General features: G+C 44.1%; 1 protein-coding gene, 1 long non-coding RNA gene and 3 pseudogenes across 2 annotated transcripts; all 5 read left to right on the top strand.

Moving 5' to 3' along the window:
- The first annotated feature begins 4490 nt into the window (after window positions 1-4490).
- caprin2 (caprin family member 2) lies at window positions 4491-66070 on the top strand. Its single transcript, XM_030113449.1, has 20 exons — window positions 4491-4709; window positions 4792-4854; window positions 4943-5029; window positions 23954-24192; window positions 25040-25119; window positions 37367-37480; window positions 37830-37867; window positions 37969-38193; window positions 39608-39649; window positions 39730-39858; window positions 39961-40045; window positions 54345-54394; window positions 54492-54599; window positions 54679-54777; window positions 54926-55102; window positions 55453-55549; window positions 55638-55811; window positions 55970-56028; window positions 61097-61148; window positions 65346-66070. Exons 1-20 carry the CDS (start codon window positions 4491-4493, stop codon window positions 65921-65923), a joined length of 2715 nt encoding a protein of 904 aa, XP_029969309.1. The 3' UTR covers window positions 65924-66070.
- Window positions 66071-68725: 2655 nt separating this feature from the next.
- On the top strand, window positions 68726-68844 carry LOC115404740 (uncharacterized; annotated as a pseudogene).
- Window positions 68845-69026: 182 nt separating this feature from the next.
- On the top strand, window positions 69027-69145 carry LOC115404750 (uncharacterized; annotated as a pseudogene).
- A 14098-nt stretch (window positions 69146-83243) lies between these two features.
- On the top strand, window positions 83244-83362 carry LOC115404739 (uncharacterized; annotated as a pseudogene).
- A 7965-nt stretch (window positions 83363-91327) lies between these two features.
- LOC115404356 (uncharacterized) lies at window positions 91328-92107 on the top strand. The gene is made up of 3 exons (XR_003933339.1): window positions 91328-91778; window positions 91904-91951; window positions 92038-92107. It is a non-coding gene; the product is annotated as an uncharacterized LOC115404356 (long non-coding RNA).
- Window positions 92108-115096: the final 22989 nt, after the last annotated feature.

The following is a 115096-nucleotide window of genomic DNA, read 5'->3' as shown; positions in this document are numbered from 1 at the left end:
TGAAAGAGTGATATATTTGCATTACAAACTGTTGGTGAAAAAGTCAGACCTCGTAAACACTTGGCACTGTTTTCTCTCCCTTCATATCACTGTGCGCCGCCTCCAGCTGCAGGCAGCCGTGCTGGTTTCACTTTGTTTACTGCTAGTAAAGAGCTAGCTAGCTCTAACTGTTAGGATCTCCGTGCCGGGGGCAGGTCACTGCAGCAGCTGCTGGATGGCCTTAGTGTGTATTAGGTTGACGCAGATGTTTTCATCAAATCAAACCACACAGAAGTACATCTGCAAGCATACTAAAGCGTTTAATTCCATGTGCACCTGCTTGGTGTGCACATCTCCCTCACACATGGCTTCAATGACTTGGATATGAGGTTCCATTTGTGTCAAAAAAAGTACATGTGATATGTGTCGATGTTGGTCTATGTTGTTGCTATGTGTACTTGGCTGATGTCTTGTGTTGTTGCTTTATGTATATGTGTATGTATATGTTGCGTATGCATTTGCTGCACATGTGTTTGCTGCATATGTGAATATTGTAAATGTGTTTGTTGCATATGTTGCACTCATATGTGTTGTGGTCTTTACTCACTGATTTGCCCTCTGCTGGTGGCTTATGAAGTTGTCTGCACATGTGTTTGTCTTCTGTGATTGGCTCATGTCGTTGCTCTCTGCTGTTGGTCTATGTTGTTGGTCAGCCTGATCGCTGCTCTCGTCATTAATCGCTGTTAAAATTAGCCATACGTGATCCAATTTTTAATTTGACATTACGAAAAATATTGGTCTTTAATAAAAGGTTTAAAATGTTTCAATTTTAAAATTTTTGCCTCAGGCATTAATCAGGGCACCTAAGAGGTCCTAACAAAAATGGTATCGGCTGATGATGAGCATAGTTATTTTTCTAAATCAGTATAAATCAAGGAGTTCGAGTCACTTCAATGCAGACACGCGCAGTTAATGTTTTTCTAATGCTTTAGAACAATAAATACGCTCATCAGCCCGATACCGTTTTTGTTAGGACCTCTGAGGTGCCCTGATTAATGCCTGAAGCAAAAACAATTTTAAAATAGAAAACTTTAAAACCTTTTTTTATTTAAAGGCCATTATTTTTCTTAATGTCGAATTAAAAATTGGACCACGCATGGTTCATTTTAACAGTGATTGATGACGAGAGCAGAGATCAGGCAGACCAACGACATGGACCAACGACATGGACCAACAGCAGAGAGCGACGACATGAGCCAATCACAGAAGACAAACACATGTGCAGACAACTTCATAAGCCACCAGCAGAGGGCGAAATCAGTGAGTAAAGACCACAACACATATGAGCGCAACATATGCAACAAACACATTTACAACATTCACATATGCATCAAACACATGTGCAACGTCCACATATACAGCTAACACATATGCACCATAAACATATACATAAAGCAACAACACTTGGCAAAAACATTAATCCCATAGACATCAGCCAAATACACATAGCAACAGCATAGACCAACAACATCGACACATATCACATGTGCTTTTTTTTGACACAAATGGAACCTCATACTTGGAAATTCATCTGTGGATGATCTTGAGTGGGTTTAGTGCAATGCCGTTTGAAAGTGTAAACGTCACGTCAGTGCAGTAAAACTTTTCTGCCTTGCTTAGAACGCTGCAGTTCTTTGTAATTCTGGATCAAGCATGAATATTGTTGCTGGTGGCGTACCTGCAGTTTCCTCATCAGCATTCCAGTTCAGAGATTTGAATGTGTTTCTGAAAGCCCTTGACTCATGAGTCCTCTTATGCCTATCCATGATACAGCCCGTTTGGTCAGCGGCATTAGATGTGAGGGTATCACTGTCTCGTTTAAACATTACTCCATGTTACTCGAATACTTTGTTGCCCCTGCTTCACTGTTTTAAAGATGATCTCGGTACACTTGAAAAACTGTGGATATCTTGTAGGGCTGCCATGATTGGTCGATTAATCACGATTGTCGACTATTAAAATCATCTGACTAATTTAATAGTCGACAAGTCTTTTTTTTAATTGTTTTTGTCTCGAAACTGCCGCGCACCTTCCACTGCCGCGTCTGCCTTTCTGTATTTAAAGCTAGGGTAGACGATGTTGTCCAACAGCACTTTTAGTCATACTGAGTGAAACGCTCCCTGCCCCCTGGGAGAAGTCAATACATTATGTGGACGGAAAAGGGTGCGAAAAAAATCTGACCACTGTAGCGGCCACAGGACAGTAAAAACTCTGACCAAGCATAAGGCGTGGACCGCTGTTAAGGAACCAGTCAAACCCCTTCGCCGTTCTACCAGCCCCCTGCGCGTACATTTCAATGGCGTGCACTGGCCCTGGTTCAGAGCGAGCGTGCGCGCGCGTTGCCAAGGCGCTCTCGCCGCTCATGTGAAAAATAGAAGGAAGCCGAGCGGCGCGCTGCGCTCCTATGCGCGTTGTGTGCGGCAGTCAGAAAGGTTCATAACATTGGAAGCGATCACAAACTCTGTGTGAGCGGCGCTTCCGCGTCCAGTGTGTTCGCTGCCAACAGGAGCTCCTCCAATGGGGTGGGAGCTGGGCGGAGCCTTGGGAGATGCTACATTCGTGCTACTTGCTAGTTTTCCAAGATCGTCGACCCTAGCCCACACATGCGCAGCCGTGTCAGCCGCGACGACACCAGACTGGTGTCATGGCCGCCCGGCAGCAGCGGAGCTCCACAGTGTGGGAGCATGACAAGAAAACCTCAGAGAAAAGTGCACTGCAGCATCTGCAGGACAGAACCGGCCTTCCACGGCAGCGCAACTGCGATGGATGAGCAGCCGAAACAGAAGCACGTCGTGGCTCGTGACAACGATGATTGACCGTCGTCTCGGTAAGCTAATAATATTAGCATAGAGGGCTAACTTGCTATTTACTCATAGCTGTCAATGTTAACATTAGCGGTGATGATTTGATTCATTAGCTGCCTTTAGCACACATTTCATGCTTTCTGTAACGTTCTAACAGTGATGTGTTTTAATAAGAAGTGATGTCGCTGATGTTTTCTACCGTTATGTTTCAGAGCTTCACCCCGTCGGAGCGGATTCTCTCTGCAGCAGAACATCTGCTCCCAAAAGAGAGCAGCCTGTCTCCAACATGTAGAAATGCTGACTGTCCTGGCTGTGAACCAGAGCCCTGTGGAGTTTGGGATTATAGAGTCAGAGTGGAATAAAGTTGTATACAGTTGAGCACTGGACACAAAATGCACTTTTGTTTTGAGTCAGTGAGACGAAAACTTCAATAATTCCTTGGTTACTTGATGCCAAACACAAATTAAGAAAAAAAAAAAAATTAACATTAAAGCTAGGGTTGGCGATCTTGGAAAACTAGCATGTAGCACGAATGTAGCATCTCCCCAAGGCTCCGCCCAGCTCCCACCCCATTGGAGGAGCTCCGTTGGGAGCGGAGACGCAGAGACGTTCCGCGCGCAGTGCGTGCGGTGCGCGCAGCACTTCCGCGTCCAGTGCGTTCCTGGCGTAGCCTGTCCTCAGCGCTTCGTTTCTTCGTTTTTCTTTATTTGCTCTATGCCAAGTATGGCGCACTCACCGGTAAGTAAAGCTCTAAACATTCTTCTCCGCCATTCTGCAACGACGCTCCGTCCTTCTACGCGCACTGAATCAGGGTCGGTGCACGCCATTGACATGTACGCGCAGGGGGCAGGTCGAACGGCGAAGGGATTTGATTGGTTTAAAAAAAGGTGTCCCGTCAAAACGATTGGTTGCTGTTTTTCCCATTTTACTCCTGCTGTAGATAGCGGATATTTTCCAAAACTACTTTAAGAACACGCTATGAATCGTTTCCCATCAGGTCATAAAGATCATTTTAACCAGTATTTAAAAAAATGTATCTCATTCAAATCGCCAACCCTCGCTTTAAGGATTAATTTTTGTGTTGTTTAGGCAAGTGCCTTTTCCTTATTTTACTCAAGTATTTGCACTTTATGGTACACAGTTAAACAAGTGTTTGTTGCATATTTCAGTAAAGGTTTAATGAACTCTGATCTGAATTGTCTTTATTTTTAGTTAGAATATACCTTAAACACTTAAAAGCTGAAATTTAATTGTGACTATATAAGAGCAGCTTCATGGTGGTGCGATAAACTATGTTTTACTTTAATTTATATATGATGCGATTAGTCGACTAATCGAAAAAATAATCGGTGGTTAGTCGACTACCAAAATAATCGTTTGTGGCAGCCCTAATATCTTGGCACTTTCCCATTTCAGCTTGTGATGTTGCCTTTGAGCTATTGGTCAAAGCTCAGACGTTTGATGTTAATGATGGGATGCAAACAAAGCTGCTCGCCTGTTCTGTCAGCCATTACCATTTTGGCATGGTCCCCTTTTCTCTGTGCACGTATACATGGACATGTTTGTTTCTTAAACATCTTGAAATTTGTATTTACTTTGTCAGTTTAGTGATTTAATATCGCCCTTCCTCAAAGGTAAGAGCTCAACATGGTGCAGTTGTCTACTTCACCTACCCTGGATTCCACTCCTCCTAAGCACTCGGTAAAAGGAGTGGGAAGACTGGAAGGCCGAGAAGAGCCTGGCGACGGGCCCAACACCCAGCAGCTCTGCCTGGAGGTCTCCACCGTCTACGATGGCTATGAGTCCTACATTGAGGATGGCCTCATCTGCCTGAAGCACAAAGTGCGCAACTTGGAGAAAAAGAAGGTAGGATGGGGTGGGTGAACAGAGTGGTCCCATAGGTGAATGAGGCTTGGAATCTTACTTTTTGGTTTTTGTGCCCGAACAGCTAAAACTGGAAGACTATAAGAAGAGGATGAGCCGTGGTGAAACCCTTAACAGAGATCAGCTGGTGAGGGAGAAAAAGGCGCAAAATCCCAAGTCTCAAAAGACCATTATGTTCTAGTTCTTATGCATTTTGGTTTCTTTGTTTGATTTAGGTGGCTGTGGAGAAGTATGACGAGGTGCTGCACAATATTACCTTTGCTCGAGAGTTGCACAAAACCCTGGATGGCTTGACTCAAACCGTAAGCCTCTTCAGTGAACACAAGCTCATTTCGACTTCTTTGAGTTCTTTTTCTGTTGGTACAATTCAAGATTGAATTGCACATATCTGAGCCTCTCTATTTTTTATCTTTATGTATTTTTTTCACGCTATTTATTCTTTGTAAGCAATATCACAGAACCCATCACGGCAAACCAAAACCACCGGGGGGGGGGGGGGCATGCAGAGGACAGGATGTCAAAAAGGAAAGAAAATAAACTAAAAAAATTAGTGTGCCATTATGAGTGTTATGACAGACTATACTTTTGTATCAACAACTCAGCAGACGTAGCTGTGTCTTAGTAGGTTTATTTACGCTCAAAACGTTGAAACTGAAAAAAAAAAGCAGGAAAGCAATACAATTGAAATATGCACTGCAGCATATTGGGCTGTACTAGTCTAATAAAACACACCAACCTGAAACTACTGTGTGGAGAACAGCCGAGACGTTATCCTGCCAGCCTTGCATCTCAATTAACTTATTACAAAGTCAAAGTCGCTGAGCTTAACCTCAGCTGCTAGAGACACATTAGACATGTTTTAATTAGGAGTGAAATACGCACAGGCGGTATGTCAACATGTGACCTCCCACCTCATGAAGACCATGGAGCGGCTCCTCCTGGTCCGCCTCCTGGTCCGCCTCCGCTCCGTGGTGGTCCTCACTGGACCTGCTGCAGTTCGCCTACAGGTCCAACATCGGGGCGGAAGATGCCGTCCTCCCCCTGCTGCAGGGTGCGCTCAGCCACCTGGACACCGCCGGCAGCGCTGTGAGGGTCCTGTTCTTGAACACCATCAGGCCGGCGCTGCTTCGGGGACGCTGGAGGGTGCGGGAGTGGACGGACACCTGGCTGCCTGCACCGTGGACGACCTCACTGACCATCCACAGTCTGGTGCTGTGAGTCAGAGGTGGTGGTCTACAGCACGGGGGACGCCCCAGGACACCGTCCTCTCACCTGTCCTCTTCATCATCTACACCTCGGACTCCACTTACAACGCGGACAGCTGTCCCTCCAGAAGTTCTCCGACCAGGAACCAGCTGGAGAACCGGTCGGTCATCAGCGACTTTGTGGACTGGTGTGAGGACAACCACCTACGCTTGAACACCAGAAAGACGAAGGAGATGGTGATGGACTTCCGGAGGAGGACACTTCAACACCCACCGCTGAGCATCCAGGGGGAGGACATGGAGACTGTGGACAGTTTCCGGTACCTGGGTTCACCTCAACATTAAACTGGACTGGTCCCACAACACCAGCACTCTGGACAGGAACCGCCAGTGTCTCCACCTTCTGAGGAGACGGAGGTCCTTGGGAGTGAGCAGACCTCTGCTCAGGACCTCTTTTGACTCTGTGGTTCCTCTGCTGTCCACTACGCCGCCATCTGCTGTCCCTGAGCAGCACAGAGCGGGACAGGAAGAGACTTAACTAGCTGGTCAGGAGAGCCAGCTCTGTCCCCTGGTCAGGAGGGCCGGCTCTGTCCCCTGGTCAGGAGGGCCGGCTCTGTCCCCTGGTCAGGAGGGCCGGCTCTGTCCCCTGGTCAGGAGGGCCGGCTCTGTCCTGTTGCTGTCCGGCCTCTGGACTCTGTGGAGGACCGGCTCTGTCCTGGGCTGTCCGGCCTCTGGACTCTGTGGAGGACCGGCTCTGTCCTGGGCTGTCCGGCCTCTGGACTCTGTGGAGGACGTATCTGAGAGGAGGATGTTGGCCAAACTGACATCCATCATGGACAATGGACAACAGCTCTGCGCTGCTGCAGTGGACGGTTGAGGAGCTCAGCTGACTGAGACGTATGTCCACCGCCGTCCGACTGGACAACTCCACTGTATACAATATGAGCAGTAACCCTGGACATAATATCCTACAATCACGGTCATACACTCATTCATTCAATTCACTCATTCACCAATGCACTCATTCCGTTGCACTGAAACATCCTGTACGTATTTATATGTTAAAGCTCCTGTTTTATTTTAGATTTGTTGTTTAAAGCTAGGTCTTTTCTTCTTTTAGATCTGTTATTCTTAAGATTTGCACAGTTTTTCTTTATTTGCACATTTCCTCTCTGTTCTGCACCCCCCTCTGTGTTCTTTGAGCCTCTGTGATGGTAAATTTCTCCATGGTAAAATAAAGGCTGTTCTATTATAAAGACATTGAGATCTCAGACGGCACAAGCCGAGTGCTGCCATCGTCTGCTTCCTGTACTGCTGAACAGTGACCTTTGCAAGCTAAATGAAAATAAAATGCACACCAACTATTAGGGCTGCAGCTATCGATTATTTTAGTAATCGATTAATCTATCGATTCATTTGGTCGATTAATCGATTAATCAGATAAAATGTATATTTTATATATATATATATATATATGTATATATATATATATATATATATATATATATATATATATATATATATATATATTTAAACATCTCTTTTTATTTTATTTTGGCAAGCATAAAACTCACCACGGACAAAAATATGAACTACTATTAATGCTTGCAGTAACATTTATTAAACTGCACAAGAACACTCATTGCTAGGATGAACATTGCACTTTAAATTCTCAAATTACTTGAATAAAAAAATAAATACCTGAGAGAGGGCTAAGGCCTTACTTTCATTATAAAAAAAAATGCACATGAAAGCTGATTATTAAAGAATACTTCAAATACGGCAGGCAATATTCAGCATTATCAAACAATTCCTATTGATATTAATTTGCCATCTGTCTTGTGCAAAAAATAAAAATAAGAATACTCAGGCTGAGTCCAAAAAAGCACATTCACCTTTTTAAACTGACAGCTGCCCTAAAATTCTAAAGTGCATTCAAAGGAGTGCAAAACGACAATTTCAGTCACTTTGTTTTTTATTTTTTCCAGCATGGACGTGGTGCTGTTATAATCCGCCAGCTCCGCTTGGCACTGCAAACTTTGCACCGAGCTCTTCCTTTTTTTTTCGTTTAAAGTTGTCCCAAACTCTTGACATTTTCTGGCGTTTTCTTTGTCGTCCGTCCTCCTTTTCGCCAGCATTTTTTTTTCATTCTGCTCTTCAACGCCCCGACATGCCGCGAGAACGCGTCGGATGCGTCGCGACATCGCGCCGCGTCCGACGCGTCCGCGTCTCGTCCCTGGTGGAACGCGCGTCCCCATTTGTTTTCAATTGTATTTTGACACGGCTCCATTTCTCGCGTCGTTTCACCGCGCTGTGCTTCATCTGCTTGTTCCGACATGTCCGTGCGGCTTACACTCTCGTGCGGAAACATCATGCTGCGGCTTAGTTCCGGGCGCTACACGCTAGCGGTTTCAGGTAGTTTCACTGTACACAATTTATAAACGAATCCTCGAAGCAACAGAATTTAATTCGAAGCTTTTTTGTAATCGAATTATTCGATTTATTCGATGAATCGTTTCAGCCCTACCAACTATATAGACCATGTTTGTGCACTAGAGGACACCAAAAACGTAAAATGTTGCTTAAACAAAAATGGGAAATATTTTACATTTAACCTTTCATGCATGACAGAATGAGCATAAACATTAGTTATTCAAGCAGGGATGTCAACATTTTCATTCAGTTGAGTGAGCGTTGTTTTTGTCTTTGAATAGTGTCTATTTTGTCTAGTTTTGTGCAAAGTCACCTGCCTTGATTCGCAGATGCAGTCCTTCTCTGCGTTGTGTAGATCTCCTCCATAATGTCCATCCTGTTTTTGGAGCATCACTTATCATCCAGTTCCTTGTAATGGCCTTCTTAAAAGCACCAGTCATTTTGAAGAGGTATCTCTTCTTCTTGATTGCTCCTTCTGGGATCATTCTCGGATAGAGAATCTGTGGGTCCCTGAGAATCTTATAGTTTAAGATGTCCTCCAGAAGTGCAGTACTGTCATCTGAGAAAGGTTGCAGAAGGGTGGGGGAGGCAGTTGCGAGGCGATCGGTTCGTCAGTCCATGTATGTGTGTGTAGTTTGGCCCCTCCCCCTCCGCATTCAGCTGGTAGTGACCCCACTCGCAGATGGTTGTCGCTGTGGAGACGACCTCGACGGAAGCAGTCCGGCGTGAGGCGGGGTGGAATTTGGAGAGAGAGGTTGAAGGTCATAGATGGTAAGCAATCCCTGGCCTTGAATTTTCCAGGAGGTTGTTTTGAATTCCAAGGGGCACCGATTGCAGTCCGTTTGTATCTTGTTTTGGTGGAAGGAGCAGTTTGACCTTCCTCTGCTGGTTCTCGGCTTCTTTCAGACAAAGCTGAGTTTAACCCTCTCTGTGATGCAGACATCCAACTCGCGTCTCAATCGTCCATAACCCCAAATTGTCCAGCTTTCAAAAGAGTTCGCACAAACGGTCAGCCTCAGCTTTTGCCCGTTGATTTGAAAAGACCGTCCACCCTTGGACGTCTTTTGTGGTGGCGGTCTTCTTAATCCTCCAGAGGATCAGGCTGAAGCACAAGCCGATCAGCCGCAGCCGATCATCATAAATCTGAAAATGCAAACATTTCCTATGTCCCCCACGGACAGGGGTGCCAGGCATGTGACCCCCCTCCACTTGCCCCTTGACTGGAAAATGAGTGCCATTGACTGTAGTTTCCACATTGTCTCCAACATTTCTGTTGTAATTCGGTCCGTTTGCTTTTCATTTGATTTGTGACAAAGAAATGCCTCAGATTTTTCCTTCCAGACTCTACCCCGCGTTTAGAGCTGTGTTGGTATTTACATAATAAATGCCAATCACACTCAGAAATTTTGGTCAGTAATTAATCTTGGCATTTTTTTTTTTTATATATGGTGAATTATTACCAATGCGATTTTGTAAATGCGCGTACAGTTTAGAGACAGCTTTGACAAGGCATTGCCTCACAGGCATCTGTCATCATTTTAACCAGCACACTGCTTTCTGATGATTTACCTGTTTTTAGGGGTGTCAATGTCTACATGTGTAAACGTGTACGCGGATAACAAATCATAACCATTTAGAAAACTCAATAACCGTGTTTCACATCATTTTCCTCCTCGCTCTTTTTTCACCAGTATGTGTTTCCTGAAAGCTTCAGATAATAACATGAACTAACTGAATGTTCCCTCTAAGTGTAGTGTTCCACATACATGATAGATATATGCAGTGCAATGCTACGTTGATTAAAAAAAGAAATCGGCAGCTCCAGCCAGAGTTTCGTTCAAGTTGACTCGGAGATGCGACGGCAGCTAACAATAAGTGTAGCGCTGTGTGGCCGCTTTTCTAACAAACTGGAAACACCGCTGGGTGGAGGCTGTGTCAAGATGGTTTATAACAGCAGAGACCAGCCATGGAAACACCTGCTTACACTTGAGTTAAAAGTCCCGGTTACACATGTAGAACAAATTAACGTTGACACCCGTCTTCACCTGTGTATCAAACAAGTGTCTTAGTTGTAATTAATGAAACATGTCTATTTTCTAGTCCAAATTCGTTTTTAAACCTTAGACTTAAAGCTCTTCCCTTCTGTCACCGTGTTTGTAGCTGGAACATTTGTCTATCTATGTTATGAGAGTTTGGTTGGTTTCTGATGTTCTGAAAAGAGTTGACTGTGAAGGCCATAGCAATAACTTAGTCTCCTTCAAGTTTGCATTTTCTCACTGTAGCCATTGGTGTTTGAAGTCTTTCAGAAACGGTGAACCTGTGGTCTTCCTGGTGTCTGTAGAGCTGGTCTCCACCCTGGTCTGAGGTAGACCTCTGTTCTGAGTGAGCTCTATCGTCCTCCATTTGACATAATATTCTGGAGAACACCGACACGCCATAACTCAACTGAGCAGCGTAAAAATATTCTCGTAATGGGCAGCGCAAGGCCTCTTGTTTGTTTCTGGGGGGTATTGCACAAAACCAGGATAAGGGATGAAGCCGGCAAACTGTTGTTATCCTGTGGTGATCTTGTTATCCTGGATGAAGTTAGCCTCTAGTCGGTTGCACAAAAGCTGGCCAAGTTTATCCCGGACAGTCACCATGGTGATTTATTCTCTGCAGCTCGCTGCTCCACAGCAGGCTAACTACCAGGATCAGATTAAACTGCTGTCAACAATGTGAGAAATGGGCGTGGTTTACAGCATTTCCTGGATTTTTACACACATTACATCATTTAATGATCCTGCAGCCAAATCTTCCAACTGTAATCGTTGCATCTGCAGGGTCTGGTTGACTTCAGCATTATTTTGTTGCACAGATTATATGAAGACCAAAATAACTTTCAACACAGACATTTCAGAATCCTTTCTTTATTCCTACAATAAAAGGTTCACAATTATTGTAAAGACAATGGAAAAAAACCTTAATGAAACCACCCTGATGTAAAAAATAAAGAATAAGAAATAAAATAAAACAACCCTGAAGCTATACAATGAGTAAAATGAGAAACAAAGGAAAAATAAATGTCTCACACCACTGAAATGGACACAGTATAACAGACAGCATCATTTTGTCTTAACTGACAACAGGAAAATCGTCCTATTTCAGGACTCCAGCTTTAGGAGTGAAAGGGTCCCACATCATTCTGACTCCACTCTTTTAACGGCTAAAATCAGACAAATTCTTTCTCAGAAGAAACAAATTTATCACTTCATTTGATAATTGCTCTTTGGGTTACACTTACGTAACTCACCAGACTGCAGAATATTTTCTGTCTGGTTTTCAGCTGCTGGAGGTTCTTTTCTGGCCGACAGGTTTGTTCTTCATGACAGATGAGGGATGAAACAGAACACAGCATGAGGACAATTGATTCAATAGATAACACGGACACAGAGTTGAAATTTTCTTAAATAAATATCCTAAATATTGGCAAAATGCTGTTTCCCCCATGTATTTCCTGTATTATATTATCATTTTTGTATGATAAGCATGGATCATATGCAGAATGAGACCATTTTTAGTGTCTGATTTGCACATCACTATTTCACTTTAAAGGGGCACAGCGCAGTTTTAAATATTACATTTTCAATTATTCACACCCACACAAGTTTTCGCTTTTGCCTGATGGGCAGCAAGAGCTATTTTTGCAAGATCGCAGTGGCTCCTATTTTCCTGTGCAGGGCGCTGAAGGCACAGCAATATGAGTGATTCGGGTACGAATCGCTCTGAGCCTGACGTAATGCGCCTCCCGCTGGCCTGGTAATCCTTAGGTTTCGTTTTGTCCGCCATTACTCCGCCAGACGTTTAGCAGCAACAACTGAGCAGGACTGAGGATGGAGCTTCCAGAAAGTAAGAAAAGACCGGCTTCTATCACTGCCACAGCTCCAGCACAGACCCACCAGGCAGAAGACACTTACATTTTACTGGAGCGCTGCTAAAAGAGCGAGGAAGGAGTTCCCGTCTTCTGTGCACGTACATGGGCACAAGCCACAGGGACGAGCTTTTCACTAAGCTACAGTTACGCCTAAGGCCTGCAGGGGTCGGTGTTTTGCATAAAACGAGCAAACTGCGCTGTGCTCCTTTAATAAAGCTGCGGCCTGCATGCAGTACTTGTCCTCACCATTGAAGCGCGGGGGCGCTATGCCTTAAACGTCACTTAAAGCAGACGTACAGGCTGGAATATATGGAGTGAAATTAATGGACGTGTTTTGTGTAAAGTCCTCGCTCTGGGGCACCCCCCCATATAAGTGAGCCCCCCCTACAGCCGCGGTATAGTCCACACTGCTGCTCATGCTGGTGAAGTAAGATGCTCGTCCTTGTTCCATTTTAAATCTGTGATTCTGTGATCGATCTCGTGGTCTTCTGAAGAACGCCGTGAACGCCACTTATCCTGATGCTCCTCACCTGGCTTGAGTCTTTTCATTCTGGCTCGGCAAACGTGCAACTGATTAATCTGAGAAAACACCGACTAGGCTGACTCAAGCCGTGCATTTTCATTTATCCTGGATGTATTTATCCTACTTTTGTGCAATACCCCCTGGAGTTGAAGTGTTTTGTATTTGACTCTGGGCCTAGTGCCTTGCCTTGAATGGTGGTATCCCTTTATCCAGTGCTGTGAATCGGGGGTCTTGGGATTTGAACTGGTAGGAAGAGAAATGGGTACAGCAGTCTGAGTAGTATGTTCCGTTTCATTGCCTGGATTTTTCAAATCTTAAAAGAATACTCTTTTTGGACCCACGTCCTATCCCTATCATTTACAAAGTGAGATAAGCTCATAAATACATTTTTGTGTCCGTTCGTCCAGTGCCTGGCTAACAGCTGTTAGCATCGTAGTTAGCTTAGCTCAACTACAGCAGGTGAAGTGGAGACAGAGCCAGACTGAGAAAGTGGACAAAATCCTCCTTCCAGTGGTCCAGGGGACGGCGTATTAGCACGTGAAGTAAATCCGAAAGGTTATAAAACTTTTTAAAAGACGTGTTTTCTTTCAATCCCTTAAAATAGCGTTTTGACACACACAGACCTGCACAAGCATAGTGCGCTGCGGAAGGATATACCAGGCGCACAGCGGCTGAGTCTATGCTTCTACTGCTGTGCTCCGGTATATCCTTCCGCGGAGCACTGCCATGCGCAGGTCTGTGTGGATCAAAACATTATTTTAAGGGATTGAAAAGAAAACACGTCTTTTAAAATGTTTTATAACCATTCGGATTTACTTCACGTGCTAATACGCCGTCCCCTGGACCACTGGAAGGAGGATTTTGTCCACTTTCTCAGTCTGGCTCTGTCTCCACTTCACCTGCTGTAGTTGAGCTAAGCTAACTACGATGCTAACAGCTGTTAGCCAGGCACTGGACGAACGGACACAAAAAAGGTATTTATGAGCTTATCTCACTTGTAAATGATCGGGATAGGGCGTGGGTCCAAAATCTTCGGAGTATTCCTTTAAGTTGTTGATAGCCATTTTGACAGGTCTTTCTGTGTGTTGTTGATTTTACTGTAGCTTATTTCATAGAGCTCGCTCAGGTCTTGTGTAATGAAGACTACAAGATATTTGATACTTCCCAGGCCCCATTGTAATTCATGTTTTTGTCTGATAGAGCTGCTTGGTCTTTAGTTTAGACAGAACCTGTTTTATTTATATCAAGTTTGTAACCAGACTTCAGACCAAGACCAATATGATCCAGAACTGACAGAAGTTCAGGGAATGTTGAGTCTGGTTCCTTGAAGCATGTGACAATGTCGTCGGCTAATAATCCTCTTTATGTTCTCTAAGTGCTATAATACTTTCATTGAGGTCGTCATTCTGTCTAGTTTCCTGGGCCAACAATATTCTTCAAATTATTTTAAGCTTATCTGGTTCATAAATTTTATTGAAGAAACCAAAAATACCTGGAACTCCAAAGGAGGAGCAGTTTCCTCTCCTCCTTCATGACCCTGTTGGCTGGTTTAGGGTAAAGCCTATGGCAAAGAAAGGGCACTATGAGGGGGTTCAGTAGTGGAACTATCATTCTTTGTGTCCAACAGTCTCAGTCCTGTCCCTAGAGCCACCCCAACTCAGAGGTGTTAATCCAGAAAGTATGTTCATCCTATTACTTCTCACAAAGCCAACTTTCCTGTCATTCTGATGGGCTCCACTGGAACTCCTGGGGTCTCTCCTTAGTCCTGTCACTCGCAGTAGGTCTCACTCCTCACGGGCTCTGGCCCGGTCCCTGCCAGCCCAGCAGCTCTTTCAGCGGGGTGATACCAGGGTCTTCCTCCTTCACTGTAGCCCAGTCCTGCGGCTCCCACCTGCCTCAGGCGTGCTGGTGTAGGTCCGGACTCGCTGTCCTATTGGACTCTCATACTGGTGTAGGGGGTTTGGTAATGTATGCCCTCCGCCTTCAGGCCTTTCTTTATCTTGCTGTATTCTCTGTACGATCTCTGCAGTGGAGTCATGATCAGCGAACAGAGGACGGTTCCTGAGTTGGATCTTACCCCTTTTCCAGGCTTCCCTAGCACGGTTTCTGTAGTTGTGAATAGATACTGTTCTCCATCACTCCCCTTCTGCCAACACTGCTTCATCTTTCACATCTGATCAATGCCAGACTTTTTTTTAATCCAAAATGGGCTCCATCTAAAAAAAGCCTGCTCATAACTCCCTCCGCTCGCTCACCCCCAACTCCATCCTTTTTCACCTGCAGTCTGGAGCCACCAGCTACACCAGCCACACACCAACAGAGCTCCACATCAAACGGGTCACAAAAACAGCCTTCTTCCACCTAAAACATTACCCTACTCTGACCATCTCACCTCCATCTCCTGCAGCTGAAACTCCATCCAAGCTTTCATCACTTCCAGACCAAACTGCTTTTGTTTCTCACTCAGTGGCAACAGTAAAAATTAGAGCTGGGCAACGATTAAGTTTCTTAATCGCACCCCAATCCTGGAGTTAATCGCGATTAAAATGGCTCATTTGAAGTCTGCTGAGGCCATTCTAAATGTGTGTGTTACATAATTTTACAATTCATTAAATATGATTTATAATGGCTTATAATACCAAGTCTTTACCAAGATTGTCCCCACCAGTACACACACACACACACACACACACACACACACACACACCACCAAGAGCAGAGCAGATGAAAAATGTAAGTTTCTTATGAGGCCACTTCTTCAAACTTTATTCTATCTCCGAGCCTCAGACACAGAAGGCAGCCTAAATTCAGTCACGCTGAATTGTGCCTCATGCTTACCTTTATGAAGGCCGATTGTGAGTTTAAGGGGAATATACTTTATATTGCTTGTTTTCAGTGCCTGAAAAAGACCCAGCCGGCCGAAACGTTGCACCAGCAAAACACGTGATTTAAGTTTAATTTTCATTTTTGTCATATTTGCGCTCCTTATTTCAGGTTGTGCCTCATACCAGCCTTTTACTCGTGATTTTTCTGATGATTCGGCTGAGTTCAATATTGCAAATAATGAGGAATGGACCGTGTTTCACCAAAAAAAGCCTATGTTTTTTTTACGCTTGGCTGGAGCGCGGTGTGGGACTGTCGGGGTCAGGACAGGTTGGGCTTGTTCACGCCCCCCACAGCGTCACTCAGCCAGGCTGGGCCAGGCATACATCCACACTAAAATACATCAAAGTGAATTTCATAGCTTGCACGTGTAGACCCAGCTCCCAGACCCAACTTTGAAATGCATAGATTAACAGCGACATTTTTTTTCTCACGCGATAAGAGTCTAGTGATAACGCAGCACGTTACCGCCGTTAACAGCCCAGCTATAGTAAAAAACAGAAAAAATGATGTCGTTGATAAAATTCAAACAGAAACTAATAAATAGCAATAAAGTCAGCTCACAGTCCAATCTGTCCAGTGTGCATGAAGGCCCAATTCCAATTCTATTTTTCATCCCTACCCCTGAAATCCCCCCTAAGAAATGGGACAACCCTTCGAGATCATTTCTACAATTCCACCCACATCATTCTCATTTAAACTGCATTTAACAAGGCTCAAAATTGACTTAAAGGGGAACGGTCGTTTTTACAATCTGGACTTTATTTCACATTCGTCACAACAACATTTACTCACCCGTTTGACTTTCGTGTGATTTGCAGTTGGTTCGGAGATAATTAGATGCTCCCATATCCATATAACGGCAGCGGGCGGGGCACCGACATGCAGCCGTTACAGACGCTCTTTTCTCTTATGTTTGTTGTGGGGTGGTAGATACATGTAAATTTATTAAGTCTGCATCACTTAGCGCTGTTGGGAAGTCTGTAAACCGGCTAGATTGAGCAACTCTCCGGGAGCGCTGAAGTGATGATGTCATCACACTGCGCCGTGGCGCACATTCATTCTGTTTGTTTACATGGAAGTAGCATCTCTGCTCTGCAGTCAGACCACGGCATCTCCATCGGCTTTTTTAGTCAGTCAGAGTTTATTTTCAGCTGGTTGTAACTTTGGTACAATGGTTCCAGTGTGCATATATCCTGGCTGTGAAAGTGAAATGACCAGCTGGACGTCACTGAGCTCACAGGCTCCCACTGCGTGACGGGATTTATTGAAGCTATGGCTAATAGCGCTCAACACGGACCCCAGCATCAAAGTTCAAACTTTACCACATTTGGATTATCGGGTGTGTAGTGCCCACTTCACATCGGAGGACTTCTTCCCAGTTCAGGAATGAAACGAAGGCCAGAAGATCCAGAGAATGAACCTCAAAAAGAATGCCATCCAGCGGCTGCAGGAGGAGAGCAGGTCGAGGTAACGTGATGCTAATAGTATTCATTTTTTTCTTTACTAATGTCTAGAGTTGGCTAGAATGTTATAAACTTGTTCCTACTCCTTTTGAGCAACAGTGTACAGAATATTTTACTGTTTATCTACAACTCTTGTCATTGACAGATATACTTGTATCATCCTTTGTTGTTGCTCAAATGAACTAAACAGTAAACATCCAGCCTCTAGACATTAGTAACATTAGTAACATTAGTGAACTTTGATGCTGGGGTCCGTGTTGAGCGCTATTAGCCATAGCTTCAATAAATCCCGGTCACGAAGTGGGAGCCTGTGAGCTCAGTGATGTCCAGCTGGTCATTTCACTTTCACAGCCAGGATATCAATCAATCAATCAATTTATTTTTGTATAGCCCAGTATCACAACAACAGTTGCCTCAGAGGGCTTCAAGATGTTACATTTGTCGGTAAAAGTAAAAACAGTGAATAAGCATAATGGTAATATGTCAATATTTACAGTAACGAGACAGAACGAAGCAACCACCGCCTTCGACCCTCACATCCGGCAAGAAAAAACTCCAAAAACCCAGTGGGAAAAGAAGAAATCTTGGGGAGAACCACAGTATGGAGGGATCCCTCTCCCAGGGACGGACAGCTTTGGCAACAGCTAGCATGAGACAATAAGAAGTAAAGCCTAGGACAATGTTGAGGACAGTCCGTTGGACGGTCCAGCACAAGAACCACGGATCCCAGCAGTAGAACCGAAGCCAGTCCACGGGCAGGACCGACAGGGGTGTCCTCCCGGTCCGGACGGAGCTTGTTCATAGGCCTTCGTAATAGTGGAGTCAGCAACTGAAACTGGAGAAGACTCCCCCTCGAAGGGGGGGACAACAGGTGAAAAGCAATGGACGGACTAAAGGGAATAACATTCAGACATTAGAGGAGGACAGGGCTCAGTGCACCGTACTTCCCACAGCATTCTAGCTCCTGGGGCAGCTTTGTGGATACTTAACTGTTTAAACTAGTATTTAGTTAGTATAGTTTAGTTTAGTTTAATTTAGTTTGGTTTAGTTTAATTTTGTTTAGTGTAATTTGGTTTGGTTTAGTTTAGTTTAGTTTAATTTAATTTAATTTAGTTTAGTTTAGTTTAGTTTTGTTTAGTTTAGTTTGGTTTACTGTAGTTTGGTTTGGTTTACTTTAGTTTGGTTTGGTTTGTTTAGTTTAGTTTAGTTTAGTTTAGTTTAGTTTGGTTTACTGTAGTTTGGTTTGGTTTGTTTTAGTTTAGTTTAGTTTGGTTTACTTTAGTTTGGTTTGTTTTAGTTTAGTTTAGTTTAGTTTAGTTTAGTTTAGAATCCCTAGCTGACCTGATCATAGGCTGCATCGAAGAGAAACGTCTTGAGCCTAACCTTAAATGTGGAGACTGTGTCTGCCTCTTTGACACCACTTGGAAGCTGGTTCCATAAAAATGGTGCCTGATAGCTAAAGGCTCTTCCACCGAGTGTCCATTTAGAGACTCTAGGAGTCACCAGTAACCCTGCATTTTGAGAGCGAAGTGCTCTGATTGGTTGATAAGGCGTTAAAGCATCTTGGAGATAGGTTGGAGCCATCCCATTTAGGATTTTGTAAGTGAGGAGAAGGATTTTAAATCTAACTCTAAACTCGACTGGAAGCCAGTGAAGAGATTTTAGAACGGGAGTAATGTGTTCACGTCTTCTAGTTCCAGTTAATAATCTGGCGGCTGCATTTTGAACCAACTGAAAGTTTTTTAATACACTTTTTGGGCAGGCTGCGAGAAGGGAGTTGCAGTAGTCCAATCTCGCAGAAACAAATGCATGGATGAGTTTTTCTGCATCGCTTCTAGGTAGAATGTTTCTTATTTTAGCTATGTTGCGCAAGTGGAAATATGCTGTTTTACAAGCCAGGTTGATGTGTGCTTTAAATGAGATATCCTGATCAAATAAGACCCCGAGGTTCCTCACAGTAGAGGAGGAGGATACACTGACGTTATCTAAGGTAATAATCTGTTTGGATAGACACTCTCTCAGTTTATGGGGGCCTAGTATAATGACCTCTGTTTTGCCAGGATTCAGACGGAGATAGTTCGTAGTCATCCAGGTTTTAATTTCTCTGATACAGTCACTGAGTCTGTCTATTTGATTAGTTTGATCAGGTTTCATAGATAAATACAGTTGTGTGTCATCTGCATAGCAATGAAAATTGATATCGTGACTTCTAATTATGTTCCCTAAAGGAAGCATATATAACAGAAATAAAATTGGCCCGAGCACGGACCCTTGAGGAACCCCATAACTGACCTGGGAGCACGGTGAGGACTGTTGGTTAACGTGAACAAATTGGTACCTATTAGATAAATAGGATTTGAACCAGCAGAGGGCTTTTCCTCTGATGCCAACCTCACATTCTAACCTCTGCAGGAGAATATTGTGGTCGATTGTATCAAAAGCTGCACTGAGGTCTAGGAGAACCAGGACTGAGACTAGACCTGCGTCAGCCGCCAATAGCAAGTCATTAGTGACTTTAACTAACGCAGTCTCAGTGCTGTGATAAGCTCTATATCCTGACTGAAATTTCTCAAATAAACTATTGTCCTGTAGGTGGCGGTAAAGCTGTTTAACCACAACTTTTTCCAGGACTTTTGAAATAAAAGGCAGATTTGATATCGGTCTGTAGTTAGCTAGAATATCAGGATCGAGATTAGGTTTTTTCAGCAGTGGTTTGATTACTGCGAATTTAAATGACTGTGGCACATAGCCATTTTCTAGAGAGGTATTTATTATAGTTATGATCGTATTTAAGATAACTGGAAGGATATCTTTGAAAAGCTTAGTTGGAATTGGATCTAGGAGACAGGTTGAGGTTTTAGAAGACATTACAATTGAAGTAATCTCAGCCCCATTTACTAATGAGAAACTATCTAGTATTTCAGGTATTTCAGGTGGAGGCAGTGGCTGGATTCCCTGAGCTTGATCTGAGGAAAGCGCTTCACTGATTTTACCTCTAATGGTTATGATTTTATCATTAAAGAATTTAAGAAAGTCATGGCAGTTTAAAGATTCTGGGATTACTGGTTCCACTACAGTATGACTGGTTGTCAGTCTGGCTACAGTGTTGAATAGAAACCGAGGGTTATTTTTGTTTATTTCTATTAAACGAGAGTAATATAATGTCTTGGCTTTAAAGAGAATTTGTTTATAGCTTAGCAAGCTACATTTCCAGGCCTTCAGAGATTGTTCTGATTTAGATTTACGCCACAGTCTTTCTAATTGCCGAGTTTTTTGTTTGAGAACACGGGTTTCAGAATTAAACCATGGAGCAACGCGCCTGGGTCGATTGGTTTTCAGCTGCAACGGGGCCACTACGTCAAGGGCAGATTTTAGTGAGTGCATAGCACTGTCAACAAACTGATCACTATTATCACCACTGGTCAATAAGCTCATTTCTGTGAGTTCACAAGATAATGCAGCAAATGCAGGCTGGATCAATTCTTTGTACCGAGCCACAGATTTTTCAGATAATGTCCGTATCAGCTGAATTTTATCTTTTTGAGCACAGTAGTCTTCAATCAAAACCTGAAAAGTAATTAAAAAATGGTCTGAGAGAATAGGGTTCTGAGGGAGAACATTTAGGTCACTGACTTCTATCCCATATGTTAAGACCAGATCCAGGGTGTGCTTGTGACTATGAGTGGATTCATCAACATTTTGAGTGAAACCGATACTATCTAATACTGCAATAAACGCATTACTCAAACTATCACCAGAATCATCCACATGGATGTTGAAGTCACCTATTATAAGGATCTTGTTATGAGTCAATACTATATTGCTTAAAAACTCTGAGAACTCAGTTAAAAAGTCAGAGTAAGGACCAGGAGGTCGATACACAATAATTAATAGCACAGCTTTTTGATTCTTCCAATTTGGACAAGTAAGCGTTAGTATTAAGCTTTCAAAAGAGTTGAATTTAACATTAGTTTTGGGTTTAAGAAGAAGACTGGAGTGGGAAATCACTGCCACACCTCCACCTCGACCTGTTGATCTAGCTGTTTGGAAATTAACATAGGTTGGAGGGGTACATTCATTGAGCCTCACATAATCATCTTGCTGGAGCCAAGTTTCTGTTAGAGCAAGGAGATCAATGTTATTGTCACCGATAAGGTCATTAACTAACAGAGATTTAGTGGAGATTGCTCTAATGTTTAGTAGACCACATTTTATGTATTTCCTACTGGAAAAGTTATTCTGTCTTGTACAGATGTTAAGCTTTTTACCCATTGACTTTTTTTTAATGCTTTGAGCACTTTGGACAGACTCAGTCTCTGTTAGCCTAGGTAAACCTCCATGCTTGACTTGTAAAAATCCGGGAGCAGGATTAGTGACGGGATCAACAGAGGAGTGTTCTACACGACTGCTCTGCGCCCGGGGCTCATAGCTGGATTGTCAATTTAGAGTTCGAAGCCGATCAGCCATATTGTGAGCTAAAAGGGCTGCACCATCCAAAGTTGGGTGGATGCCGTCCCTGCGGATGAGCCCAGGCTTTCCCCAGAAGGTGCACCAGTTGTTTAGAAAAATAACTCCGTTTTCCTCACTCCATCTAGACAACCAGCGATTGAATGATGAAAGTCGGCTATACATTTCATCATTGACCAAATTGGGCAGGGGACCAGAGAATATTACGGCATCAGACATCGACTTAGCCAATTCACACACCGAGGCTACTTGTAATTTGAGCACCTCTGATTGTCTCCGCCGGGCATCATTACTGCCTGCGTGAATCACGACTCGACGGAATCTCCTACCTTCCTGTTTTAAAAGCCTAAGGTTCCCCTCGATGTCCCCCACTCTGGCCCCCGGGTAACACCTAACCTTCACCGCTGGCAGCTTCACGTCTCTAACTATAGAGCTGCCAATCACCAGCGTGTCCAGTTCAGCCGGCGTGTCGTCGCTGAGGGGAGAGAACCTATTGCAGACGTGAAGCGGTTCTTGGAGTGCTACGTGGCGGTGCTTAGCACTAGCCTTCCTCCGGACTGTCACAAACCGGTCCTGGTCTTGTCCCGGCTGCTCGGGACACGCTGCGGGGCTAGGCTTGCTAACACTCCTCTCACTGCGGGAACGGGCTGCGAGCCCTGCCGCTACCTCGCTGTAGCTAGCGCTGCCCTGCCCCTCACATCTGCGCAGCCGCTCCTCTAACTCGGTTACCCTGGCCTCCAGCGCTGTCAATACACTGCACTTTACGCAAATACCCCTATCGTCAAGGGAGGCAGGGTTCTGACTCAACATACGGCACACTGAGCAGGAAAGAAAAGAAGACAGAGGGGAGGACGCCATAGCGGTCCCGGCGGACCAAGCTAGTTAGCACGCTAAGCTAGTTAGCACGCCGGTGGCGCTAACAGCGGAGAAGAAATGTAATTCACGAGATATATGCACACTGGAACCATTGTACCAAAGTTACAACCAGCTGAAAATAAACTCTGACTGACTAAAAAAGCCGATGGAGATGCCGTGGTCTGACTGCAGAGCAGAGACGCTGCTTCCATGTAAACAAACAGAATGAATGTGCGCCACGGCGCAGTGTGATGACATCATCGCTTCAGCGCTCCCGGAGAGTTGCTCAATCTAGTCGGTTTACAGACTTCCCAATAGCGCTAAGTGATGCTGACTTAATAAATTTACATATATCTACCACCCCACAACAAACATAAGAGAAAAGAGCGTCTGTAACGGCTGCATGTCGGTGCCCCGCCCGCTGCCGTTATATGGATATGGGAGGAGCTAATTATCTCCGAACCGAAAGTCAAACGGGTGAGTAAATGTTGTTGTGACGAATGTGAAATAAGGTCCAGATTGTAAAAATGACCGTTCCCCTTTAATACCAAACCCAATTGCTTCACTCACAGTAAAAGGGAATTTTATCTTTATATCAAATACGCTTTACGGTTTACTATACGGTTTACGCATCCAGTGTGAACCTGGTGTAAACCAGCAGTGCTGCATCAGTAGAGCCACCTCCATTATCACGGACCCGCTCCACGCCTCCCACCACATCTTCTCTTTTTGCCATCGGGAGGAGATGCAGTAATATCAGCTCCAAAACAAGCAGGAAGCTTAAAGGTGCATTAAGGAGTTTTTCAACTTTAAAAATACTTATTTTCCACCATAAATGTTACACATCTTCAATGATGTGTAGATTGTGCCCTAACATATTCATTACAAGTACCGCTAACAGCGCTAAATTGTCACTTGAAAGTTGCAGTGCCGGTCAACTATCCGGAACAAAGGGCAGAGCATACACTGAAATCTGACATAACAACAAGGGGGCATTGAGAGCCGTCTGCTACCATGATTGGTTTGAGGACAGCAGAGTTGGACATGACAGAGATGAAGATCAGTGAATTGATCAGGGGGTTGAGCAGTTGCGAACTGATGCTTGTGTGGACGTGTGCTGTGGAGTGGATATATAATTTACAGGCCGAAGGGGAGACCATTCATGGATGTAGTGAAGGAGGACATGGAGACAGTTCCTGTAACAGTGTGGATGATGTGCAATGGTAACAGAGTCTAAAGTTAAATTTCTGTAGATGTGTTTGATTGTGGAGTGACTTCTCAAAATACATATGCATTAGTGTGTGTGGTCTAGAGTGCCGGCTAATCCATTTTAATCAAATTCCTTCAGCTTTACCAGTTGAATTGTAGTAGGGCTAAAGGTTTATGCAGTTTGACAAAACTTGTCTCATATGTAAATCTAAAATTCAACTACCTTTCCAAGTATAAAGACGTCATTGTATGAGCTGACTTCTTCACTGCAGCTGCTGAGAGCCCAGAAGCAGGCGGTGAAGCGGGAGCAGATGGCCAAGCAGGAGATGGAGAGGAGACGCCTGACTACAGTGTTGCAGGTGCAGCAGCTTCTGGGCACGCTGCAGCAGGACTCCGTCCAGAGCGACCTGTTATCTGGTCGCAACCAGGCCCCTTACGTCCCAGCCCACACGCTGCACAGCCTGAACCAGCTGGCCGCCCTGCTTGGTGCTAAGAGGGATGACACACTGAGGTGAGGCTCATGTCATCTTCTGCCACTGCTGCTGAAATCATGCAAAGTCCTCCAGATTGTCCCCGACGCCACCCACTGGAAAACCTGTCATGTCTGGAGATGTCAGTGGCAGGATGCTAGTTAAAGGGGCTCATCTTTTTGGCCTTGGTAGTTTTTGATTTTCTGGAATTTATTGTCCAAAATAAAATAATATAAACATCTGAAATAAAACTGAGATGTTTGTAAAAGCTGTTAAAAATGTATTTATATGTTTAACAGCACTTGTGATTTTTTTTTCTCCTCTAAACCTTAACATTTCATAGGGGAGATAATAATTTTGACCTCAACTATAACATGCGGCTATGAATGAAAAGTAGACTTAAACAGTGAAACATCAGCTTTGAAGGTTAATTTAGGCCCCCGATCCCATTCTTTGAAGGGGTTAGCTTCAGAGAGAAACAGGGAGTGTTCATGTATTTTGCCAAATTCTTTTTGCTGTCTCTGTCCTTAAAAATTGCCGTCCCATGATTGTGTTAACTGTTAAATAAGTTTCTTGAATGAGATATTCTGGGAATGCATTTACTTCTGCTTTCTGTCTTTAGTTGTGAGATTCTTGAAAAAGAAATTTACTACAACAGACCCTGACAACAGTTACGGGAATTTTTTTCATGACATCTTTATTTTTTCAGTTGGTGTGGGTTTCAGAGTTGCTGTTCTAAGTGGCTATCACCGTAAAACAAGTTAAAACATTTCTGAACTTAAATAAAAAGCTTGCAAGTGGGTAGGATGCTTCCTCATTTTCAAGGTAGTGTTAAAAATGAGGATGCTTGTCAAATGTTTCTTCCTCCTTTTTCACTGTGTGCTGTAGCTTCCAGCAGATGGAGCAGGCGGCGCTGGTGTACTTGGACCTTTTGGAGGGGAAAGACCAGCCAGTGGCAGGATCATCATGTGAGTACGATACAAAGTGGAACAAGTGTACATCACTTATATGCTGTGCAGTTGCAGAGATCGAATTGTTTTTCCACCGTTTTCAGTCACTTGGATGTAATAATGAGTTTTAAAAGTGACTTGCCAATCAGGTTTTATTGGGATTGCAGTACTTTTAGCTGTTTGTTGCGACTTACCTGCAACCAGTACACAAGATTAAAGTAATGGTGACTAATTTGTCACACATGGAATAATCCAGCAATATGAATTGATGTTTAATGGTCTGACTTTCAACAAGGACATTCGTGTTGACATTACCTTTGCTGATCTTGTTGAGTAAATTTACTGATGAGCGAAATTCTCAATCTAATCTCCAGGATCTGAATGGCTGGTACTGCATTGCACTGACATGAAGGGTTGCTAAACATCTTCTGACCTGAATCTGAGAAGTAGCCAGCTGTCACAGCTATTTGGTTACTCTCCGTGGTCTGTCAGTCTTAAAGGTATACTTGAGGATGCTTAGAACCAATCAGCGTTGTATGGTTCCAACTCGTAATTGGGCAGTCATAATGCCAATCAATGTGGGAACGCGTTTGTGTGATGACAAATCATGTCGAGTCGCCGCCTCTGGCGCTCTGGTTTCGAGCCGCGCATGCGCAGAGCATTGTTTAGGAAGTGACGTGCAGCGGGAGCCTGCAGAAGCGACTTGCTTCTCCAGCAAAAACCTCCAAAGATGCTTAGCCACAAAAAAGGAACATTGAGATGGCAGAGGATAGAAGAAAGGCCATAGAAAAGAATGCAAAACATGTTTTACTGGGAGATTCCTTTACGAGGTGGCGGACATTCAAAGCACAAAGGGATTTAGGACTGATCACGATGTGGGGAAGTTTCTGCTGGACAGCTAACATGCTTATTATCACATTCAAATGTGTTTCTGTTGCGTAAACACGTAAAACACTACGGATCATATTTTTTTTTCTTTTTTTTTTGTAATTTTTATTTTTAACATATTTTGAACATGAATGGAACAAGAATGGGAGGATTACCTTTACAAAAGCATGGTTATCACACATTTACATATTATTTCCACACCTTTACATATCACTTTACTGAAAGTCTGACCTTATGGTTTTCACATACTCAGGCCACTTTGACCAGATAGTGTAAAATCTCTCCCTTTGAGTCCTGAGGGTAAAAGGAAAGCTTCTCCATGGTATAGATTTCTTGAATTATGATAATCCAGTCTTCAATTGTCGGCGGGTCTGGTTTCAACCATTTCCTTGTTACAGCTTTCTTACTTGCTAGCAAAAGTATCCAGAGCAACGTTTGTTCTTTCTTTCGCCACCCTGTTACGTTCACATTGCCCAAATACACATTTTCAAAGTTACAGGGCATTTTACTGCCAAATACATAATTAATATGTTCACATACCTGTGTCCAAAAAAAATGTTATCACCGGACAATCCCAAAAAATGTGGAAATGATTAGGCCCTGAGGACCCACAGGATCTCCAACAGGCATCACTACAACCGTGATGTCTCTTTTGAATAGGTGTAGTAAAGAACCTGGTGAGGTTTTTCCAACAAAACTCTTGCACGTGTTAGAACTTGTGGTGACCCATTGCAATCTGCATAAATTCCCCCAACTTTCATTTGAAATTTCTATGTTTCCTTCCTTTTCCCATCTTCTCAAAGGAGCTATCCATGATTCTGCACAATTCTGAGCCCTGACTTCAGTTTGAAATGTTGGCTCCGCCCCCGAGCTCTCTGACTGGTTCCTCACGTTGAGAAAACCCTCCCCCTCCCCCTCCGCTCTGCTCCCACGACGCTACATGCACATCCCGTACGCATGCACAATCCTCCGGAGGAAACACAGCAGAAGCTACTTCGACTCTTTTTTGTTCAAAATAAATGACCACTTCGTCTCAGGTCAACCAGATGTTCAATGCAGAAAGTAGCTTGTTGCTCCTTCGGCTTCCATGCTGGTCTGTTTACCGGTGTTGTGCACGCGCTGCAGACGGCCTGGCTCCGCCCCCCTGCTGCTGCTGCTGCCAGCGGAGCAGAGAGGTCGTCACGCTGAATCCTCAGGCAATCTAAAACACTATCCAAAACACGCTGATCAATGTGATTTTTTTTTTTTTTCACAGAAATGTAGCATGGACTTCCTAGTACATGAAGTAAAAAGCATTTTTCTCGTCGTGGTTAAATTAAAATTGCGGATAGCGCCTTTAATGTATTCTGTATTGGCTTGTTGAATAGCTTTATATATTTTAGATATTATTTTCTTTTGAGATGTTTAAATTAATGTTAGAAAATTCTGCAAGAACCCGTAATTATTCCCATCCCATGGTGTTTTTATATTTTGATCAAAATGGTGTCTAACTTATCTATAGAATATCATTTAGCACAACTCCTTAGTCATTTGAACAGCATACTTACTTTTTTTGTGAGGCGAGCTGTTGTTTATTCAGAGGCGAGTCGGGGAAGGTTTTCAGGACGGACACAATGGAAGTGGACGGTATTTTTGTTCCCCCTCGTCAAACTCATCAAATACACAATCCAACAACCACAAACACTTTGGTGGACACGTTATAATCCACACATTCACTACGCTGTGGAACACCTACAAATAATATTGTAGCGTTACGACACTGAAGCAAATACTGGGAACTACTTTTTCTTTTGAAATCACTACGCCCAGACGCCATGTTTAGTAAGTAGTTCCGTCTCAGCAATCTTTGCAAAAACAACTCAATGTCATAATTTTGCATTAATATTTCACAGTGTAGTGAATGTGTGGATTATAACGGGTCCACCAAAGTGTTCTGGGGTTGTTGGATTGTGTATTTGAGTTTGACGAGGGGGAACAAAAATACCGTTCACCTCCAATGTGTCCGTCCTGAAAACCTTCCCCGACTCACCTCTGAATAAACAACAGCTCGTCCTCACAAAAAAAGTAAGTATGCTGTTCGAGATGACTAAGGAATTATGCTAAATGGGCCAATTTGCCAAAATGTTGAAGTATCCCTTTAATTGCTGATACAATTTCTTCCTCAGTTATTTTGGTTGTTAGTTTCTTATTCTGATCATTGGAGACTTTAGGTAAATTTAATTAAGATAACAAGGTGTCAATTTCAATTGCATTTCTTAATTGTTGAGAGTATAGTTTTTGGTAGTATTCTTGGAAACACTGTTGTATTTTTTCTGGTTTAGTTTCAGTTTGGTTTGTTTCAGGATGTTTAATTTTAAAAACTGTTCTCTCGGCTTGCTGTTTCCTTAATCTATATGACAATATTTTCAATGCTTTCCCACCAGTATCGTAGTATTGTTGTTTGGTGAAAAGTAACTTTTTTTGAATGTCTTGTATGCTTATTTCATCTATCTCTTTCTTTACTGCAAGCATTTCTAATTTTACTGACTCTTGTAAAGACGATGAGTGTTCTTTTTGTAATTTTTTAAATTTATTCTCAAGATCTAATTTTTTTTTCTGTGCTTCTTTATCGTTTAAGAAATTGCAATAATTTTCCCCCGGAGCACTGCCTTTAGAGCATCCCATAATATAACTGAATAAACCTCCTGATTATCATTTTATTCAGAGATGGGACTCAATTTCAAACTGTAATTTATTCTTGATTTCTTTGTCATTCAGAATATCAGCATTTAATTTCCATAAAGTAGATTTAACTGTCCAATTAAGATTAAGAGACAGATATACAGGACTATGGTCTGAGAGTGTAGCTGTACCAATGTGACAATTTACCAGGTGAAACGCATCATTTTTAAACATCAAGAACAAGTCTATTCTGGAGTGAACATTATGTGCCGCTGAGTAATGACTGTATTCACGATTTCTGATTATTTTCCCTCCATATGTCTATAATTCCTACATCTTTCATAAAATTGTTAATTTTTTTATAAATCTTTTTATTCTCAGGTTTACAGTTTGAGCTGTCATCTTTTGGGTTTAATCGAATGTTAAAATCCCCTCCACATATCAAAATGGCCTGACTTTTGGTTGTCATGGTTTCAAGTACCTGTTTGTAGAAGGACCAGTCGCTACCTGATGGATTGTAAACGTTGAACAAGCTCACTAAAGTTCTATCAATTCTACCTATTATCATAATGTATCTTCCTCTGAGTTCAGACACAAATTCAAAATTTACCACATTGCTTAGCAAAATTGCCACTCCTCTACGTTTTCCAGAACTACGGATCGAATTCTTATGTGTGATTGAAGGAAGAGTCCGACATATTACAAATGTGTTTTAATCCTATGCGGAAAGACGATGCTCCAGCTGCGTGGATGTAAACAAACTGACATGCGACTGACGTGCGCGCTCCTGACCGTCCTCATGCGCAGTGCTCCAAAAGTGGCCAATCGGCCATGTTGTACGAAATCGGCGGAGAATCCTCTAATATGCCTTTAAATGTGACAAAAATCGCTACCACATATAAATCATGTACACTCACTGCCACTTGCTAGTACTGGGTTGGACCCCCTTTTGCCTTCAGAATTGTCTTAATGCTTGGTGGCATAGATTCAACAAGGTTCTGGAATGTTCCTTAGAGAGTTTGGTCCATATTGACTTGAGAGCATCATGCAGTTGCTGCAGATCCATGATGCCAATCTCCCGTTCCACCACATCCCAGAGGTGCTCTATTGGATGGACATCTGGTGACCGTGGAGGCCATTTGAGTACAGTGAACTCATTGTCATGTTCAAGAACCCAGTCTGAGATGACTGGAGCTTTATGACATGGTGCGTTCTCCTGCTGGAAGCAGCCATCAGAAAATGGTCCACTGTGGTCATAAAGGGACGGACATGGTCAGCAGCAAGACTCGGGTCGGCTGTGGTGTTGCAACCATGTTCAATTGGTACTAAGAGGCAAAAAAGTGCCCGGAAAATACCCCCACACCATTACACCACCACCACCACCACCAGCCTGAACCATTCATACAAGGCAGGGTGGATCCATGACGCCGAATTCTGACCCTATCATCCGCATGTCGCAGCAGAAATCCAGACTCTTCAGTCCAGGCAACGTTTTTCCAATCTTCTGTCGTCCAGTCTGGGTGAGATCCCGTTTCCTGTTCTTAGCTGACAGGAGTGGAACCTGGTGTGGGGTTCTGCTGCTGGAGCCCCTCTGCCTCCAGGTTCCACGTGTTCTGCATTCAGAGATGCTCTTCTGCAGACCTTGGTTGTAACGAGTGGTTATTTGAGTTATTGTTGCTTTTCTATCAGCTGGAACCAGTCTGGCCATTCTCCTCTGACCTCTGGCATCAACAAAGCATTTTCTTCCACAGAACTGCCGCTCACTGGATATTTTCTCTTTTTCGAACTGTTCTCTGTAAACCCTAGAGATGGTTGTGCGTGAAAATCCCAGTAGATCAGCAGTAGATCAGCAGTTTCTGAAATAAATCTAAATCTAAATCTGAGCGAACAATCCAGTCATTCATAGACACACAAACCCATGGAGAGTTAAACATCCCTTTCAAAAGGGAGAAGGCATTTTTTTTTCTAATGTACACAAATCATTTTCAAGGATAGATTTGTTTTATTTTTTGGGTTGATCCCTATTTGCCAAGTATTGTTACAGCTTGTAAACATGACTAAATCATTATTTCTCATCATGCACCTGTGAGTATTAAGTTCATTCTTCTGACTGGGAACAAAATGGCAGCTGGCTGATTCAGTCTGAGTGACGTTCATCTTCTTCCAGTTTATGCCGAAGCACTGGAGAGAAACATCCTTCTGCCTCCCGCCACCAGGCATCTATTACATCTATAACCCCATCTGTAAGATGAGCAATCTCGAGGGTCCTTGTTCGTTAATCAATCAGTTTGAAAAACTGACGGTAAAATGTTCTGAAAGGCCGCTGCACTCCAGTTGGATAAAGTTCTTCCTCATATCATTTTGTAGGATCAGACCGTTTATCCAGGGCAGACAATCCTACTTTAACCTGAGACAATTACTTAATATCATCTATACTAAATCTAAAACTCCATCCCCAGAAGCAGTGATATCGCTTGATGCCAAAAAAGCGTTCGATCGGGTCGAGTTGGACTTTTTTTTTTTTTTTTTTTTTTAATTGGCTTAGCAGATTTGGTTTTGGCCCAAACTGGCTTCAGCTTATCAAGCGCATTTACACTTGTCCAGCAGCATCAGTTTATACCAGGGGTCTCAAACTGGGAGCCTGGAAGGCCACAGCCTTGCATGTTTTTCCACATCTTCCTGCATCAACACAGCTGATTTTAATGAGTGGCTTCTTATCAGGTCTCTGCTAAACTTGGTGATGGAACCTTCGTGAGACTCAGGTTTGTTGAAATATATTGATATGGAATAATTAATCGGCCTGCATAGGGAAATAATTTATGGAAAGACCAAAAAAAATGTAGGTGGACCTTCTCTTCCAAATCTGCATACATATTACTGTGCTGTGAAGTTGAATGAAGTGGTTAAGGTTAGAATGGTCGGATCCCTGCATAGCTTCAGATTGAAATGTTTACACAAGCAGCCCACACTCGCTCCATCCCTTACGGTGTGTGTCTCTACCATCACTAGTAAATATTAGGATAATATAATTTTAACTCATCATTACATATCATAAATCAGTTCAAGAGATGTCTGAATATAGTCTTTCTGTTCATTCACCAATAGGAATGTCCCGATACCAGCATTAGTACTTGTACCGATACAAACCTTTTATGCTGTACTTGACAAATACTCGCTCATGACAGCGCCCGATAATTACAAGTCAACCAGCTGCTGCAGTGCAGCGCACCGCTTCAGTGTGTGGTGTAGTCGAAGCGGAGGGGGCTTCAGCAAGTGGACGAGGTGTTTGTTTGGAGGATAAGATATTGTCGGGAGTTTTCCCGATGCACCGATCCGTGCTTGGTCTGGTTGTGACTGACTTTTTTTTTTAAAGCCTTCTTTCAGGTGAGCAGCGTGGGAGGAGGACAATAAGACGATTGCTTTGTTTTTATTAACACCCCAACAGTCCTGTCAGTCGCACAGCGTGTGTGTGTGTGTGTGTGTGTGGAGGAAGGGATGCGGTTCCATGAGGCTGTTCGTCTTTTAACTGGTCCTCGAAGGCTTTGCTAGTTGAGGAGTAATTATTTCTTCATGAACATCAGTTGTATACTATGCAAAATCATCCATCCATTTTCTGCCGCTTATCCAGGGCCGGGTCGCGGGGGCAGCAGTCTCAGCAGAGATGCCCAGACACTTCCTGTCCCCAGACTCTTCCTCCAGCTCCTCTGGGAGGATCCCGAGGCGTTCCAAGGCCAGCCGAGAGACATAGTCTTTCCAGCGTGTCCTGGGTCTTCCCCGGGGTCTCCTCCCGGTGGGACATGCCCGGAACTCCTCCCCAGGGAGGCGTCCTGAACAGATGCCCGAGCCACCTCAGCTGGTTCCTCTCGATGTGGAGAAGTAGCGGCTCTACTCCGAGCTCCTCCCTGGTGACTGAGCTCCCCCCGTCTCTAAGAGAGCACCCAGTCACCCTACGAAGGAAACTCATTTCGGCCGCTTGTATCCGGGATCTTGTCCTTTCGGTCATGACCCAATGCTCATGAGCATAGATGAGGGTGGGAACGTAGATTGACCGATAAATCGAGAGCTTCGCCTTTCGGTTCAGCTCCTTCTTCACCACAACAGATGGATACGACTGATCACTGCAGCTGCTGCACCGATCCACCTGTCAATCTCATGCTCCATCTGTCCCTCACTGTGAACAAGACCCCAAGATACTGAAACTCCTCCACTTGGACCAGAGTCTCTCCACCGACCTGGAGAGGACAGACCACCTTCTTCCTGTCCAGGACCAGGGCCTCAGATCTGGGTTCGATGAAGCCAACAGTATAACATCATCTGCAAACAGCAGAGATGAAATACTGTGGTTCCCGAACCGGACCCCCTCCGGCTCCTGGTCCCCAAACCGGACCCCCTCCGGCCCCTGGCTGCACCTAGAAATTCTGTCCATAAAGATTATGAAGACAACCGGTGACAAAGGGCAGCCCTGCTGGAGTCCAACATGCACCGGGAACAGGTCCGACTTACTGCCGGCAATGTGGACCAGACTCCTACTCTGGTCATACAGAGACCAGACGGCCCTTAACTCCATGTTCACGGAGCACCCCCCACAAGACACCACGAAGGACGCGGTCGAATGCTTTCTCCAAATCCACAAAACACATGTGGACTGGTTGGGCAAACTCCCACGAGCCCTCGAGCCCCTATGGAGGGTATAGAGCTGGTCCACTGTTCCACGACCAGAACGAAAACCGCATTGTTCCTCCTGAATCCGAGGTTTGGCTATCAGTCGTATCCTCCTCTCCAGTACCCTGGAATAGACTTTCCCGGGGAGGCTGAGGAGTGTGATCCCCCTATAGTTGGAGCACACCCTCCGGTCCCCCTTTTTAAACAGGGGGACCACCACCCCGGTCTGCCAATCCAGAGGTACTGTCACCGACCGCCACACAATGTTGCAGAGACGTGTCAACCAAGACAGTCCTGCACATCCAGAGACTTAAGGTACTCGGGGCGAATCTCATCCACCCCCGGTGCCTTGCCATCGAGGAGCTTGCCGACCACCTCGGTGACCTCGGCTTGGGTGATGGAAGAGTCCACCCCTGGGACCTTAGCCTCTGCTTTCTCTACGGAAGACGTGGCAACGGGATTGAGGAGGTCCTGGAAGTATTCCTTCCACCGTCCTATAATGTCCCCAGTTGAGGTCAGCAGCTCCTCCTCCACTGTAAACAGTGTTATTGGAGACCTGCTTTCCCCTCCTGAGGCGCTGGACGGTTTGCCAGAATTTCTTCAAGGCAGACCAATAGTCCTCCTCCATGGCCTCCCCGAACTCCTCCCAGACCCGAGTTTTTGCCTCCACAACCACTCGGGCTGCAGTTCGCTTGGCCTGCCGGTACCTGTCAGCTGCTTCTGGAGTCCCACGAGCCAACAAGGCTCGATAGGACTCCTTCTTCAGCTTGACGGCAGCCCTTACTTCCGGTGTCCACCACCGGGTTCGGGGGTTGCCACCACTACAGCACCGGAGACCTTACGACCACAGCTCCGGGCAGCTGCTTCGACAATGGAGGTGGAGGACATGGTCCACTCGGACTCAATGCCCCCAGCCTCCCTCGGGACATGAGAGAAGCTCTCCCGGAGGTGGGAGTTGAAAACCCTGCTGACAGAGGGTTCAGCCAGACGTTCCCAGCAGACCCTCACAACACATTTGGGTCTGCCAAGTCTGTCAGGTTTCCTCCTCCACCAGCGAATCCAACTCACCACCAGGTGGAGATCGGTCCACAGCTCTGCTCCTCTCTTCACCCGAGTGTCCAAAACATGAGGTCAGAGGTCAGATGACACGACAACAAAGTCGATCAGTGACCTCCAACCTAGGGTGTCCTGGTGCCAGGTGCACTTATGGACCCCCCTGTGCTCGAACATGGTGTTCGTTATGGACAAACTGTGACTAGCACAGAAGCAGAGGTGGCAAGAAAGTACTTTCCCATGCCATGTTTTCCATGTACCCTGTCAGTTCTCGACGAGCTGGGCTGATTGTGATCACCTGGGCCCAGAACTGTTTGTTGCAGGTGACTCAAATCAGCCCAGCCCTTTGTTAACTGACTGGGCACAACAAAAACATGGCATGGGAAAGTACTTTCTTGCCACCTCTGCACAGAAGTCCAATAACAGAAGACCACTCGGGTTCAGATCAGGGAGGCCATGCGATCCAATCACCCCCTTCCAGGTCTCACTGTTTCTGCCCACGTGGGTATTGAAGTCCCCCAGTCGGAGCACTGTCAAGTACCCCTCCCAGGGACTCCAAGAAGGCCGGGTACTCTGCACTGCTGTTCGGCCGGTAAGCCAAAACAACAGTGAGGCACCTATCCCCGACCCGAAGGCACAGGGATGCGACCCTCTAGTTCACTGGGGTGAACTCCAACACATGGCGGCTGAGCTGTGGGGCTGTAAGCAGACCCACACCAGCCCGCCGCCTCTCACCTCGGGCAACGCCAGAGAAGTGGAGAGTCCAGTCCTGCTCCAGAGGTTGGGTTCCAGAGCCCAGGCTATGTGTGGAGGTGAGTCCGACTATATCTAGCCGGTACCTCTCAACCTCCCTCACAAGCTCAGACTGTTCCCCCAACCAGGTGACATTCCATGTCCCTAGAGTCAGTCTCTGTGTCCGGGGATCGGGTCGCCGGGCACCCTGCCGTCGGCTGCCACCCAATCCACACTGCACCCGGCCCCTACGGTTCCCTCGGTGGGTGGTGAGCCCACCGGAGGTCAGGCCCACGTCACCCCTTGGGGCTGAGCCCGGCCGGGCCTCGTGGGCAAAGGCGCTCGCTTACGAGCCCCAACCCCAGGGCAGGCTCCAGGGTGGGGCCCCGGCTGCGCCATACCGGGCGACGTAACCACCTTTGTTCTTTTTCCACTCATAAGGGCTATTGAACTGCTCTCAGTCTGGCCCGTCACCCAGGACCTGTTTGCCATGGAAGACCCTACTAGGGGGCATAAAACCCCTCGGCAACATAGCTCCTGGGATCAGGCAGGCTCTCAAACTCCGCCACCACGTTAAGGTGGCAGTTCTAGAGGGAGATGCATGCAAAATCAATAATAAAATATATTTCCATTTTTCCTGTAAAAGATGAAGATATCAGCAGTTGTGGAGCTTCAGATGTTGAGTGAAGTAGCTCAGAGCAACTGACAGGACCAGATGGTCATCTGCCATGCATCAGTATGATCAATGGGCTGTGACTAATGTTCAGTGCTATTAAAGTACGATTTCATCCACACAAGTGGAAGTTGTTGTTGGCTTTTATATATGTCCCTGTTGCATATATTATTTTGGTTGACAGTATAAAGTGGTATCTAAATTGTTTTCGTATTTGACTTGAACATAATTTTTATTTCAGTAGTGGTATTGTAAACATATTTTATTACTAGTACATGCATAGATTGCCCAGGCTCAACTTGAAATGTTAGGTGAAAGTGGGCATACATGAATGACACCACTGCAACAGATTTCACTTATTAGCATTTGTTCTAAAAACAATATTGGGCTGTCGAAGCAACCATCAAACCGTTTAACTGCGTAAAACACATTTTGACTGTTTACAATAAAGTTTCTTTAAAAGTACACAATAGTAGAAATGTAAAAACATACTCGGAAAAGAAAAAGGGATGTGGTGTTTTACTTCTGAGGTTAAATCCACAAGGCTCTCCATCCTCATTGGGAATGATACTCACTGGTCGAGTTTACATGGGTGTTTTTTTTTTTTTTTTCTTTTTTTCCCAAGCCGATTGAAATCAGTTGTATTAAAATCATCCGTTCATTTGTGAAAATAGATGGAGTTTACTTCAATGAATTGATTGCTTTTAAATTCTTCTTGGGCAACTGTGGCTCTGTTGGTTCAGCAGTTTGCTCATCGGAATGTTGTTGGTTCAATTCCCCATGTCCCCTTGTGCACAAGTCAAAGTGACCTTGAGCAAGACACTGAATTCCAAACTGCTCCCAGTGGGTGCCTTGCATGACGGATGCCTCCAGTGGTGTGTGAATGTAATTTACAGTGTAAAGCACTTTGGGTTCTGCTTAAAGGTACATTAAGGAGTTTGCACGTTTTGTGCGAAACAACGGCCCCTGCAGGCCTTGGACGTAACTGCAGCTTAGTGAAACACTCGTGCTTGTGACTCGCATCCATGTACGTGCACGGAAGAGGGGAACTCCTTCCTCGCTCTTTTAGTAGCGCTTGAGTAAAATGTAAGTTTCTCCTGCCTGGTGGGTCTGTGCTGGAGCTGTGGCAGTGCTAGAAGCCGGTCTTTTCTTACTTTCTGGAAGATCCATCCTCAAAACTGCTCAGTTGTTGCTCGCTAAGCATCTGGCGGAGTAATGGCGGACACAACGAAACCTAAGGAAATCAGGCCAAAGGGAGGCGCATTACATCACATCATCTTAAATTCTCCCCCAAAAAATTCTAGTGCCGGACCGGCACTGCAACTTTCAAGTGACAGTTTAACCCGTTGGTGGTACTTAACAATGAATATGTAAGGGAACATTGTACACAGTTTTGAATATTTGTAACATATTTATGGTGGAAAATAAGTATTTTTAAAGTTGAAAAACTCCTTAATGCACCCTTAAGTAATGTAAAAGCGTTATGTAAGTGTAGTCCATTTACCATTTCTTTTTCAATATTTTCTATGAAATTACAACCGAAATAACGTGAGGTCGTCACTGTTTTAAATCACAACTGTTGTTTTGTTCTTTCAGTTAAACTGTTGAAAGAAGAGCTCACCAGGCTGTTGGACTGCAAGTATTTCAATTATCTTCCATCTCCAGTGGAACGTTCTCCTGACGTGGTGCGGAGTTCAGCTGGCCACAGCAGTAAGATGCTACTTAACATTCACTCAGCAATAAGCTAATTCAAAGACTTTCAAATATTGGATAGTAACAGTGATGTTATTTTTCATGTAGTAGTTACTTGACATACTGTAGCTGTAGTTTGTTGCTTTTTGGAACTTTTTGGGAAGGTTGTCGCCACTGTGTACTTTCTTCTGCCACAAAGCACTTAGTTACTGTTCATAAAGTGTAATTAGTCCTCATCCTTTTCAGAGCATGTGGCAGCTGTAACACATTTAGTAGAGCACATTGGCTGTTTGATCCCCACCAATTTCTTCACGAATCACCAGTGCTGATCAAATTCAGATTCACATTATTTCTTTGTTCTGGTCAGGTGTCCTGAAGTCAAAACCAAATGAACTTTGCAAAGAGGTAAGACCTTCCGATCATCCCAGTTCTGTTTCAGTAGCTTGTGTTCAGCATATAAATGTCAGCATGTTCCACGGGTCACTGATGCTCTGTTGGTATGCCAGTATTTCAATAGGCTGCAAAAGACTCAGGTAGACACTGCTCCTGCAAAAAAATGGCAGGCGTACTCTAAAACCCTGAGGGATTGTGAGCCCCCAGACTCCTGGGACATGGACTACTCAGATGAACTCATATCACCTCAGGAGCCAGCCCACAAATCATGGAAGGGAGCTGCTACTTTCATCCCCAAAGGTGTACTGGTCAAGAAGCTGCCTGCTGACTACAAACAGGTGTCTTTGAATTTGCAAATAGATGCTTACTATATTGTACTTACTATATTTTACTGAGCAGGATTACTATTGCAACAACAAATCAGTAGGGTAAAACTAACCTGTCTCACGGCGGTCTAAATCCAGCTCACGTTCCCTGTTAGTGGGTGAACAACCCAACACCTTGTGAATTCTGCCTCACAATGAGAGGAATAGCTTGAACATGCTAATGTTGTAGTCATATTTGTGATACTTTTACTGAACAGGAATTTAATTTCTGATTGCATGTTGAAGTAGAAGTGCACTTTTTGTTGTCTTTGCTCAGGAACATCCGTAATCCATTCATACAAAATTGCTTCAGCTCATACTAAAGTTCATCATGCACTTATCGTATTGGCCCGAATATAAGACGGTATTTTTTTCTAGAAATTGTATTCTCAAAAATGGGGTCGCGTATATAATCGAGGACTAGATGGAGCCAAAGTACCGGTGAGCTGTCCTGCCTCTGCTTCATGCAGTGGCTCCGCCCCCCGTTAGGGGGAGCTAGTGAGCTGGACAGAGTGTCAGCCTGCAGCAGTGAGAGAAGAAGACTGAGCAGTGTGGCTGCTGTTTGGTTTTCTGAGGTTCATTTCAAACAGCGCATCGAAAATATTTGCCTGTAAGTACTCTAATGTACTCGGTTGATGTTCAGGATGGAGGTGAAATTGATACTTATGAGTTTGTCAGTTTGTTTTGAAGTTTCAACGCAGATGCTAATTCCGTTAACATGTCAATGGCGTTTCCATTAATAGTTAGCATTGAGCTAGCGGCCTTGATTTTAAATATTGACTTGTTTTGTTTTCAGACAGTGATGTATGTTGTGGTACATCTTGTGTGTTTGTTCACTTCTATGTTTATCTGGTTGGTTTCAGTTTTACAGCCTTCAGGAGAAAGTAATAAAAGCTCAGAGCAGCTGAAATCTCCTGCTTTCTTTCTGAAGAACTGTTCTCTACAGGCCAAACTGAACCCAACATTCAGGAGGGCTGAATTATTAATGTTCATGAAGCTGAACAGAACTGGAATTTGATGGTTATAAAGTTATTTACATCAGTAATGCAGTTATTGAACCTTTGAGGTTCTTAATTGTTGCTTATTTTGAGAGAGCATTTTTTATTAAAAGATTTTTAAAGATTTTTTTTAATCTTAAATCAAGTGAAATGTTATCTGAGTTTTTGAGTTTAGAATAATTGTACAATAAAAAGTTCTTTTATGAGTGACCTTATTGTCTTCAACATTTTTATTTTCACAAAATATTTGAAAAATAGGGGTCGTCTTATAATCAGAGTCGTCTTATATGTTCGGGCCAATACGGTACTTGGGAAGCAACATTCTGTATTCTTTGCTGCATGTTGGTTCCAAATACTCAGATTTGAGTACATCCAAATATTATTTCCAGAGAAAAGCAAGGAAAACCAAAGCAGAACAAAATATCATGTCGGTAAGTACAAAAAATCTCACATATAGTAAAATTGTCTTTGCACTTGAAACTGCAAACTGTGTTCCTATGATTCCTAACAGACATTTGACGTGGATTTGCCCATGGAGGTCTTCAGCTCACCATGTGCTTTTCCCAAAGACCCCATCCTTAGAAAGCAACACCTCGAGGACCTCATGACAAAGATCCATGGCTCCTTCAGCTTCATGCAGGTGGACCAGAGCTTTAACACACATCCAACACAGAATGACATGATTTCAGAATGTAGTATGCTTTGCCACTGAAGAATATTGACAAGACGCTGTCACATTAAGGACTCTCTACTGGATTGTGACAGCTCTCCTTCTAATGGCCACCACAGACTGAAGAGACAACCTTCTGGATCTCCGTCTACACTAGGTAACATTGAACTAGTTGTGAAAGTAGCTTTAAAAAGTGCTTGATTAATTACTGTAAAAAAAAAAAAAATTACGTTTCTAGTCACTGGAGGGGTAGTAACTCATTATATGGGGAAGTCACTCTTGCATTACTTGCAATTCTCTCTCTCATTCCTGACTGTCTAATTGTACCTGTAACTTCAGAGTAATGAAGTACTTCAGCTGAAGTGTCGGCACTTCATTTATCCCAAATCAAAAATTCAGTTTTACGCAAGCATCAAAATATCTATAGACTAGTAAAAGCTTGGTCAAGAAACTGTCTGGCTGTCAGATAATTCGGGACCGAGCCCCTCTGGGCAGTGTTATTGTTATTGTAAGTCAGGTGTTTGTCACTCAAAACGCACATTAAAAAGTAAATTTGACTCCATAAATAAACTCAAACTCACCGAAGTTGGCGAGTGAAAAGTTTCATAACTAAAAGTGAACTCCATCTGCCAAAAGTCACACCTATATATATGTAAAGACGGACTAAAACAGGTGCCACGTCGTGTACAAACGTTATAGAACAAACCAATGCTCATGTGTTCGTCCCATCGAAAACTGCAATCGGCCCCTCGTCACGTTTTCCAATTTTATTAGCCGTCAGAACTCTAAAATTCAGTTTGGCTGTCAGTTTTGATAGTCTGATGGGAGAAAATCTCAGCTTTTTCACAAACTGAGGCCTTTCGTGTCTAAAAGTTCCAGTCTGTGTGACTGCTCTGACAACCGCACAGACTGAAAGATAACAGATTTTACTGTCAGAAATGATCATTTGTCATATTTTACCAAAATTGGAAGCACTGAAGAGATTTCTGTCAGGGAGAACCCTGTTTCTCTGCTGTCTCTCACTCTAGATGTGTTTTTTTTTCCAAATTTCAAAGTACAATTGCGATTTGCAAGCATTTCTGTTGAATGGTGTTTAGAGCAAAAAACCTAAATCTCGTACAGTCTCTCCCGCAAGACTGTGCTTATAGAGGATGGAGACTCCAAACATTGAGAATTTTCCTTGTAAAACTTTCAATTTGCTGTTGCTTCCAACCAAAGATGACGGTTATATTTTTTGTCTTTAATGATGTGTAAAAAGATTTTCGTCTCAAGCGAACCGCGCCATCTTTACTTGAGTGGACTGGTCATGTACAGGGTTGCCAGGTCATAACCCACTGTTTCCAGTCTGAGCGCAACATAAAACTCGCCCAACTCAATACTCTTATTTGCATAAATAACAGGTCATAAAAACAAAACTGCACCAAATGAAGGAAGAAAAAAGGCAGCACAAACAGGCTCCCCACAAGCAGAACAATCAGACAGCGACCAACACAGATTGTCTTCTTAACCACTGGATCATTGCAACTGCAACTGCCAGTTGGGCAGAAACCTGCCAATCTGGCAACACTGGACCGTTACGTCAAGTGTCGTCCACTGACTTGTAAATGTGGAATAAGTGTTTCCATTAGCCTTTTATGTTATACTTCTTTATCGACATGTCTGATAAACCACCTCCTGAGAGCGTAGAAACTTTTTAGCCATATTTGTATACAATACAGCCCCCGTTACATTTTAGATTTAGGTTGTATATAAAGTTACATCTTTTCTTCTTCTAGCTTTCTATTATTCTATTAAGATTTGCACTATTACTTACTCTTAATTTGCATATTTCCTCACTTGTTTGCACCCCCTGTTCTATGAGCCTCTGTAATGGTAGATTTTTCCATGGTGAGATAAAGTCTATCCTTCTTAGGTTTTTGGAAATTCCATTTCCAGCTTTTTGTGATATTCAGGTTGTTGTTTTTTCCATAGTTCTAGTGATACAAACAGCTAATGACTGAAGAGAGGACTTTTTGTAGCCGTCATCCTCATATTCCTCCACATATTTCTCTTCCTCCTCCTGGTGAATTGTTATTGGAGTTTGAGTCTCAAAATGCACATTCAACACAAATTTGAGCCACAAAAAATGCTCAAGAAGGCACCAAATTTGGCACGCACATCGACTGGTGAACAACTTCATAAAATGGGAAAAAAAAATCAACCCATTGCTGCCAAAGTGTGTTGTCTAGCACTACCTTTATATGTAGAAACGGACAGAAACAGGCGCCACAGCTCGTAGGAATGTCGTAGAGTGATGAAGCCAACTCTCATGTGTTCATGTCGAGACCTACAAATGTCCACTTGAACTTTGTTGCCTAAAGTGAACAACTGGTTGTTGCAATTTACCTTTAAAAATTTTTGCTCAAAATCAGTTCTCCTCCGAGAGATAGCAATGAAACCAATGCTCACTGGTTCATCTCATCGAGACCTACAAATGTCGGAGGTACACTTTTGAGGCTAAAACAAACATCCATCCATCCATCTTCCACCACTTATCCGGTGCCGGGTTGCGGGGGCAGCAGTCTCAGCTGAGATGCCCAGACTTCCCTGTCCCCAGACACGTCCTCCAGCTCCTCTGGGAGGATCCCAAGGTGTTCCCAGGCCAGCCGAGAGACATAGTCTCTCCAGCGTGTCCTGGGTCTTCCCCGGGGTCTCCTTCCAGTGGGACAGGCTCGGAAAACCTCCCGAGGGAGGCGTCCAGGAGGCGTCCTGAAGAGGTGCTGAGCCTCCTCAGCTGCTCCTCTGGTTGTGAGGGAGTAGCGGCTCTACTCCAAGCTCCTCCCTGGTGATGTAGCTCCTCCTCCTATCTCTAAGGGAGCCCAGCCCCCCTACGAAGGAAGCTCATTTCAGCCGCTTGTATCCAGGATCTTGTCCTTTCGGTCATGACCCAAAGCTCATGACCATAGGTGAGGGTGGGAACGTAGACTGACCGGTAAATCGAGAGCTTTGCCTTTTGACTCACCTCCCTCTTCACTACAACGGACAGATACAACGCATTACTGCGGCCACTGCACCGATCCGCCTGTCAATCTCACGTTCCTTCCATCCTCCCCTCGTGAACAAGATACTTAAACTCCTTCACTTGGGCCAGAGTCTCTCCACCGACCTGGAGAGGGCAGGCCACCTTGTTCCGGTTGAGGACCATTGCCTCGGATTTGGAGGTGCTGATCCTCATCCCTGTCGCTTCACACTCGGCTGTGAACCCCCCCAGTGCATGATGGTTCAGGTTCCATGGAGCCAACAGGACAACATCATCTGCAAAAAGCACAGATGAAATCCTGTGGTCCCCAAATCGGACCCCCTCCTGCACTGGCTGCACCTAGAAAATCTGTCGATAAAGATTATAAACGGAACCGGTGACAAAGGGCAGCCCTGCCGGAGTCCAACATGCACCGGGAACAGGTCCGACTTACTGCCGGCAATGCGGACCAGTCTCCTACTCTGGTCCTACAGAGACCGGATGGCCCTGAACAAGGGGCCCCGGACTCCGTATTCCTGAAGCATTCTACCAGAAGACACAACGAGGGATGCAGTCGAACACCGTCTCCAAGTCCACAAAACACATGTGAACTGGTTGGGCAAACTCCCATGAGCCCTCAAGCACCCTATGGAGGGTGTAGAGCTGGTCCAGTGTTCCGTGACCAGGACGAAAACTGCATTGTTCCTCCTGGATCCGAGGTTCGACTATCGGTTGAATCCTCCTCTCTAGGACCTGGAATAGACTTTCCCAGGGAGGCTGAGGAGTGTGATCCCCCTATAGTTGGAGCACACCCTTTGGTCCCCCTTTTTAAACAGGGGGACCACCACCCCGGTCTGCCAATCCAGAGGCACTGTCCCCGACCACCACGCGATGTTAGAGAAGTGTCAACCAAGAGAGTCCCTGCACATCCAGAGACTTAAGATACTCAGGGCAAATCTCATCCACCCTCAGTGCCTTGCCACTGAGGAGCTTACCAACCACCTCAGAGACTTCGGCTTGGGTGATGGAGGAGTCCACCTCTGAGACCTCAGTCCTCAGTCCACCCCTGAGACCTCAGACTCTGCTTTCTCCTCAGAAGACGTGGCGATGGGATTGAGGAGGTCCTGGAAGTCTTCCTTCCACCGTCCTATAATGTCCCCAGTGGAGGTCAGCAGCTCCTATTCCACTGTAAACAGTGTTGTTGGAGACCTGCTTTCCCCTCCTGAGGCGCCGGACGGTTTGCCAGAAGTTCTTGGAGGATGACCGGTAGTCCTCCTCCATGGCCTCCTGAACTCCACAACAACCACTCGGGCTGCAGTTCGCTTGGCCTGCCGGAACCTGTCAGCTGCTTCTGGAGTCCCACGAGCCAACAGGGCTCTATAGGACTCCTCCTTCAGCTTGACGGCAGCCCTTACTTCCAGTCTCCACCACCGGGTTCGGGGGTTGCTGCCACGACAGGCACTGGAGACCTAGAGACCACAGCTCAAGGCAGCTGCTTCGACAGTGGAGGAGGAGAACATGGTCCACTGGGACTCAATGTCCCCACCCTCCCTCGGGACATGAGAGAAGCTCTCCCGGAGGTGGGAGTTGAAAACCGTGCTGACAGAGGGTTCCACCAGATGTTCCCAGCAGACCCTCACAACACGTTTGGGTCTGCCAAGTCTGTCAGGTTTCCTCCTCCACCAGCGAATCCAACTCACCACCAGGTCGGTCGACAGCTCTGCTCCTCTCTTCAACAGAGTGTCCAAAACATGAGGTCAGAGGTCAGATGACAGGACAACAAAGTGGATTGATCTCCGACCTAGGGTGTCCGGGTGCCAAGTGCGCTTATGGACACCCCTGTGCTCGAACATGGTGTTCGTTATGGGCAAGCTGTGGCTCACACAGAAGTCGAATAACAGAACACCACTCGGGTTTAGATCAGGGAGGCCGTGCGATCCAATCACCCCCTTCCAGGTCTCACTGTCGCTGCCCACGTGGGTATTGGAAGTCCCCCAGTAGAACCATAGAGTCCCCAGATGAAGCACTGTCTAGCACCCCTCCCAGGGACTCCAAGAAGGCCAGATACTCTACACTGCTGTTCGGCCCGTAAGCCGAGACCACAGTGAGACACCTGTCCCCGACCCGAAGGCGCAGGGATGCGACCCTCTAGTTCACTGGGGTGAACTCAAACACATGGTGCTGAGCTGTGGGGCTGTAAGCAGACCCACACCAGCCCGCCAGAGAAGTGGAAAGTAGAGCTCCAACTATCGAGTATTTTTGGAATCGAGTACTCTGTTGATTATTTCTTCGAGTAATCGGGTACTCTACATTTTGAGCTCATGTGGTGCACGTTCCATACATGCACACTGATCCACACATCCTGGGCGAGCTTTTCTGTTGCTCTTGTTGTTGGACTGTTTATCTGCTCTTTTGTTACAGATTATTTATAGAAAATGAAGCTAATACTTTGTTAGTCTATTATCATTTAGTATTGGAGTTTATTTAGCCTTTTCTCTTTCTGAATCGCGGGGCGGCGCCCGAGCGATTTCACTTTCACTTCTGTCGGCAGACCTTCTCCTCCCTCCCGACAGACTCTGCTCTCTCCGTCCACCAGTTTTCATTCTGGAAGTTTTGTAGACGGAACAACAGCTTGAGAGTCACTTTACTGCATGGTTTGTTTGCTGTGACGCTCTGGCGCAAGTGTATACCGGCGCGGTCGGTACGTACACGCAACGAGGACCTGGTCTGGCATCACTTGGATATATCAGCCAATCACAACAATCCAGGTGACACATACGCACACACCACATCTCTCTCTCTCTCTCTCTCTCTCTCTCTCTCTCTCTCTCACACACACAAACGTGCACCTCATCGCCACGTGAGGTTAAACGAAGCCTCGAGGTATAAAATTTGCCCCGATAATTTTTGTGTACTCGAGGTATTAGAGTTAATCGAGTAATTGTTGCAGCCCTAGTGGAGAGTCCAGCCCCTCTCCAGAGGTTGGGTTCCAGAGCCCAGGCTGTGTGTGGACGTGAGTCCGACTATATCTAGCCGGTACCTCTCATGTATTCATGAGCTGGTACCTCTCAGTATTCATAAGGACTGTTGACCTGCCCTTAGTCTGGCCCATCACCCAGGACCTGTTTGTCATGGGAGGCCCTACCAGGGGCATAAAGTCTCGGACAACATAGGCTCCTGGGTTCACGCGGGCACTCAAACTCCCCCACCGCTTTAAGGTGGCAGGTCAGGGGGGAGTAAACAAACAGGACACTGGCAATTTGGCATATTGACATAGGTTTTAACAAATAAATTATGGGAAGGGTTGTACAATGCACACTTGATAATTAAAGCTACTTCAAAAAAATTTGCAATTAAAGTAGGAACTCCAAAAGAAAAAGAAGACTCATTGTGGGAGAATGTACCTTTTCTAGTTTTTCCAGATTCTGTCAAACTATGCTTTCTGAAGCCTTCACAGAGACAGTAATTCTCTCAGTTACGATTGTGTTGGCGATACGATGCCTCCCCATTGCGTGGGCTGTCTGGTTTAAGCCGTTTTCTTGTTGTCTAACATTTGTGTTTGTTGATGTGGTGTGCAGCAAACCTAAATAGTTTATTGCAGTTACATGCAATATTTCTACCAAATACTATTTCTTCAAGGATTCCTATAGTACTTTAGGCCTAGCCCGGAACAGGTGACAGTGCTTGACTTCCTGAATGTTGCAGATCCAGAAACCAGAAGAACCTGTACCCGTGGCGAAGCTAGACAAGTTGAATTTTTGTGGTGACTATGGCTCATGAAAGGGTGGCACAGAATTGGTTTTGAAAAATTCCATGTGACAAGTTACTGGAGATATGCAGTGTTTCTTGGTAACTCACTCATGTACTGCTGTCTCCACAATTTAAAAAAAAAAATCCTTTTTCAAGAAATATTCATATGTGAAATTCTGTCCTTGCTCATTTTGCAACTTTTCATGTATAATGTGCTACCCTAAAGGTAAAACCCAAATGATAGTCAACTGTCATCTTTACCTGTTCCATTGTTTGTACCTGGTGTACCATAATCGTTGTCGTCCATTAATTGTCAACTCAACTGGGCAGTTGGATACCAAAGCTTAATTTTACTGTCACATTTCTTCCAATTGTATGAATGTTATGGTGAATGTTATCTGTGACATGCATGGTTTTTCTTAAAGGTTCTGATCTTTAGCTTTGTTTTCAGCCCAGTGACGTGGAGGAAGTGATGTGTAAACTTTGTCGTAAAACAGTGTCGGTCAAAAGTGCTAACACGCTAATGCTAATAATACTACAGTGATCATCAACTGCCAGCCCCCGTCCACCCCCCCTCGAACCCCCCTGCCCCAATATATTTGTCAATTGCGATATTTTTTCTGACAATTAATCGTCTCCAAAAATTTCAAATTGTGACAGCCCTACCTGTCCCTCCCGCCGACTATATATTCATAATCAGAGGTGGGAGATTGGAGCCTGATCAAGTCATCTCCATGCCATGTTTTTGCTCTGACCATGTGTCACACCAGGTGAATCTAATCAACCCTGCTCTTCAGCTTGTCTGCAGTACGTGATGAGGGCAAAAACATGGCATGGAGATGACTTGATCGGGCTCCAATCTCCCACCTCTGATTCATATACACACACACAACACATACATGCACACACACACACACTCGCAAAACTTACCATAGAATGGCATGACACTATGGACCAGGGAAAATTCACACAAATCTCACATCGGTAGAAGTGACAGGAAGAGACCACTGAGGGCACCGGCGCCCCGACAGGGAAAAGCCCACACCAAAGTGGGGAGCGCCCCCCCCCCATGCACGGCACCCCCAGGAGCAAACCAGATGCAGCTCCCAGTGTGAAGTACCCCTTTAAGGAGCACTGGAGTTAAAAACAAACTTTAACTTGTAGAATACAGATGTAAGACAGAATAAAATGCTTGACGTAGAATAAATAAAATAAATTTTGCAAGTTAAAAAACACTCAAATAGTCAAATAACTGCAGAATAAAACTGTACACAGTCAGTTAAAAGCCTGATTTAAAAAGTGTGGGTTTTAACCTTTCTTTAAAAAGATCAACAGTCTCTGTGGTCCTGATGTTCTCTGGCCGGCTGTTCCACAGGCGGGGGCTGTAGTGGCTGAAGGCCGCCTGACAATGGGTGTTGGTTCTGGCTTTTTGTATGGATAGTAGGCCACTGCCAGAGGACCTCAGGGCCCGCAAGGTTGATGTACTGTAGTAAAAACAGATCTGCTAAATAAGAAGGCACAAGGCTGTTAAGATATTTAAAAATTAATAAATGAACCTCAAAAACACTGTTTCAGACCAGAGAGCAAAGCGTTGCAGTAGTCTGGCTGACAGAAGGTAAAAGCATGCAATAGCACCTCTGTACTGGCCTGAGAGAGAAACGGGTGGCTTTTTTTTTTTTTTTAATCATTTTACGAATATAGCCAATCTTTGTTAAAATTTTAAAATGTGGGATAAAATTCAGCTCAGTCAAAAATCACGCCCAGGTTCTTTACAGATGGTGCTCCTTTAAAATGTTGTAGTTTTAGTAAGCAGACCATCTCTAGGGGAACAGCTGCCACTGTTCAAATGCAGATCCTCTTTTGGTAAAGAGAGAAGTTATTTTCACTCTTTATTTTTCATGACACGTGAAAAGTCACAAATTGGGAAACCGTAACATTATGAGCAAACATCAAAGTTTTTTTTTTTTTTTGTGGAGTACTTTTTTTTTTTCTTAAATTTTTATTGAAACATTTTTTACAAAAGATAAACACCCCACACACATGCAAACAAAAACACCCATAGAAGGAAAAGAAAAGAGAAAACAAGAAAACAAAAAACAAGCAAAAGCAAAAAAAAAAAACACGGCAAAACAAACGGTGGCATAGAGGTTCCCTCTGTTACTAATGTGTGCAGCATCACCCTGCTCTTGAAATAAAGTATCCTAAACTGTGGTGTCATCCCCTTTTCGTTTATATTCAATCCATTTTTCTCACTTTGAAACTTCCCCTCCTGTAACCTCAATATGTATGTAAGCCTATCTATGTCAAATATTTCCTCCACTATTCTCATCCACTGCTCCTTTGTAGGTGGTTCAATTTTGCACCATTCCCTTGTTATGCTCTTCCTACTGGCAGCAAGCAGCGCCTTTACAAGATATCTATCCTGACCCTGAGTATTTCCTTCAGTTAGATTCCCTAAGTATAGTACTGAGCCCATCCTGGGTATGTTATAGCCTAAAATCTCCTTTAATACTCCCCACACTCCTTCCCAAAAACCTTCTAGTTTTGAGCACTTCCAAAATATGTGAGTATGGTCTGCCTCCTCCTGTCCACATAACCTCCAACACTTCTTCTGTTCTGGGAGATACCTCCCTTTTATCTTCGGTGTTATGAAGAATCTGATGATGTTTTTCCAGCTGAACTCCCGCCACAATCTTGAGGCAGTGGTTGAATGTTGCATCTTACAGACATTATACCATTCTTCTTCTGTCATCTCCACTTCAAGTTCTTGTTCCTACTTTTCTTTTATATATAATGTTGAGTTCCGCCTACTATTGACCAGAGCTTGATACAGTGTTGAAATCACCCTTCCCATCTATCCTTTATATGCATCCGTTAATACCTTAATTACTCCATTTTGCTCTGTGGACATATCTGTTTTTATTGCCCTTGTGTAATAATCTCTTGTCTGCAAATATCTGAAAAAGTCATTTTTTTTCTAAACCAAAATTGTCTTTTAAATGTTGAAAACTCATTATTTCCCCTTTTTCTATAATTTTACATATTGCTGTGATGCCTTCTCTTGCCCATCTCTGAAAACCAGTGTCTTTTCCTGGTTGAAATTTTGTATCATATATTAGCCATCTTAATATTTTCGTCTCTTTTTCTAGCTTGAATTTCTTTATTACTGCATTCCAAATATTTAGGGTAAATTTAGTGAGCTAGTCTAACTGGTTCTCCTCTGTCTTATATAATTCCCTGTCTCCTAATAGTTTTTGAATCTGATATGTCCCTGCCTTAGTTTCAATATCTTTCTATTTGGCTACATAGTCATCATTACACCAGGATACTACTGACTTAATTTGAGCTGCATAATAGTAATCTTTGAAATCTGGGACTGCCATTCCACCTTTCTCCTTGGGCAGTCGTAGTGTCACCAGTTTGATCCTGCGTTGCTTGCCTCCCCAAATAAACCTTGATATCTCTTTATCCCACTCTATAAATTGACTTTGTGGTATAGGTAAGGAGTGATAAAGATACAAGAGCCTTGGCAATATGTTCATTCAATCAATCAATAAATTTGACCACTTCACCCTGCAAACCAGCTGAGCTGCTTCTGCACATTTTCTGTCGATTGCTTCCCTCTGCTGGAGGAAAACCAGACCGACACAATTTCTGCTATTTGCTGCTCTAATAAGCTTTTTTCTTTTCTTTTTTCTTTTTAGCAAATTCACAAAAGACAAAAAAATACCATTGCAATAAACATGCATATTTTTACTGTTTACTTAGAGGACCCAGACATCAGTGCCTTCTTTTAGTCCTGTCTCTGCTTCCCTCTCTACTCCCACTTCTTCCCCTGCCCTCCCTCTCTTTCCTCCGCTCTCTGCTTCTACTCCTCCCATCTGCTATTTCAATTCTTGAACTGAAGTCTAAAGTCTGTGTCGTCCAGTTTCCTAAGTCCCTGTTGATGCTGGTATTTGTCTGTTTGTAATTTGCATTGTACAATTTCTCGACCCCCTTTGTAACATTCACCCGTAGGTATTTTATTTTGTCCATGTCCCATTTAAGTTTGTATTTATCTTTGATACTGGTTGTTGGTGTATAGTTTAAAGCGAGTGTCTGTGTTTTAGTCTCATTAAGTTTGTATCCTGAATAATGTCCAAATTTCTCCAGTAAGTCCATTAGTCTGGGGAAACTGACGTCTGGTTGTCCTATGTATGCTATTATATCGTCCGCAAATAGACCCAGTTTGTGCTCTGTTCCACCGACCTCCACCCCTTTAATAATCTGGTTCTGTCTGACTGCCTGTGCAAGCAGTTCTATAAATATAGCGAAAAGTGTCGGGGATAGACAGCACCCCTGTCTGGTTGACCTCTCTAACTTAATTCGACCAGTCAGACTCCCATGAACTTTTCACTCTTGCTGTTGGCTCTTGGTACAATGTTTTAATTAGAAATTTTATAATCTACATTCAGTACTGATATTGGACGATAGCTACCACACAGTTCCCTATCTTTACCTTCTTTTGGTATTATGGAGATTATTGCTTCTTTCCAGGATGGTGGAATTTTTCCCTTTTTCATGGTATACCGGAATGATGCCAACATTACAGGACTAAGCTCCTTCTTAAATATCTTGTAGAATTCAGAGGGGAACCCATCACTTCCTGGTGATTTGTTATTCTTCATTCTGTTTACTGCATTCCCCATCTCTTCTTCTGTGATGTCTGAGTTTAATATTCTATTCTGATGTTCCCCTATTGATGGTAGATCCAGCTCCCCTATAAAAGTTTGTATATGTTCTTCATCTGATGCATCTGGTTGAGTGTATAGTGTCTTATAATATTGTTCGAATACGCTCCCTATCGCCTCTGGTTCACTTAATAGTTCATTGTTTTGGGGATTTCTAATTTTGTGGATAGTGTTCAATATTTGTTGCGTCCTGATCCGTCTAGCCAATACTCTACTAGCTTTGGACCCCCCTTCGTAGTATGCCTGCTTCACAAATCTGGCTTTCTTTTCCACCTCTGTTAACAATACCTTATTGATCTCTCCTCTGATTTCTTTAATCTCTTTAAGTGTCTCTGGGTCATTCATATTCTGATGTTGCCTTTCCAGCTCCTTCAGTTTCCTGTTTGATTTGTGGTATTGTTCCAGTCTATTTTTCTTTGTGAATGTTGTTTGCGCTATGAACTTCCCTCTAATCACTGCCTTAAATGCATCCCACAGGACGGTGGGGTCCACTTCTCCATTATCGTTTTCTTCTCTATATCTAATTATATATCTCTTTATTTCTTCCACTATATTTGTATTATTCAGTATGCCAACATTTAACTTCCAGATTGTGTTCCTCTTTCTGCCAGTTAGATTTACTGTTAGGTATATTGCACTATGGTCAGACAGATCAGTCACACCTATCCTACAGTCCTCCACTCTGTGTGTCTCGTTTAGTCAATAAATAATAGTTCATCCTTGAGTAAGTTGAATGTGGATGTGAGAAATGTGTGTAGTCTCTGTCTAATGCATGCATGTCCCTCCAAATATCTGTGATTCCCAGCTCTTTTAGTTGAAAATTAATGTACCTCGAGATATGAGTCCTAGCCTTCCTCGTACTTGTGTCCAAATCATAGTTCAACACCACATTAAAGTCCCCCCACAAATCAGAGTCCCCTCCATTTCCGTCACTATGATGTCAAACAGATCCTGAAAAAAATTCTTCTGACTTTCTGGTGGCGCATACGCATTAATTAGTGTGACCATTTGTCCCTCCATTTTCCCCTTCACCATAGCATATCTTCCCTCTTTGTCATATATTTCTTTGATGACTTCAAATTTGACAGAGTCCCTTATCAATATGGCCACCCCCCTCCTATGGCTTTGCTTAAATGAACTATAGAATGTATTACTGAAGCCATATCCTTTCAGTTTTTCATGTTCTTGTGATGACAAGTGAGTTTCTTGGAAAAAAATAACCTGTATCTCTTCCTTTCTAAATTTTGTTAACACTTTCCCTCTTTTAATAGGATTGTTCATATCATTGACATTTAGTGACACCATTTTTATACCTCTGTTGCATCACATTTTCCTTCTGCATCACTTTCTTTCCCTCCTATGTCACAAATCAAAAATAATACAAAATCAGCGAACACTAAATTAAACATGGAAAAAAAAAAAGTCCAAAATTGTTCTTCCAAGGTATCGGGGAATTTCAAACCTTTTCCCCTGTTCCCTGCTGGTGGGTGAGGGGAAAGGCCTCTCAAGAGGGCCTCTCAAGAGGGCCTCCATTAGTGGCGGCGATCTCCTCTATCGGTGGTCTCCCCAGCTCACTAAGAGTGTCCAGCATTTCAGTCCATATCCAGGGCTCCTGGTCGAAGCCTTCTTCATTTGTGACAGCTAATACTATTTATTCATTATATATGTAGCTTACATGATCCAACAAAACCCTTCATATGTTTTTCTTTACTAAAAAAAAAAAAAAAAGGCACTATATACAACTCAAAAATCTATATAACTGTGTATAATGCCGTATCCATTGACCTTTATTTTCTTTAAGTCACTCACCCGCCTGGTGTTCAAAGTCCATCTTGAGAAGAAGAAGAGAGAGGAAAAAAAAGGGGGGGGGAAAAAAGGAAAAACAATTCCATTTTAGAATGAGGCCGGTGCTTGTTTATTTTCTTGTCTTCCATCCCCATCATAGTTTAAGGGGTTTTCTTTAATGTTTTTGGATTATTTGGCCGGGAGCTCCTCCTTACTGCTGCCTACTGCGTCATCGACAAACCGGAAGCCCAGTTGGAACTGGAATACTTTATAGTTTGGCTTCCAACTTGTGTAAACACAAAGGCTGAAACAAATTTTGCCATATCTGTTTGAACTCTGGCAAACGCATTTCTTTATTTTTTGTGATTCATTTCAGGAGATGAAAAGAAGGGAATGTTTGTAGGGTAGTGGTTGGTATGCTCTACACGCATCACCCCCCGATGTAAACAACAAAACTCAACATGAACCTTAAATCCACAGCATTCTATGGTAGCCGGCATTGGCCACCCGCTGGCTCTGCCCCTGCCTGTGTGGCGAGAGCTGCCAACAGGAGAGACAGAGCATCTGAAGTTTCCAACCAGGTCCACTCCAATGGCCCTTAAGGGTGATGGGAACTCTCTTTAACTAATTCACTTTCAGTCAATCAAGTGACAGTTGGTAGCCAGAGACCTTACTGGAAGTTTTTAAAACAGACAGCAAAGGACTAATATTTCATGTCACTCACATACAGATGGACACTGGCATACAAAGCCAGGCAGTGTTCCATACCACACATCTCTGTATTCCTTTCAACTTGGTTCTAAAGCAAGTACATGGATTCCATCTGTTTAGGACTCTGTCTAGCATTAGTGTATGTGACTCTTCTACTTTTTCATAATAGTTGATTGTGAGGAAAGTTCTTGGCTGGACTTATTGCACTATACTCGAGTACTAGAGTATACTATAGTACTATGCTAGAATTCTCTGGGCTCCTGGGAGCAGCCCATTCTTTCACCATTGTTTGAAGAAATTGTCTGCATGCTGAGGAGATTGAGTTTATACACCTGTGATTGGAACCCCTGAAGTCAACGATTTGGTGAGCTTCGCAAATGTTTGCAGTATAATGTATTGTCGGTACATGTCTTATCGTGAATGTGTGGCTTTTTAGGAATGCTATTCTGTGACATTTTTTGGTTTCCTTCCCAACTAACTAGTTCAGCCCATTATGAGGAGCCCAATGGAAGTCCCGGCCAAGCCAATTCATGTAAGCGGTTGTTTTGCTCTTAAAAAAAAAAAAAAAAATCTGACAAGGAACCTGGTTGTCATTTAAAAAAAAAACTACATTTATTTTTCTCATTTAGTCCACCCCCCTGCCTGCCAGGCTTTTGGAGCACAAGGGCAATTTTGCCAGTGGAGATGAGGGTCAAGGAATATGTGACCTTGAACTTCTTCAGCAAGACCTACCTCATGTAAGAGGCTGGATAATGGTTGCATTTTTCTTGGAATGTAAAACCACTGTGGAAAAACAAGTTACATTTGTCTCTACAGGAACCTCTACAGTTGTCTGCAAGGAAGACATTCTGTTCACCCCCACTCTACCGCAGGGAGTCGAACATCTCAATAAACCTGGGCAAGAGCCATCTCAAGGTAGATTTTGCATAATAACCCACAGTTGTTACTGTGAAGTACGTATGGCGGGTCTCTAATGCAAACGAGATGCTACTCTTCATGAGTTAACCTTGGTCATTGAAAGTTGTAATGGTTTTTGCAAGTAAACTTTGACTTGTCCTCGTAGACGCCAGTCACTGAATTGGAGAAGCTGTCCCCATGTAATGGAGTGGAATCCTGCTCCTCCACACCACCACAGGCGCAGACTTTTTCGACACCACCCTCCAGGAGATCTCTGACTTCTACGCAGTTTCAAACAATTCAGTCTGTAAGTTGCTTTTGTCTCTCATCTTTGTTCTGCCATGTTGGAGTCCTTGTGAAATCATTCACCCCACTTTCTTGTGGTCTTATCCATTATGCAAACAGCATGCATATGAGACTAAAGTTTTAAATCTTATACAAATGGAATCAGTTCAAGGTCTTGTCACAGAAGAGTGCAGTTAGTATGTATATATTTATACAAGACAGGTGGATAACTACATAATTGTGGAAGGTGATTATATGCAGCTATATTGCACTTGTTAAGAATTGTTTGGGCTTATTGGGGTCTTATGGGATAGGAAAACAACACAAGAATGGAGATTGCCTTACTGTTTTCCTTTCATTTTCTACTTTTTGCAGGTTTTCAATGTGAATACTGCCCTCACAAAACAGAATAACAAACCTACCTCTGTGTTCTCTGAGCCAAAAAACACTGTTGGTACTCAAACACCACCTGAGTTTGCACCATTAGAAGATGAGCCACAGTTCGGTATGTTTGTTGTACTGTTCATTGCCTCTTGTCCCTGGCAAGCCAGATATTTAAGTCTGACATGTTTGTCTTGCCATATAATTTGTAGCGTACCGGTCAGATTGTGTAGAAGGTAATAGTGGACAGATCCTCCTTTCACTTGGCCAGTCGAGTGGAAGTGGAAGTCGATCGGGTCAGCCCTACATGAGAGGAACTGTGAGAGGTATGGCACCTGGTGGCAAGGGACTTGCACAAACGTTTTGCTCCTCTGATTGGCACCAAGGTATCTATTCTGAGCTTATCCTGTCTTTTCTACTACTTTTATTTCAACTTATGGTTTACTCAGGTGTGTCTAAACTTGGTTAATGGTAAACCTGAATTGTGTGTCATTGAGGCTGTTTAAAAAAATTAAACAAAATAAAACTTATTTCTGCACTCCAGGCGTATCCTATATGCCACAGACTCTCAGGGATGCTGGGCCTCTCCTTTATCCTGAAAGAGTAAGTCAAATTTCCATGCAAATACAGTACAATGTCCACTAACAATTCTGTGAAAAAGATGTGTCCAATCACTGCATTTTATCGGTAATATAATTGGATGGCACACATTCATTTTTGTCTGCAATCATTGGTTCTCCATAGTTTGGAATGAAAGAGATCGGATATGTATCAATCCACCTGTGATTATAATGGGTTCTTGTTCTACTGCAAAGGCAGTTTTCATTTTAAGTTTCACAGATCAACTCCTCTCCTTTAGAATTAATTTATCTTTAATGAATGTTTGGTTGTTGGGGGGTGATTACAACAGCTTAGGGGCCAGAGAATGATGGAATGATGGAGGTTTTGCAACATTAATTTTTGTGACTTCCAGTTAGCATAACTGAGTATCATGACCACCGGTATGGATTATGATCTTACAATGTTTTTATTTATTAGCCAGGAATGTGACAAACAACGCAGGTGTATCACAGAGGTCAGAGCCTGTGGTCAGTGGATACTCAGGGTGTGTCAATACACTCAGCTCATAAGACCGGACGAGACAGAACATTGAGTTTGTGGTCATGAGACGAGATTTCTACTTGACTTTTAAAGGAGAACCATGCAACTTTTGCTCTCATGCTCCCCCTACTGGTCTGGTGTGAAAACTCAGTCGTAAACGTTCTTCGCATCACCCGCCCCCGTATGCAGAGAGCGTCCCACTCCCGTTTCCTTTTTTTCAGACAAAGGTTTTTTTCTCTTTTGGTTCTGCCATTCATGAGCACTTCAGGGTAGCGTTGCTAACACTAGCGAGGGTTTCATGTTTGTTTTACGTGCTTTTATACTTGTACTCCTGTATGAGCGCCGTAAAGCAGGTTTGTTCTCGCAAGATGTAGTCGGGTCAGATCCTCTAGAAGTTGCAAGCGCTGTTTTCAGGACACAGTCCCCGGGGGGAGGGGAGGGACAGGCCGATCACCATGCAAAGTCTTTCTTTACCCCCACAGGGATTCTGAAAACATTTGAAGTAAAAAAGTTGCATAGTTCTGCTTTAAGAAAACTAAAATGACCCCATATATGACTGAAAAAACAGACCTTTATATTGAACAGTCACAAAACAGTCCTGGTGCGTTTTGAGATGTTCTATAATTTGCATACCTGCATAGCCTCAGCATCAGCATGAACTTCTTTCCACAGATAAAATGAAAATTTTTAAAGTGTTAAACTGTAACCAAAGTCGCCCTGTCAGTACATAGTGCTCGTGGTAGCTGCCGTGTACAGTACTGTTTGCTTACAGTTCTTACATATTGTCTGTGTCTTGCCTGTCACTCGGGTGCCCTTCCAACCAAAACTGCAGAACGCAAACAGTTTGAAAGAGGCTTGGGCATCTTCAATGTTGATCCAGTAAACCCTCTAATAAGGGGACACCCTGAAATCCAACCGGTAGTGTCCCCTGGAGACAGGTGTCTCTTTAGAGGGGCAGACTGAGGACAAAGTGGAGGACATGATTAAAATTTAAGAGTTGGAGTTCATTGCTGAAAATGGACAAAAATCTCAGTGGAGATGTGCAACAGGCTGCTCAGTAATTATAGGCAGAGTTTGATTGCTGTAATACCTAATGAAAGCTTTTCTATTGATTGAAAAGGACGTGACTCATTTTGGACATGCCACTTTTTGTTCAAATGTAAATAAAATATAGAGGCCTGGCATTTTGAGTCAAATGGCAAATTTAGGCTCAAAGTTACTTTAAACGGGGAGCATGAACTTAAAGGATAAGTACGGTTTAAACAGCTTTCACGTTGTTTATAGAATGAAGTAGAACAATATACTCACCCAGAAGGCTTTTCTGATCGATGCACGCGGCAGCCGTAAATAAGGATAGACCAATTATCGGCCAGGCCGATATTTCGCATTTTTCTAATCAGCATCGGCCTTTTTTTCCCATCAATAGCCGATTAAAAAAAATAAATTTACCGTAATTTATGCACTAAAAGCCTCTAATTTTCTCAAAACCCGCCTTAGTGCGCCTTTTTTGCGGAAAATACGGTAATAAAGACCACCCGGTTGTCAGTCCGTTGTCTTGACTACGGTTCCCATAATTCTTTGCGAGATGATCACATGAGAAAACAACTTCTGTTTCCTTGTAGCTAAGCTAGCCAGTTCAAACAGAACGGCAAACATGCAGCTATCCACCTCTAACCTGTCAGTCACCAGAAGCACACAGTTTGTCCTCCAGTCTCCCAACCGGGAAGCAGCCGGACACCGGCTGGAGAGCGGCCGGTCGCCGGCCGACAGCCCGCTCGCCGGGACGCCGGCAGCAGATTACAGTCAAGTCGGCCCCAAGCCAAGTCGACCCCGACCAACTCGGCCCCACGCGTCTTTTGTCACGCTCTCACGCCACACAAACTGAAAAAAAAATACCGGTAAATTTGTTTGGTACGCCGCTGCTGTGGAACCAGAGGAATCAAACAAGCCTGTCACATACCTACCGGTATTTTTTTTCAGTTTTCAATGTGTGGCTTGAGTGCGTGACAAGACGCGTGGGGCCGAGTTGGTCGGGGTCGACTGGGGGTCGACTGGTTACCGTGCCGAAAACAGACTGCCTGCCGAAAAATGACTGCCCCCGACAGGGACGCGCATCGATTAGTGATAACATTGATTTTGAAGTATTTTTTAGCATTACAGTAGCCTATAACTTTAGTTCACCCAGGATTCTCCATTGTTTATTTTATTTTTTATTTTTTTATTCCTACAGTACTCAGACATACAAGGGGACAACATACAAGAAAATGAAGGACAGAGTTGTGTCATCAGCAGCAACAGATAGTTGAATATTGGAGTTTCGGGCAAGTTATGGATGAGATATGACTATTATTGTGTGTGTGTGTGTGTGGATGATAAATATAATTGCATGTATGAGATAGTAATAATAACAATAATAAAAATAAAGTAATCACAAAATTACAAACTGAACAAAAACAAAAGGCCTGAGTATAATGAATGTAGAAGTGTTTTCCACTGAGCACATCACATCTCTGTTTGCCCGAAGTCACTACTCTGGGCTGTGTGACAATGCCCCACCCACAGCTAAATTTTGATGCCAAATTGTTTATTTTTACTGCAAATGAATATCGGTTCGACATATCGGTTTCCTTAAGTACCAATAATTGGCATCGGCCCTAAAAAAGCCATATCGGTCAATCCTTAGCCGTAAACAAAGCTTTCAGTTCAGAGGTCAACAAAACCACTACAACATTGATCTGGCGACACCGGGCGAGGAGTGGCGTGAGCTGGCCATGATGAAATATTGGTGAAACTAATGAGTTTTTGGACGATTACAGCTGTTTTAGGAGCGGCGTTACCGATGCCCCGTCAGTTAGACGTATACGGATGCCCGCCGCTCGCTTTTGGATCTAAATTTCTCCCGAAGCACTGTTGTTATATCCTTTAAATTGTTTTTTGGCCATTTCTCTGTGTGCTCGGACGGAATTTGCCAAAAAAAGCAGCTATAAACTTTTAGGTGTGTATAATAGCTCCACAGTCTTATATCCGTGAGACAGCTTTTCACTTCGAGAAATATCGTCACAATTTAATCTCTCAGATCTCGTGATGTGCCTAGTGGATTCACTGGGTGTCAAATATCATCGGGAGATAACTGGGCCATGGTTTTTTTTGGTTTGCCTAAACATTGAATTTCAAATAAGTCACGACACAACATGATGTATTTCAGCTAGTTCACAAAAAAAAACTTAAATTAAAACTTAAACTTAAATTAACAAATGAAAAATAACAGGGTAAGGAACACGTGTCCATGAGTGCATACATTTTGCAGGTCTGTATATAATTTTTTTTTTTAATTCAAGTCAAAGAAAAACAGAAACTTCTAATGAACACAGAGCAGCCGAGAAAAAAAAACATAACACAACAGTATATTTCAAATAAAAACATCTGTTTGGACCCTGTCTTGTCGAACATGGGAACTATGACATGAAAACAAAGTCCAAATTGGCGTAATGCTGAGAAACTGAGTTATTGTCATTTCTCAAGGATGAACAATTTAGCATGAGCAAAGTGAACATTCAGCTAAAGTGTCAGAATTATAAAAGTGATGTCTTGAACTTTCCTCAACTTTGATTATATAGCACTTTAAAGACAGCTAAATCTGAACAATGAAAAGACAATGATACAAATGATAAAGGGCTGGGTTGGAAGGTGGGGTGAGACAATTCAGAGAAAACATTAAAATATCCATCCATTCATCCATTTTCAACGCTTGAAAGGGTCGCGGGGGCAGCAGTCTCACCAGAGATGCCCAGACTTCCTGTCCCCAGACTCTTCCTCCAGCTCCTCTGGGAGGATCCCAAGGCATTCCCAGGCCAGTCGAGAGACAGACATGGTCTCTCCAGCGTGTCCTGGGTCTTCGCCGGGGTCTCCTCCCGGTGGGACATGCCTGGAATGCCTCCCCAGGGAGGTGTCCAGGAGGCATCCTGAACAGATGCACGAGCCTCCTCAGCTGGCCCCTCTCGATGTGGAGCAGCTCTACTCCGAGCTCCTCCCTGGTGACTGAGCTCCTCACCCTGTCTCTAAGGGAGCGCCCAGCCACCTACATTAAAATACCAAAGATTAAAACAAATGAAAGAATCCTACACTGAGCTCTGAAGTGCACGTGGAGCTAGTGGAAGTAAGGCAGGATGAGAGTAACTTCACCCCTCTAACTGAGCAGCAGTTTTGAACCAACTGGAAACATCGGGGGGACAACTGGCTGACTCCAAAATAAAATGCATTACACTAACGCAGCCGATGTAATTAACATGAAGCCAATTCCTGCGCATCAGCAATTTGAAAAAGTTATTCATGCTTTAACTTTCTGAGATGGATAAAGCCGGGCTGAACCACCCCCAGCATATTACCCAGTATGCTCCTGGCAACTGAAGGAAGAAACCCTGATAACTTATGTTTTCTTTTATAAAAATCATAAAAATCAAACATTTTGTTTCTGAGAAGTTTAAAAAGCAACAATTTAATTCAAATACAGGGATCACAATTAGGCTTGAAGTGTGCACATTTCATCAATATGTTCTTTATTTTTTCACAGGACCAGGGGTACCAACATGGCTACAGACGAGGAGGGAGACATCATTCTGTTGGTGAGACATTTTATGATTATCATTGTAAAACAAAAAATTGCAATGCTTATGTGACTTTTTTTTTACACTACTGTGGTGACCTAGAGCACGAGTTTCACTTCTGAATACATGACATTTGGCTGAACTACTTTAGGCTGATCAAAACAATTTAACATCAAAGTGTATTTGTGATGTTTTGTACCGTTTCTAAAATGGCTTTGTCTGAGAGACCACCACTGCCGGCTCCTCAAAGTCAGTGACATGCGGTGAGGTTCATGGCTGGGGAGGCACTGACGCCATCGGTCTGATTTACAAACGTCAAATGAGCCTCCAGAGGAGCGTGTTCACAAGTAGCACACAAAAAAAAAACGCATTTAATAAAAAACGGGAAAAAAAGTTTCACAAAAAACTCTTCTTTATGCTTTGTGTTGTGCCTACCATACACTTATTCAGTGCTGTAGTTCCAGCACACAAAAGAGCATATTTATTTAAAAAAAATGTCTTACCATTATTTATAAATGAAGTCCGTGCGCCGTTCCTTCTGAACGAACGCACCAATGACCTGAATGAAGAAGTCTTCCTTTTGTGCCTTGAGTTTTGAAGTCTCTCTGTTCGATGGAGACCAGTGCCAGGGAAGAAAGTCGTCCTTGGTAAGTCCTGTTCCGACTACGGCTGGTCCGAATGGCTGTTTTTGCCCTCCGGATATTCGGGCCCAATAATGACGATTATCCAAATATTTGGCGTGCGAGTGGGGGGGCGTATACACATGCGTCAGAGCGCCGCAGCAAACAAAACACGTTGGGCGCTACTTTGAAGAGTGACTGTGTGAAGCTATCAGGCTGTAATTTTGTCTACAAAGACTTCCAGAGAGTGAAAAACTGGATGGAGAGAGCAGAACTTTCTGGAGGAATGAGGTCTGCCGATAGAAGGGAATGTATCTAATCACTCAGGCACCGCCCTTGCCATTCAGAAACAGAAAAAAAAGTCTAAATATACTAAATGATAGACTGACAATGTATGTGCCTCATTTTCTGGAAATAATTTGTGATAAAGGGGTAGATAAACTGTCTGGAGCAACGGAAAATTTCCCCCAGTATGCGTGATTCGGTGCGAATACTCAGATCGCAAAATTATTCGCCGAATGTGATCATGGCAACCGAATATTTGGAAATTCGGGACCAGCCCTAGTTCCGCATGTATGTTATAAGTCTTTCAGGGGTCAAACCACTGACGCTGTAGTAGCTGGAACTGTGAGCATGAGCAACTTTATCGCCTCAGGAACAGTTTCAGTGAGATCCTTTTGGGCCAAAAAACTGAGAAGCTGTCCAGGAGATTTACATTCATCCCTTACTGTTTGTGAACTATATTGTCCAACGAGATCCACCTTCAATTTCACAAAGTCAAAAAATTTGGCATATTTTGACAGTTTTGTGTCATCAAAGCATAGTGACATTTCCCTAAATTTTGCGCAGTCCACCAACCCTGGCATCATTAGCGCCCACTAACATGAGGCCGGAGAATTGTCGGCCTCCCTTATGCTTCTACTCCACCGATTGTCTGGCACAAGAAACACATTGCAGAAATAAAACTGCTGACAAAAACACGGCTCATTATATCAATCAGTTAAACTATAAAATTTTACTTCATGTAGTATTCGTATCTGAACATTTAATTGTGACATAAAGAGAGAGCACCACCCTCAACTGAGGCCCAGTCAGACCTGGCCTCCGGATGTGGGCGGAGAAGCACTGTGTCCCACTGTGTTGCGTCTTCTCTTCTCAGTATTTAAATGGTAAAGGTGTAAATTAAAATATAACGTCACGCATGTCACTGCTCAAAGTAATTAAGCAGCACAGAGCTTTGTTCATTTACCCATTCTTCTGAATACTGACTTAGCGCAGGGCCGTGACTTCCACCCTCCAAATTAAGTGAAAATCTAAACATCACTTTCATGCCAGCTCTATTGTAAAGATATTAGAGAAAACAGTAATTTTTCAAGAAACTGGGTATTTGTCTTTTATCAAGGATGAAGTGTTTAGCATTGGCAAAGTTGACATTCTGCCAAAGTGTCACAATTATAAAACTGATGTCTTAACCCTTTTCTCAACTTTATTTTATATACAGGGGTGCACATAAGCGGTGCGCTGGTTCGCATGCGCTACCAAATTAAAACATGCGTACCTGATGAAACATTGTAACGCTAATTTGCGTACCAAGATTTGGGGATAGCAGGGTGCGCAGTAGTGCTGTGACGTTCAATGAACGAGTCGTTCGTTTGAACGGCAAATTGTCCACGCTTCCTTCACGTGTCTCCTGAGTCCAGCTGCCACTGCTGCCTTCATGTGAACGACCGAGTTTCAGTTTTCCGTCGCTCGCTCCAGTCATCTGAACGCAGCAGCTAACTAGCGGAGAAGAAGTGTGTAGAACCTGGAGCGGAGCCGGTGTTTTGGAATAACTAGTTTCCCTTAATTGGCGACTGGGTTTCTTTCACGTCCCTTGTTGCTGATAGATGTTAACAACCAGAGCCGTGTCAGACCTTTTATGAGTCTAATTTCAACATCTGCTGCCAGTAGCAGCAGCAGGAATTACTGAAGGAAGTCAGTCACAAGTTGACAAGGAAACCAGTTAATTTGAAACACCGTATGGACCGCTTTATCAGGTTTTAGCAATGGAACACACACACACACACACACACACACCATAAAATGCTCGGTTAAAGGAAATGTAGCAGCATTTTGAAGCTCTTTTCTGGGGACAACATGCAAGGTAAGCCAATGTAATGTGTATCAGAAAAACATATCTTAAATCTGTGTCATTAAAGCGACACTAAGGACCTTTCTAACCTTAATAAAACATTGTAATATCTTTTGTGATGATACATCGACTTACAACTAGTTGAATAACCTCTCTGTCATGGCCTGAAGGCGTCAGTATTGCTTTCACTTGGACTGAGCAGCTGTGAGGAGGGTGGTAGGAACCCTGCACACTAAAAAACTCCAAATGTGTGGACTGCTTTACGGCATGCGTCACATCATGATATAACATTGTTTAGCCACCATTAGATTCATTACCTCATCGCTATCCATCCTTCACACAGCCACTGGAAACAAATGTAGGCGAGTTCAGTCCTACAGCATGTCACCAGGAGCAGCATTTTACAACGCCACGCGCTAGGCCTCATGGGAACTGTAGTATTCCTTCAGACAAAACACTACTGCTTTTGTCCACTGGCGCTGCCAAAATCAACGAAAACTGAAAGTTCCTTAGTGTCGCTTTAAAGCACCAGATAACAACTCATAACTGAAAATAACTGTCAGCTGTCAGAAAATAACGGATTGAATCTACACTAATGAGGCTGATGTATCTAATAGTCACGTGACGTTCGTCAGGGAGCCAGGCTCTTTCAAATGAACGGCTCCCTTCAAAGAGCCAGAATTCCCAGCTCTAGTGCACATCTGTGTGTCAGATAGGCCAGGTGTAATGTTCTGCTGTTGTGAGTAAAATGACGTGCATAATACTTCAGACTGCCCTGTTTAATCCCATGCATGGAGCAAGGCAGCTGCACAGGGACAAAAAGCTCGCTGTGCCTCCCCTAAAGTCCTCTGGCAAGGGGAGGCGCGCCTCACACTTTGAAAACCTCTGGTTTAAGTGATAAAAAGCAGACACTGTACGCGCACTTTTATTTTTCAGAACTTGAAACACCATTATATTTTGTCAAAATTACAAGATTTCAGACATTCTGTTGCACTGCTTCTCTTCATTTTCAGTTGAAATTAAAGCAGGCTATGTAACATTATCCACGCATCCCTCTATTTTGTTCTTCCTGTTGGTAGGCGTGGGAAAAAAATGTATTTAAAATTGTGAAGACCAAGCAACAACCCAAGGTTCTCCCCAGAGGACCAGACATAAAATATTATGTGCACCCCTGTCTATATAGCACTTTAAAAACAGCTAAAGCTGAACAATTAAAGCACAATGATAAAAACAGTAAAAAGGAGCTGGGTTGAAAGATAAAGAATTAAAAATGGCTTTTAAGATTACTTTTAGAAGTGGACGGTCATGATGCCTGTCTGATGCTCCGCAGCAGCTCATTCCGTAGCTTCAGGGCAGCAAAAAAAGCTTTAAACAAAGTTCTTTCTGTTTTAGTCAAAATTTACATTCCTTCTTACCGCAGCCACCTGTTCACTTGATGCTCTTGCAACTGTTTTCTCTCTGCAGCTAACTGGAATGACTCTTCCCAAATGGGCAGCCCAGACCAGGAGGGAGTCTTCACAATGTTGGACTCTGGCCTTGGGGATTCCATGTCTGTCTCAACTCTGGAAGTTCCACTCACTCCCCATAGCCACAGTGAACATGCAAACCTGATTCCCATGCAGTTATATCCTCTTTCACAGCCCATGCGTGTGGCCTTTACTGCCTCTCGGACAGCCAACTTTGCCCCAGGTAACCTTGACCAGCCTATTGTCTTTGATCAGCTGCACAGCAACCAAGGGGACATGTATGATGCGCACATCGGTCGCTTCACCTGCCCAGTGAATGGAACCTATGTTTTCATCTTTCATATCCTGAAGCTGGCCATCAATGTGCCGCTCTACATCAACCTAATGCGTAATGAGGAAGTTATGGTGTCGGCATATGCAAATGATGGAGCCCCTGATCATGAGACCGCTAGCAACCATGCCATCCTACCTCTTTTTCAAGGAGATCAGGTGTGGCTCAGGTTGCATCGTGGTGCCATTTATGGCAGCACCTGGAAGTACAGTACTTTCTCTGGTTTCCTGCTATACCAGGACTGAACCATTCTCTTCTCCCAGTGTGGACTGTTTGCTTAGCACTAAATGGTGACTCAATTCTGATATCAACTTTGTGGTGAGGTGTCATGCCAATGCCTTTTAAAGCACTGAGATTCATTTGCAACATAAAGCTTTATCAATAGCCAAATGTTGTGATCTACATTCACAGCCATGAAGTACATTTGAATTGATGAAGGGTGGTCACTACTAGACTAAACTTGACATTCTTGATTCCACCGATCCTTTTGTAGTACACAGGGTTTAGCTTCAATGAGACCCTGTGATGCAATTTAATGAATGTGTGCCTTCACTGGAATGGCTTGGATGGCCAATTAGCCGATGATTCTGATCAAACTGTATGGATGTTTGACCTACCCATGTAAATATAGTCTACTAAGCTGTAAACTCATTTTTCGCATCATGAATGTGGAGAGATGAAAAGATAATATTCTTGGTGGTGGGGATAGTGTCAAACACTTAATGCCAAGTTGTTGCACTGACAGACTACTGTGGAGTAATGGAAGTGGTCCCTTGATTTGCTGAAATAAAAGATGAGCAGTGAAAAATAGGTTTCTTATCTCATTATTACAATTTGACATCCAAGGGCGCATATCCTCCAGGCCTTTAAGGATTTTTCCCAAGGCTGTCAAATCTCTGCTTGAAACCAGAATTGACTGGCCCAAAATGCAATCAAGAGTATATTCTACTGCTTCATTTTTTTATATTCAACAATGCACTTTCTGGGGGTGCTGCAGAGCATTGAGTATGTACAGTGCCTTGCAAAACTATTCACCCCCCCTCTTTTACTTAATTTGTTATGTTGCAACCTCTAATTTGAATGTTTTTTCAAAGCAGAATTTTATTTGATGGATCTGCACAAAATAGTGCAAGTTTTGAAGTGAAATGAGAAATATAAATACAAAAAAGACATTTAAAAAATAAAAAACTTCAAATTGCCATGTGCATATGTATTCACCCCCTTTGTTAAGAAGGCCCTAAAATGATCTGGTTCAACCAATTACCTTCAGAAGTCACACTATTAGTGTGTTCGCCTGTCTCCAATCGAAGTGTCACATGATCTGTCAGTATATATACACCTCTTCTGAAAGGTCTGAGGCTGCAACATCTAATGAAGAGGTGCCGCTAACCAAACACCACTATGAAGACCAAAGAATTCCCCAAACAAGTCAGAGACACAGCTGTTGAGAAGTTCAAGTCTGGGTTAGGTAATAAAAAAATATCTAAATCTTTGAAGATCCTCAGGAGTCCCACAAAATCCATCACCATCAAGTGGAAAGAACATGGTACCACAACAAACATGCCAAGAGAGGGTGCTCACCAAAACTGACAGGCCGGGCAAGGAGGGCATTAATCAGAGAGGCAACCCAGAGACCAAAGGTAACCCTGGAGGAGCAGCAGAGTTCCACAGCAGAGGCTGGAGTCTCTGTCCATAGGACCACAATCAGCCGTACACTCCACAGAGCTATGGAAGGGTGGCCAAAAGAAAGCCAGTACTTTCTGCCAGTACTTTCTGCTGAAAATAAGAGGGCACGTTTTGACTTTGCACAAAGGCATCTGAGAGATTGTCAAAATGTATGGAGAAAGGTGCTCTGGTCAAATGAGACTAAAATTGAGCTTTTGGGCCATTAAGGAAAACGGTATGTCTGGTGCACATCCAATCACCCCAAGAACAGCATCCCCACAGTGAAACATGGCGGTGGCAGCATAATGCTGTGGGGATGCTTTTCAGCAGCAGGCACTGGGAAACTGGTCCGAGTCGAGGGAAAGATGGATGGTGCTAAATACAGAAATATTCTTGAGCAAACCTCTATCAATCCATCAGTGATCTGAGACTGGGTCGGAGGTTCAGCTTCCAGCAGGACAATGACCCCAAGCATACTGCTAAAGCAACACCTGAGTGGCTTCAGGACTAAAATGGCCTGATCTCGTCCGATGTCAGAAGATAAGAAGGCGAGGGCCTGATTAGTACTGGGATGGGAGACTGCCGAGGAATACCAGGTGCTGTAAGCTTTTCCACGTCTTGCTGACATTTGAATGCACTGTCAAGGAAACCTTTTTCAGTCAATCAGTCAATCAATCTATCTTTTGATAATTAAATATATCTATAGAACTATATATCGATGCTTTGAAACAGTCTTTTTACGACACATGTATAAGAACCACCGTCGTCAGAGGTCATATCGCTCATGGCCACAGCAGCCTAAAATGGCCCGATCTCGTCCGATGTCAGAAGCTAAGAAGGCGAGGGCCTGATTAGTACTGGGATGGGAGACTGCCTTGGATTACCCGGTGCTGTAAGCTTTTCCACGTCTTGCTGACATTTGAATGCACTGTCAAGGAAACCTTTTTCAGTCAATCAATCACTCAATCACTCAATCAATCTATCTTTTGATAATTAAATACATCTATAGAAGTATATAGATGCTTTGAAACAGTCTTGTTACGACACATGTACAAGAACCACCGTTGTCAGAGGTCACATTGCTCACGGCTACAGTAGCTTAAAATGGCCCGATCTCGTCCGATGTCAGAAGCTAAGAAGGTGAGGGCCTGGTTAGTACTGGGATGGGAGACTACCTTGGAATACCAGGTGCTGTAAGCTTTTCCACGTCTTGCTGACATTTGAATGCACTGTTAAGGAAACTTTTTTCAGTCAATCAATCACTCAATCAGTCTATCTCTCTATCTTTTGATACATAAATATATCTATAGAAGCATATAGATGCTTTGAAACAGTCTTGTTACGACACATGTATAAGAACCACCGTCGTCAGAGGTCACATTGCTCACGGCCACAGCAGCCTAAAATGGCCCGATCTCGTCCGATGTCAGAAGCTAAGAAGGCGAGGGCCTGGTTAGTACTGGGATGGGAGACTGCCTTGGAATAACAGGTGCTGTAAGCTTTTCCACGTCTTGCTGACATTTGAATGCACTGTCAAGGAAAGCTTTTTCAGTCAATCAATCACTCAATCAATCTATCTATCTATCTTTTGATGAATAAATATATCTATAGAAGTATATAGATGCTTTGAAACAGTCTTGTTACGACACATTTATGAGAACCATCGTCGTCAGAGGTCACATCGCTCACGGCCACAGCAGCCTAAAATGGCCCGATCTCGTCCGATGTCAGAAGCTAAGAAGGCGAGGGCCTGATTAGTCCTGGGATGGGAGACTGCCTTGGAATACCAGGTGCTGTAAGCTTTTCCACGTCTTGCTGACATTTGAATGCACTGTCAAGGAAAGCTTTTTCAGTCAATCAATCACTCAATCAATCTATCTTTTGATAATTAAATATATCTATAGAAGTATATCGATGCTTTGAAACAGTCTTGTTATGACACATGTATAAGAACCACCGTCGTCAGAGGTCACATCGCTCATGGCCACAGCAGCCCGAGATGGCCAGATCTCGTCCGATGTCAGAAGCTAAGAAGGCGAGGGCCTGGTTAGAACTGGGATGGGAGACTGCCTTGGAATACCAGGTGCTGTAAGCTTTTCCACGTCTTGCTGACATTTGAATGCACTGTCAAGGAAACCTTTTTCAGTCAATCAATCACTCAATCAATCTATCTCTCTATCTTTTGATACATAAATATATCTATAGAAGCATACAGATGCTTTGAAACAGTCTTGTTACGACACATGTATAAGAACCACCGTCGTCAGAGGTCACACCGCTCACGGCCACACCCGCCTTTGTTGGAGCGTGCTCGGTGTGACCCAGGAAGTGGGAGTGCTGTCAGGTGGAGGAGGAGGAATTGTTTGGTGTGACTGACTGGGAGCTGTGTTTTTCGATTCTGAAGGAGTATTTGTTTTTTTTCACAACCCCCAACAGTGGGAACACTGTTTGGGGATTCCGTTTTTCAGTTTTGTGCATTTAATTTCTGGGACTTTAAAGACTTTTGGGGATAACAGGTGGCGGGCAGGACGGACCAAACGGCACCGGAGCTGGACCAGAACATGGAAAAAGAAAAGGATAACGGACGACCGGACACTGAGATGGGCCAGGAGAGGAGTAATTCTCAGCAGGAGAAGAAGAAGAGGAATGATCGTGGGGGAAGAGAGGAGAAAGAAGTGCCGCCTGCAGCAGCAGAAGCACCTCAGCAGGAGAAGGGAAACAAGGAGGAGCGGGATGTTGATGAGCAGCTGACCTGCCAAGTGGAGCTGAATGGTGAGGAAAAAGTGACAGCCATGGAACTGATGAAATGTGTGCGGTTCCTGTGTGGTGGGCTGGTGGCGTGCCGACAGCTGTCAGCAGTCAAATATGAAGTAACAATGAATAGTGAAGCTGGACTGAAAAGGTTGCTGGATGGATTTCGAATTGGGTCAACGGTTGTAATGGCCAGAAAGATTGTGAATGATGAACTCGTCGTGTCGTTCCTCAAAGTACCACAGTATGTAAAAAACCAACAGATTTTTGACAAATTGTTGGGCTGGGGAGTGACTGCGCTTTCGCCTATTAAGCGGAGGGTGTGGCCCGGCACAAACATTTACGACGGCACCAGGTATGTAAGGGTTAAATTCAACAGTCAGGTTCAGTCCCTGCCATATTCAGCCAAGTTCATGTCAACTGCAGGCCCAGAGTACGTACGTGTCATCCATGACAGGCAGCTAAAGGTGTGTAGACTGTGTATTCAGCCGGGTCACATCCTCCGGGAATGCCCTGACTTTAAGTGCTACATGTGTGGGCAGCAGGGCCATTATGCCAAGGAGTGTGACCTGAGAACGAGGGAGAGTCGCTGCGAGCTGTGTCACAACCAACTGGAGAATTGTATTTGCACCAGAAGTGACAGCGAGGCATCAGAGGCCTCCGGTTCTGAGTCGGGGGATGGGGACATGTGCACGAGTGAGCGCGAGGAGGGGGGATCGTGTGATGTGGAGCGTGAACAGAGCCGCGAGGCCCCCACCGGTCTGACGGGCTCCGGAGGCTCGGGGGTCCACGGTCCCGAACGGGCCGCTGACGCTCGGCCGGAGAGCCAGGTCCCGGAGGAGGCGGCTGGAAAGCTGGCCTCCGAGGAGCCGCAGAGCACCCCGCGGGAAGCGGAGGAGGCAGACGTGTCAAATGAACCGTCCCAGATCCCCCCGGGTCAGGGCGATCCAGGTGGTGGCCCTGTCGTGCAACCTCTGTCCTCTGACTCTGAGATGGACCTGGCTGAACTCTCAAATCTACGGAAATGACAAAATGACAGTTGGCAGCAGAAAAAGGTGAAGAAATCTAAAAACACCCAGAAGAGATTGTGACATGGTTAAGCGGCTCACCCTTGTTCTCTGTCTCCTCCTTATGCTGAGGCTCATGTCTCTCAATGCTCGGGGGCTTCGCAGTGTCATCAAACGGACAGGCGTTTGGGAAGAGGGAAAGAATAAAATAATTTGTCTACAGGAGACCAGATGGGACGATGACTTGATTAAAGTTGTGAGGAATGAGTGGAGAGGGGAGATTTTTAGCTCCAATGGGACGGCGGCAGCTCGGGGAGTTGCAGTTTTGGTTCCAGAGGACTTGGTGGATGCAGTGAAGTTCCTGGGGAAGGATAATGAGGGCAGATTGATTATAATAGAAGTGGTTCAGGATCACGAAACATACAGAATAATAAATTTATATTGTCCTAATGGGGAGGGGGAAAGGATCAAATTTCTCAAACAGTTATGGAAATGGTGTAGCGGTGTGAAAAACTGTTTTTTGGTGGGCGACTTTAATATCTGCTTGACTAAAATGGACAGAGCGCAACAGGAAAGGCACAAAAAGGATGCCAGCAGGACAGAACTGATTAATCTAATGGAGCAAAACAGTTTGGTGGACATTTGGAGGATTTTACATCCAAACAAGTGTCAGTTTTCAAGACGGCAAGTTGTGTTGGGGGAACTAAAACAGTCCCGAATTGACTTTTGCTTAACCTCAGCTGAGGCTGCAGGAAAGGTGACTGGGGTCAGGTATGTGGAGAACACCTGGTGTGACCACTCCTCCATGGAGGTGGAGCTTGGTGCTCAGGGGAGGGGCAGGAATGGTGGCTCCTGGTGTCTAAATAACAGCTTGTTGGAAGACCCTAAGTTTAAAAGGAAAATGGAACTTTTTCTGACAAATGTAGTGGAAGGGATCCATTTTTGTGATGATAAGTTTGAATGGTGGGAAGATGTTAAAGAGAAAATCAAGAGGTTATGTATAAACTATAGCAAGAACAAAAGATGGCGGGAAAATCAGGAGGAGTGTAAGATTAGGCAGCAAATAAAGCATGAGCTTGAACAACTCAATACAAATGTAGGTCACGATCTAACAAGATATTTATGTCTGCTGTAATGGAAATTTCTCATGTATGCATGCTTTTTCTCACTTGTAGTGCTCGCAGAGGTATTTTTGTAAACAACCGTAGCTCACACACTCAGATGTGTGGGGAACCATGAATGCTTTGTCTAGAATTTACTTTTCCTGATAATCTTAGCGTAGCAGCTGCGGCACTCGTGGGAGTCTTCCTGTGTCCAGTCTATGGCTGGGTGCAGTCAAGGCCCCTGGGAGTGATCGTAGCAGATAGTTATTAGAGGCTTGCACGCCCCTGCGAGGGCAGAACTCACTCTGTTACTCTGTTGACTGCGTGACTTCTCCTGCTGTACAGCATAATAAAAGATACCAAAACGAACTCACCGGCGGAAGCCCTTTATTAAATAAAATTGCCATAACAGTTGGCGTCACGAACAGGATCCTACGAGTGGAATCCGGCGGAGGACAGAGACCTGGTGATTGGCCATCCTGCGGACAAATTGCTGCAGCCCCGCCGCCATTGACGGACTCTATGGGGACCGGGTCTGAGCCTACCGTCCGGACCACCGCTAGGATCCACGAACTGGTTTCCCTCCTTTTCGGGGAAACTCCTACAAGCACCCGGTGAGTTCTTTCCATATTGGACTGGTTGGAGGGCGAGTGACTGATGTAGTGCCGGTCACTATAATGCACAGCATAAAACTTCAATCCTCCCAGAGTGTTTAGTGTTTGGAGTGGGAGAGAGATTGGAGAGGGTTTTTTTAGCACTTTTGCACCCTCGGGTCTGGGCTGGGACCGTAGAGGCGAAAAGGCCGTTGGAGACGTCCAATTGAAAATGGATAACAGATCTGTTGACCACTGGGAGACTGGAAAGGGGTCATTTGTCCCCTGTACCAGTGTCGGACGGGAGAGGAGTCATTTTGCCCAGGCTCATCTGTTTGTCAGAGTACGTCTGATAGACAGGTTGGAGGGACCTGGTCTCCTAGTGGAAAGTCCTCCAGACACCCCAATATGTAATGACATGTCAGGAAAGTATGGGCCCGAGTGTGTGGGACGTGTGAGAGAATTGAGTGAATGGTTTCCCCAAAGGGGGCAAGTTTGAGCATGAGACAGTGACTGGTTCTGCTAAAATGTTCACTGGGAAACAGGAAAACCAGGGATAAAAATAAGATTGAGAAGTCACTTTGGATGAGTGAAGCTGGAAGCAGAGATAGAAAGCAGAGGGACATCCGCTTAGGGAGAGAACAGGGAGAGAAAACATCATGAGGGACATGAAAGGGTTTTACTACAGATACATGTGTCTCCGTGCCATCTGCTCTCTTTCGAGGTTGATTCGTACTGGACGTCGGATGTGTAAGGAAAGTGACTGGACTCCTCCCCTTCAAACATCCATCCAACCATCATGGCCTCTGCTCTACTCTACTCCCACCCTCTCTGACGTGTCAAACTCCACCTCTGCATCGGCTTCCTGCTGAAGGAGTGGTCTGGTCTGTCAGACACTCCCAACACATCGGCGCTGGAAAGCACCACCTCCTGGATGAATGATGGAAGTAAAAACCGAGCCAACAGCACAACATCATTCATGGTTCTTCCGAAGCAATTCTCCTCAGGGCTCAAGCTACAAGCACCACCCTGAGGGGGACGGAGGACGCCAGGGTGAAGCTGGTGGACAGATTAGACACTGGGTCCGTAACTGCCCACATAAGAACTGTGGACATGGACGATGGTGTGGAGAACCAGGCAGAGGAGCACAAGAAGGGGGGACACCGGGTCACGCTGAATTCTCATCCGACTGACGGAGGAAATTCTGACTGAGAAGATGAAATCACCACTGATGGCATGGGTGACGTACGCAAAACAACACACAACCCGCTAACCGCAATGAAGAAGCGCTTTGCACTGATACACAGCTTGCACAGGGTCAAGACAGAATAGCAGTACTAAGGCTGAATCCCATTTCACCCCTTAGCCCTTCCCCTTGGCCCTACCCCTTAGCCCTCCGCCTATGAAACGGAGTGCTGAGGGGTAGGGGAGAAAGTCAACCCCTCCGAATTGGGACACCCCTCCGACAATCACGTACGTCATCAGTAGTCGCCACTGCCGATGACGTAGGCAGATGCGACAATTATCTGCCGAAGAAGAATGTTTTTCTTACATTTTAAAACTTTATTAATTGACAAAATACTTACATTTATGAACGTCTTTCGTTGCGGACGCCCCCATCTTGCCGATCTTGGAAGGCTTTCTGAGAAATCTGTCATCCAGTGGCGCTGGTGGCGAGGGGCGCTTGTTTTGTTCGCCTGGACCGTCAGTGGCGGGTGGGGTTAGTTCACTTCCGCATTGGCGGGGGCGCTCGTTTCCCACCCGCGCATTCCAGGCGGGCCGTGTTGAAGAAACCAGTTTATTGAAAATAATCGTCTATCTGTTGTGTTTGGAATGCGCCTGGAATGCGCCTGGAATGCGCGGGTGTGGAAACGATCACTCCCGTCAATGCGGAAGTGAATTCACCCCGCCCGCCAGGCATGACCTAGGCTGAAAGAACAAGCGCCCCTCGCCATCGGCCGATACCCCTCCGTTTGGAGTGTGCCTCTCGAGAATCTCCTTTTGGAGGGGTGACTGGCCCTCTTTCTTGGCCCTACCCCTCCGTCATAATGACAATTGGGACACTCCTACCCTCCACGTGAACGCGCAAAACGAGGGGAAGGGCCAAGGGGAAGGGCTGAGGGGTGAAATGGGATTCAGCCTTAGAAAGAATACAAAAAACAACACACTGATTAATTGTATTTCATGCACAATTACTGATGTACATCTGAGGTTTCCCATGCTCATGCTCAAGATAACACGGAAACCTGTGGGATTTTTATTTTAGTTTATTTTTATAAACTTGGTTGATTCTGGGACGGTGAATTGGATGTTGACTCCTGGTAATAGAAGAAAGCTTTCCATGTCCACTGAGATGCGACATGTTCTTATTGTCTAAACTTTGCCCGATGACTCTGATTGACTGACAGTCGATGATCAAACTGGAGATGGTGCTCACATCAACCGCAAATTTAAAACTTCAGACATATTATATGCACTGTGCATACAGGACGTGATGTTGACTATGAACAATGTTTTTTTCCAGGACTTTGACAGTGATTTGACTATATCAACGTTTTTTTAACAGGACTCAATGCGCAGCGTCTGTATGTCTGTCTACTGTCCAGATGTCTTTGTTTAATGTTTCAGGTTCTCACAAATATTTCCAAAGTTCCCTTGCCAAACCCCGCGATGGGCAATGGAATGATTTGGGACGGTTCGTGCGACAACGCGTGATTTCAGCCGACTGCTGATCCAACCCTCCAATATTCGCCATCTCTCTCAGCATATCGTAAGACCTCCGCTGAAGTACATGTTCTGCAATTTGTACTATTGACATGATATGCCAATGAGCATGCTCGAATAACCACACATGCAACTGAGTTTTAAAGAACAAACAGAACACAAAGGGAACAGAAAGTTCACTTTGTTAGGATCAGAATGTAAAACCTTATTAATTTAATCTTGAGAGGGTTTTTTTTTTATTTCAGACCCTCCAAAGCGAACTGTAAAACAAACAGTTCATTCAGTAGCTGCATCTTTATCAGCTGAGGAGCTGAGGACAGTTGAATATAAAACAATTGCAGAGGCCTGAGAGACAGCATCACACACACAGCCTAGTGAGCTGATGATGTGAGGTTGAAGATGCACCGATCAGATAGTTTAGTACAAAATGATATACTAATGTGTTTTTGTTTTGTTTTCTGTCTGGGAAGCATTTGTTTGTTTTGTTAGAAAATTCCTGCAGGTACCCCCATCGCTCCGATCCACAATCCCGATCCTCCATTGCCAGCCGCGCCGCGCTGACCTGAGGGGAGCAGCTTCACAGCAGCGGGAAGTACAGACACACACACACACACACAACTAGAGGGACTCAGATTGACACAGATTTAGGGAGAAATTGGTTTTTCCTGAGCCTGTGAGGACATGTGCGGTGATTCTGTTCTTCTCTTTCTGCTGAGACTTTTTTTAATGCAGGAGAGAAGGAGAAACTGTTGTGGCTGTGGAAGCAGTGGACACAATAATGGAGGGAGCTGCTCCAGAGGCTGGAGGCGGGGCGGCTGGCGGTTGAGGAGGTTGTGGAGGCGATGGGGTTTTGACTACGAACGTGGAAACTTCCGACGTAGTGACGACATGTCGACTGCTGGCTGATCGCCGAGGTCAGAGCATGAACACACACACGCACACACACACACACACGGACACACACACACACACACACGGACACTTACAAAACCACACAGACAGAGAAAAAGAAAGGTAATTGGAATTCCCAAAGTTATTTTATCAACTTTCAAATGGTGATGCATTTATTGTATCTGGTCACTCTCAAGGGAGAAATATTAGTGGGTCAACAGAACTGATCAATCCTGATAAAGGGAGAAAGAAGAGGCAGCAGGCTGCCTCCCTTATGGGTCACTTCTCCCCCCACAGCGCTGTGGCTCTGACCACAGGCTGTGAGGCTCATCGTCTTAGTGAAATTATTTAAGATGTCAGGCTTTAATATTGTGAACTTTATGTTTATCTGTACGTATTATGGAGAAAATATACCAATGCTAAACACACAAGAGAACTTATTTAAAGGTATAATACATGATTTTGATTTCCGGGTGGATCACCTAAATGATTGGTGGTTCTGTTTGTCAATCATTCTGACGAGCTGCTTTCGTAAGGCGGTTCTCCGTGCTTGCGCCCAATCAGCTTCTCCCTTTTCCGCATGCGCATTCAGAGTGTTTATGTAGCCGGTGAGCTTCTGAGCTAGTACTTACCGATGGCGAGTCTGACATAATGAAACTGGAACTGTTTCGGGAAAAAAGCTTTATTTATGAGCGAGGCGGATCGCAGAAACTGTAAACAGAGCCGTGCACGCCGGAGAAGAGGAGTTCGCGCTCGTACACTTCCGCGTTTCCTGGGAGAAGCAGGAGAGCCGGGCGGATGGTCTGGCGCATGGCGTTGTTCAAAAAGTGAGTAACAGACTTGGGGCTTCGTCTTTTCGAGAAAATCGTGTATTAGACCTTTAAGTGAAGGTTTGTTTATGATTGGCTACAAGAACCCTCAATCAAATGTCAGTTTCAAGATCCACTGACACAGATGGAACTTCCATCTCCATCTGTTTTAGCTGGAATATTTGTGGACCGAACAAAGATTATGTAGCTTAATAAGCTCAGCTAAACCTTGCTGAGTAACACTGAGGCCAAGTGTCACATTAACACGTCCTGGATGATGACAGTGGTTACAGGTATTGGATGTGTTATGGCGTGAATAACTGCTGAAGGTGTTTAGTTGAGACGAACGGTCCATATGATACACCTGATTTCACACCAAATCCGCTCACCAGGAAACAGGTTGTCTCTTTCCTGTGAATGTATTCCTGCTGTCGACAGTTTATTCCAAATGATTTTGATTTTATTGCTCCCATTAGGTCTCTGACTGCATGTTTGCAGGTTTCCTGGACTCCAGATGCACTGGAAGCATCCCGGGCCCTGCAGTCTTTCTTCACTTTTCTGTCTCGACCTGTCATTTCGTTGTTTCTGATATTGAACAAACTGTGACGTTATGGTTCTGATAGTTCTGGTAAAATGATAATGTTCCTTCTATATTAGCAGCTTGCTTCACGATGCGCTGTTTTGACCGCCAGGCTCAGGTTGTTTGGGATTCACGCCGGGGGAATGGACAGCGTTGAAGGACATGCTGATAACATGCAGCTTGTGTTTGAGGTTGTTTTCATTGAGCTGTCTCTTCAGACTGCTCAGCCCCTCCTTTACAGGTCTTATCATTCCCAACAGGTTACATCATTGTGGTTTTCCGGGAGGTTCTCAGTGGTGGCAGAACAGCACTATAGAGTGTTTGGTGTGTGCAGCTCACAAGGCAAGGCGAGGAGAACGCCATGAAGAATGCTGCTCACCGCCACCTGAGTACCCTGTGACCACCTGATGGTGGACTTTGTGGAGCTGCTCTGTTTCAGATCAGACAGACCATCACAGGGCCCTTCCCCTCCTGGCTGAAGGGCCTCTCCACTCTTCACTGGCTGAACCCAGGTGACTGGATCCAGGTGAAGGACTTCTGCAGGAAACACTGGAAGGCCAGGCGGTGGCCAGGTCCAGGTCCTGCTGGACTCATGCTGCCTTTAAGGTAGCAAAGCGAGCTACCTGGAGCCAGGCGAGTCACTGTAAGCCTTTCCCAGCACCACCCTGACTCCAGCAGCTGATCTCCCAGCCACAGGGCAGAATAATCCCTGAGATCAGCTCCTGTGTGAGGTAGTCCACCCTCCACCAGGCAACGGTGAAGATGTTCCTGCTCCTGAGGGTGCTGCTGCCCCAAACCGCAGTGGTCCCCCTGCTTCGTTGCAGACGTATGGTGGACCTCGCAGGACTCCAGGACAGCCTGTGGTGGAGAGCTGCCCCTACGGTAGCTCCAGAGTCACATGATGCCAACTGTACTGTTTGTGCTTTTAAGACTTATGCTGCCTCTGCTAACACTTTACCATTCCTTGTTCCTGTTCCTCTCCAGGATTCTCTCTACACATTTCTGCATGCAGGCAGGAATAGCACTGGCTCAGAGCTGCGACATCCTAATGCTTCTCACTCTAACCCTTACCCTTAGCCTTAGCCTTAGCCTTAGCCTTAGCCTTACCCTTACCCTTAGTCTTAGTCTTTCCCTTACCCTTTCCCTTTCCCTCTCCTTTTCAGCAGCATTCTAAGGAGGTGTCTGGAGCATGAGAGCCTCACTGGTCTTGTTACTGATGGGTTTGGCCTCCTCATGGAGGAGCAGAAGGCTGTGTGTGTCCTGGGCCTGCTGAACAGAGTGGCCCTGGACCTCCTTCTTGAAAAGAAAGGGGGGTTTGCCCTCTCATATGTGATCAGCACTGCTCCTGGGTTCCTGACATCTCAGAGAACATGACTAATGTAGACACTCAGCTGTCTTCTCTGCTTGCTGAATTGAGCTCTCAGGAAACGGGCGTCCCCTTGTCTGGATGGGACTTCTGGGATGGCTGACTGAGGGCAGCTGGCGAGCTTGGCTTACTAAGGTTGCTGGCATGCTTGCTATTTTCCTGTCGATTCTGGGGGTTTTCTCCTGCTGCATTATTCCCCTGGTCCGTTGTCTGGTTGCTCGCATGTTCACAGCTACTTTGGCTCATTATACTTTGCTTCATTCCACTGAACTGTTTGCATCCTTGTTCGCTCACCTTTCTGATGATTCTGATGATGATGATGCTGATGATTTGGGGTTGATTGACTGATGTGGGGTGTCTGTTGGCATCTCCCATGTGTTGAAGTTGATTAAACCGTGGCTGATTTAATCAAAAGGGGGGAATGTAATGGAAATTTCTCATGTATGCATGCTTTTTCTCACTTGTAGTGCTCGCAGAGGTATTTTTGTAAACAACCGTAGCTCACACACTCAGATGTGTGGGGAACCATGAATGCTTTGTCTAGAATTTACTTTTCCTGATAATCTTAGCGTAGCAGCTGCGGCACTCGTGGGAGTCTTCCTGTGTCCAGTCTATGGCTGGGTGCAGTCAAGGCCCCTGGGAGTGATCGTAGCAGATAGTTATTAGAGGCTTGCACGCCCCTGCGAGGGCAGAACTCACTCTGTTACTCTGTTGACTGCGTGACTTCTCCTGCTGTACAGCATAATAAAAGATACCAAAACGAACTCACCGGCGGAAGCCCTTTATTAAATAAAATTGCCATAACACTGCAAAAGGAACTGGAAGAAATGGAAATTAAAAGGTGCAAAGGGGCAATAATCTGGAGTAAGGCCAGATATGCAGTGGAGGGGGAGAAATGTACAGGCTACTTTCTGGGTCTGGAGAAAAGAAGACAGAAGAAGTGTCAAATCACTGAGCTGCTTAAAAAAAATGGAGTGAAAGTACATCAACCTGAAGATATCTTGGCGGAGGTCCAGACCTTCTACCAGGAACTCTTCACCAGTGAGGGTGTGGAGCGGGAGGCTCTTGAGAGGGCTCTCGGGGCTCTGAGCAGCCAGCTGCCCCCCGAGGAGGCCGAATGGTGTGACTCCACTCTCTCCTTAGGGGAGGTGGAGGCGGCAATCGGGGGACTCAGTAGAAATAAAAGTCCTGGCTTGGATGGCATAACATCTGACTTTTACATCTCTTTCAGAGACCTGCTGGCTCCGGTCCTTCTCTCCCTCTATCACAGTATGGAGGAGAGGAAGGGCACCCCCAGGACCTTGACGCTGGGTTTGATAACGTTGGTGTACAAGCAGAGAGGGGACAGGTCCTGTCTGAAAAATTACAGACCCATCAGCCTGCTGAACACAGACTACAGAATTTTGGCTAAGATATTAGCAAACCGGTTGAAAGCAGTCATTCATCACATCGTGGGGCCCACTCAGGCATACAGCATTCCGGGGAGGGACATTGCAGACACAATTTTGACAGTGAAGCATGGGATGGAGCAATTACAGCAGGAGGGGGGGATTTATTTCTCCATTGACCTAAATAAAGCTTTTGACAGGGTGGAGCATACCTTTCTCTGGGCAGTTTTAGAAAAAATGGGCTTTGGAAATAATTTCATATCATGGTTAAAACTATTATACTGTGGGGCACATAGCCGAGTCAAGAATAATGGAATGCTGACAGAACCAATCCCACTCCAACGCTCCATTAGACAGGGCTGCCCTCTCTCTGCTCTTTTGTACAGCTTGGCAGCCGAGCCACTGGCGCAGCTCGTCACAAATGACAGCAGCATCACAGGGATTTCGACACAGACAGGAACAACAATCAAAATAATCCAATATGCGGACGACACTAACTTTTTTGTTAAAAACTCTGAGCAGGTGGACAGTGTACTCACACACCTTGCAACATACAGTGGGGCATCGGGGGCAAAAGTGAACAGAGATAAATCAAGCATCATGTTCTGTGGCTCAGTGGCTCGGCCGTCCAACGCATGGGGCTTTGAGGAGGTCCACGACAGTGTCAAGGTCCTGGGGGTCTACATCGGCAAGGATGCTGCGGCTGCCAGGGACAAGTCGTGGGAGGAGCTGCTGGCCAAGCTCCCCTGCCTGTTTGGGTTGTGGAAGATGAGGGGGTTGACTCTGAGGGGCAGGGTGGTCGTGACCAACTCCCTGGTTCTTTCAAAGATCACTCACACTCTGGCTGTTCATGACCTCCCTAAGTTAGTACTGGTAAAGATCAACAACTTCATCACAGTTTTTCTATGGAAAGGGAAAAGTAATCAGATAGCGCACAGAACAATCACTGCAGACTATAAACAAGGAGGGCTTAAATTGATAGATGTTCACTCTAAAAAATTGGCTCTTAGACAAAAAATCATAATAAAGTACCTGAACCAACACAACAAAGCCGTTGGGAAGGATTACTTCAGACATCAGTTGAACACTGTCAATAATCTGGGTAATTTTCAACTCTGTCAAGTGAGGCCGCAGACACACTACATCGGTTTGGACAGCTTTTACAGGGAGGTCATGGAGGCCTGGGGGTTGGCGCGACCTCTGGTGAGGGCCCAGGTTTCCACCAGGGCTCAGGTTCTGGCTCAACCTGTCTTCCGCAACCCTGATTTGCGGGGGGGTGGCAGGCCCCTGTTGGGCGGCCCCCTCGAGGTAGTAGGCTTACAGACTCTAGGAGACCTGCTGGGCGGGGGTGGGAGGGTGGATCGGGAGCGCATTTGTAACAGCTTACGGGGGAAAAAAATAACAGTCAGGTGGAAAGAGATCGAAGCCAGATGTCAGGCCATTGAATCTGCATTGCCATCTGAGTGGAAGGCTGCCATCGCCAGTGGGGTGGGGGGCTTGGTGCAGGCTGACACCCCGATCTTTGCTCTGGAAAACAGTAAGCCCATCACTGAGACTAAAACAAAGTTTTGGTATCAGACCTTTAGGAACAAAATTGTGAAGAGGCCCACAGCGGAGCAGGCCTGGGAGAGGATGTTTCCATGCAAGCCGAGTCACACGATCTGGAAATGTACCTACCCCAAACTGGGCAACATGCAGGCTGCTCAAACAGACTTTAAAATCAGGCATCGGCGAATCTACACGGGTGTCATACTGCACCAGGTTCACAAGGAGAGGTTTGGAAGGGATTGCTCGGTGTGCGGCAGCGTGCCGGAAGATCTGGAGCACATGCTGCTGGAGTGCCCTGTCGTGGCTCCATTCATTAGGAAGGTAAGGGCCTTCTTGGCACAGTTTCTTGCCTTGCAGGTTGGGAATGGTGAGGACTGGAGATGGCACTGGCTGTTTGGGGTCACTGAGAGGAGGAAAGAGGTTAATGAAAACTTAATGAATATTGTGCTTTCCTTGGCAAGACATGTTGTCACTGCAAGAAACCATGCTCTGTTTAAAAAAGATCACATTGACAGATGGAGCTTCTTCAATAATATGCTGAAGTCGCATGTGATGCTCCTGAAGGAGCATAAGGACTTTGAGACTGTTTTCATGGACAATGCAACCTTTTTGGAGGACGATGGAGCATCTCTGAAGTTCAATTTTTGATCCTGTTTAAAAAAAAAAAAAAAAAAAGTATGTGTGGGCAGTAGAGCAATGTATGGTGTGAAGGATTTCTGTTTTTCTTTGTTGCTGTTTTTATCTTTGATTTATTTAGTGTTCTTTTTGTGATGTGAAAAGAAGAAAATAGGTAATGTGGAGCGTTTGTAATGACTTCTGGAAAATCGGACTTTTTGTACTTTTTGATAAAAAAAGATAAAAAAAAAAAAAAAGGCCCGATCTCGTCCGATGTCAGAAGCTAAGAAGGCGAGGGCCTGATTAGTCCTGGGATGGGAGACTGCCTTGGAATACCAGGTGCTGTAAGCTTTTCCACGTCTTGCTGACATTTGAATGCACTGTCAAGGAAACCTTTTTCAGTCAATCAATCACTCAATCACTCTATCTTTTGATACATAAATATATCTATAGAAGTATATAGATGCTTTGAAACAGTCTTGTTACGACACATTTATGAGAACCATCGTCGTCAGAGGTCACATCGCTCACGGCCACAGCAGCCTAAAATGGCCCGATCTCGTCCGATGTCAGAAGATAAGAAGGCGAGGGCCTGGTTAGTACTGGGATGGGAGACTGCCTAGGAATACCAGGTGCTGTAAGCTTTTCCACGTCTTGCTGACATTTGAATGCACTGTCAAGGAAACCTTTTTCAGTCAATCAATCACTCAATCACTCTATCTATCTATCTTTTGATAAATAAATATATCTATAGAAGTATATAGATGCTTTGAAACAGTCTTGTTATGACACATTTATGAGAACCATCGTCGTCAGAGGTCACATTGCTCACGGCCACAGCAGCCTAAAATGGTCCGATGGCAGAAGATAAGAAGGCGAGGGCCGGGTTAGTACTGGGATGGGAGACTGCCTAGGAATACCAGGTGCTGTAAGCTTTTCCACGTCTTGCTGACATTTGAATGCACTGTCAAGGAAACTTTTTTCAGTCAATCAATCACTCAATCAATCTATCTCTCTATCTTTTGATACATAAATATATCTATAGAAGTATATAGATGCTTTGAAACAGTCTTGTTACGATACATGTATAAGAACCATCGTCATCAGAGGTGACATCGCTCACGGCCACAGCAGCCTAAGGTGGCCAGATCTCGTCCGATGTCAGAAGCTAAGAAGGCAAGGGCCTGGTTAGTACTGGGATGGGAGACTGCCTTGGAATACAAGGTGCTGTAAGCTTTTCCACGTCTTGTTGACATTTGAATGCACTGTCAAAGAAACCTTTTTCAGTCAATCAATGACTCAATCACTCTATCTATCTATCTTTTGATAAATAAATATATCTATAGAAGTATATAGATGCTTTGAAACAGTCTTGTTACGACACATGTATAAGAACCACCGTTGTCAGAGGTCACATCGCTCACGGCTACAGTAGCTTAAAATGGCCCGATCTCGTCCGATGTCAGAAGCTAAGAAGGGGAGGGCCTGGTTACTACTGGGATGGGAGACTGCCTTGGAATACCAGGTGCTGCAAGCTTTTCCACGTCTTGCTGACATTTGAATGCACTGTTAAGGAAACTTTTTTCAGTCAATCAATCACTCAATCAATCTATCTCTCTATCTTTTGATACATAAATATATCTATAGAAGCATATAGATGCTTTGAAACAGTCTTGTTATGAGACATGTATAAGAACCACCGTCGTCAGAGGTCACATTGCTCACGGCCACAGCTGCCTAAAATGGCCCGCTCTCGTCCGATGTCAGAAGCTAAGAAGGGGAGGGCCTGATTAGTACTGGGATGGGAGACTGCCTTGGAATACCAGGTGCTGCAAGCTTTTCCACGTCTTGCTGACATTTAAATGCACTGTTAAGGAAACTTTTTTCAGTCAATCAATCACTCAATCAATCTATCTCTCTATCTTTTGATACATAAATATATCTATAGAAGCATATAGATGCTTTGAAACAGTCTTGTTACGACACATTTATGAGAACCATCGCCGTCAGAGGTCACATCGCTCAAGGCCCACAGCAGCCTAAAATGGTCCGATCTCGTCTGATGTCAGAAGCTAAGCAGGCGAGGGCCAGGATAAACTGGGATGGGAGACTGCCTAGGAATACCAGGTGCTGTAAGCTTTTCAACGTCTTGCTGACATTTGAATGCACTGTCAAGGAAAGCTTTTTCAGTCAATCAATCACTCAATCACTCTATCTATCTATCTTTTGATAAATAAATATATCTATAGAAGTATATAGATGCTTTGAAACAGTCTTGTTACGACACATGTATAAGAACCACCGTCGTCAGAGGTCACATTGCTCACGGCTACAGTAGCTTAAAATGGCCTGATCTCGTCCGACGTCAGAAGCTAAGAAGGCGAGGGCCTGGTTAGTACTGGGATGGGAGCCTGCCTGGGAATACCAGTTGCTGTAAGCTCTCCCATGTCTTGCTGACATTTGAATGCACTGTCAAGGAAACCTTTTTCAGTCAATCAATCACTCAATCTATCTATCTATCTATCTTTTCATGAATAAATATATCTATAGAAGTATACAGATGCTTTGAAACAGTCTTGTTACGACACATGTATAAGAACCACCGTCGTCAGAAGTCACATCGGTCACGGCCACAGCAGCCGAAAATGGTCCGATCTCATCCGATGTCAGAAGCTAAGAAGGCGAGGGCCTGGTTAGTACTGGGATGGGAGACTGCCTGGGAATACCAGGTGCTGTAAGCTCTCCCATGTCTTGCTGACATTTGAATGCACTGTCAAGGAAACCTTTTTCAATCAATCACTCAATCAATCTATCTATCTATCTTTTGATAAATAAATATATCTATAGAAGTATACAGATGCTTTGAAACAGTCTTGTTACGACACATGTATAAGAACCACCGTCGTCAGAGGTCACACCGCTCAAGGCCACAGCAGCCGAAAATGGTCCGATCTCGTCCGATGTCAGAAGCTAAGAAGGGGAGGGCCTGGTTAGAACTGGGATGGGAGGCTGCCTGGGAATACCAGGTGCTGTAAGCTCTTCAACGTCTTGCTGACATTTGAATGCACTGTCAAGGAAACCTTTTTCAGTCAATCAATCACTCAATCAATCTATCTATCTATCTTTTGATAAATATATCCATAGAAGTATATTGATGCTTTGAAACAGTCGTGTTACGACACATGTATAAGAACCACCGTCGTCAGAGGTCACATCGCTCACGGCCACAGCAGCCTAAAATGGTCCGCGTGTTAGAGTAATGACATGCGTGTTACAGTGTAATCATATGCGTGTTACAGCAAAATTACATGCGTTTTACAGCATAATGGCATGCGTGTCAGAGTAATCACATGCATGTTATAGCATGATGACACGCGTGTTAGTGTAACCACATGCGTTTTACAGCGTAAACACATGCGTGTTACAGTGTAATGGCATGCGTGTTAGTGTAATCACATGCATGTTACAGCGTAATGACATGCGTGTTAGTGTAATGACATGTGTGTTACAGCGTGTTAGTGTAATGACATGTGTTTCAGTGTAATGACATGCGTGTTAGCGTAATGACATGCATGCTATAGCGTAATGACATGCGTGTTAGTGTAATGACGTGTGTTACAGTGTAATCACATGCGTGTTACAGTGTAATCACATGCGTGTTACAGCATAATTACATGTGTGTTACAGCATAATGGAATGCGTGTTAGAGTAATGACATGCGTGTTAGTGTAATGACATGTTGTTTCAGCATAATGACATGCATGTTAGTGTAACCGCATGCGTTTTACAGCGTAAACACATACGTGTTACAGCGTAATGGCATGCGTGTTAGTGTAATCACATGCGTGTTACAGTGTAATCATATACGTGTTACAGCAAAATTACATGTGTTACAGCATAATGGCATGTGTGTTAGTGTAAAGACATGCGTGTTAGTGTAATGACGTGTGTTACAGTGTAATCACATGCGTGTTACAGCGTAATGGCATGCGTGTTATTGTAATCACATGCGTGTTACAGTGTAATCATATGCGTGTTACAGCAAAATTGCATGCGTTTTCCAGCATAACGGCATGCGTGTCAGAGTAATCACATGCATGTTACAGCATAATGACACGCGTGTTAGTGTAACCACATTCGTTTTACAGCGTAAACACATGCGTGTTACAGCATAATGGCATGCGTGTCAGAGTAATCACATGCATGTTACAGCGTAATGACATGCGTGTTAGTGTAATGACCTGTGTGTTACAGCGTGTTAGTGTAATGACATGTGTTTCAGTGTAATGACATGTGTGTTAGCGTAATGACATGCGTGCTATAGCGTAATGACATGCGTGTTAGTGTAATGACGTGTTACAGTGTAATCACATCCGTGTTACAGTGTAATCACATGCGTGTTACAGCATAATTACATGTGTGTTACAGGATATTGGCATGCGTGTTAGAGTAATGACATGCGTGTTAGCGTAATGACATGTTGTTACAGCATAATGACATTCGTGTTAGTGTTACCACATGCGTTTTACAGCGTAAACACATGCGCGTTACAGCGTAATGGCATGCGTGTTAGTGTAATCACATGCGTGTTACAGTGTAATCATATATGTGTTACAGCAAAATTACATGTGTGTTACAGCATAATGGCATGCGTGTTAGAGTAATGATATTCGTGTTAGCGTAATGACACGTGTGTTACAGCATAGTGACACGCGTGTTAGTGTAACCACATGCGTTTTACAGCGTAAACACATGCGTGTCACAGTGTAATGGCATGTGTGTTAGTGTAATGACATGTGTGTTACAGCGTGTTAGTGTAATGACATGTGTTTCAGTGTAATGACATGTGTGTTAGCGTAATGACATGCGTGCTATAGCGTAATGACATGCGTGTTAGTGTAATGACGTGTGTTACAGTGTAATCACATGCGTGTTACAGCATAATTACATGTGTGTTACAGCATAATGGCATGCGTGTTAGAGTAATGACATGCGTGTTAGCGTAATGACATGTTGTTACAGCATAATGACATTCGTGTTAGTGTAACCACATGCGTTTTACAGCGTAAACACATGCGTGTTACAGCGTAATGGCATGCGAAAAAAAGAATCTACTACATTATATGTCAAACGAAAGATTTATGGCCCCCCAATAAACCCCTCCCCGTGCCATTTGTGGACCATTTGTCCACCGTTTGTCCAGTGCGCATTTGTCCCCCCCCCCCCCCCCCCCCCCCAAAACTTCCTTCCGTCGGAGGTCTTTTGAAGTTTTTACGACGGGTTAGGTGTTGACACATCTGAAGGGGTGAGTAGGAGCCAGACAGTCGGTTAGAAGGGGGTGAATTTATATTGAGATGGCGGAGAAACGTGTCATGAAGACGCAGCCGGAATCTCTCATCAGCGAAACTCCTGTCACGATTTTTAATGAATTTTCAATGTTGGGTACTACGCCGAAAAAGAGCGTTATATACCTTTACCGGACTCAGATGCCCCCGGAAGAATTGTTACATGAGGAATGGTCTCTATCCTCATACGGCGTTGGAGGTAGCTGGGGATTTTTCTTCAAATATGACATTGGCGAACTCTGTCTTTATCAGTTGGACGGCAATGAGAAATTTGGGCCTTTTTCGTCTCAGACAGCTGTCTCATCGAACGATTGGGGTGTTCTGACGATGCTGCTTGACAGGTATCACAGCTGGTGCACGAGGGATAAAGATTCAGGAGACTGTGCCCGCTTAACACAGTCTCCTGATTCACAAATTGATCAGCGAAAGATGAGATTCTGTGCTGTATGGCAGACTAAAACAGTGGCGTGCGGTCGGTGGTTTTTCCGTGCGAGCATGCAATCGTCAAACGACGAACGGTCGACAGATAGTTTTGTTTTGGAAACCTTTAACAGTGAGTGCGGAGTATACAGAAAGATTCTTGACTTACCATTTGATGCAATGATAGAGAAGATGAAAGAAAATGGTGGAAAAATAACCACTCTGTTTCACAACTCGCGTGATTGGAGAGACGTGGTTAGCGTGAGAAGAACACTTACGTTTTAAACCACGCCTTCTGCCTCGTACATGTCGTCGAGGACTATTTATTGAGAGGTGGGAGAAGTTGTGGCGTCAGTACATCTGTTATTTTTTTCTTCCTCGCCATATAAAAAGGAGCTCTCTCTCGACTTCAGCCATGCAGAAGTACAGCAACAGGAGATTTTCTGCCGGGTTCAAGCGTCCTCACCCGGGGTACCCTGATCTGCTGAGTGAGGACTCTCTGCCTTTATTTTCTGAAACCCTCAGCCAGGAAGAAGAACAAGAAGACTTTCAAGCATTTTCTCCATCATTGTTATCATGCTCTCAGAACCCGAATATTTCTGCATACGGACCATCCTCTGTCCTGAACGAGGATGAGCTGACGTGCGACTGTCCTCATGCCCTCAGCCACGAGGAAGCTGTTTCATCATCATCATCACCATCTTCGTTGTCTCCCTGTTCTCACCCGACAACCGGCTTCAACAACGAGGAACTGGCCTGCAATTGTGATTTTGAAACTCTTCATCAGCGCAGTCTGGTGCAGGCGGGCAAGGCCGCTCCTGTGCAAGCGGAGGAGGGGAAGGAGGAGGAGGAGGCTGCCCCGGTCTTGGTCAAACCCGGGGGAGGTGCAGGGCCTACTTCTCCAAGTGCTGGAGAATCTGGAGAGGATGATGTCGACGGCTGGATCTCAGCTGGTCTGATCGGTACAGTGAAACTGGGTTTGCTTCACCTGCTGAACCTGGTGATAGGCAGATACCAGAAGGAGACCTGTTACGGGTGCAGAACCAATCACCCTAGTCAGAAGCATCACCCGTGTCTTGATGTTGAGACAGATGGCTATTTTTCAGAGCATTACGACCGCTTGATGGCCAGACTTTTCACACCCAAGCTGATCCCATCCATACAAAAGCTGTTGATCCTCAGGAAAATCCGTTCCGACGAGGAGAGAATCAGAGCGATCGTGGAAACCCTGATCTTTGAGCTCAAATCTGTTCGGAGAGTGGCAGAGCTGATCTGCGACTTTTACGACTCTGATGTCGGGCAGTCCGTGACCACTGATCAACTCTCTGCTGTGAGTGACTGCTGGAAGAGTGAGTGAAAAACAAGAAGAAGAAAAAAAAAAAAAAAGAAGAAGGAGGAGGAAAGATGGGGAATTTGTTAAGTCAAACTATCGAGCTAGATGATGTTATTTCTCAGCTGAAGAGACTTCTAACCAATGTTATCTGTAAGAGAGTCCTGGGTTGTGCATACAGTATGATTACCGATGCTGAAATTCAACGCATGGAAAAAATTCATGCTCAAGTCCGGTCGTGTCGGGGAGATGCAGCATGGTGGGTTATGGTGCAAAACACGATAACGAGTGCTTCCGATTCCAGTCTGTCCTCTGTATTTGCGAGAATTGTACACGAATTGTCTAAAGATTCTCTTTCTACAACTAAGTACCACATAATATCTTTGTACACGCTGTTTGTCGATGCCGTCTCACTCTCCATTCAATGCGGGCTCGGTCTCAGTCCTTCGGATGAAGTGGACAGACTTCATTCTGCTTTGCAGACGAATTTGGATTGTTCTATTCTGCGTAATGTGTTGGTGATGATAAAGCCGTATTATTACTAGTCAGTAGCGATTGATTTCACTCTTGTAGAAGTATTTCTGATTAAACTATGCCTCGAATAATAAAAATACTGTTGAAGTCTTCCCCCCACCGTCTGACTGACTGTTTGATCATTTACGACCATACTGTAAGGGTGTGAGTGTTTGAAGCTAGCTACAGCTGCAGATTCTGGGTAGAAAACAAGACCTCACCATACAGAGACGCATAGGGTGTGCCTGATTTAAGGAAGTAGAAGGAAGTCACATCCGAGCGAGATGTCTGGGTGCGAGGATGGGAGCGGGGTGGGTTCTGATCTGAGGAAGTCAGGCATCCTCCGTAGGTGAAGAAAAAGAAGGGATCATAAAACGGGGGTAATCTAGTTCGACAGGTCTACTTCAAAGCTTTTATCAGATAGCATACGAGCAGGGGACGTCTGGGAGTCGATTGTGGGAACAGCATAGGAAGTTGTCTTATGAACAGGGTCACTCTGATAGAAAATTTAAAAAAAAAAAGAGTTTGTTTAGTTCAGATACAATATTTATATGCTATTCTTAGAAGAAAATTGATTGTGAGCAGGTCATAACTTTTCTCAGAAACAAACTATGATACCTGTGTCCGAAGGATAAAAAAAAAAAAAAAAAAAAAGATCTTTAAGTTTTCATCCTCTACTTTTTCCACTATTTCAACAGTCACATTCAGGAAGACATTACAAAGTACCACAACCCCATAAAAATCTTTTATTCCTCCTGAACAAAAGAAAAATAAGACAGCGAGTTCTACATATTTATTTTATCCGCTACTGTTCTCTCAACATCTCTTTACCCGTGAGCATGCGTCTTAGCATGTTTGTGTAATTATATTTTATAGGTGGATCCTATCAAAGAAGAATTTCTATCACCACCATGGACAGACAATAAGTCTATCTTTCTTCTATCTTGTATTGTTTGATCCGTAATCAGCTTCTCACAAAGAGTAAATCCGGTCTAATTTTAATTCGTACAAGAATCTTTGGGCTTCTCTTCACACCCTCACACTTCCCCCTCAGAAAGAATATTCACTTCCTCAAAGACCCAACCTCTCTCCAACACCTCATGCCGATCCTGTGATCTTATTGGAAGGATCAACAGTCATAAAAACCACAAAAAAACAAATGCAAAATAGCTAGCCAGCACGGATATAAGTGACAGTCAGTCACTTCAGCTTGCAACAGGCAGAGCGAGGAAGGAGAGAAGAAGAAGAAGATCACTGCTTGAGAAAAAATACCAAACACCCCGTCAATAACACCACAAGATGGCCGGTAGGACGAATGGACTGGAAAATTATTTTCTCTTTGAAAAAGTGTGAGAGCGAGAAAACAAAGTGCATTTTAATATATTTTTCTAGACAAGACTAATTTCTTCGGTGAATCATCATCATCCACAGAGCCGACGACCCATTCTCGATGTAAGTACCATGGTTTTTAAATTTCATGTTATTTGATCAGACAAAAATGGACTTCTTTTTTTTTTTTAAACAAGTTTTTACCCCTGTTTAACTAAGTTTTTTTTTTTTTTTTTTTTTTTTTTAAGTTGAAGAAGAAGAAGAAGAAGACTTTAACCTGACCCGGGATGATTTTGGTAAATTGTTAAATCAATCCTGTATTTAATTGAGAATAATCGTCTATGGGATCTAATGAGGTTTGTTTTGTTTTTACGATTGACAGATGAGCTGGACAGGCTCGATAATCAGACTCGAAATCTGACCTCGACAGCCAGTGAAGTCCCAGGACCTTCGGACACAGGCCGTCAGAATCTGACAAGAAATAGGTCAATTATCACGGATTCTCTACAAGAGTTATCCTCTCTCCGTACCAGGGGTAATTTTTTTTTTTGTTTTTAAATCTTCAGAGATCTCAAGACATTATGGAGGTCTCACTATCTCTGTTTTATTTAAATTTCCAGTTTTTCCTCCAAATCGAGAAGACACTCCAGGGACTTCTGGTTCTGCAGTAAGAGCTCGCTTTTCCCGGGGTAGGTTTACCTGATCTGATTCATACCTGGTTGTACATATGAGTATATATATATATATATATTTTTTTTTTTTAAAGTAATTATTTGATGTCTCCTAGCTCTGAGCCGTTTCGACGACATTGATCACACTCAAGTCTCGGGAGACCTCAACAACCTCCGTACTTCCGGTAAGTCTTTTTTTTAAAGTTTATTAAGTTTGTTTAAAATAAAAAATAAAACTTCTGACGATCGTCTTCATATTAAAGATCTCCTGTTCGCACCTGGTCGAGTAGAAACCGCTGTCAATACAAGCGAGGTGGTTGATCTCACTGGTAAGATTTTTTTTAAAATATTGATGGTGGGATAAAATAATAATGCCATGCATGTGTGTAACCTTTTCTTAAATTATTCCTGTATTTTAAGGGCCTACGCAGACCGAGCCTCCTACTACAATCCAGGAGCTCAGAGGCATGTATTTTATTCTTTCTATATTCCTTGTTTATTTATTTACTCAGTCTTAAATGATCCTTTGATTAATTTATTTATCTGTTTATTTATTTTTTCAGCTCTCGTTCCAAGAACACCATCTCCACCGATCGCTGATCACGACCCCGAAACTGTGTCTGAGCCTGAGGCTGATCCTGGACATGACAGCGAGACTGACGATGATCTGAGGGGTAGGTTTTACGACTGAGATGTGGAGAAAAACTTTATATTTATAACATGTATGTATGTATTCAATTTTTTTTTTTTTTTTTCTTTTCATTTAAAGGCCCGGCTGAGGTACCACCACCACCACCACCACCACCACCACAGGATGGTGCGGACATCCACTATGTGAATGGTAAGTACTTTATTTTGTTCTCACTAACTGTTCTGTACATAATTGGGGAATATATATATATCCTATACGTGACTTTTCCTCTATCCTCTTTTTAGATTTTTTTGTTCGAGATACGGAGTTGGGAGAAGACCGGACTCTTCTTGGCATCGTTAGAAATGCTGCTTTCGACACGGCGCTTCGGAAGGCCAAAGCAGTTGCTGCCGACGTTCTGAACTGGAGCTTCATGCGCGGTGGGATAGCATATCTTCAGTACGGTGATCTGCAACGGCTCATGGATGAGCGCTTAGAGCAAGCCTTGTCCTGTTAAAAAAAAAAAAAGAAAGAAAACATCCTGAAGCAGTAAAGCACGACATTCAAAAATAAATGATTGAAAATCCCCGAGCAGTGTGATTTCAGAAAAATTAAAACCCCATGGCGCGCATTTTAGACTTAAACTTTCTGTTAGAGTGCCTGGTTCGAGATCCTGAATCATTCATAATAAACGATGTGAATTTATCACCGAGTGCATTTCAATCTGGGTCTGGTTACCATTCCGATTCGTCAGCATCATACCCCAGTGTCAGTCATGAACCTCCTCCTCCTCCCCCTCCCCCTCCTCCACCTCCTCCTCCTCCTCCTCCCCCTCCCCCTCCTCCCCTTCCTCCTCCTCCTCCTCCTCCTCCTCCTCCTCCTCCTCCTCCTCCTCCTCCTCCTCCCCCTCCTCCTCCTCCTCCTCCTCCCCTCCTCCTCCTCCTCCTCCTCCTCCCCCTCCTCCCCCTCCTCCTCCTCCTCCACCTCCTCCTCCTCCTCCCCCTCCTCCTCCACCTCCTCCTCCCCCTCCTCCCCCTCCTCCTCCACCTCCTCCTCCCCTCCTCCTCCTCCTCCTCCTCCTCCTCCTCCTCCTCCTCCTCCTCCCAGTCTACCCCACTCAGAACCATCTTGCTCCAATTCAGATTTGCAAAATGATGCTTCAGCATCAAGAATTTTGCGTGATCGATTTAATAATGTTGAGATAAGACAGACGTTAAACCTTCCAAATACACAGACTGTACCAGATCTAGCAGAGTTCTACGAGAATGTTATGAGAGTCATCGAACATCTTGCAGAGAGAACCAGGTCGGAATCTAACCGTAATGACCTGGTTCAATTGGAAATTGTCGGCGAGAATGTGCGAGAGCACGTTTCTTTCACTGTTGACCAGCATGGTGATAACATTCTCCCCGCATTTGAAAATTTACTCGATCAAATGGTTCAGTCAAATACAGATGTTGCTGCCGATGCAGGACTCGAACTCGTTGTACAGGTTGTACGTGACCCGCGAGGGGGAATTAAGAGAAAATTAGAATGCACACTTGAACATGAGGTGTTACAGCGTAAGAGGCGTCACCTCTACATCGTCTACAATAGGACCGACAAGCTCTGTTTCTCCATTTGTCTGGCACATTTAACAGATCCCAAATTAAATGATTCACAGGCTGAAGAAAGGGGAAGATGGTTACAGCACCAGGCAGGCTTGACAAGTCAGACTGAAGTCTCCTTCACTGACGTTCCTAAATTTGAGGAGCTCTTACAACGGAAAATAGTCATATTCATGAGAAATCATGAAAATAGAGCCCTCTCGAAATTTGAGACAGCTTTCAGTGACCGATCTCGCCCAATTTTCTTGTACTTAGCTGAAAACCACTTCTCGGGGATTAAAAACCTCAAAGGGTTCCTTGGTGTCCTATATGTTTGCAGTTTCTGTTTTCAAGGATACAATAACCCTCATACACACAGCTGTGGCGGTTACTGTCCTGTTTGTAATGACCCTGACTGTAAACAGAGGGTGTGGAGCCCTGTGACCTGTGATCGTTGTAACAGAACCTGTCGTTCGTCAGAGTGTTTCGACAAGCATAACGAGCCGAGAGAGAGAAACCGTGGTGAGACGTATGCTAGTAACTGTGATATTTACAAGAAATGTCTAAAATGTAACATTACATACAGGAAAAGATTGTCCGGGGAGAACAGAGAGCATGTGTGTATAAAGAGACGTTGTAAAACCTGTGGTGAGAGCCTCGCAGATGAGTCAGAAACCGCAGGTAATCAGGATCGTCACCTCTGTTACATGCAGCCTTTAAACGTAGACGAGAAACACTCGGAGAAGTTGATTTTTTATGACTTTGAGACATTTGTTGATCAGGCAGGTGTGCATAGACCGTATCTGGTCTGTACAAAAACCTTGAGCGGTGTTGAATGGTATGCTTACGGTCTTGACTGCGTGGAGAAATTCATCGCTCATTTCAGAAAACCTCGCTACAAAGACTCGGTCTTCATTGCGCATAATTCGAAAGGATTCGATAGCTACCTGATCGTTAACACCATGGTTAAATTAGGTATTGAACCCTCTCTTATTATGATGGGTGGTAAAATTCTGCAGCTCAGTGAGTCGGACTATAACCTAAAATTCATCGACTCTCTCTCTTTCCTCAGCATGCGTCTCTCTGATATGCCGAAAGCAATGGGGTTCGAGGATCAGTCAAAAGGCTTTTTCCCTCACAAGTTCAGCTCCGCAGGGAGTCTGAAATACACGGGACCGTACCCCCCACCTACTGATTATGGTTTTGAGCGTATGTCGCGCCCCGAACAGATGAAATTTCAGGAGTGGTATGATTCGGTCTCTCGCGGTGTATTCGACTTTGAGAAGGAAGCTTTGTTTTACTGCAAAAACGATGTCCAGATTCTCTTTGAAGGGTGCGTGAGATTCAGAAATCAGTTTCTGAATGAGACAAAAGTTGACCCGTTCAGTCGGATAACTATATCCTCAGCCTGTATGAAAGTTTTTCTCACAAACTTTCTACGTCCTCGCACACTCGCCATTCCTCCTCCTGATGATTACCGTCGTCAGGTCAAAAGTTACTCTCATGCTTCTATCCAGTGGTTGGAATATGTGTCACACAGCCGGGGTGTTTTCATTCAGCATGCTCTAAACAGAGGCGAGAAGCAAATAGGTCCTTACTTTGTTGACGGGTTTGCAAAGATCGGTGATGTGGAATGGGTTTTTGAGTTCCAGGGTTGTTTTTTCCACGGCTGTCCCATTTGTTTTCAGCCGCATGAAACATGCCCTCTGACTGGGAAGCCCTTTGAAGAGCTGTACACAGCTTCAGAGGAAAAATTACATCGGCTGAGATCCGTCTACGGTCTACAGACCTGTGTGATTTGGGAACACGAGTGGCTGGAGATGAAAAAATCAGATCCGAGAGTAGGCGAGTTTCTGAAGGAATTTGACCCTCCTGAACCTCTCTCCCCCAGACAGGCTCTGTACGGAGGCCGTACGAGTGCGCTGCGGCTGCGGTACACAGCGGGTGCTGGCGAATCTGTGCATTACGTGGATGTAACTTCATTATACCCGTACGTAAACAGCAGTTGCGCTTATCCTTTAGGCCATCCCTCCATAATTCATGAAGATTTTGACGACCCTCAAAACTACTTTGGGTTAATTCGAGCCGTCGTCAACCCTCCGAGGGGTCTCTTTCACCCAGTGTTACCTTACAAATCTTCCAGAGGTAAACTGCTGTTCACTCTCTGTCGCACCTGTGCTGAGATAAATAACCAGATGACCTTATGCGATCATGATGAAAACGCCCGTGCATTGACGGGGGTGTGGGTCACTCCCGAATTCAACAAAGCTCTGGAGCTTGGGTACAAAGTTGCAAAAATCATCGAAGTTTGGCACTTTAGCGAGCGTAGCGACTCTGTTTTTGTAGGATACGTGCACACTTTTCTGAAGGGGAAACAGGAAGCGTCAGGCTACCCGGCAGATGCGGTGGATCAGGAAAGCAGGGACAGATACATACAGCAGTACAAACTGGAACAAGGCATTCAGCTCGATGCGGACAGAATCCGGTTTAACCCAGCGCTTCGCTCTGTCTGCAAACTGGCTCTGAACTGCTTCTGGGGAAAGATGGCAGAGAGGTCTAATCTAACACAGACCTCGATCGTGTCTGATCCTGCACAGTTCTTCAGTTATCTGTTTTCAGGAAAGTATCAGATCAAGTACTTTTCTTTTCTGAACAACGACGCTGCTTTGGTTCAGTGGAATTACAACGAGAGGTGTGTTGTTCCACCCGGGAGAACCAATAACGTATTTGTCGCAGCTTTCACTACAGCTTACGGACGCTTGAAGCTTTACAGTTATCTGGAGAGATTACAGGAGAAGGTGATCTATACTGACACAGACAGTTTAGTTTACCTCGTGAAGGATGGTGACACGCCTCTCGAGCTGGGTAATTATCTGGGGGATTTAACGGATGAACTCTCGGGTGACACCATTTCCGAATTTGTGGCGGCAGGTCCCAAGACTTATGCGTATCAGACAAAAAATGCTAAAAAGGTGGTGATGAGAGTGAAGGGGATTACTCAGACTCGTGACTTTTCTGACAAAGTCAGCTTTGACAGCGTGAGGGAGCTGGTGGAGGGCTATCTCAGATTCCAAAGGAGTGATTCGATTGACATTCCTCAGCAAAACATCATCAGAGACAAAAGGGGGTTTCTGCTGAAAAATTCTTCATTCACGAAAAAGCTGCGCATCGTTTATGACAAGAGAAAGCTCTCCCAGGATGGTACTTCTGTACCGTTCGGTTATTAGTAAATAACCTGATCTCGTTGCTGATGTTGATATTTTTTTTTTTTTTTTTTTTATGAAATGTCAGACTTTACTGCGATGGAGGAAATTGATTTTGATCCTAGATTTTGTACGCCTTTTTCATGTCTCATCTCAGGCCCGAGCGGCTCTGGGAAGTCATTTTTTGTAAAAAGTGTTTTGCAGGATTGTGAAAATGTAATGAATCGAAAACCGGATAATATTGTTTGGATTTATACTTCGTTTCAACCTTTGTATGCCGAGCTGAAGAAGACCAATAAAAACATAACGTTTGTGAAAGGATTGCCTGAATCATTCGAAGATGAGACCCTGTTTCCTCCTGATAAGCAACATCTGGTGGTCTTAGATGATGTGGTTTTCGAGGCTTCAGATCATCCTGAGGTGGTGCGGATTTTTACTCAGTACAGGCACCACAAACAGATGTCCGTATTCATGCTGACACAAAATGTGTTTCATCAGGGTAAATACTCACGTACAATCAGTCTTAATTCAAACTATTTTGTCTTATTCAAGAACCCGCGTGACAAGCTTCAGATGAAAACATTAGCTCATCAGATCTTTCCATCACAAAAAGCATTTTTCCTGGCGAGTTTTGACGATGCTACAAAGGACCCTCACGGGTATTTAATCGTCGACCTGACACACAGCTGTCCAGAACAGTACAGACTTAGGACAGGTGTACTGCCTAACCAGTGGCCTGCGGTTTATATTCCAAAAAACAGATAAGACGACATGTCAGCGCGATTAAAAAGGAACGCTCCCTTTCTGAAAGCTCTGTATTATGCCACGCCTAAGAAGCGGAAGGATATTTTAAAGGACTGCCCGGCGGATCTCCTTCAGTCTTTGGCCGAAATCGCTCTCAATCTGTTAAAAGGGAACATTCCTCTCTCTCGCTGTCAATTTAAAAAACTCCACAGACATAAAAACTTGCTCAGACAGCTGGCTGATAGAAAGATCAGTCTAAAGCGGAAACGCAGCGTTTTGCAAACGGGTGGTTTCCTTCTACCTCTACTAACAACAGCCATTCCTCTCCTGGGAAACTTGATAGGAGGCTTGATCAATAAACGCAATTGAAAATGCAGAAAATGTATCTCGTGTCACCTCATCAACTAAACCGTCTGACTCACACAGCTTCAACCGCGTCTGATGCAAATGCATCTCCCAGCAGCAGCAGCAGCAGCAGCAGCAGCAGCAGCAGCATGCGGCAGAATGCGGAGCAAGACTTGGATTTCAAAATGAGACAAATATTACAAGAAAGAGGACTTGGCGCCTATGAAAAAATGAAAAAGTACAATACTCTGTTGCAGCGTTACCTTAACCTGGTCAGACAGGGAGAAAATGAACTCCATTCTCTGACTCTAACGCTGCCTCCTGAGGAGGGGTCTGACAGACAAGCTAAGGAGCTGAAAAGATCAGAAGAGGAGGAGGAGGAAGAGAAGCGAGAGGGAATGCAGGAGATATTAACAAACCTACCTACCCGTGATCGCAAAAATGCAGAGTATGTTTTAAATAAGTTATCGGAGACCGACAGCGGCTGGAGTTCCAGAGGAGAGTTTATCTATAGAGGTAAACCGTTAAAGGGTTCTCATGTGATTGATCTGGTGAAAAACTTAACAGCTGCGTATAAGAAACCCCCAAAGTCACAGCCACGAGGGTGGAAGCTGTTTCTTGAGACATTATCTGAGCTGAATGTCCCTGAGAGCGCGGTGTCTAACCCTTTCGCTCGTGAGCAGTTTAGAGTTCTCAAAAACCAGACGCATACAGACTATGATGACATGCTATCTTCACAATCCTCACCGAGTACCGAGATGAGAAAGAAGAAGAAGAAAAAGTCTACGAAGAGAAATATTCCGTGGATCGACTTCACACCGTGATTTAAATAACACCATTTCCAGAGTTTTTTTTTTTTGTCTTTTAGAATTTTATTGATGTGAATAAAGTAAAAATGAATGAGATACAGAGTCTGATTTTTTTTTTCGCAAAAGCAAAGCAATACAATTCATATTTTATAACAATCTCTAAACATTTTTAACGTACATGCGAGTTGATGTGGAGAAGACGAAGGAGAAGCAGTGATGCATCGTTGAAATTTCATAACAAACTTTCTCACCAAAACATCATTATGTATCACACTGTTTGTGTAGCGAGCAAGCACTTGTTTGTAAGACAAACCACTGGCTCTATGACACAGGTAAAAGACACAGTGATGCCCGCAGACGGTAGACAGCTCGTGTTGGAGTTGACGGTTGTGATAAATGATGTTTCTCGTCCCACCATAATTTTCCAGAAAACCAAGGATGCTTTTCGGATAATAATGGTTGTCAGGACTTAATCCGAAGGAGTCAAAATAGGTGGAAACCCCTCCTTCTTCCAGCGTGATTGCTAACCAGTGTTCACCGGGTAGATAGTGAGGGTGGGTGTTTACGATATAATACGCTGGTAACTTTGACGGGGGATGGTTCTGTAATTCATCCGAAGCCCAGACACCGCAGAACGTGTCACCTAACAGATGGTTCATGAGTATTTCCAGTTCAGCCGTGTTCATCCTTTTATTCAGTAATAATCCACCAGCACCTGTCGTTTCGAATTGATCTCGAGGATAGTATCGTACGCTGCGTAAACCACCAGAGTCGCTGTATGCGGTAAGGGGACCCTGAATCTCATCTCCAGTCTTAAAGTTCCGCTTGAAATGGGGTTCAGAGCTTCCACGTCCTCGTCAGGGTTTAGATTAAAAACAAATAAGCTATAGCCGTTTTCAAAATCGTCCCTGTCGATGCATAGAGGTAAATCTTTCAGGTGTCTCCCGGTGGCGGTGTACAGATTGTAAAACTCTCTGACCGAAATGCTTTGGTCAAATCGTGGCTGGAAAGCTTTCGAAGGGATCTGTCTCCCGTCCTGACAGAGAGCTAGATATTCCACATCGCAATGTTGAAAATCGAAAGGGCACATGTCCCTCCGCCCAGTAAATGCGTTATGGTTGACCAGCCCTAGAACCACGTATTTAGGCATCGTCCCTAGGAAAAGATTCTCCTGATTGCATACTCTCGAGTTTTGTGGAATCGAGTAAGTTTTCACATTGATTCTGGATATCGGGTAGAGCGCGTTACCTTTCATCAGGGCCGCTGCATGTCCCAGACGCACTGCAGGGGAGACTGTGACCTTTTTCACAAACAGAGAGGCGCCTAGTATTTTTAATTTGAAATCAGAATTGTTCGGAGCCATTAAACAGAACGCATCACTGCCTCTGGTCAGCTTGATCCGCATGTCTACGCTGTTTAATAACAGCCGTTCGCAAAAGAAAATGTCGGCGTGTAGAGGACCCATCACATGAAACTCGCTAGAAGCTGCACTAAATTTCGCCCTCTCGACCAGGCCTCTGTTGGGACCGTCAGCTCCGATGTTGATAGAATTCATAGCCCTAGAAGTATCTTTGTAAAAGAGACCTGCTGTGAACTGGCTTTTCAGAGATGCGTCTGAAAAGTTCAGCAGGGTTTCGATGATGGCTCTGTACGGATGAGTAGCGCTGGATTGAGAAATGAGTCTGTCACCCAGGGTCACATCCACCTGTGAGAAGATGGTGTTGACGGGGTAGTTAATCACCCCGACACCCGCATCCCGTGCCAGATTTGTCCCGTCCCCGTTAACAATCTGCAAACGTAGATGAAGGAGGGTGTTGGCGAGATCCAAATACCTATCCCCATCGCCAGGGATGAAAAATTCAACGGGACCACCGTCTGTCAGTGCAGATATCGGCATAACCTCCAGATACTGACTCTGTTCAATAGAAAACTGTGTAGCCGGAGCACCGAATAAGTCCAGCTCTGACATGGTGCATTCTTGTGATTTTGTATGCAAAAGAGCCATGGTTAGGAGAATATGTCGTCGGACCTCCTTCTCTTTGGAGCTCTTCTCTGCACTGATTTCTTGCTCCCTTTTGTCTTCCGCTTTTTACGCGTTGCTAAACGACGCCCCGGCGGTCGTTTTCCAGGTCTGCGTGCCAGAAGCATGAGTCCCGATCCTGCTTGATCCTCTGCCTCCGGTTCCTGGTTCCGAGTCACGCGTCTCACGACGTGTCCGACAACATCAGAAGCAATGTTTTTAGCCGCCGATTTTAAATGAGGCCTCGCAATGGCGAATCCTCTCTTGAACAGAGGTGTAACAAAACGAAATAATTTTGAAAACATTGACCCTATACCTCTACCGTACATCATAGGGGCTCCATTAAATCCTGGTAAATCTCCCCCCACCTGATTTTCATAATAATTCACAAACCTGTAAATGTCAGGTTTAGAGTATAACCGTGTCATTTTTTAAAATTTTTTTTAATATAAAACTGTATCACGGAAAAAAAAAAATCGGAGCAACACCTCACAACGAACAGTTACCCGCGTAGGATGTCTGGTACTGAGCGATATCTTTGCGGGTTGAAGAGTTATATAGACTGGTTTTCAGTTTGTGGGTCTGAAGTGAAGCGTAACAATAGATTTACCAAAGCTGAAGTTTGCTGGTTTGTTCTGATCCGTTTTTATCTGGACCTCGATATTTTCAATATGCTGCTTGGCCACTGGTAAATAATAGGCGGGGTTGAAGCGCTGTGTGACAAACTCTCCGAATGTACCCTGGATCTCAACGCTTCTCAAAAGCGGAGCGTAAACGTCCCCTACTAACTGCGGACGAACCACATCGCTGTAACAGTAAAGATGATAAAAACCAGCCCTTAAATCTACGGGATAGGGAGCTGTCTTCTCCTCAAAATTGAACCATTCTCCGGCTTTGAGTCCTATCATGTATGCCAAAGGTGGGTAGAAACATACATGGATTTTACCACTTGCCAGGAAATCAAATTTCTTTAGGTTGTGATTAAATACGGGAACAATATCGGCATAGACTTTTTTAAATTGGGCTTCCAGCTCCAGCTTTAATGGGTGTACGCTGTTGAAATGTCCTCCCTGAAAATAATGACGAGAAACTTTGCTCTCTGTCCCAGGTTCTCGAGGCTTCCGCCTCCAGTCAAAGTAAGCCTTCTCATGAGGTACGTTATACCATGTGTGTGGATAGGAAATCTCTGTTAAAGCGACCTCCCATTCTCCTATTAAGTCAATGTGTTGTGCTAAATCTACACGGAAACTGTCACTCTTATTATCTTTGAAAACTTCCAAGCTTGCGTTGGAGGGTAGAGTGATGTAAAACCCCTTATCCCTCGAACCGTACATGATGGAATGATGGTCTGTGTAACCGGTTGAGGTTTTTATATATCTTTTAAATCAGCGGCCTTCACCCAGCTGTTGAATTTTTCAGGCCAGTTTTTCCACCGCACCAAGACCTGCTTTTCCCCTCTCACGGTACGTTTATTCAGAATTTCTTCTACATGATATGTCCTGTCTCCAGCCATATCCACTTTCTGAAGCTCCTGCTCATAGAATGAACCTTCGATCACTTCGCCGTCAAAGTCTTTGAGTTTAAATACCATCGGAGTACGCGGGATGCATTCTGACACCGTAAAAACTTCGTCCGTGAAACTCTGTTCGTATTTTTTATCGAAGACCCCTCGCAACTTTGATATTCTGACAACATCGCCCACCTTAAATCCTACCTTTAATTTTTGTTTGCTCTTGTCTCGTGGTGTAGGTGTACCGTACAGATTGTGAAACACACGGCGGGTATTTTCCTTAGTCACATCAACCGGACGCATTTTTATACTACTGTGGTAAGTGTTATTATAGCTTTTTACTAAGTCTGGTAGGACCTCCACGTACCGTCTAGTGTTCTTAGCAGTGAAATATCTCCACATTCTGGTCTTTAACGTTCGGTTAAATCTTTCAACCACGCAGGCTTTTAGATCACTGGCTGTAGCAAAATGTACGATGTTGTGTTTCCTCATCAGAATCTTGAAACTTTTGTTGAAAAATTCTCTTCCTGCATCAGTCTGTAGTTTTTCAGGCGTCTTGCTCTCGCGAAAGACGGATTCAAAGGCAGACACCACCTCCGCCGCAGTCTTCTTTCTCAAAGCTCGCACGTACGCTAATTTGGAAAACACATCGATGACCGTGAGTAAATAACTATACCCATCATTTTCATCCGCTAACGCTCGCATATCGCAAAGGTCTGCCTGAAACTGTTTGAGAGGTCTTGTAACAAAAACTCTGTTCCTTGGAAAATGTACCCTAGCCGGTTTATGCAGAGTATAGGTGTCTTGAGATGATAAAAAGTCTTTCACATCTTCCACCCTAACTTTCTTTCCCGTCTCATCTTGAACCGCTTTATGAAGCCGCTCTACCCCGCCGAAACTACCAGGATGACTCGGCTTGTAATATAACCTCTTCATGACACGTTTCTCCGCCATCTCAATATAAATTCACCCCCCTTCTAACCGACTGTCTGGCTCCTACTCACCCCTTCAGATGTGTCAACACCTAACCCGTCGTAAAAACTTCAAAAGACCTCCGACGGAAGGAAGTTTGGGGGGGGGGGGGGGGGGGGGGGGGGGGGGGGGGGGGGGGGACAAATGCGCACTGGACAAACGGTGGACAAATGGTCCACAAATGGCACGGGGAGGGGTTTATTGGGGGGCCATAAATCTTTCGTTTGACATATAATGTAGTAGATTCTTTTTTCATGCGTGTTAGTGTAATCACATGCGTAATACAGTGCAATCATATACGTGTTACAGCAAAATTACATGTGTGTTACAGCATAATGGCACACGTGTTAGTGTAACCACATGCGTTTTACAGCGTAAACACATGCGTGTTACAGCATAATGGCATGCGTGTCAGAGTAATCACATGCATGTTACAGCGTAATGACATGCGTGTTAGTGTAATGACATGTGTGTTACAGCGTGTTAGTGTAATGACATGTGTTTCAGTGTAATGGCATGTGTGTTAGCGTAATGACATGCGTGGTATAGCATAATGACATGCGTGTTAGTGTAATGACGTGTGTTACAGTGTAATCACATGCGTGTTAGTGTAACCACATGCGTTTTACAGCGTAAACACATGCATGTTACAGCGTAATGACATGCGTGTGAGTGTAATGACATGTGTTTCAGTGTAATGACATGCGTGTTAGCGTAATGACATGCGTGCTATAGCGTAATGACATGCGTGTTAGTGTAATGACGTGTGTTACAGTGTAATCACATGCATGTTACAGCGTAATGACATGCGTGTTAGTGTAATGACATGTGTGTTACAGCGTGTTAGTGTAATGACATGTGTTTCAGTGTAATGACATGTGTGTTAGCGTAATAACATGCGTGGTATAGCGTAATGACATGCGTGTTTGTAATGACGTGTGTTACAGTGTAATCACATGCGTGTTACAGTGTTATCACAAGCGTGTTACAGCATAATTACATGTGTGTTACAGCATAAAGGCATGCGTGTTAGAGTAATGACATGCGTGTTAGAGTAATGACATGTGTGTTACAGCATAATGACATGCGTGTTAGTGTAACCACATGCGTTTTACAGCGTAAACACATGCGTGTTACAGCGTAATGGCATGCGTGTTAGTGTAATCACGTGCGTGTTACAGTGTAATCTAGGGGTGTAACGGTACACAAAAGCCACAGTACGGTACGTACCTCGGTGTGAGGGTCACGGTTCGGTACGTTTTTCGGTACAGTGGGGAAAAAGTAAAAAAAGCTCACAAATGTACCAGAACATTTTTCCCAAGCTTTCCCATGCGACACATTATTGGCCCAGTTTGCATGGTGTTTTTTCAATCCGATTGTAAACAATAGTATTAAACGCGAGTGTATTCATGTACAGCAAAGCATCCATGCGCACAAAGTCTCATGAGGAACTTGCAGGTCTTCCTCTCTGCAGCAGCAGTCCTCAGCGCCAAGCAGAGAGTTTTTATCTGCTGATATCTGCTCAAATAATGTCCCAAAATCTCCATGATATGCTGCTGAAGGAGCGGCTGCTCCCCTGACCGCAGCACCGCCGTGCGGAGCAGCACGTCTCGGTGTGAGCTCTGCGCCGCATGCCGATGTTCGAATTAACTGGTGCCCGTGTTAACTTGTGACCAATAATGACTAAAACATCTAGTCGTTCTGGCGAACGTCGGTTATCGACAGTTACAGTGAGTGTACACGTTTAAAGTCTTTTGTGAGTCTTACTTTAACAACTGCTGTAATCAGCATGTGTTTTACGCAGACCTCCGCTGTCATTCGTTAACACGGGAACCAGTTAATCCATAACACCAGCCGGCGATCGCTCGTATTCTGCTATAGAGCTCTTATACAACTCGCTATTGCGCGATTTGGTTCCATCTCGCCTCTCCAATGTTTTTTATGTCGGGGTTTTTACTAAAAAAGTGTTTTTCCACCACCGTGGCGTTCTCTGCTGGTTTTTTTGACCGTGCTGCTTCCTGTTTACTGGCACGTCACACATCACTCCGTATGAGGGAACGCACGCGGAACAAATACTCTCCCGTTTAATCCGCTCCGCCACACGCTGCAGCTCTCATTCCGCTTGTACTTTCTTCTTTGTTTGTTCATGTTTGGACCTGCTTGTTCTACTTCTTCTTCTTCTGTGATAATGGTGGTTGCCGGCAGCTTTTAGGCTCATTACCGCCATCTAAGGTTGGAATTTTTTTTTTTTTTTTTACTCACTGGTGTATTCGTCGTGTGATTGTGTGTGCCGAACCGTGACCCCCGTACCGTGACGGTACGGGACGAATACAAATACCGTTACACTCCTAGTGTAATCATATAAGTGTCACAGCAAAATTACATGTGTTACAGCATAATGGCATGCGTGTTAGAGTAATGACATGCATGTTAGCGTAATGACATGTGTGTTACAGCATAATGACATGCGTGTTAGTGTAAAGACATGCGTGTTAGTGTAATGACATGTGTGTTACAGCGTGTTAGTGTAATGACATGTGTTTCAGTGTAATGACATGTGTGTTAGCGTAATGACATGCGTGCTATAGCGTAATGACATGCGTGTTAGTGTAATGACGTGTGTTACAGTGTAATCACATGCGTGTTACAGTGTAATCACATGCGTGTTACAGCATAATTACATGTGTGTTACAGCATAATGGCATGCGTGTTAGATTAATGACATGCGTGTTGGCGTAATGACATGTTGTTACAGCATAATGACATGCGTATTAGTGTAACCACATGCGTTTTACAGGGTAAACACATGCGTGTTACAGCGTAATGGCATGCGTGTTAGTGTAATCACATGCGTGTTAGTGTAATGACGTGTGTTACAGCGTGTTAGTGTAATGACATGTGTTTCAGTGTAATGACATGTGTGTTAGCGTAATGACACGCGTGGTATAGCATAATGACATGCGTGTTAGTGTAATGACGTGTGTTACAGTGTAATCACATGCGTGTTACAGTGTAATCACATGCATGTTACAGCATAATTACATGTGTGTTACAGCATAATGGAATGCGTGTTAGAGTAATGACATGCGTGTTAGCGTAATGACATGTTGTTACAGCATAATGACATTCGTGTTAGTGTTACCACATGCGTTTTACAGCCTAAACACATGCGTGTTACAGCGTAATGGCATGCGTGTTAGTGTAATCACATGCAAGTTACAGCGTAATCATATATGTGTTACAGCAAAATTACATGTGTGTTACAGCATAAAGGCATGCGTGTTAGAGTAATGACATGCGTGTTAGCGTAATGACACGTGTGTTACAGCATAATGACACGCGTGTTAGTGTAACCACATGCGTTTTACAGCGTAAACACATGCGTGTCACAGTGTAATGGAATGCGTGTTAGTGTAATTACATGCATGTTACAGCGTAATGACATACGTGTTAGTGTAATGACCTGTGTGTTACAGCGTGTTAGTGTAATGACGTGTTTCAGTGTAATGACATGCGTGCTATAGCGTAATGACATGCGTGTTAGTGTAATGACGTGTGTTACAGTGTAATCACATGTGTGTTACAGCATAATGGCATGCGTGTTAGAGTAATGACATGCATGTTAGCGTAATGACATGTTGTTTCAGCATAATGACATGCGTGTTAGTGTAACCACATGCGTTTTACAGCGTAAACACATACGTGTTACAGCGTAATGGCCTGCGTGTTAGTGTAATCACATGCGTGTTACAGTGTAATCATATACGTGTTACAGCAAAATTACATGTGTTACAGCATAATGGCATGCGTGTTAGAGTAATGACATGCATGGTAGCGTAATGACATGTGTGTTACAGCATAATGACATGTGTGTTAGTGTAACCACATGCGTTTTACAGCGTAAACACATGCGTGTCACAGTGTAATGGCATGTGTGTTAGTGTAATTACATGCATGTTACAGTGTAATCATATATGTGTTACAGCAAAATTACATGTGTGTTACAGCATAATGGAATGCGTGTTAGAGTAATGACATTCGTGTTAGAGTAATGACATGCATGGTAGCGTAATGACATGTGTGTTACAGCATAATGACATGTGTGTTAGTGTAAAGACATGCGTGTTAGTGTAATGACGTGTGTTACAGTGTAATCACATGCGTGTTACAGTGTAATCACATGCGTGTTACAGCGTAATGGCATGCGTGTTAGTGTAATCACATGCGTGTTACAGTGTAATCACATACGTGTTACAGCAAAATTACATGTGTTACAGCATAATGGCATGCGTGTTAGAGTAATGACATGCATGGTAGCGTAATGACATGTGTGTTACAGCATAATGACATGTGTGTTAGTGTAAAGACATGCGTGTTAGTGTAATGACGTGTGTTACAGTGTAATCACATGCGTGTTACAGTGTAATCACATGCGTGTTACAGCGTAATGGCATGCGTGTTAGTGTAATCACATGCGTGTTACAGTATAATCATATGCGTGTTACAGCAAAATTACATGTGTTTTACAGCATAACGGCATGCGTGTCAGAGTAATCACTTGCATGTTACAGCGTAATGACATGCATGTTAGTGTAATGACATGTGTGTTACAGCGTGTTAGTGTAATGACGTGTTTCAGTGTAATGACATGTGTGTTAGCGTAATGACATGCGTGTTAGTGTAATGACGTGTGTTACAGTGTAATCACATGCGTGTTACAGTGTAATCACATGCATGTTACAGCATAATTACATGTGTGTTACAGCATAATGGCATGCGTGTTAGAGTAATGACATGCGTGTTGGCGTAATGACATGTTGTTACAGCATAATGACATGCGTGTTAGTGTAACCACATGCGTTTTACAGCGTAAACACATGCGTGTTACAGCGTAATGGCATGCGTGTTAGTGTAATCACATGCGTGCTACAGTGTAATCATATACGTGTTACAGCAAAATCACATGCCTGTTACAGCGTAATGGCATGCGTTTTTCGGCGTAATGACGTGTGTTACAGCGAAATGACATGCGTGTTAGTATAATGATATGTGTGTTACAGTGTAATGACATGCATGTTAGTGTAATCACATGCGTGCTACAGGCTAATGGCATGCGTGTTAGTGTAATCACATGCATATTACAGCGTAATGACATGCGTGTTAGAGTAATCACATGCGTGTTACAGCATAATTACATGTGTGTTACAGCATAATGACATGCGTGTTACATTAATGACAAGCAAAAACAGCTCAATCTGGGACTGTTGAAGCTTAAACATGATGGATTTATGACTTTCAAGCAGTTTCCACTTGATTCATTCACGGGAACTCACAGTTTTTCAACTTTCATCGCTCTGTGCCGAAACCTGCTTTCTCTCGGGCTGGGAAGCGCGTTTTTGAAACTTTTGGATATTTCATGAAAAACTGCTCAAACTGGGACTGTTGAAGCTTAAACATGATGGATTTAACACTTTCAAGCAGTTTCCACTTGATTCATTCACGGGAACTCACAGTTTTTCAACTTTCATCGCTCTGTGCCGAAACCTGCTTTCTCTCGGGCTGGGAAGCGCGTTTTTGAAACTTTTGGATATTTCATGAAAAACTGCTCAAACTGGGACTGTTGAAGCTTAAACATGATGGATTTATCACTTTCAAGCAGTTTCCACTTGATTCATTCACGGGAACTCACAGTTTTTCAACTTTCATCGCTCTGTGCCGAAACCTGCTTTCTCTCGGGCTGGGAAGCGCGTTTTTGAAACTTTTGGATATTTCATGAAAAACTGCTCAAACTGGGACTGTTGAAGCTTAAACATGATGGATTTATACACTTTCAAGCAGTTTCCACTTGATTCATTCACGGGAACTCACAGTTTTTCAACTTTCATCGCTCTGTGCCGAAACCTGCTTTCTCTCGGGCTGGGAAGCGCGTTTTTGAAACTTTTGGATATTTCATGAAAAACTGCTCAAACTGGGACTGTTGAAGCTTAAACATGATGGATTTATCACTTTCAAGCAGTTTCCACTTGATTCATTCACGGGAACTCACAGTTTTTCAACTTTCATCGCTCTGTGCCGAAACCTGCTTTCTCTCGGGCTGGGAAGCGCGTTTTTGAAACTTTTGGATATTTCATGAAAAACTGCTCAAACTGGGACTGTTGAAGCTTCAACATGATGGATTTATCACTTTCAAGCAGTTTCCACTTGATTCATTCACGGGAACTCACAGTTTTTTCAACTTTCATCGCTCTGTGCCGAAACCTGCTTTCTCTCGGGCTGGGAAGCGCGTTTTTGAAACTTTTGGATATTTCATGAAAAACTGCTCAAACTGGGACTGTTGAAGCTTAAACATGATGGATTTATCACTTTCAAGCAGTTTCCACTTGATTCATTGACGGGAACTCCCAGTTTTTCAACTTTCATCGCTCTGTGCCGAAACCTGCTTTCTCTCGGGCTGGGAAGCGCGTTTTTGAAACTTTTGGATATTTCATGAAAAACTGCTCAAACTGGGACTGTTGAAGCTTAAACATGATGGATTTATCACTTTCAAGCAGTTTCCACTTGATTCATTCACGGGAACTCACAGTTTTTCAACTTTCATCGCTCTGTGCCGAAACCTGCTTTCTCTCGGGCTGGGAAGCGCGTTTTTGAAACTTTTGGATATTTCATGAAAAACTGCTCAAACTGGGACTGTTGAAGCTTAAACATGATGGATTTATGCACTTTCAAGCAGTTTCCACTTGATTCATTCACGGGAACTCCCAGTTTTTCAACTTTCATCGCTCTGTGCCGAAACCTGCTTTCTCTCGGGCTGGGAAGCGCGTTTTTGAAACTTTTGGATATTTCATGAAAAACTGCTCAAACTGGGACTGTTGAAGCTTAAACATGATGGATTTATCACTTTCAAGCAGTTTCCACTTGATTCATTCACGGGAACTCACAGTTTTTCAACTTTCATCGCTCTGTGCCGAAACCTGCTTTCTCTCGGGCTGGGAAGCGCGTTTTTGAAACTTTTGGATATTTCATGAAAAACTGCTCAAACTGGGACTGTTGAAGCTTAAACATGATGGATTTATCACTTTCAAGCAGTTTCCACTTGATTCATTCACGGGAACTCCCAGTTTTTCAACTTTCATCGCTCTGTGCCGAAACCTGCTTTCTCTCGGGCTGGGAAGCGCGTTTTTGAAACTTTTGGATATTTCATGAAAAACTGCTCAAACTGGGACTGTTGAAGCTTAAACATGATGGATTTATCACTTTCAAGCAGTTTCCACTTGATTCATTCACGGGAACTCCCAGTTTTTTCAACTTTCATCGCTCTGTGCCGAAACCTGCTTTCTCTCGGGCTGGGAAGCGCGTTTTTGAAACTTTTGGATATTTCATGAAAAACTGCTCAAACTGGGACTGTTGAAGCTTAAACATGATGGATTTATCACTTTCAAGCAGTTTCCACTTGATTCATTCACGGGAACTGACAGTTTTTTCAACTTTCATCGCTCTGTGCCGAAACCTGCTTTCTCTCGGGCTGGGAAGCGCGTTTTTGAAACTTTTGGATATTTCATGAAAAACTGCTCAAACTGGGACTGTTGCAGCTTAAACATGATGGATTTATCACTTTCAAGCAGTTTCCACTTGATTCATTCACGGGAACTCCCAGTTTTTCAACTTTCATCGCTCTGTGCCGAAACCTGCTTTCTCTCGGGCTGGGAAGCGCGTTTTTGAAACTTTTGGATATTTCATGAAAAACTGCTCAAACTGGGACTGTTGAAGCTTAAACATGATGGATTTATCACTTTCAAGCAGTTTCCACTTGATTCATTCACGGGAACTCACAGTTTTTCAACTTTCATCGCTCTGTGCCGAAACCTGCTTTCTCTCGGGCTGGGAAGCGCGTTTTTGAAACTTTTGGATATTTCATAAAAACTGCTCAAACTGGGACTGTTGAAGCTTAAACATGATGGATTTATCACTTTCAAGCAGTTTCCACTTGATTCATTCACGGGAACTCACAGTTTTTCAACTTTCATCGCTCTGTGCCGAAACCTGCTTTCTCTCGGGCTGGGAAGCGCGTTTTTGAAACTTTTGGATATTTCATGAAAAACTGCTCAAACTGGGACTGTTGAAGCTTAAACATGATGGATTTATCACTTTCAAGCAGTTTCCACTTGATTCATTCACGGGAACTCCCAGTTTTTCAACTTTCATCGCTCTGTGCCGAAACCTGCTTTCTCTCGGGCTGGGAAGCGCGTTTTTGAAACTTTTGGATATTTCATAAAAACTGCTCAAACTGGGACTGTTGAAGCTTAAACATGATGGATTTATCACTTTCAAGCAGTTTCCACTTGATTCATTCACGGGAACTCACAGTTTTTCAACTTTCATCGCTCTGTGCCGAAACCTGCTTTCTCTCGGGCTGGGAAGCGCGTTTTTGAAACTTTTGGATATTTCATGAAAAACTGCTCAAACTGGGACTGTTGAAGCTTAAACATGATGGATTTATCACTTTCAAGCAGTTTCCACTTGATTCATTCACGGGAACTCACAGTTTTTCAACTTTCATCGCTCTGTGCCGAAACCTGCTTTCTCTCGGGCTGGGAAGCGCGTTTTTGAAACTTTTGGATATTTCATGAAAAACTGCTCAAACTGGGACTGTTGAAGCTTAAACATGATGGATTTATCACTTTCAAGCAGTTTCCACTTGATTCATTCACGGGAACTCACAGTTTTTCAACTTTCATCGCTCTGTGCCGAAACCTGCTTTCTCTCGGGCTGGGAAGCGCGTTTTTGAAACTTTTGGATATTTCATGAAAAACTGCTCAAACTGGGACTGTTGAAGCTTAAACATGATGGATTTATCACTTTCAAGCAGTTTCCACTTGATTCATTCACGGGAACTCACAGTTTTTCAACTTTCATCGCTCTGTGCCGAAACCTGCTTTCTCTCGGGCTGGGAAGCGCGTTTTTGAAACTTTTGGATATTTCATGAAAAAACTGCTCAAACTGGGACTGTTGAAGCTTAAACATGATGGATTTATCACTTTCAAGCAGTTTCCACTTGATTCATTCACGGGAACTCACAGTTTTTCAACTTTCATCGCTCTGTGCCGAAACCTGCTTTCTCTCGGGCTGGGAAGCGCGTTTTTTGAAACTTTTGGATATTTCATGAAAAACTGCTCAAACTGGGACTGTTGAAGCTTAAACATGATGGATTTATCACTTTCAAGCAGTTTCCACTTGATTCATTCACGGGAACTCACAGTTTTTCAACTTTCATCGCTCTGTGCCGAAACCTGCTTTCTCTCGGGCTGGGAAGCGCGTTTTTGAAACTTTTGGATATTTCATGAAAAACTGCTCAAACTGGGACTGTTGAAGCTTAAACATGATGGATTTATCACTTTCAAGCAGTTTCCACTGATTCATTCACGGGAACTCACAGTTTTTCAACTTTCATCGCTCTGTGCCGAAACCTGCTTTCTCTCGGGCTGGGAAGCGCGTTTTTGAAACTTTTGGATATTTCATGAAAAACTGCTCAAACTGGGACTGTTGAAGCTTAAACATGATGGATTTATCACTTTCAAGCAGTTTCCACTTGATTCATTCACGGGAACTCACAGTTTTTCAACTTTCATCGCTCTGTGCCGAAACCTGCTTTCTCTCGGGCTGGGAAGCGCGTTTTTGAAACTTTTGGATATTTCATGAAAACTGCTCAAACTGGGACTGTTGAAGCTTAAACATGATGGATTTATCACTTTCAAGCAGTTTCCACTTGATTCATTCACGGGAACTCACAGTTTTTCAACTTTCATCGCTCTGTGCCGAAACCTGCTTTCTCTCGGGCTGGGAAGCGCGTTTTTGAAACTTTTGGATATTTCATGAAAAACTGCTCAAACTGGGACTGTTGAAGCTTAAACATGATGGATTTATCACTTTCAAGCAGTTTCCACTTGATTCATTCACGGGAACTCACAGTTTTTCAACTTTCATCGCTCTGTGCCGAAACCTGCTTTCTCTCGGGCTGGGAAGCGCGTTTTTGAAACTTTTGGATATTTCATGAAAAACTGCTCAAACTGGGACTGTTGAAGCTTAAACATGATGGATTTATCACTTTCAAGCAGTTTCCACTTGATTCATTCACGGGAACTCACAGTTTTTCAACTTTCATCGCTCTGTGCCGAAACCTGCTTTCTCTCGGGCTGGGAAGCGCGTTTTTGAAACTTTTGGATATTTCATGAAAAACTGCTCAAACTGGGACTGTTGAAGCTTAAACATGATGGATTTATCACTTTCAAGCAGTTTCCACTTGATTCATTCACGGGAACTCACAGTTTTTCAACTTTCATCGCTCTGTGCCGAAACCTGCTTTCTCTCGGGCTGGGAAGCGCGTTTTTGAAACTTTTGGATATTTCATGAAAAACTGCTCAAACTGGGACTGTTGAAGCTTAAACATGATGGATTTATCACTTTCAAGCAGTTCCACTTGATTCATTCACGGGAACTCACAGTTTTTCAACTTTCATCGCTCTGTGCCGAAACCTGCTTTCTCTCGGGCTGGGAAGCGCGTTTTTGAAACTTTTGGATATTTCATGAAAAACTGCTCAAACTGGGACTGTTGAAGCTTAAACATGATGGATTTATCACTTTCAAGCAGTTTCCACTTGATTCATTCACGGGAACTCACAGTTTTTCAACTTTCATCGCTCTGTGCCGAAACCTGCTTTCTCTCGGGCTGGGAAGCGCGTTTTTGAAACTTTTGGATATTTCATGAAAACTGCTCAAACTGGGACTGTTGAAGCTTAAACATGATGGATTTATCACTTTCAAGCAGTTTCCACTTGATTCATTCACGGGAACTCACAGTTTTTCAACTTTCATCGCTCTGTGCCGAACCTGCTTTCTCTCGGGCTGGGAAGCGCGTTTTTGAAACTTTTGGATATTTCATGAAAAAACTGCTCA

This window comes from Salarias fasciatus, chromosome 17 (genome assembly GCF_902148845.1).
Source record: "Salarias fasciatus chromosome 17, fSalaFa1.1, whole genome shotgun sequence".
In the NCBI taxonomy this organism is placed as follows: Eukaryota; Metazoa; Chordata; class Actinopteri; order Blenniiformes; family Blenniidae; genus Salarias; species Salarias fasciatus.
Note: the sequence above shows the minus strand (reverse complement) of the source record. Positions and strands in the feature narration are given on the sequence as shown.

Coding starts and splice junctions, on each gene's coding strand:
- caprin2 (XM_030113449.1), top strand. CDS start 4,491: ATGGTGCAGTTGTCTACTTCACCTACCCTGGATTCCACTCCTCCTAAG. Junction 37,481..37,829: donor GAGTTCAGCTGGCCACAGCA/GTAAGATGCTAC, acceptor TGTTCTGGTCAG/GTGTCCTGAAGTCAAAACCA. Junction 54,600..54,678: donor TTCAGCAAGACCTACCTCAT/GTAAGAGGCTGG, acceptor TTGTCTCTACAG/GAACCTCTACAGTTGTCTGC.